Source organism: Rhipicephalus microplus, chromosome X, assembly GCF_043290135.1.
Source record: "Rhipicephalus microplus isolate Deutch F79 chromosome X, USDA_Rmic, whole genome shotgun sequence".
Lineage (NCBI taxonomy): Eukaryota > Metazoa > Arthropoda > Arachnida > Ixodida > Ixodidae > Rhipicephalus > Rhipicephalus microplus.
In genome coordinates, this window is record NC_134710.1 from 57,585,001 (window position 1) to 57,706,896 (window position 121,896).

The 121,896-nt window shown below is 45.0% G+C and overlaps 1 protein-coding gene, 2 long non-coding RNA genes and 1 pseudogene across 4 annotated transcripts; 3 read left to right on the forward strand and 1 right to left on the reverse strand.

Moving 5' to 3' along the window:
* Nucleotides 1-11,376: 11,376 nt before the first annotated feature.
* Nucleotides 11,377-14,799, forward strand: LOC142775377 (uncharacterized). The gene is made up of 3 exons (XR_012886741.1): nt 11,377-11,587; nt 12,060-12,165; nt 12,278-14,799. It is a non-coding gene; the product is annotated as an uncharacterized LOC142775377 (long non-coding RNA).
* A 13,615-nt stretch (nt 14,800-28,414) lies between these two features.
* Nucleotides 28,415-37,022, forward strand: LOC142776847 (uncharacterized). Its single transcript, XR_012887837.1, has 4 exons — nt 28,415-28,728; nt 29,698-29,776; nt 29,970-30,030; nt 36,516-37,022. It is a non-coding gene; the product is annotated as an uncharacterized LOC142776847 (long non-coding RNA).
* A 15,713-nt stretch (nt 37,023-52,735) lies between these two features.
* On the reverse strand, nt 52,736-53,947 carry LOC142775036 (uncharacterized; annotated as a pseudogene).
* A 4,380-nt stretch (nt 53,948-58,327) lies between these two features.
* Nucleotides 58,328-112,798, forward strand: LOC119176702 (uncharacterized). Of its 2 annotated transcripts, none has more exons than XM_075876747.1 (8): nt 58,328-58,371; nt 82,925-83,463; nt 88,593-88,719; nt 92,378-92,496; nt 93,942-94,097; nt 101,836-102,133; nt 103,259-103,408; nt 112,656-112,798. In XM_075876747.1, the coding sequence occupies exons 1-8, from the start codon at nt 58,332-58,334 to the stop codon at nt 112,772-112,774; spliced, it is 1,548 nt and encodes a 515-aa protein (XP_075732862.1). In that variant the 5' UTR covers nt 58,328-58,331; the 3' UTR covers nt 112,775-112,798. The 2 variants fall into 2 exon arrangements, with proteins under 2 accessions (XP_075732862.1, XP_075732863.1); XM_075876748.1 differs by having other exon boundaries at nt 112,661-112,798.
* Nucleotides 112,799-121,896: the final 9,098 nt, after the last annotated feature.

The window sequence follows — 121,896 nt, forward strand, 5'->3', positions numbered from 1 at the left end:
GTACGTCGCCGCACTATATCGAACGATGACACGCGCCATGTGTGGCATCATTCCTATTTTATAACACCCCGCATCTTTCATAATCAACTACACGTACCGCCGTCTAGTTTATAACATCTTGCATCTTTTGGACGGACGGACGGACGCACGGACGGACGCACGGACGGACGGACGGATGGATGGATGGACGGACGGATGGACGGACGGACGGACGGATGGATGGATGGATGGATGGACGGATGGACGGACGTATGGACGGACGGATGGATGGATGGATATGGCTGTACCCTTTAGATCGGGCGGTGGCTAGCGTAATACTTAGAACTGAACGAGAGGTGGCTACATACAGGGGACGCACAACCCACGCCTTAAGGAGCTTCGCTCCTAAAAACGCTTATAACAAAAACATTCTGTTGCTAATCCATTCTCTAATAATCTGACTCAATTATTTAAAGAATGAGCGATAGAGGATCGCCTCTCAGTGATTTGAAACACAGAGGCTTCGAGGCCACGCGACATATGCTTGCTCAATAAGAACAGAACTGAAAAAAAGGGGGGGGGGATCTGTGGACAAGAGTAGAAGCTTGGGATAGTTAGTCTGGGTTCATGATGGGGGATTTTACAGCGAGTGACTATAGCAAAAAATAGAACAAAGGAGAAAAGATGGCTGCACTCTTCTTTACCCTGTCCCATTTTTTGTTTGTTCACGTGATGTTAAATCCACATTCATAAACTACATAGACTTGCTTTGGGAACTGCATTGAAATATTTTGTTTTGGCGCTCTAAAAGCAATCGGGTTGACAGCGCGTAAGTTTGATACCCACATTTTAGGAAAACTCCGACAGTATGAAAACGCAATGTCTGACCCGCGTCGCCACAATCGCGTGATATGGTCCTTTCTTTGGGCCCTTAGGCTAACTAAATAAAGAAAACGAAAGACGCCGTGTTGATGCAGGCTGTAAATAGCGTTTCGGGGACGGTTGCTAGTTAGACAGAAAGAAAGAATTAAAGAAAGAAAAAAAAGTAACAATCATGAAAAAAGAAGAAAAGAAAGACAAAAAGCAAGGAAAGAGAGAGAAAGAAAGAAAGTAGGGAAGAAAAAGAGAAACAAAAAGAAAGGAACAAGGAAATAGATCCAGTACGTTAGGCACGCCTCGCACATTACCTCTGTTAGGGAAGCTCTCCTGATTTTCATTGCCGACGCAGTAAATAAACGGGAGATACTTTGTAGGAGGGTGCTTTATTGGGGTCGCTGGTTTGCACAGTGTTCACACATAAGCACTTTCTCTTGCGATCTGACGTCAGCGATATTAGAGTGAGCAGTCACCATAGAGTGGTTGTCTCTCACAGCTTCTCCGCCTTGTCGTACAAGCAGAAACGCTCAGAAGTTCTCAGTGCGGCTAGACGAGGACGCCTCGTCTCCTCCCTCGCGCAGTCGGCGGTGACACTCATTCACCAAGCGCTCGCGAATGAGGCCCATGTGTTGATTGATCAATGGAGGGTGTGCTAAGAGAAAACGCCGGTCTTGTCCTCCCACGGAGGCACCCTGAGGCACTGAACCTGCGGTGACTTCTGGATGGTTGTAGGTGGCCTCTTCCCGTTCGAAACGAAGTCGCTGGTGATGCTCCAGCCACTGCATCTCTCGAAACATTATGGCATGTGGTACACTGGCGTAGGGCCATGGATGCATTTGGGGAGACATCATTGCAGCGGTGGGCGCACTATCAGACGCAGGTGCAAGCCTACTGCGCTTTGGTGTCCTCTCGTCTGGTCCTTGCGAATTGTCCATGCTGTGTGCTCGTTTTGGAGTCCCGGCATCCATCTTGACGCGAGTGACTTGACTCCTTTGCACTGGCTGTCCACAAAGGTTAATCAGGTGGGCACCGAATGAACGCTGATGAACCCCTACTCACGGTATCTAGACAAGTCGCACCTGGAACAGCGCTCGCCACGATCCTTGCGACCGATATGACTCGCCGTCTTTCTCACTCCGAGTCACACGAGGCCACACGCTCTTGGCTTCGATGTCGATAGACTGTCTGAATACAAAACACTAGACTTGAATATTGAACTTTCAGAATACATTTGCATATATCTTTGTATTTTATAAGTATTTGTTATCACGCGCTTTTGTTGCAATCTTATATAACGGTATTTTTTAGAACTGATCCAGATTTGAATGTTTGGGTTGTATTTGTGTGATTATTGTCGCTGAGTGAAAGTGTAACTACGCCATTGTTATTTTTCCAAATACGCAATATATATAATAAATACTGGGAGGGCTCCGTAACGTTGACAAGGTGACGATAAGGCGAAAACAACTTTATTAATCAGAACTATGGCATCAATGCATTAATAGAACACGCGCGCCTAGGATTGACTACGAAACTATGTCACGACTAAATCAACATGTAGCACAGGGCTGCCAGATTGCTTTTTGTCTCACATCCGACTTTCATCCTTTATTTTTTGTAAAATGCTTGATCTGCTTTTTACATCACATCCCATCCCATTTTTTTTCGTCCCACTGTCTTGCAGTCACCAAAACATCTAAATGGTCCGCGAATACTGGAACAATGTGGCTTTCGTTCTTGAGGCTCTTCATCTTGGTCTAAAAGCTTGGCCTGTTGACGTGCCTTGATGTTGTCCCGACATTTCTGGTGACACTCTATCTGACGTTGCTTGACGTTCTCAGTGCTTGAATCCCACTGCTTGCGCCTCTTCTGCTGCCGCTTCTCGCACAGCTTCAGAGGTGCTTTCCTCAAAGTATAGTCACCTCTGACCTTGATCTGTTCTTCTTTGTATAGAGCCCTGAGGCATTTTCGCGTCTCCGGAGCCCCTTTCGCACGGCACATTTCACATTCCTTAAGGTGCCTTATCTTTTCCACCTTCATCTCGGCGGTGGCGGCGTCGCACGCCGGGTAAAATCATTGGCGGTGGCGCACGCCCCTGCCGGCGGCGTGGAAACAGAAACGACAAGTTCAAAAAGCTCTTTACTGCGTCTTTTTTTTGCTATATTCGCTGAAATTAGGAGCTTTTAGCAATAACTGCAGAATACGACATATGAGATTACTAGAAGAGAATTGGCAAACGTTTCGTAAATGCTTTGTTTTTGAGCATGCATACTGAAAATGGGGGGAAAATGGCGATGGGGGGTACTCTTAAGTCATGTACAGTACATTATTAATTTTTGGGGACGTTTTGACCACCCGGTTAGCGTTCATTAAATAGCGATTATCGTGGCTGGGATCGAACACGCATTGATTGATGATTGATTTGGGGGGTTTAACGTCCCAAAACCACTATATGATTATGAGAGACGCCGTAGCGGAGGGCTCCGGAAATTTCGACCACCTGGGGTTCTTTAACGTGCACTTAAATCTCAGCACACGGGCCTACAACGTTTCCGCCTCCATCGGAAATGCAGCCGCCGCAGCCGGGATTCGAACCCGCAACCTGCGGGTCAGCAGCCGAGTACCTTAGCCACTAGAACACCGCGGTGGGGCTGATCGAACACGCATCAGATGACCGTTTCACTGTAGTACGTATGTTGAATGTATGTTAATTGCTTCCACAAATGTGCAGCATTTTTTCTGAGGGGACGAAACTCCTTAGGGTGTGGGTCTGTCCATCCTCTGATGGTGTATGTAGCGACCGGTGGCACATAACCGAAAGAGTGGTCCTTAACATGTCCGCCGGAAGGTGGCGCTTCTATATGATGATTACATGATGAAAAGATGTGAGATGGCTGTACTTGGAGTGTTCACTAGATAGACGGACGGACGTACAGATAGACGAATGGACTGACGGACGCACAGACAGACAAGGGGGCGGAAGCACAGATGGACGGACAGAGGGACGGCCGCATGAACAGATGCACGGACGAACAGACGGAAGGACGGACGGGTGCATGGAGGAACGCACGGACGGATGGATGCACCGATAGTCACATCGATGGACGGACGCATGGACGTACTGAAGCAAGAACGAATAGGCGGACGCTTCGCCCCACCACTCATCATTCACTCCGTGGATATGCTGTTTTTTTTTTTTTGGTACTGTCTTTGCATATGCCTAACAAGATTCATGGAGGTAACCTGCTGTCATATCATTTGAAAGAATGACGAACCCAGCCTTGAAGGGCGCGCGCACACAACAAAATTCAACACGCAAGCTTGGACGTCAGTATTTTTAATGCAGCAACACGGTTTGAGAAGAAAACCAAGACGAACAAGTGCTACACGTGATGCAGCAAGTACAGATGAAAACACTGCGCATGATACAATTACATAATAAATAACCAACACTTGCCCGTGCGCCGTGAAAACCATAAATATTTAACCCAGGGCATGATACATTCTAAATTACATTTCTCTAAAAAGATGATCAGTGTCTTTTCGTGATAACGCTATGGGAGGTACACGATCAGGACTATGTTTTTTTTCTTTGAATTTTATATACTTCAGTCAGTTCCCTATCGCTTATCGTGGCATTTCATATATGCTTTCATAAGTTCCCTCTCACATTTATTTCATTGCTGGGTATTGTTACAAACTGGCGAGCAACCGCACTCTCTGCAGTCGAGCAGCCGAGTATCCTCCCGATGATATGACGGACATTTCAGGTTCTTTGAGCGTCCCGCCGGGCCTATGCACATGCTACCACAAAACAAGGAATGGCTAAAATCCATGTTTTTTTCTTCTTCATCATACAACAAAGAAATGGTATACGACACGTATGACATCTAACAAAATAATGATCCCTTAAATGTACACTTCTTTCATCACTTTTGCGAGTAATTTGGTTAATCTATTACATGGCCGGATTTGATGATCTCACAAAATCGCGAAAGCATTGCATGGCGCCGAGAATTCGGCAACGTTTTTTCATGCTATGAGAATTCGTGTACTACCGCTCGCCTGCTGTATTCACTTTCACGCGTATGTAATTTCCATCTGTTACTTCTTTAACTTACTTTTCGTTTCAACTCAATCCTGCGGCCTTACAACGGGTGTCTCAAACGCTGCAGCTTTTCAACGAAGGCTCTCCAAGTGCCGCCTAATTCTCTGCGCGATTGTAGGTATGCTTGACCTCCTAAAAATGCACGTTCTTTCTACTAAGAGTCCTTCCAAACAAACAAAAAAGTGGGGGATGCGAGGAGAGGGCAGGGGTTACAAAACAGTAATTTACATTGCCAGTTTCAGAAGGAACCTTCCAGATTTTTTTTTGTTTCTTAAAGTGGAGTAGCTATAGAATCGCACACATGTACTTGTCCACGGAACCCGTTGTTGGGTCGGTCCGGCGCCGAGTCACGGAGAAAGCAGTGACCCCTTTCCTCTTCCTCCTCTTCCTTCTAATACAAGGAGCAACAGGTCGCTGGAGGGCTGCGGGCCTGCTGATGGCCGTCCAATTATGTGCTCCCGACACGGGAAGTGGGGCGTTATGCAGCCCGACGAGGCAAGGATTGATTGATATGTGGAGTTTAACGTCCCAAAACCACCATATGATTATGAGAGACGCCGTAGTCGAGGGCTCCGGAAATTTCGACCACCTGGGGTTCTTTAACGTGCACCCAAATCTGAGCACACGGGCCTACAACATTTACACCTCCACCGGAAATGCAGCCGCCGCAGCCGGGACTCGAACCCGCAACCTGCGGGTCAGCAGCCGAGTACCTTAGCCACTAGACCACCGTGGCGGGGCCCGACGAGGCAAGGAGTTCGACAAAAACTACTGCAATGGTTCCCGGCTTTCCGGCCACACCGTCCTGCTTGAGGAGAGCGGTGTCGCGGTGGATGACAACCAGTCTCGATGATTGAGCGTGGCGAGCGGTGGTCCTTTTTTTTTGCTCCATTCCACGAGCGTGAGCCCCAGCCTTTCTCACATCAAGAAAGGGACAAGAAAAGAAAATGTGGTGGCAATGCCTAGTCAAAAACGTCAACCTGCAGGGAGGCGTGGGCTCAGTGGGGACACCTTCGTCTGGTTGCACGATATGTCCGCCACGTAGCAAAATACTTGTCCTCTAACTACTCTAAATAAACGTCGAATTTCCTTAAGGAAATTTAGTATCTTCAAGCTGCCTCGACCCCGTCTTTGCGAGTCTCCTGTGCCAGAACGACCGGACACAACACTTAACAACCTCTAGAACCGCTGATATATTTCTTGAGAGTTTATAATGCCGTTTCGTGATCTGTCTTATAGAGCGATCCTTTATTATTTGGCAGTTTTATCAATTCTTTTATTACTCGCATAACGATGATCTACGGTAAAACACTATGCACAATTGAGATTATCTTTCTGAATATTTCGTACAACATGCTGAAAGGAGGTCGATCGGTGTGTGTAGTTTGTGGATGAATTGTGAAACAGATCCCGTCATGCGTTGATGAAGTCAATTCGTATATGCGCATGATGGGAAGTTATCTGGAGAAGAGGAAGCGTGTGAGGACAGTTGTTACGTCATTCGTATGAAGATAAAAGTGATGATCTTTAGCGAACTATACTTTATAAGAAACCAACCAAAAACACGAAAACAGATAACCAGACAGGACAAGTGCTAGACTAACAACTAAATATATATTAAAAAAGCCCCCACATGCATGAACCATCAGAACATGCGTAAGTGGGCTATCTGAGCTTAGTACGTTGCACATTTAACAATACAAAGCCAAGAAATAAGCATGTCAAGGTGTCGCAAACAGCGCATTTCCACAAAGCCAAAATATCAACGCCACGTGCGCCCGTTGACTAATAACTGGGGGCTCGCATCACATATGTCACGTTGCCTTTTTGATTATATTGATAGGCTTCACAACTTTCATATTAAATGTTATTTCTCAATTCCTTTTTTTCGACACCCTGATTTGAAATCAGGGGCGCGCAGCTACAGCCTTTACAGCGCAGATGTACGTGAGTTTCAAAATTTTCTTGTCATGCGGCCGTGTCTACAAAGCTCAGAAGAACCGATCAGCTTCAATGACAGACTGCGTGAACACCGCATTCTACTCCCTACAGGTACTGGTGGAAACTCACCTCTGCACTGCAATGGCTCTACGTCCTTGATTTCAAATCAGCAAGTGTCATGGGCAAGGGAATAAAAAATAATCTTGAACGTAAAGTACTTAAAGCCTTCAAAATAAAACAAAACATGGCAAAGCGTCATGTGTATATCATCCATCAGTTTTCCTTACAGATAAAGAATTCACGTTACAACATAGTGATTGCACGGTAGCATCTACTCTGTAGTGTTTCATGAAAATGTGCTGTTTGTAACACCTTAACACTTGTGCACTGTTAGGCGTTCAACTGTGAAGTGACACAGATAGTATAATTTATGCACGCGTTGCTGGGTTGTGTGTGGGTGGGCTTTCTGCAATAACCGCTGTGTTTGAAGTCCAATGCTTGCTCTCTGTGGTTGTTCTCCTTTGCTGTCTTCGTGTGCTTCGTTGGATTCCTCTTTCGAATATTATGAAGCAACTCGCACAGCAAGCTGCGTTAGTGACGTACTGTTTGAAACACCGTTGAGTAAAATCGGCATCTAGATTTAGTTAGTCGAATTTAGTCGAAGATAGAACACGCGTGAAGTAAGACGCATATTACTCGGTTTGATTGTCTGACGAGTGCATGACAAAGCGGAGGAAACACAAGATATTATGTACTTAGTGTTTTATCCGCATGTATTCATGTTCTGTGCAGTACTTCACACGAAGTTGATGGTGATCCTAATCTCGCCCATCGGTCGACCTTGCTGAACCTGCCAACTGGATCGATTGTTTGATAGAGCATACTTCATCTGTAGTGTTGATCTTCTCTTTCTCTCTTCGTTAAAGGCTGTGTTCCGATTCCATAACGGACTTTTTTCTAAATACGCATGCCGCAAACACGTGGCTCCTGCTCGTTTATAAAGAACTATAAGCAACTGCTTTCATACGCATTCAGTTCAGTTCAGTTTATTACCTTAATGGTCCCCCTTTCTTGTAAGGGCATTACATAAGAGGGCTTCTACATTAACTAGCGCTGATCTTCCCCTTTTAACTGTAAACGTTCCTTCACTCGCTTTCACAGTCGTACTTATTGTTATTCCAATACCGTCTTTCCCCGCCTTTTATTCATACATGATTTTGTGAAAGGGAGTATGTAGACTCGATCGTCAGCCAGAATATGTTGGTATATAGTCCTCGCCAAAACACCGCTGTTGGCGCTCAATTAGGTGAGCTTGAAAGTAGCTTAAAAATAACGTTTATTTTGAGTCCAACACTACCTTCCTACGTTATTAGGAGTACTGAACAAGTTTCATAGCGAAAGAGGCCCGTTACACGCGTGTCGGAGTTTGTTGACATCGCGCCACGGCGTGCTTTCTCGGAGTCCCACGTGACATTGTTTACGTACGCTGCTCCGAGCTGCCTGACGCATGACGGCCTTTTTTCCCTCTCCCCCGCGGCAGTATTGCGCCGACGGAGCAGACCCTCTTTCCCCTTCTCTCTTCCCTCGAAAACTCTCAAGTTCAAGTGCTCACCTGTAGCAGAGTCCTTCAATGCTTTTCTGGTCACGAAACTGCGCCCGAAGGTTGATATAGGGACAAAATCTGTCGCTAGAGGCGCCACCCGTCGTATGGGGGCCACAAGCCGCCGCCACTGCTGGGCTTGTATGCGCACTGCGGCCGACGTTTCGACGCGATTATGTGCGTGCTGTTTTTCCTGTTACCTTTTTTTAAACGTCTCTGAACGCATCAATGCCAACAGATAAATAAGTTGAAACGGGATCCAGTGTCGACGACGAATGAGAGCTGTTTACTTTGGAACGCACGCGTAGTTTACTTGGAAGTGCAGGCCCACCTTATAAACAGCAGCACATTAAAAGTGTTCTCACACCGCGCGATAACGCATTGTGTCAATAATTGCCTCATAGCCCAATTATATGCATACTTACGATGCCTCGAAGCGGTACTTGCGAGCTATAGCTCGCAAGTGTTGAAAGACGATGCTTATGCTCCATGCTCTTGATGCGAGCAGCTACTGCTTGATCTGCTCGACAACATGTTCGTATTTGCGCCCGGCCAAAGGGCGATTATGTTTATGCGGTAGGTGAGCTTTATATTCTGGTAGGGCCGCTAATAGGGGGAGGAAGGTGAACGAAACGAAACACGACTGGGTAGTACAGGAGCAATCACATTGGTTTATATCCGGCTCGCCTCTCGCGCGCTACTACCCAAGTATTCAAATGAACTGAATGGTTGAGACAGAAGTTTTATTCCAGACCTTTCAATTGAGTTTATACCCAAATGCGCAGTTGTTTTGGACACACGTTTGTGAGCGCCGATCGCTTTTTTGACGCGGGGACTTTCGATGCCGAGGGCTTTCGCGACCGCTCTAAACGTGCCCAACATTTGATTGATCACCTCTTTCCACGCAGTTTACACGGGACACCCGCCGCTTGACGTTTCCTTGTGTTTACGGTTTAGGGCATTATTATTTACCGGCCGACAACTTATGATTTCTCCGGGAACAAAAGTACAGCAGCCTAATCTGGAAGTTCCTTTTGATGCCAGTGCTAGCCGCTTGGCCGCCTCTGCCACTACCGAGGTACCTCATCACACATTTGTTTTTATATTTTTGGGTGGGAGGGAAGGGCGGTTATGATTTAAGGCATGCAATAAATCTTAAATTTGGTGCTAATGATACGCCGCCTAGTAGTCAGGTGTGTACTTATGAATGGGAGATTCACATATGGTGCATGTAATGGGGAGAAAGTTGGAAAACATTTATTTACACAAAATACACTGAGAACAACACTTTGGAGAAGAAAAGCACTAGAAACTATTGCAACTGTTCTGAGCAATGTTACACAATCTGTGACTCTACTGTACAATGTGTATTTCGTTTCATTAACAGCTGCACTCTGCCTTAGCTCACTGCCTAAAATAAACTGTATTTGAATATACACTATTTACACTATATGCAGATAAATATGAATAGTACGAAAATATTACAGTGTAATGTATACAAGATATACAACACTATATACAAATGGGAAGGCGTGCTCACATACACAGCCATTATGCTTAACACTGTGGCTTCCGCCCACCACTTCCAGGGCATGAACTGCGCACAGTTGCCCGCGAGGCTTTGTTTTTTTTCTCGAGTGAAGAAATGTAATCTACATCTCAAAAAAAAAAGTGTACAACCTCAGATGTTGTCCCTAAAAAGTGCAACAGACAACCTACACTTGCTGACGCTGTGCGGCTGTTGAGCAAAATGCCCTCAACAATCCTCGCGTACACGTCACCGCATGCAATGTTTTGCACCGTGTACGTCTCTACATGTTCTGCAACAATTTTCAGGAGAGCAAGAAGACGGCTGCTAGGTACTTTCAAATAGCCCCTCGATTTTGTTTGGATCAAGGCAGATGGCTGACGTGTTGTGCTCGACATCGTTTCGATGCAGCCTAAGCAATCCAAAGTAGAAAACTTCTTGGCCACATATCCACCGAGGTAATCCAAAATGGAGTCTTTGGTCGAAAGGGGGCCGAAAGGAAGCGACACGACCACCCCGTTCACGATGTGCTCGTCGGTTCTCACAACGTCGCTAGCATCAAAATGCTTTTCGCAGACACAAACATTCTTACTTTCGAAGCTGAAACCGCCAGCTTCCAACCTCGGTATAGCTCGCTTCATTTCTCTCGGAGTTCGGCGCTACTTGGGAAACAGAAGAGCGACGCCTTTTCTTTGTTGCTTCGGTATCCGGAGCTGCAACCCGTCACACAGCACGTCTTAGGCATTGTTCATTCAAATTTTCATGCCGTCCATCTTGAGCACGGTGCACTGGCACATGAAGTTCGCGTTTCGCTGATGCAGAAACCGCGAGTTGCCACCACACAACGCCTTCGGGATGCCGCTGCGGCCAGTACGTTCCGCCGGGCGCAGCGGGGCGATGGCCCCCCTAGGACGACTTGCGCCGCGTAGCGGCCGCTCTTGGCACCATATCAAGCTCTCCCATAGAGTGACGGAGAAGTTTCGTGACCAGAACGGTATTAAGGGACTCTGCCTGTAGTAAGCGAAAAAATCAACCGCGGCGCGTTTTTGCTTCAAACACCCAGAGTGGATCTACTAACCTCTCTCGCCACTCGCGCTGTTGCACTTTCTTGTAGAGGCGCCTTCGTCGGGGCCAAGTTTTGTTTTTAAATGATCAAATACTACATGTTTGCGTACCGCTGCACATTAAAAACATTTTGTTCTTTTAACAAGTAGTTTTTCTTGAACATGCGCTGCGTCATCAACTTTTTGTAGTAGTTTTTGCTGCAGCTGACTCGATGTCAGTAGCAGCCTATCGACATCATTATCCTCATTTCAAAGTTTGCGGCGGCCAATGGTTGTGACGGCAGGTAACGGTTCGCGGTACGATCGGAGGTGTCTCGGACTGTTTCGTTTCGCTGTAAATATTTCGAGCCTTTGCCGACCGACACATTCTTCCTCATTCTGTTTATTTTAACTCGTTCAAATGCTTTCGCGAAGGGAATTCGAGTGACTTTCGGGGACGAAGCGACCGTTGAAGCTTTCATCGGATGAACACCCGTTGCAAGCCCGGGCCGGTGAGTAGAAACCACTTCAGTTTTTTAAGGATGGCTGCTTGCGGGGCTAGTTGGTTCATTTCAACATATTTAGTTTTTTTTGCCAATGACTGCGTTGGCGTCACACGGTGGCAGCGCATTGCAGTAGTAAATTTTAAAATTGTTGAACGCCTCAATCAGTAAACGGAAAAACGTGCGTTACTTGCGGCGTGAATGGCTTCACGTGGGAATGAGTCGCTGACTCAATAGCTAATTCTTAAATTCTATCAACTGGTCACACCAACCAGGCCGTTGCGATAAAAGAAAGCAAATAAATCACTGTCGCCTCGCATGTGTCTTCTTAGCTAGCCCATATATTAGTGCAAAAAACCTACCAGTTAATAGTTTACTGCAGTCGCGTTTGAAAAACATCACATAATTATGGGTCTGGTTTTGCTATAGTGTGACAAAGGAAGCGTCACATAAATGAGAAATACTTCTTTTTCTGCCACAGCCTCCTGGCCCACCTGACATGGAAGCAAATGTGTACAATGGGCAAGGAACCTGCTACATGACATGCCTTGTGAAGAAGCAGCCCTGAGTGATATACGTGTTATGAGGTACCACTACATATATGTATAAAATACTGCTGTTTACTAATTAACTGAGTTTATTTGTTTACTTTGGAAAATTTCATGCATTGATATCTGGTGATGTTACTTGTTTTTCCAGACTGCCATGCAATGACAGGATGACTACCCCCGAATGTCCACTCTGCAAGCACGTTGAAACATCTGAATGTCCACTACAACAGGTCATCTCTAACCTCACCCATGTAATGCTGTTTTTGTGAATGTTTTACCGCGCATATCGTGGAGAGGTGCTTTAGATTGACTACAAGTATTGCCTGCCTACCGTGCCATGGAATCTACACTTCAATAATGTTGAAACTGTAACACTATTAGTTAGATTGTGTGGCGCTGCTGAGCTCAACAACACACTGTTTGATCCCAGCCACTGTAGCCATATTTCGATGGGGGTGAAACACTAAGACGCTTGTGTGCTTAAGGATTTGTTCGATTCGCCTGCATCATATGATCCAATTTACCAAGTGCTGCACCTCGGCATTTGTTTCAGTGGCGCAGCAATGGCATCTTATAATTCTTGCCATTCATTTCAAAAAGCGCAGGAGAGGTACAGCACCAAAACTATTTCATGAATTTCGTGTACCTTCTGCTCTGACGGCGCTGGTTTGGTGCAGCCGCTCGCACAGCTTAACAAACAACATAGCATTAGACGTAGGTGCTGTACCCACCTCTATAAATGTGGCGTGTTTTGCGAAGATGTTTTCACCTCATTAAATTAAGCGAACAAAAATAAGGATTCCACCTTGTCGGCACCTTGTCATTCACTTGTGATGCCGCACCGCTGAACTCCTGCCGCACAAGTTCTAAACTTCTCGTGCACAGCTGTGAACCAATTCGGATTGGTGAAAGGGAACTAAACTGACCCTTAAAAGATGGAAGCTTGAAAATATGAAAAATATGTTAACATAAGGGTTCAAAGCAAATGTTTCGACAAGCAATCTTGTCTCTTGTGAGGCTACAATGTCATTTGTTTGAACCCCTGGAAGCCAGAATCAATCTAAATTTGCCCACTACTGTACGACTCACGATCACTTCATAGTTGGCATGTGAATCGTCGGAAATTATTATTTGCACTACATAATGAACACACCCACAGTGATGGGCATAAACAGGCTTTCCGACATTTAGTTGTGCCTTGTGACAGTTTACCAAGAACACCCAGAACTGTTTTGTCTTAATTAACTGTGTTTAGCTCATACAAGTTTACAAAAAGATGCACCAAAGCTCATAACACTGCACTCAATTGCTCTAGCTCTGCACATCTGTTCAATGGGCTCCTAAAATAATAAATCATAAAGGTGATGAGCAGTTGCAGCACAGCTTCTTTAAAGACGTGAATGCTGTCATGAAGAGCAAGATTGTGTTCATTGCATGTGGTACTGTTTTTTTTGGCAGAAAAACGTTCCAGATTTCTTTGTACACATCTGCTTCTGTTTAAATTAAGTTGTCATAACTACAGTGTCTACCACTACGAAGTGAAATTCTGTGCACTACGGTCATGAAAAAAAAATCTAGGAAATCGCACAGGTAGTTGAAACATACATGATCTTCACTTATCTACAGCCACACTGCAAGATAGTACGTATTTCAAGTCCTAACCTCTAAAAGTAGCAGGGAGAAAACAACTTCATTTCAAGCACAAGTATACTGAAAGAGTAAACATAATAACAAGCGTGTAATAAATGTGACCTTTATTGAACCAGTATTCGGACAGATTCACATCATGTACCACCAATTGATTTCAGGAGTGTTTGCTTGCAAGAGAGTACTCAAGTTCTATGGATATGTCTATGCAAAAAAAGAGATTGTGCTCGGGGCTGAGCAGATAGTGCAGTGCACGTGATGTAAGAGTACCAACAAAGATGTACAGACAACAGAATTGTACAATGCATACCTGAAGCTTATTTTCTTAGAATTGGGCCTTTTCGATCTGTAAGCACACACCTCATAAGTTTCCCTTTAGCATACATGTTCGCTGCATACTCAGCAGACTGATCATTACATGCGACGAGAAATTATAGCTGCGGTAACTGTGTAACTTAACGCTAACAATAAATGTAGCAAGCCTGAAATATTTTAGGCCCATCCCCTAAATACATAATACCTATAATATGGGCTCACGGCTGAGTATTAAAACTAGTGCCTACTTTCTCGACACGACGCGACATTGCAGAATTGTGAAGTACTCAATGTAGCATTGCAGAGCGAGAATGATTCAGAAATTCACGCATCCGCAATTGCTTATTTAACAAATTTAGCAAAACTACATTGCTCTAACTGCACGAGCTATCTATCGGCAATGTACAAGTTTCCTTCTCGATTCCACATCATGCATTCGGTTCAAGATCAACACTACGGGGCAAGCGCCGCATGTGACGGCAGAATCAGACCCTTGCCCTGAAGCCACGCTATTAAACTCGAGCGCCGCAACAGAATGAGAGCGACGTTCATTCAGCGATTTCGATGTTCAGTTATATGCATATGCTTGTTAGCTTTCAAGAGTCTTTACACATGGGTTGAAAGCTTTCGATATGTATGAATGAATTGTTTTGTTCGGACGAGACCGTATACATTGATTGTACCGGCTTGGAAACTCGCAATAAACGATGCAAACCTTACTTGATTGACGTTTTTTTTTTGCCAGTCGAGGCCAGCTAGGTCCCCTGGCGATAATTACAGACGCGAAACGCGATTGGGCAACGAAAAAAAAAACTCAGAGAAAGCGAGCCAGCGCGAACCAACTGCGAGCCCCCCCCCCCCCCCCCCACACACACACACCTGCAACAAAAAAAAATGCGTCTGTTTATTGATGATGATAGTACTACTAGCGCCACCTCGCCTCGCGGTATTGCAGTTCAGTACGCCGCCGCTACGAATTTGCATGTTATTTTGATACAACAGCCCAAAGGTACAGTTTCCATTCTCTAAACCGGTAGGTGTTCTGTGGGAGGGCCCTATTTCCTTTCCACTTGTCCAGTGGGGTTTTTTTTTTTCTTTCTCTTCACGGGCGCTTCGCTTCACCCCCAGCTTCTCGGTGGTCTTTCGGAAAATTGCGTGTGCCGCGTTAGGTTTCTTACGCGCGTGCGTGACGCAAGCGGTCGAATGCTTTTCACCACCCTTCTCTCACCCCTTTCTTGTGTCTCTTTAATTGCCATTCCCCCATTCCCTGCGCAGAACTGTGGAGGTGCCCTACATTGAGAGAGGCAGTACCAGAACTGCGCTTATTTCTTCCCTTTCCCCTTTTCAATGTCACTTCGAGAGCTGTTATTAGATCACAACTCGGGTCACGCACAGTTGTCCGCCGCCGCTGGTGTCCGTAACCACATTGCATGAAAAAAAAAACAACATTAATGGCACAATGGAGCTCGTACCCGGGTCCGCAATGGTGCTCGAACCGGGGTTGATGTCGGGAAAGCAATCGCGTTAATGTGACCTATAAAGCATTTTAAAACAGCAAAAGATCAATTAAACAGTCATCGCACAGTGCGAATAGCGTAGCGTGTGGCTCCAACCCATTACAAAAGATTGCTCTTGTTCAGCCATTAACTGTGGCGCATACCCACTTCAGGCATAATTCCTTATCGTCGCCAGCCACTGCATGAACAATTGGCACAAAATTCCTTGCAAGTATTTAAGATACCACGCTTATCAGAAAAATGACGAAAAATAGCAGAGCGAATGCCAGCCTACTACCCTAAAATTTTTATTATTAATACCGTAGTGAGTATCAAGCTAGTGTGCTTGCAGCAGTTACGCAATCAGTATTTAGAAAAGGCTCTGAAAGGTCGCTCTTCTAGCTTTCGCTGCGACTGTGCTGCGCCTTCCGCGCAGGCCTGGCGTTTTTTCTGATCCAGTTATTTAACACTAACCAGCAGGCCAATTGATTGCGATTCGTGTACTAGAGGGCAGAATTAAGAAACAACCGATAATTTACATGGTGACAGAATAAACTGCCAAAGAAAGCCAGGCTTACTAAAAAATTTCATTGGCGCCCCCCCCCCCCCCCCCCAAAAAAAAACACACATCGGCGGTGGCGCGCCGACGTCTCGGCGCACACCTCTATCTCCAGTTGACGGACAACCTCCTCCTCCTTTTCGTAGTTAGGCTGCACATCTGAACTAGTTGACGGGTCAGTCAATTCAAGCTTACTGCAGACGACATAGCTGTCAAGGTATAATGCAGCTGCACCCTGTGGCAACGTTCCTAGAACTAGGCTAGGGTGTACTAGAAGTATGGAGTGGCGTGACCTCGCCTCGCTGCTTGATGCCTTCCGCGCAAGGAGGTTATACTAAATCTTCTGGAGTGGCGGTCCCGCATACCCGCCCATGTCTCGAAGTGAAGCCGCGGCGGCCATATTGCTCAGGGCAGAAGGAGGCGGCGCCTGTTCTGAAGCGCCGTGATGCTTGCCGTGCGTTGCGTTATTGCTACTAAAGCACCTGTTTAATATTTTTAGTAGGCGAACGAATGTGGAAAGGACTTTAATGCACATCTGCTTTAATTTTTCTTGGACATTTGGCGTTTCAAGCGCGTAAAAAAAAAGAACACGCCAGACCTGCAAGAAACGCGCAGAACAGTCACAGCGAAAGCTGGGAGAGTGGTCTTTCAAAGCCTTCTCTAAAAACTCTTTGGGATGCTACAAGAGCACTGCTGGGTACCCACAGTGCCATAAATAATCATAAATTTTCTGTAGTAGGCCAGCATTCACTATGCTATCCTTCGTCATTCATTGGAGAATCGTACGCGGTATTCGCTACACACTTGCTTGAAGTTTAGTGCATCTTTTTATGCAGTGGCTGATGACGATGAAGAAATATGCGTGAAGTGGTTATGCACCACAGTTAATAGGTGATCAAGAATAAGTTTTTTAATGGATGCAAGCGTTGGACGACCAAGTCGTCAAGAAATTCGCATTGTGTGACGCCTCGCTGTTCCTTGATGGTCTAAAACGCTTTATTACTCATATTAATGCGACTCGTTTCCAGACATCAAGCCTGCCTAAAACCAGTTTAGAAACAATTTCCAGCGCTGGCGCGGCTCAGTGGTAGAATGCTGGGTTGGCACGCAGCGGACCCGGATTGGACTCTCATTGTGTCATTGATATTCTTAACTTAACGAATTTTTTTTTGTTCGATACTAATTGCGAGTGGCGGTGGCGGCGGACACGGCTCTACGCATGACCCGTGTTCTGATCTCGTAACACCTTTCACTATAAAAAGAAATAAAAGCGTACTCAGGGATATCACACACACACACACACACACACACACACACACACACACATATATATATATATATATATATATATATATATATATATATATATATATATATATATATATATATATAAAACTCATCCCCTGATGAAGGGAGGACCCCTCCTGAAACTGTTGGGAAATAACTATATTTATCTTTGTTAACAACGCTCCCGTTGTGCCATATCCCATACCTTCCCGAAGACTAACGGGCCCATTGAGTTATTACTCCCACTATATATATATATATATATATATATATATATATATATATATATATATATATATATATATATATATATATATATATATATATATATATATATATATATATAGTCTACAAACATTACTACAAAAACATAGAGCCTGCAAAAAATTATTCTTAGTGTCATTGTGCCCCCGGACGCCGAAAGAAAATTTATGAATGCAGTCGCATAGTCGCTAAAATATGGGAGAATAAGTGAATGAGCGAAGCATGCCTACTTAAACATTGAAAGCTGAGCCCAGTGTCCACCTCAACACGATTCGTGCAGCCAAATACCACCCAAGAGCCCAACATCGTCGTCTCAAAATGTGATCACAGACGTGTTCAGAAGCGTCTTGTTCAATTTGAGGCATGATACGCAACGTTACTAGCACTAAATCAACACGAAAGCCACGCACGCTAAAATGCGCCCATCCGTTTTCTGCCCTGATCAATATGGCGGTGTCGGCTTCAGCTGCGGAGCCTCTCCGCCACTCCAGAAGTTTTAACATAACCTCCTTGCTTCCGCGTTGCCCGTAGCGGCGGCGCTGCAGTCGTATAGTACTGAAAGAGCCTCGCGTCTCGCGCAGGAACTGCTAAGCGCTTCGGCTTCTCCGGTGCGCTTTTTTGATGCAGATTTCTTCGTACCTGCCCATCATTCATGTCTAGCACATGATGTCATAATCCTTGAAGTATGACATGCCAACCTACGGAATTTGAGCTCCATAAAAGTCGTTGTGAGAGATCAAAAATTAGAGGGCGCGTCTTATTCCGATTTCTTCTCTCAACTCTTTCTTCGTTGAGCAGGCGTCTACAATATTAGGAATAACTGAGTTGACTTATGGGAAGCTAGCTGTGTTCAGAAAGCTGTGAGATGAAAAAAAAATACCGTGTCAAACGCACACAGAACCAGGAGGCCATAAGTAGAGAGGGGAGAGGAGAGGAATCTGAACCCCCTGCATCACGAATTGTTTTCGTAATTAAACTTTTCAGGGTATACTAAAATATTTAAACGTATTCACAATGACCACCAATTGCCAAAGTTAGTCGTTCTGCTGCACCCCCCTCGCCCTCAAATAGGAATCTTGGGTAGCCCTACGCTGAACGTTTATAGTTGGCGAAGCTGAATATAGCGAGCCTCTGTATTAATGTGCATTGTAAATTTCCACTTTTCGACAGTATGAGGTCTCAAAACGAGATCAAGTCTTACGTAGTCGGACAAAAAATGCATGGCGTAAAAATAGCGGCTGTTCTAAGGCCGCTATTGTGTGTGTTTGTGTGTGTGTGTGTTTGTGTATGTGTGTGTTTACTGTGTACATATACAAGTTGTATTTCTTAAAGCAAAATACCCCAACACCTGTCTACACTTTTGACACTTAATAAAAGAACTACACCTATAATACTTGACATCGTCATAAATTTGCTTGCTTGCAACGGCGTTACACCAATAGAATATTAGGAAAGCAGCACAATTTAAACTTTCGGTACAAAATGAGAACTGGATATAGTGAATTTCCTCTGTGTAACGGACGGGCTATATATACAACTGGCATTCTTTAATATGTTCAAGACAACCCCTTTCGCGTAGAGTTCTTGACTAGGAGGTACAGGCGTTCTTTCAGCTCGGCTGCCTGGCTCGGCCTCCTGGAGCTTGCATAAAAGAAGCAAAGTGAGCACGAAAGCACGCGGTTAAAGCAAGAAAGCCTTTGGGAAAGCATTAATAATTATCTTCGGCAAAACTGACATGATAAAACTAAGTTGTAACCGATATAAATGTTGCGGCAAGATTACTTATTATCGTGTTTCTCATGCAACAATCAAGCGCATGTGGACTTATATGAAGAACGGTGCTATGAATTTAGAAGTGGTCGAAAAAACGAGCGCATGATTTATTCGTGGTTTTGATCTTTCTCTCTTTGTAGTTCGCCAATATCCACATATGATGTAACGCAGCTTAAAGCACTGCTTCAGTGAAAAGCTAGGCAGATCCGTGCAAAGTTTTATTGTTCTACACGTTTTTTTTTGTCGGCAGGCTCTTGAAACACTGAATGTCTCGACGCGATTTCGACATGTCTGCATATTTACTCGTGCACCATTGCACTAATAAAGTGTTCATACACTGATAAAGACTCTGAAACGCATTGAACGCGCTAAAAACGGGCAAATACACGCTTTCGCAGGCTACTCGCGCGCGCTCCCAATGCAGACGCTTGTCAGATCTTCAGTATGATGCGACTCTAGCGCCGCCACTACTGTCACCCGCCGTAGAATCAGGCGAGATACGGCGCGGCCGCCTCGTTCATTCCACTTCCCCTTTATAATACACTGTAACTAGGCAACTTTCAAAACTCCTCGCGTCAAACCACCCGTCACACGGCGCAAAGACAACTTCTGGTTTGGTGGTGCTGGCGGCGCAACAAGCTTCTGCTAGCAGACGAAAACGCGTAGTCGTCGTGGCAAGATGCCGTGGCGGCCGGTTTGAAAGAGCTTTGCCAACAGTATATTATCGGGATTTGCTGTTGTGCTGCCGCAGAAACTTGATACTGCGTAATATTTAGTGACGTAAGGCAAATACAGTATGAATATGACTTTCTGAACTGCCCACCATAAACGATGCTTCCTATATATATAGCTTAACATACGAGTCTTTCCATTAGTTGATAGTTGGTGTACATTTGCAATTGATTTTCAGGCGCGAAAAACCAAATTACAGTGTCTTGTATCCTCTCTTGTGACTGTGTTTTTTTTTCCCTAGTAACTATGGTGCATACCCACTTCAGCCATCCTCATCGTCGTCAGCCGTGCACTGCATGAACAATTGACACAAAATTCCTTGCAAGTGTTTCGCGGATACCACGCTTTTAAAAAAATGACGAAAAATAGCATAGCGACTGGCGGCCCACTACTCAAAAATTTATTATTAATGCCCTAGTGGGTATCAAGCAAGTGTACTTGCAGCAGTTACCGAATGATACTTTTGAAAAGACTCTGAAAGGCCGCTCTTCTAACTCTCGCTGTGACTGCACTGCGCCTTCCGCGCAGCGTTTTTTTACCATGTCTTTTATTAGCGTCGTTGTCGATTTAGCGGTCTCGCATAAGATGATTTTTCGCTCGCAACCAACGACACCGACACTGACGCTGGAGCTTTTTTTGCAAAACAAGCTCTTTAAAGCTATCGCGTTATAAAGGTCAAACGGGAGGCTCAGAATCCGGCACACGGGAGACATCGTTGAGAGACGCAGTCACTCAGCTCTCACGTCACTCACTGCGGGTGCTGTTGTGCACAATACAAAACACGCATTTCTGCTGTCTGGTCTTTTTCTGGGTGTTTCCATCTAGCGAAGCCCTCTAGCGTTGTCCCAACCTACAGTCCTCAAACATGACGAGCGTGACCGCGTTCCGACATGTAGGTAGGTGGGGCCACCTGAAGTTCTGACTTGATTTGCTCGAACTTAACGAAAGACTTGTACTGCTCGTCCAGCCTCTCGAAAAGTACGCAATCCAACACATGACGAAGGGAGCTTTCGAGTACCTGCTAGATAGTCTCATAAATTTGTTTCACTTGACTCAAGGTCAACACAGGCTTGTTTGGATTCACCGGACGCTGGTCGTCGCATTGTTTATGAGGAGGCCAGTGGGAAACCATTAGGTGGTCAGTATTGCGCTTATGGGTGGCTTTTCGGTCACAATGCTTGAGTGGTCTTGTCTGATGCGTTGCTTGAAGGCATCGGTGCTGTCAAGTCACCGCACGGCGAATGATATATCTCACCAGCCACTGATGATAAAGGTAATGGAGTACCCGTAAAATCTACACGCGGTCATTTCACGGCCGATTGTGGAATGTTCATTCTTGGGACAACTGTAGGAGGAGACGTAACCAGGAACATCTTGTCAGTTGGTATTTCGCCCGGGAGACCTGGAGGATCCCCGTACGCTGAACACTTACGACTTCCGGAATCAACGTAGCACTTGTGCAGTTCAACTGCAGGCTCCTATCTTCTGCAGTGGTTGGTAGACGTCGTGCCTTCAAGGCAGTTGAAGAAGCGACACGCTCGGTGATGTCCACGGGAAAAGTGGTGCCAGGTCAGGGAATGACTTCCACGCGCAGCCAGCCCGCAGCACGTGCACGTCGTCGTTGTCGTACATGCACTCGGCTCTTGCTTTTCCTTCAAATCATCGTGTCCCTCCGTAGATATGCTGTCTCATAAAATATCCATCATCACTTGTGTTTTACATAATATGGGGGGACGTTCTTTTGGAACCCTCGTAAAAAAAGTTTTATTTTTTATGAGGATGCCGTCATATATATATTGGTTCATGCCGTGAACCATGTATTAGCTCTAGTGCTTGCACCCGCCAAGCATCTTGTTTTCGTCTTCTGTAATAATAGAGCCCAGAAATGCTTGATGAACATAGTTACACAACGCTCTCTATCGGTTGTTAGGGCTCCTATGATTATGTGAGCCAAACATTATTTCATTGCCCGTAGCGGAAAAATAACAATTTTGCTTCAAAAACGGCCAAAATCACTCGCTTTTCTCCCGACACATTACTCGCACGAATGAAGGAACTTCGTAGCTGTAGGAAAGTGCACAGTCATTGATTAATCTCGTGATCGTGAAGACATTCTTTGAAATATTTCGATTGTTTTCCTTGAGTTCAATAAATGAAGTAGATACATGTTTCTATCTTTGGACCCCCCTATAGAGAACCTTAGTATTCGCAGTCTGGATCAACGGTCTAATTCTTTTGTTTACTGTTTTCAAGTAAAGAGGCACGTGGCGTAATACGCCAGGGGGGAAGGCATGGGGTTTTAGGTCCCCCTTGCCACTCCAGCGCCACCCCTATAAGTGCTGTCGTGGTGGACTCTGTACTAGTCAGGAAAGCGATTCAGGCAAGTAAATTATTTCTGGCACACCGTTATTTCAAACCCCAAAAAATTTCGCCCTCCCGTGGGTATAGCGCATTTTCTATAGGCCTCTCTGATCTTTGTGAAGTTCTCTTTCTTCCATTATCGTAAAGCAGTGCTGTGAAACTATACACGCTTCTGAATTTTTTTGTAGAATGTACGAATTCCTACCTCGCTTACAGTGTTACCACTCTTGTCTGAAAGTTTGCGGAAAATGTTTTGTTCTTTAATAAATTAAAGTTGATAATTGATTAAAACAGCCTTGCAATTGCCACTGGCTTCGGTGCATAGCCGTAGCAATCCGAGGCGGCCATGAAAACAACAAACGATAACCACAGTTCTTAAAATGTGTAGTAGCCGCGCGTATACTTCCGAAGCTTCGAGCATGTTGCTCTCGGCAATCACTCGACAGCTTGGTGCCAAAGTTCATATCACCCGCTGCAAAGCGAAAAAACTTCAGGACATCCGAACTTTGGCCCATTGGACACAGTTGAATTCGGCTGCTGGAAAATTTCACCAGTTCGTATAACGTGATTTTATATTGCAATGACCTCACCGTACGTTAACATCAACGACCCCTGAATTGGTTAACTTAATGCAATCGTTTCACAAAAGGCTGTATCAAATTGCGTTAAAGTTTTGCCCATGCGGCCAGATCACGCAGAAGTTTAGAGTTCCGGGAAATTCTCCTCCCCTCCCCCCGCTCAAGCGTAAGAAATTCATAAATCCTGGAGCCTACCAGAAAGTCCGGGAGACTTGGCAGGTATGTTTGTGATTTCAGAAAGACTTGGAAGTACTGTCCTGGCTTCTAGCTTTCTACTGCACTGGAATCCTCTAAACTTATGGCACGTTCCTGTGGTCGTTTTTGAGCTCTCGGACTGTGTTTGGGTTGTCAACTCAAAATATTTAGTGCTTTACAACGAGAACAACCACACATGCAAGAAATTTTCCTCCTTCCTTATCATGTATAGGCTACATTCATAAGCCCCAGAGCTCAGCAAACACTGAGCGCGTCCGCCATGTTCTGTTAGGCACCGTCGCAAAATCGTCTGCTACCGTCTGATGATAGGCCAAGGATAGGTTGAGATAGTCTCGTAGGCGGAGCTTTCAGATTGCAAAAATACAGCCTTTTCTTTTGTCGTCCAGCGCCAAACCGTCAGTTCACCCACCAGCACTCTAGTGTCATACCCCTTCAGAATACGAGTTTTTAAAATTTCCGCTTCGTGATGCCACTGGCTGATAAATTCGTGTCAAGTGATTGAATTTTAGAATAATAAAAACAAGTAAAAACTGCTGCATTGATTGAATGTTTATCGTAAATCGGTCTTCTTCGGCGTCTTCCTAGAGTTTCACTCCTGTTTACAGGGTGTCCCAGCTATATTTAGCTAAAGTTTAAAAATATGCCGACATACAACACGACCAAATGCATGTTGCTGACTGTTGCCTAAAGTTCGTCAGACTGTTTTTTTGTATTTTAAGGTATTGTTTAGTTAGCTCTGTTTAAATAACTAACTTGTGAGGGAACGAATATGGGAAAAAATCAATGAGAAAATTGTAGATTTGGCGGATTCAAACTTCATATCTGTTAATTATCAGTGTTCTGCTGCTAACTACACATGCCCGCGAAACACAAAAGCCCCGCCGTGGTGGTCTAGTGGCTAAGGCACTCGGCTGCTGACCCACAGGGCGCGGGCTCGAATCCCGGCGTCGGCGGCTGCATTTCCGATGGAAGCGGAAATGTTGAAGGTCCGTTTGCTGAGATTTGGGTGCACGTCAAAGAACCCCAGGTGGTCGAAATTTCTGGAGCCCTTCACTACGGTGTCTCTCTCTATCATATGGTGGCGTTGGGACGTTAAACCCCAGATATCAATCAATCAAACACGAAAAAATACCACGTGACAAACCGGTTGGCACGCCCTGATTCCGGTGCTCACTAACGTTGCGCGTACGAACGATACGCTTCCCTCGCCCCGGTTCATGACAGCGATAAGCAGTCACAACGGCTATCGCTTTTGTGGCTGATAGCGAAACGTGTTCATCGCAACGCCACCACCGCCGTTGCGGCCCTGTCGAGACAACAGCACAATTGGGCAAATGCTATGGTCGTTCGTACGTGGAACGTTAGGGAGCACTACAATCGTCGTGAGCACTGTCGTGTGGATTCGTAACGGGGTATTTTTTTTTGTATTTCGCGGGCATTTTCACTTAAAAAAAACACTTGTAGTTAACGAATATAAAGCTCAAAACTGTGTAATCAGACGTTTTGCAAACTGATTTACAACTTTCTCATTTAACATTCTTATACATCTCCGTTTCTTGAAAAGTTGATTAATTAAACATATCTAATTAAACAATAATTTAGAACACAAAAACAGTCTAACTCCAGGCAACGGTCAGCAACGTACATGTGGTCGTGTCGTAATTTCGTCTGTCAGCATGTCTTTAACTCTGGCTAAAACAGCTAGGCACCCTTTATACATCGCAGTACTTTTAAAGAATCTTCAAACGTCCGTCAGAGGTGTTGTGACTCATCATGCAACATTCATTCGAAACCATAACCTTAACCAAAAATGGTACGTTTACGAAATTAGGCTTCGTCACGGAAGGGGAGGTTTATTCAATGGATAATGAACAATGCCCTTCACCAGGATAATATGTGAAGCCTGGGTGCTTGCAGATGCACATGTCCATGTTCATCTACGCATCATACGAAAGTGTTGGCCACTGCGGGCGGTTACGGTGCTCAGCTGCTGACGCCACACCGACGCAGTTTCAATCTCGTCTGAATCGTTCGTAGTTCGGCAGGTATATAAAAGTCGATGACTCGTGCTCAATAGGTATAGGCGTGCAGTTAAGAGAACTACACATTAGTGAATTCCCGAGCCCTACCTTAAGACATCTATAATAATCATATCGTTACTATGGCGTTAAAAGCACCAGAAGTGATTATCGTAATTTCGAAAGTGTTAGTGCACTTAGATATGAGTCCATTAATTGTAGAAGGAACGTATTATGAAATTCCCCCTATGCCAAATGATAAAAGCACACAATTTAGTGCTCGGAAATAATTACATAATAATTCATCAATACGCGTAAAGACTGCGTTCGTTTACGCGATGTCTTTGAGAAGATATCAAGTTGAATCTACATCCGGATCCACTGGTCCTTCTCTGGGTGGACCTCGAAGGTGCGCTTGTGGAACTTGAGGTCAAACCTAGTGTCGATGTCATTGCCATCATCGAAGGCTGAAACAACCCGGTCTATGAAGCACTTCTTGACCAACAGAAGGAATGACTGGGCTGTGTAGATCTTGGGGCGAGAGACTTCACTGTCCGTACATGTGCGTGGAAGACGTGCTTTCCCTCGTTCTGGACCCGTCTACTTCGGAGATGATCACCAAGGCCATATATAACCTCCAGGACATGAGGCTGATGAGCGACAGTTGAGAACTGACCAATGTGGGCCACCACGTCTGTCACTAAGCGACGACATCGCAGTTGGCGAAGGCTCTTTTCTGTGGTGCCCTGCTCGGGTGTGTGCTGAGCTTTCATCTCACACATCTGTCACAGGAATCTTCACAAACAGCAGAATTTTGTAATCGGTTCAAAAGCAAGGGCTTGGGTCATCGGTTTCCACGTCATGTGATGACCACGCACAGAGCTCGCCTCCTACAGAATCTCCACGCTGCACATCTCATTGACATCCTGGTATCTGCCCCACGCGTCCCTGCGAGAGATGTAGTCATCGTACCTGCGCGGTATCGAGTTGTTCTCGATTTGTCGGGGCCATGACACACCATCAAAATCACTCAGATAGGCGTGGAGAAAAAGGGAGACTCTTTATTATAAAAACAAATATTTTTAATAGCGTGGCATGCTTCTCTGTATAGGTCACTAGGTGAGGTTCGCGTTGATGTTCGTGTCAATGTGATTGAGCATACCACATGCTATCGGAAAGTGAGCGAACGAGAGGGAAAAAAATTAGCAGATCCCACGTACAGTGGGCATCGATGATATGCGAAACACGAGTGATGAATGCTGATATGTCGCATTAAAATCATCACAACGTTACAAGGCGGACGTAAATTATCCGTACATGACTTCCATGTCATGATTGTCATGCTTGCGCCTGGCATTCGTGTTCTTCGTCCATTCACGTCACGTAATGCCAAATTTGGTATGTGTGAAGCTCGCGAAATGGCCGCGAGCGCATCATAAGCGTAGCATGTGGTCATGTTTTACATGGCACGCATGTCACGATTATGACGTTTGAACGTGTCATCTACCTTCGTCGTTCATTCGTGTCACGAAATACCAAATTTGGTATATGTGAAGCTAACAAAATGGCCACGAGCGCATCATGAGCGTGGCATGTATACAGCCATGTTGTTACATGACACGCAGTCATATGCTTTCGTCATCCGTTCACGTCACGTATTACCAAATTTGGTATTTGTGAAGCTATAGCGAAACGACCACGAGTGCACCATGAGCGTGGCAGGTAGACATGACTTATATGACACGTATATCATGATTTGCACGTGAGGGCCTGTCACTTATGTTCACCATGCAGTGATGTCATACCATACCAGTTTTGCAATATGTCATGTGAATGAAACTACCACAGGAGCAGAAAGACCATGAAATGTATATCATGACATTCATGACATACATATTATGATTTTTATGTTATGACTAGTTCCTTGCTTCTTATATAGTCATATGTGATGACATACCGATTTCGGCATAGATCCCATTATCCAAACGGCCAGGAGAGCTAAAAGTCGTAGGTTTCTAGATAGATAGACAGATATAGTCGCTGAAGTTCGCTAAGCATTGTTTCGCATTTAAAAGAAACAAGGCTCGGACTGCCCATTATCATAAATGTTAGAAAAAAGTACACAGCATTGCAACCACAAAAAAGTATACACTCTAAGCCAAAAATGGTCAAAATGGGAGCAACGGCTGTTTTTACTCCTTCAGACCGACTGTTACTCTCCGAAAAGACCAAGCGGAACAAGATGGCCGACTTGTTCGAGAATGGGGGAGCAACTGTATTCATCTTAAGTTTGTAAGGGAGCAACGGAAGGAGGAACCGCTGTAAATGCTCTCGTCACGCAACGGTACTCTCCGGCAGGACACCGCACACAAATATGCATGCCGCCCACATTGATATTCATGGGCCAGATTATTGTTTGTTCTGTGTGCCAAACTTCACCAAACCGAAACAGTGATTTATTTTAGCATCCGTAGATAATAAGATAGCAGCGCTGACTGAACACAGAAGGCCTGAGAATACAGTACGGCAAGTACCTAACACACGCAGCAGCAGAATGGAGAGTTGGCACGTCGAAGCGGACCGAACGCCGAAACACGTGCAAAACAACGATAAAAAAAGCCTAGACACGCCATTTGTCCGCGAAGTAAGGGCGTCAAAGTCGATCAAGAACCGAAACACGTGCATAAGGAGCCCCCCCCCCCCCCCCGTCCAGGTATATCGGAGAAGAAAAAAAAAAAAAAGCGGACCCAGACGCGCTTCTCATCAGCCATTCACTTAGTAGCACGCTTCACCGTGTAGTTTGAAGGCAGAATGACAAATATGCGCCATCTGCGCCCGCACGACAAGTGTGGCGCTAGTGTAGCAAACAATGTAAGTTACAAAGTAATTTTTATTCAGTGTTTATGTTGACTAGCACTAAATAAAATATATACTCAACTCTTTATATTTATTTATGAGTTTTAGTGTACCTCAGTTTTTTTTTATAATTGTATTAGGAGAACACACTGAAATTATTGCGCTGACGCCTGTGCTGCCACTGCTCGACGTTTTTTTTTTTTTTTTCGGCGCAACTAGGTTCGCGTTCGCACTACTTACTCATTTTCATATGGTCTGTGGTTGGCGAGCACATGGACGTGCGGGCTTGTGAGCTATGTTTTGATCGTGTGTGTGTGTCGCAGATTTGCGTTTCTACTTATTCGTGATGAAGGTTAGTGTATATTTATCTTTATGGAGCGCGAAGTAGTTGTGGATTTTGCTGCTGGGGTAGAACAAACACATCGTAAACACGTCTTCAGCTATCTGCAAGCCTGTTCGCTCGTCGGACAAAGGACTGTGCATGCATCAGCGTGCAGGTAAGTGGCATTTGCGGCAACATTTAATGCTCTTACAATACATTGTTGAGTGGTTGCGCTATTGAAAGAGAAATGATTTGCTCTTATTCACCGTATCCTTTGCTAGCCGTATCGGACTAAATTACCTCTATTACCGCCTGCATACCCTCTTGCTTCCCCTGTCACCACTGCAGTGCCAGTGTACTTTTGCAGTTAAAAGTTCATTTCCGCAACACTACCTCGCTTGAAAAAACATTGGGGTGGGGTTGTAGCTGCATTCATACTGGCACTTTTCTACCATTGGCTTTATGTAATGTTAACGGCTGAGTGTTGGGGCCTTGGGCCGCATTTTTTAGAGATGTAAAGTGTATGTAAATCAGTAAGTGAACAAATCATTGTCGCATCACTTCACTGGCATAGCCAGGCGGTTGCGCGCAAAATTTTTTTAGGCCGGGCGTAGGGAGCCCAAATTGACAACCATATTCGCTTGCCCGGCTTATTCAGATAAGCGGACCCCCCCCCCCCCTCCCCGCACGCCTAAAAAAAAAAAATATGCCCACATCACTGCGTCACTTGCTTCACCTCTGCGCTGAACGTACTATTTTATAAGCGCACCATCAAGCGAGCAGTTTACATATTGACAGAACAATTGGAGGAGGAATGACCCAAATCTTTCAGATTTCTTTAGTGATGCAAAACCTCAGCAAAACTGAATATTGTAAAAGACAATCATAAATGCTGTATGTTCTCGTTAGCGCTGTCATTATTCTGCATCATGAAATCTTTATGCACTGTGAAAACTTGGCATGCCGTTGAAGTCACATATCGACGTTAATACCAATCGACGAAAATTTCGACAACCTCAATAACGCCGTTTGGGATTCGCCGCATGCACATAATTAGGCTGATTCCCACTTGGCTGTTCTTAACCTGACTTCACTGCTACCAAATGAAACAATATTTGATGCATGTCTCTTACTTTTTTTTCAGGGATATGACACAAATTTGGTTATACTGCAGATAAAGATGCTCCCAACGACGCTAAAGTACAGAAAGCAAGTGAATTTTGGTAAGTGCAGACTTTTTGTACTACGTATATGAAAGCATCGCTTTTTAGGGGCAAACTGTGCATGTGTTGGCCAGAGAATAGTTCATTATGCCACATGGTTACACTGGCACTGACAATTCGACATGGCTCCGCTGGCCCGTGTGTGTGCTCACACTGTTACCGTTAAGATAAAATGTTTATGTTTTCATTGCAGGGATTGCTGTTTGTACTGAAAAGCCAACTGCCAAGATTTGTTTACGCTGGTACTCCTAAAAGTATGCTTTCCCTATTTACATGGATTTTGGCTTGCACAAAGCATAACACTTGGGCCTAGATTCACAAAGCTGTCCATGCGCAGGCCTTCATAACAGCGTTTCTTGACTTGCCTTTACCCCGTTTTCTGCAGATGTTTCGTGGGTTTCAAAGCGCCACAGCATGTTGACCTCCCCCACTCTGAAATATTCGCGTTCAAAGTTCCGCAAGAGTGGGCTTAACTTTCTTGTGCACCTCTTTGCTAGTCCAAGATACTGAAGTGTTATGCTCTTACTAGAGGTGGCAGTGTTTCTAACGTTTGTATTTCCATCACATTGACCAAGTATGCGATCTTGACTTGACTGGTAGCACATCCTCAACAAATGTCTTTGTGGCACATGTAGAAGGCAGTACAAAATAAATAGGCAGACATTCACACCTGGAGCTAACTTCTAATAATGCTTTTTTTTTTGGAAAGCATGGTGTGCTTATTCCAATTTGTCTAACAAGCAGTAACCTGTTTGGCTGTGAACCAACAAGACGTTGAACTAATAAAAGCTTCACATCTTGTTGCTCTCAAGTATATATGTATTGGCAAGCTATCTGTGACACTGTCAAACAAAGAATCAGAATATCTGTGCATGCCTTAAGATATTGTTACACGCAAGAAGTACACGAAAAGGTTGAAAAACAGGCGAGCCTGGATGGTTCGCGTTTACTTCCACAAGGGGTCTCGAGACAGCACACCCAACGTCGTCTTCCTTCTTCACCTTTTGTCTGAATGTTCATTCGCGCTGTATGCGCCGTGCATTGCAACCGCTCGTGACATTTCCCCGTTTGCAGACGAAGCCCGCCGGGCGAGTCACTCAGTGGTTCGTGCATTGCATAGCTTCATGCGAGCGACGTGCGCCACTTCTGTTTTAGCCGAGCGCCGTCCAGTGCTTGTGAGCCGTGCTATGCGGTAGTTGACCTCACTGAGGCGTTCGAGGATAACGTAGGGCCCGACATAGTGAGCGAGAAATTTCTGGTACAGGCCACGTTTCCGTAAAGGCGTCCAGAGCCACACCTGATCTCCAGGATTGAAGTGAACATGTCGGTGACGGTCGTCATAGCGGATCTTTGACCGGTCTTGCGAGGTGACGGTGCGTAGCCGAGCGAGGCGTCGCGCTTCTTCTGCTCTACAGAGAATCTCGTTGATCGGCTCACTGTGATGAGCAGAGTAGGGAAGCATAGTGTCAAGATTATAGCGTGGTGGACGAGCATAAAGGAGAAAGAAAGGTGAGTAACCAGTGGTCTCATGTCTTGCGGTGTTGAAAGCATAGGTGATGAAAGGCAAAATTGTGTCCCAGTTTTTGTGCGCGGAGTCGATGTACATGGACAGCATGTTGGCAAGCGTTCGGTTCGTGCGTTCCACTAGACCATTAGTCTGTGGATGGTATGGAGTGGAATGGCGGAAGCTTGATGAGCACAGACGAAGGGTCTCTTCGACAACATCCGCGGTAAATTGCCGCCCACGGTCGCTGATTACGATGCGAGGAGGTCCGTGTCTGAGGATAACTTGAAACAGCAAGAAGATGGAAACGTCTTTTGCTGTGGCCGACGGCAGTGCTGCCGTCTCACAATAACGGGTTAAGTGGTCTACGCAAACGATGACCCAACGATTGCCGTCTGTGGATCGCGGAAAAGGGCCCAGAAGATCTATACCAACTTGCTCAAAGGGGGTGCTAGGAGGCGAAACAGGCTGAAGGCGACCAGACGGCGCGTCAGTTGGTCGCTTGTAACGCTGACATTGGGTGCAGCTGGCGACGTACCGTTCGGTATCATTGCGCATCCGGGGCCAATAAAAGCGTTCCTGAGCACGGTAGAGTGTTCTTGTGCATCCAAGATGTCCGGAAGTTGGTTCGTCGTGCATGGCAGATAATACGTGACTGCGAAGGCTCTTGGGGACAACCAAAAGGTAGCGCGCACCGGTAGCCGAGAAGTTCGTCTTATATAGGGCGCCGTCACGTAAGCGAAAACGATTGTCTGCAGCGGACTCCCGCGCGGCCGCGAATAGCGGCTGTAAGCTGTCGTCTTTCCTCTGCTCTGATATGAAGGTATCCATATCCGGAAATCCCGTGGACACAAAAGCGATGTATTCATCAAAGTTGTCCGCGTCACATTCAGTCGTTGGGAGTGGCAGGCGAGAGAGACAATCAGCATCAGCGTGTCGCCGGCCGCTCTTGTAGGAAACAACGAAATCATACTCCTGCAGACGGAGCGCCCAGCGTGCTAGTCGACCAGAGGGATCCCGAAGATTCACAAGCCAGCATAAAGAGTGATGATCCGTGACGACAGTAAAGGGGCGCCCGTAAAGATACGATCGAAACCGTTGCACAGCGAAGACGACCGCCAGACACTCTTGTTCGGTGACAGTGTAGTTGCGCTCGGGGCGACTCAATGAGCGGCTAGCGTACGATATCACATGCTCGCTGTCGCCGACACGCTGAACTAGTACGGCGCCAATGCCAACACCACTAGCATCGGTATGAACTTCTGTCGGTGATGACGGATTGAAGTGGCGAAGAATAGGCTGGGACGTCAACAGTAGCTTTAGCTGCCGAAACGATGAGTCGCATTCCGAGCTCCACTCGAAAGGAACACCTTTTTGGAGAAGGCATGTGAGCGGATGAGCTATGTCAGCAAATTTGGGAATGAAACGGCGAAAGTAGGAGCATAACCCTAAAAAACTTCGTAGCTGCTTCACAGAGCGAGGTGCCTCGAATGCCTCCACAGCTGTTGTCTTTTGTGGATCTGGTCGTATACCTTCTTTGTCGATCAGGTGTCCCAGCACAAGTGTCTGTCGTTCACCAAAATGGCACTTTTTAGAATTAAGCACAAGGCCGGCCTTCCTCAAGCAGTTCAGTACCAAGTCCAGGCGCTCGTTATGCTCACGAAATGTTCGGCCGAAGATCACAACGTCGTCTAGGTAGCACATACAAACTTCCCACTTCAAACCGCGAAGTATAGTGTCCATGAACCTTTCAAACGTTGCGGGGGCGTTACAAAGCCCGAAAGGCATCACGTTGAATTCAAATAGTCCATCGGGCGTTACAAAAGCGGTCTTCTCTCTGTCATCCGGGTGCATAGGGATTTGCCAGTAACCTGATCGTAAATCCACAGAAGAGAAGTAAGAAGCCGCAAAGAGGCAATCGATGGCGTCGTCAATTCGTGGGAGTGGGTATACGTCTTTCCTAGTAACGGCATTTAGGCGACGGTAATCGACACAGAATCGCCACGTGCCGTCTTTCTTCTTCACCAGTATTACTGGAGCTGCCCAAGGGCTAGACGATTCCCGAATTACTCCTTTACCCATCATTTCTTCGACTTGAGCGCTGATGATCTTTCGCTCCGCAGAGGACACACGATATGGTTTTTGACGAATCGGTTCAGCGGATCCTGTGTTGATGCGATGGCGAGTACGGGATGCAGGAATCGATGTGGGGCCGTCGTGCTGTGCAAAGTCGAATATTGAAGAGTGTTTCGAGAGCAGGGCCATCAAAACACGACGTTCATGGTCACTGAGCGATGTAGCTACCATTCCGAGCATGTGTTCGTTTGCGGTGTGCGAGACACTGGTTTGTGCTGTATCCGGTAGTTCTGTAAGCACTGCCATAGGTATAAATGACTCTCCCTGAAACGTAGCAAGTTTTAGGCCTTGAGACAGCACTACGGCTTCAGTGGAGCAATTTAGCGTCCATAGCCCTGCGCATCCATCGGTAACTGAAACCATACAATACGGAACCAACACATTTTTCTTAAGACAGTTTCTATGGACCGGTTCCACCGCAACATCGAACGAAGTACTAACAGAAGACGAACAAACAACAGGAACGCGCATCGCGGATAAAGCGGGCACAACAGTGTCTTCAGAAACACAAAACACACTCTCTTGCTGGGATGATTCTTCTAAGAGCGCAGAGGACACACTTCCGCAAATACTGAGTTCTCCTGTTCGGCAGTCAACATTGGCGCCACACAATTTCAAAAAGTCAATGCCGAGAATTACATCGTGTGTGGAACGCGGAAGCACGGTAAACTCAGTGTTAAAGGTTTGACCACCCAAGGAGACATCCACGTTACACACACCAACCGGGTATAATGAGTCCCCACTCACTCCACGAAAGCTTGTGCTGTGGTCCCAATGAAACATAACCTTGCGTCCCAGCAGATTTTTGAACACCACACTCATGACAGAAACAGTTGCTCCCGTGTCGACTAAAGCCATGGTAGAAACGCCATCAATAAGTACATTAACCTTATTCTTCAGCATGAAGATAGGTGGAGGTATCCGAGTCGGCAGCAAAGATTTTCCAGCGACCTCACCTCCATCGGCCGCGCTGGCTAGTTTCCCGGCGGTGGTGACGCGAAGCGGCGTCGAGGAGATGATGACGTCACACGCCGTCTGGGAGATGGAGATCGAGACGCTCGGAAAGCTGGTGGTGGTGTCAGAGTACGTTCGGAGGCAGGAGAGCGGTAACGGTTTCGATACCTTTCTTGTTCTCCAGAATAGCTGTCCAGAGGGAAGTGACGGCTTCTTTCTTCTCGGAAGTAGCCTTCAAAAGTGGTGTTTCCTGGCCTATTAGTGTCCATTGCACGACCACCGTGTTGCATAAACGATCCCGACTGTCCATTGCTGAATGCCCGACGTCGGTTACAATACCTAGCTATGTGGCCAGGCGTGCCACAGTTGTAACACACGGGCAGAGGGCGAACTTCCGGACGCTGATTGAAATATTCCACAGCGGCCACAGGCTGAGAGTAACTCATCCCCTCCCCTTGGATGTCGTAGGCAGTGCTGGGTCTTCGTGGGCGAACGTCGCGTGGATGCTGATCAAAACGCCGATCAATCGAGTCGTAATGGCGTTGTTCGGTCTGGCCATAATGCGGGTCGTGTCGGTAGCTGTTACAATCCGCAGCATTCACCGAATGCTGCCAAGTAGCCGGAGGAGATGCGCAGACGGCGTCTCGGAAAGCGACGGAGGCGCAACGCGGCACCGCATAACGCGTTTGTTCTTCGTGCCGCAGGAGCTCCTCACGGACAATCTGCCGAATGGTAGCTGAGAGGTCTGTCTGCGGACTCGCGTCAACGCTGGCCACAGTCGTGACATTGGCTAGCCGTCCAAACTTCGGCGTGATTCGGCGAGTTTTCAGCGCCTCGAATGTGCGGCAGTGCCGAATCACGTCTGATACGGTGTTCAGGTTGTCTTTTCCAATGAGGAAGTTATAGACGTCTTCCGCAATACCTTTTAAAAGGTGTCCCACTTTATCTTCCTCGGGCATTCGAGAGTCGATGGTCTTACACAGCTTGAGAACTTCTTCAATATATGTCGTGCAAGTCTCGCCGATCACCTGAGCTCTCTGAGCTAAAGCTGTTTCCGCTCGTTTCTTCTTAGTGTCCGAGTCGCTAAAGCACTTCTTCATTTCTTCAATAAGACTGCTCCATGTAGTAAGCGTGTCGGCGTGGTTTTCATACCAAACCAGGGCCGTGTCCGTCAAATAAAAAACGACATGCCTGAGCTGGCTGGCCGGGTTCCAGTTGTTGCATTGGCTTACCCTTTCGTAATGGGTCAGCCATTCATCGAAGTCTTCCCCTGGCTTTGCTGAGAACGGCCGTGGCTCTCGGTAATGCTGATACAGCGGTGGTCTTGCCGAGGCATTGCTGAGGGGGTCATTTTGCTCCAGAGACATGTCGGGGCGCGATGGCGAAAGTCCGGCAAGGCGACGGCTTCTACGAAGTTCTGGTGCTGACGGCTCCGTCGTAGGTCGTGGGAGGTACCCAGCACAGCTCCACCAAATGTTACACGCAAGAAGTACACGAAAAGGTTGAAAAACAGGCGAGCCTGGATGGTTCGCGTTTACTTCCACAAGGGGTCTCGAGACAGCACACCCAACGTCGTCTTCCTTCTTCACCTTTTGTCTGAATGTTCATTCGCGCTGTATGCGCCGTGCATTGCAACCGCTCGTGACAATATATTGCTTCGTTTACATATTTCGTGGCTGTGACTCGTCAACCGAGTGAACAAATGCACCCTAGTTTTCTAAATTTAAAGCATTTTTTGAAGGTAGCACGGTCTACATTTATTTGTCTATAGTTTTGTCCAGCCGTTTGCGTCAGGTACAAAGAAATATACTGAAGATTATCATGTAGCCTCTGCAAATGGTTGCTTTCAAGCAGGCTTTGCATGCTTGGCTTGTGCCTACAGGTATTGCATAATTCAAGACGCAGCAGCGTATGATAGAACAGTAGAATCGAGAGCAACTATGTGCACGAGCTAAATAAGTATTTTAACATGAGCGGACAGTACGTGTTATTTGCCACACACATGACCTCATTTAGAATGCCCATTGGTGAATGGGCTCATAGAAATGTCACTCAGCTGTGTATAGGAAACAAGTTAACTGAACCTGAGGGTATCTTTAACTGCTACAAATATGCCTTGTTGAGGTGCTGCACATTTTCTTCCAGAATATTGCTGTCTGAGACATCATGTGAAGAGCGTCTACCACATCAGCATTTATATGGCTTGCCAAGTAACGTTTGGCCGAACCTTCCTTTTTTTCACATTTCGTTTTGCAGTAGACATCCTAGAATGTAAGCGCTGCTGCAGTGTGTGTGACTCATTGTTATGAATTGATTCTGGCATGTTTAACCTCACACTTCTATTTTTTTTCTTGAAGCAATGAGATGCTTCACATATGCCTGCGGTGACGTTCTGCTGCGCTAGCCTGATGGAAACACCAGCTGCGAAACTTGAGTTCTTCAGAATTGGAGAAGTTGCCCTTCTCTCACCAATGATGACACAGACTGCCCTATGCTAGAAATTCAAGATTGTTTTTCCATGGATGACGCAGAAAACCTTTGATGTATTATGGTGTTTGTTTAGTGCTGGCTGTGGTGTGGCGAAGTCTACTTTTACGTGTGGTCACACGTCGCCTCATAAAAAGAACAATAAAGCATTTATTTTCCTTTCAATATTGTCCACTTTTTGTGTTAGAAGCACCCAAGCAGTGCTCTTCCAAGGAGCTCTCGCCATGTGTTAAGCGTGTGACAAGCATACTCGAGATAAATACTCATTTCCCCAAGGAGTTACTGGAAGCATGTGCAGTTGGTTTTCAAAGAGTAACTTCGAACACGTGGGAGGAACGGTAAAGAGTAACTGTTGCTCTTAGAAGAGCAACTGGTGGGAGTAATGGTTGGTCGGCAGGGAGCAACTGGTGGGAGTAACTGTTGGTCTGCAGGGAGGAACTGGAGGGAGTAACTGTTCATCCCCCGAAGGAGGAACTGAAAGGAGAGCAACGGTTCCTCCCTCTGCAGTTACTCCTTTTAGGAGAGTAATGGGAGTGGCAATGCAATTGCTCCCTGAAAGGAGCAATCCCTATACCCCTGTTGCTCCGTTTTGGCTTAGAGTGTAGCACATTGATTTATTCATTGCTGTTGTAATAAGTAAGCGAACACGGAGCGCTCAATTACAGAGCCGTACATTTTCCCTGACCATACTGTATACGGAGCTATTTGTTCGACAAATCGTCGTACTCACCTTTTCGCTGATCGCGGACACTTGCACAGGTTTGTAGGCTGTTTGCGATAGCACGCGGCGCGCGATAATGCAGGTCCCCGTGGCATAAGAAAGCAAAAAGCACAATATTTGAGAAATATTAGTCAAGGAATGCACACGTATAGCGTTCATGAAAACCAGCACGACAAAGCTCAATCCGCGCGATAGATTACGACCACCGGGCATTATAAACAACCAGTGCGGGACGCCAACATTTGTTCTGAGGAATGCACACCCATGTTGTATCGAGAAGAATGAGGGGAGCTTTAGAGTGACTTCAGGGGTGCTGCACCCCCTGCCATGAGTGCGTATTAAAACTGCGTTACTCGGGGCGCGTTCTCCGTGTATATATAAAAAGCAGGCATGGTGGTTGAGTGGCCGTAGCATTGAAAGTAGTCAAGCAGATCCTCCGTGAGCAGTCACAACGTGGTTTATTTCGACGTTTCAGCCAGAGTCTGGCCTTCATCAGGATTGAGGGTACAATTTGTTGGTGGTCATCTTTAGACAATCTTAAATCAAAGGGGAAAAAGAAAAAGGAAAAAAAGAATATAAAGTGGACTCTCTCGGGCGCCCCCTTTCACTCTTCTTTCCCCTCCCACCCTCTCTCTCTCTCTCTCTTTCTCCATTTTCTCCTTTTCGCCTTTAGGATGCCTGTGGTCTGTGTATCCTTCCTTTCACTAACGTATGGTTCCCGACCAGACGGCGCCGCATGACTCTGGTGGTTCGCACTGGACAGTTCGCACTGTCACGGTGGATGGACGTCTTTTTTGAGCGCTCCCGATCGACTGCGCAGATAAGTTGTTTTGCATGTTTTGAGCTTGCCTTTAAAATTATAGGGTAGCAGTTAAAATCCTTGTAGCACTTTTTATTGTACAGCTTTTTCGGGGGTCAGTCACCAGGTATTTATTAGTTTGTGCGTGTGTGTGTGTGTCTGTTTGATTTTTTAGTTTTTTGTTGTTTTTCTTTTTCTTAATTTTTTGTCACCCCATGGGGGAGGTGAACGTACATGGAACACGCAAATTTTTGTAGTAGAGCTTAGACTTTCTCTTTTTCGTAGGGCAGGGCTCGAGTTTTGTAGTTATCGAGTGAGACAAGTCATAGGGACAATTGGTGTCGGAAAGACATTGCTAAAAAAACTGTGAAGTGTTCAGGATGTGGGGTTGGTTTGAAAGTGGACCCAAGTGTAGAAGCAGAAGGAGAAGAGGCTGACGCGAAGTGTAGGCAATGTGAGGTCGAGGAAAAAAAATGGAGAAAATGATGGTTACGCAGAGTGACCTGCTGATGAGAATCATCGAGCTCGAGACTGCGTTAGCGACAGAGCAAGAGAAAACGAGGGCTATGGGAGAAAAGCTGAAGTCCGCCGAGGAAGCACTAGCCAAGGTAAACAGAGGAGCGGCCTACGAAGAGAACAGTAGGGAACCGCACATTAAAACTGCGGAGAATAAAGAGCGAGCAAGCATAGAAAAAAACAGGTTCAGCTGGTTCATTTGTCGGAAGGCCCAGCTTCAGCGAAGTAGTGGTGGGGCTGGGAGGTGACAAAGCAGCTGGCGTCACAGGTGCAAGTAACCCCCAGGTGCAGGAAGCTCCAGCTGAAAAGTCACAGCATGTGATAATCGCTGGGGACTCGAATTTAAATCGATGCACAGAAGCCATCAAAGAGAGGGTAAGAGGTGACAAGAGGGTTGCAGTAGAGGCGTTCCCAGGATGCAATCTAGAAACAGTCATGAGGCATGCGAGCGCGAAACTCAAAACTACAGCTGATAGATGAAACCTCGTGATCATTTCAGGCGGTTTAAATGATGTCTTGAATGAAGATACAGCAGGACCAGCAACTACACTGGCGAAAGGCGTCGATGACATGCGCGCCACTTCTCCTCAGGTACAGGTAGCGATATGCACGAAACCGGAGGTACTGGTGCGTGATAGCAACCTGCAAAGAGCGGTTGTCAGCGCAAACCAAGAGATATGGCGGATGAGTCGAGAGAAAGGCTTTTAGGTGGTGGAAATAAACAGAGAGGTGCATAGGTGGGGTGATTTTCAACGAGACAGAATTCACTTCGATGGGCGGCTAGGTCATGAGGTGGGTTGGCGACTTGCAGTACGCGCAGTAGCTTTCTTTGGGGGAGGGGGGGGGGCAAGCGGGTCCTTCGAGGTGCAGGATAGCTAGTAACAAGGAAAACAACCAGGGAGACTCATTGACAGGTGGTATGCACAGATACGATTCCAAAGTGGCACCAGTATCTAAGATAGGTAGAGTCCGGGGCAGAAATAGACGTAGCCACGAGCGCCGAGCCAATTCAGACATAGGGTACATTAACATGCAGGGTGGTAGGAACAGGCTGAAGTGAGAAGAGGTAGAAGAACAGCTAAGGGGGGAGAGACCGATGGTATACAGTTTAGTAGAAACACATCTCAGGGACATGGAACAACCTCCTAACAATGTGGACTACGCGTGGGAATATTGTAATAGAACAGAAGGCAGCAGAAAGGGGGGTCGTATTGGGGCATTCATTCATTCATAAAAGTACAGACTGACAAAGGGTCAAGCAGGAGTGCAAGGAACATGTATGGCTAAAAGGGAAAGTGGCAGGGCAAATGACACTCCTTAGTTTCGTGTACTTGTGGACGGGAGCAAATGCCAGAGAGGAAAACCAGGCAATGGTAGAGTGTATATCAAAGGACATTGAGGAGTTAGGAGGAGAGAGCGAGATGATCATACTAGGAGATATCAATGCACACATAGAAGATATAGATGGGCATACCGATCCGACAGGCAAAATGATCATGGATATGTGTGAAAGGCTTGATTTGATCATTTGCAACAGTACTGAGAAGTGTGAAGGGCAAATAACATGGGAGGTAGGAAGGCTGCAGTCGACTACAGATTACGCACTGATGTCACATAGGATATATGATAAGCTCAGGGGAATGCACATAGATGGAGGTGGCTCCAGATGTCTGGGTAGTGATCACATACGTATCAAGCTAATTTTTGGAAGAGCAGTGAAAGTGGGAAGGAGACAAGATGAGCAACTACAGGAAAATTTTAATTCAAAAAGGCAAACTGAAATAGCCACTAAACAAATTGAGAAAGTAATCACTGAGTATGATAAAACAGTGTGGACATACACGAATTTAATTAAACTGTTTGAGCTAGAGCTTGCTAATACACGTGACAAGTCACCTCAGAAAAGATGACACAAACCCAAAAGTTGGTGGGATGAGGAAGTTAAGAGAGCCACAGCAAAACGTCAGGAAGGCTCTAGGGAACACATACATGCTAAGCAGCGGGGTGAACTGACAGATGATGTTGAAAGAAAATGGGAAATCTTTCTAAGCTGTAGAAGGGATGTATCCCTTCTAATCAATGAAAAGATTAGAAGAAAGGGAGCCCAGTGGCTGGCAGAAGTACATAAAAAAGATGGAAAGGCAGCTGCGAAATTCTGGAACCATCTAAACTCCCTAAGAAATGAGACGAGCCTAGAGCAGTGGTTTATAACTACAGCTCAAGGTGCTAGGCTAGAAGGGGACGAAGCTATTGCAAATATAAGAACAAGGGTGACAGAAAAAGTTCAACAAAGAAGTGCTTTATGCACCACGATAGACAAGGATGAATCAAGCGGCGCAATGGCTCCATTTTCACAACAAGAGTGGGAAAGGGCTGAGAAAAGGGTTCCTAGTAGTACATCAACAGGCTCAGATGGCATTCCAATTATGTTGATAAAGACATTAGGTCCGAAGTCTAAGCAGACTTCGAGAGAAGCAGTGAGCAAAATAATAATCGATGGAGAAGTTCCCGATGGATGGAAACTTAGCAGGATGAGCACGATCTATAAAGGAAAGGGGGATAAAGCTGACATAAACAACTACCGTCCTATAACAGTGACATCAGTGGTCTACAGGCTGGCGATGCAGATTATAAATGAAAGACTGCAGACATGGATAGAGGATGAGGGGGTGCGAGTGGAACTGCAGAATGGGTTTCGGAAACACAAGAGGTTGGAAGATAATCTGTTCTCACTGACGCAGTGTATCGAAATAGCGGAAAAGGAACACAGGCCCCTGTGGCTAGCATTTTTGGATATCAAGGGAGCGTACGATAGCGTGGTTCAAGAGGAATTGTGGGGAATACTGGACACACTAGGCGTGGAAGATGTAGTCACTAATCTTTTAAAGGATATGTATATAGGTAACAAGGTAATTATAAAGGGGGAAAACAGGTATCCAAGCCTGCAGAGGTAAAACATGGGCTTAGGCAGGGGTGTCCCCTGTCACCCTTATTATTTATGATGTACCTACAAGGATTAGAGGCCAAAGTAGAGGGAAGTGGACTGGGCTTCAACCTCTCTTTAGTCAAATAAGGAAAACTTATTGACCAGGCACTACCAGCATAAATGTACGCAGATGATATAGTGCTTATGGCCAACAACAAGGAAGATTTGCAGAGATTGATGGACATCTGCGGTAATGAGGGAGATAGGTTAGATTTTAGATTCAGTAAGGAAAAATCAGCAGTCATGATTTTCAATGACAACGAAGGTAGTGAGCTTAGAATACAGGAGGTCACGCTAGAGATAACAGATAAATACAAATATCTGGGCGTATGGATAAGCAATGGGACCGAGTATCTGAGGGAACACGAAATATACGTGACGACTAAAGGTAACAGGAATGCAGCAGTCATGAAAAATAGGGCACTGTGGAATTACAATAGGTATGATGTTGTGAGAGGAATATGGAAAGGGGTATTGGTTCCTGGGCTGACGTTCGGCAATGCGGTCTTTTGCATGAGATCAGAAGTTCAAGCAAGATTAGAAATTAAGCAACGTGGAATAGGTAGGCTTGCTTTAGGAGCTCACGGGAATACACCAAATCAGGGAGTACAAGGTGATATGGAATGGACATCATTTGAGGGCAGGGAAGCTAGCAGCAAGATAAAATTTGAGAAGCGATAGAGAAATGGGGGAGGAGCGTTGGGCTAGGAAGGTATTCAGCTAGTTGTACAAGAAAAATGTCGATACAAAATGTAGAAAGCTAACCAGAAAATTGACGGGTAAATACTTAGAAAACAGCAGGTGGCCAAACCAAAAAGAAATATCGGTTAAAAAGGAAGTGAAGGAAATGGAGACCGACATGTGGAGAATTTGCATGATTTAGAAGTCCGCACTAGAGATATATCAAACTTTTAAGCAGGAAATTGCCAAGGAAAGCATCTATGATAATACTCGGGGTAGTTCTTTACTGTTTGAGGCCAGGACGGGAGTATTGCGAACCAAGACATGTCGGGCCAAATAGGAAGGGGTAGACACGGTATGCCGTGCATGCGGAGAGCAATAGGAAACCGCCGAACACTTGATAATGTTGTGTTAAGAGCTTAACCCTATTGATTAGGATGATGGCGCAGAGTTTTTCAAAGCACTGCGGTTTAGGGACAGGGAGAGCAAAATAGACTTTAAGCAATAACTAGAAGGAGGTTATCTGATTGGTGGCTAAAATCAAGGCACGAGAGAGAATTAAATACTTCACTGCAAAGTACCAGTCCTCAACTTCACTATTCAAAGGGAAAAAAAGATAAATCTTGTTTGTGGTTCACTAAGTATTACGGCTAGGTGGCGTTAGCCATCACCCGATCTTAAGGGTACAGTCATATCCATCCCTTCATCCAACCCGCATACAAACTGCAGTTCAGTGAGGATATTCTAGACGCCGCTGTACCGTTACTCTCCGATTGGTTTTTGCATGGGCTGTCCCTGGGTGCGCGGAGAACAAGTGTATATCTCAGTCTCCTGGATAGTCGCCGTACATGGTGGTTCGTTGGTGCGCTCTTAAAAAAAAAAGTTTGTAAAAAGTTATATAGCCTTCTTGGGCTATATAACGAACATTTTTCGACCATTTTACTTCCCACGTTAGCAAACGCTTGAAGGTTGTAACGGTTACTGCGTTTTGCGCACTGTTAATAACTTTTCATCATGCACGTATTTAATTAACTTGTTAAACAAACCTTAGAGGTTATTACTACGAGCGTCTAAGAACCTATTGAGTAGCACGGAGATGCATTCAAGTTTATTGGGGCAATATATGCCTCAATAAACTGCGACGATGGCGGCGATGGCGGCGAAATGCGGCGATGGCGTAGTGGTTAGAGCATCCGCCTCGCATGCAAAAGGTCCGTGGTTCAAATCCCGGGGCCGCGCAGTTCCCAACCGGATAAAAAAATACGCGTGGTGATGGAACTGCATTAAGAGGCCTGAGGTGCGGCCTCACCGGTAACCATCGCCGGGAACGCACTCCCTCACCAAAGAAGGAATGGCCACCCTGGTGCAGTATCTGGCCACTGCCTCCCACATGCATACGTCAAATAACTCACGGCCCTCAGTCCCCAGCAGCTGCGAAGAAACTGACCACGGCGGCGGTCAGATCGGCAACGCAGCAGAGGGTGCTAAGAATCTCTGGATCCGGACAGGCCGCCATTGGAACCTGAACTTGGCAACGTTTAACGCTAGAAGCTTATTTAGTGAAGGAAGTGTAGCTGTACTATTCGAAGAGCTAAAGGGTGTTAAATTGGATATAATGAGGCTCAGTGAGGTTAGGAGGACAGATGAGGCATATATGGTTCTACAGAATGGAGACGTCCTTTGCTGACGGGGCTTGGCTGACAGAAGAGAACTGGGAGTGGGGTTGCTAATTCACAGAAATATAGCTGGCAACATAGAGGAGTACTATAGCATTAATGAAAGGGTGGTAGGTATCGTAATTAAACGGAATAAAAGATACAAGATGAAGGTGGTACAGGTTTACGTGCCTACATCCAGCCATGATGACGCTTCAGTTGAAAGCTTCTATGAAGACGTGGAATCGGCAATGAGTAAGGTAAAAACATGGTATACTATACTGATGGGAGACTTTAATGCAAAGGTAGGGAAGAAGCAGGCTGGAGACTAGGCAGTAGGAGATTATGGCATCGGTACTAGAAACGCCAGAGGAGAGCTACTAGTAGAATTCGCAGAACGCAATAATTCACGGATTTTGAATACCTTCTACCGAAAACGAGGAAACCGCAAGTGGACATGGAGGAGATCTAATGGCGAAAATAAGAACGAAATAGACTTTATAATGAGTGCACACCCAGGCATCGTGCAGGATGTGGAAGTGGTTGGCAAGGTACGATGCAGTGATCATAGAATGGTACGATCTCGAATTCGCCTAGACTTGAGAAAGGAACGACAGAAACTGATACGCAAGAAGCCAATCAATGAGCTAGCAGTAAGAGGGAAAGTACAGGAATTCAGAGTCTCGCTTCAGAACAGGTACTCGGCTCTTAGTGAGGAAACCAACCTTAGTGTAGATACAATGAATGATAATCTGACGAGTATCATTACGAAGTGTGCAGTGGAAGTTGGAGGCCGGGTAGTTATACAGGACACCGGCAAGCTTTCCCAGGAAACGAAGAATCTCATTAAGAAGCGTCAAATCATGAGAGTCTCAAGCACAACAGACAAATTAGAACTGGCAGAGCTTTCGAAGTTGATTAGCGTAAGGTATGCGATATAAGAAGGTATAACATGGAGAGAATCGAACACGCTCTGAAAAACGGAAGAAGCGTCAAAGCAGTGAAGAGGAAACTTGAGATAGGCGAAAATCGGATGTATGCACTAACGGATAAAGAAGGCGAAATAAGTACCAATATGGATATGATAGTTAAAATAGCGGAGAAGTTTTACAGAGATCTCTACAGTAGCCGGGACAACTACGACTCTAATGCTATCAGAATTGGCAGCAACCCAGATGACACCCCGCCAGTAATAATAGAAGAAGTCAGAAAAGCTTTGGAAAGCATGAAAAGAGGCAAAACTGCTGGTGAGGATCAGGTAACATCAGATCTGCTGAAAAATGAAGGGCAGACTGTGTTAGAAAAACTAGCCACCCTGTTTACGAGGTGTCTGCTGACGGGAAGAGTACCAGAGTCTTCGAAGAACGCTAACATCATCTTCATGCATAAGAAAGGAGATGACAAGGACTTGAAAAATTACAGGCCGATCAGCTTGCTCTCTGTAGTATACAAGCTATTTACAAAGGTAATTGCTAACAGAGCAAAGAAAACATTAGACTTCAATCAACCAAAGGAACAAGCAGGATTTCGAACAGGCTACTCAACGATTGACCACATTCATACTATCAATCAGGTAATAGAGAAATGCTCACAGTATAACCAACCACTATACATAGCCTTCATAGATTACGAGAAGGCGTTTGATTCAGTAGAAATATCAGCCGTCATACAGACACTGCGGAATCAGGGCGTCGATGAAGTATATATAAACATCCTGGAAGAAATCTACAGGGGATCAGCTGCTACCATAGTGCTTCATAAAGAAAGAAACAGAATACCAATCAAGAAGGGTGTAAGGCAGGGGGACACAATCTCCCCAATGCTATTTACCGCGTGCTTACAGGAGGTTTTCAGAAGCCTAGAATGGGAACAGTTAGGGATAAGAGTTAATGGAGAGTACCTTAGTAACCTGCACTTTGTCGACGACATTGCATTGCTGAGTAACTGAGGGGACGAATTGCAACTCATGACTACGGAGTTAGACAAGGAGAGCAGAAAGGTGGGTCTTAAAATTAATCTGCAGAAAATGAAAGTAATGTACAACAACCTTGGAAAAGAGCAGCGCTTCAAGATAGGTAATAGTGCACTTCAAGTTGTAAAAGACTATGTCTACTTAGGCCAGGTAATAAACGTGGAGCCGAACCACGTGATTGAAGCAACTAGAAGAATAAGAATGAGGTGGAGCACATTTGGCAAGCACTCTCAAATTATGACAGGTAGATTGCCACTATCCCTCAAGCGGAAGGTATATAACAGCTGTATCTTGCTGGTGCTTAGCTATGGAGTAGAAACTTGGATACTTACAAAGAGGGTTCAGCTTAAATTGAGGACGACGCAGCGAGCAATGGAAAGAAAAATAATAGGTGTAACCTTAAGAGACAAGAAGAGAGCAGAGTGGATTAGGGAACAAACGGGTGTTAAGGATATCATAGTTGAAATCAAGAAGAGGAAATGGACATGGGCTGGACATATAGCGCGTAGACAGGATTACCGCTGGTCATTAAGGCTAACTGACTGAATTCCCAGAGAAGGCAAGCTGGTTAGGGGGAGACAGAAGGTTAGGTGGTCAGATGAAATTAAGAAGTTTGCGGGTATAAATTGGCAGCAGCAAGCACAGGAACGGGTTAACTGGCGGAACATGGGAGAGGCCTTTGTCCTACAGTAGACGTAGTCAGGCTGATGATGATGATAATGATGATGTAAGCTAACTACCTAATCTTATGTTTTGTATATTAGGCCATGTCTAGGTGGTATTATGCAAAATAGACATAATAATTGTTTTCCTTAATAGGCTTGATTAAAAGTTCGGCACTACGTTACCTCGCTCATCTAAAAACTCTGTACGTTTTACAAATCAAGGTGCCTAGCCTAAATTATACATCTTACTGCACAGCCACCTACCGACACCAGCTGCATTCCACAAAGTTAGGGCTACAAATACTCCTGGAACCGCTTTGGACCTGTACTTCTCGCGTGGACTTGTGTGTTTGTGTGCTATTCTCCTTTATGACATTATGTGCCTAATTACTCAGTGACATACGAAATATTTATGCTCGCGAATACGACCGATATAAAACAAGGGTGATTCGTGAAGCAAAATGACTGCGTCTAGTACATTTTTTTGGTAGCAACCATTACTACCTACGTTAGTAACCGTTACTAACTGTAACGGTTACTAACCTCTCCATTACTAACTTCACTTACTAACTGGTTAGTAACATATGTTACAAGTACTTAGTAAACCGAAGTTTTTTAAGAGTGTGGAGAATGGGCGAAGTAGAGCTGCGGGCGCGTTGCGCTCGACTTCCTTGGCTCGCGCCTCGTCGGTGTTACCAGCGCGCCGTCTGCGTTCTCAAACGTGATCGGACGCATGGACGGACACCTGGACGGATGTACACACGGATGGATGGACGAACGGACGCTTCGCCCCACTCATCATCATTCACTCCGTGGATATGCTGTGATTTTTTTTTCGGTCCGAAAGTTCCCTCTGCGAGAGTGTCTCAACCTATCTATGGCCTATCGTTATGAAGACGGTAGCAGACGATTCTCCGACGATGCCCAACGGAACATGGCGGACGCGCCCAGTGTTACCAGAGAACTAAGCATTATGAATATCGCGTATGCATGATAAAAACGGAGGAAGATTTGTTGCATGTGTGGTTGTTCTTGTTGTAGAGAACTAAGGCTGTTGAGTTCACCACATTCAAACACAGTCCGAGTGCTCTAAAATGACCACCTGAACGTGCCATAAGTCATGGCGGATTCTCAGTGTAGTGACAAGCTCGAAGCTGCACTTCCAAACGTTTCTGAAATTGTACACATACTGATTGATTGATTGATTGATTGATATGAGGGGCTTAATGTCTCAAAACCACCACATGATTATGAAAGACGCCGTAGTGAAGAGCTCCAGAAATTTCGACCACCTGGATTCCTTAACGTGCACTCAAATCTGAGCACAAGGGCCTACACCATTACCGGCTCCATCGGAAATGTAGCCGCCGCAGCCGGGAGTCGATCCCGCTACGTGCGGGCCAGCAGCCGAGTACTTTAGCCTTTAGACCACCGTGGAGGGGCCATCGTGCACATACTTGTCAAGTCTCTCGGATTTTCCGGGAGGCTCTAAGATTTAGACCATTTCTTACGTTTGTGCGGTTAGCAGGAAGATCTCCCGGAGATCAAAGTTTCTGTGCATGATCCAGCCGCATTGTCTGAGATCTAACCTAAACTGATTCAGCCTTTTGTGAAACCGCCACGATATGTTAACCAATTTAGGGGGCGTTGATGTGAACGTACAGTAGAATATTTTCGATATAAGACCTGTTTTTACAAGTTCACCGAATTCCTTAGTTGAACATATTGTGTCCAAAGGGCCGAAATTTGGATGTCCCACACTTTATGCGCGTCGTAGTGGGTGATATGAATTTTAGTACCAGGCTGTCGAGTGGTTGCCAAGAGCAGCATGCTGGAAGCTTGGGAAGTAAGCGCGTGGCTAGTGTTAAGAACGGTGGTTATCGTTTGCCACAACAGCTGGACGATACCGTGGTCGTTAATTGGCACGGTCATGTATGGATGGTGATGACGTAGCTGACAACTCAGAAAATGAACACACGTCCAATGCTACCCACTCGAAGCGACGCTACTTTCTGCAAACACTAAGCACAAAGCCGGGCAGATTCGTTCATATACAGCAACAAACGACTTAGTTTTGAAGGCGTGTGCGCAGCCAACGCGCGGCTGATGCATGCGGATAGAAAATGGAACTACCGATTGGTGCAATCTCCGCGCACGATACTGCGGTCGCTGCTATACGATAATCGATAGTAGTGTCTATGAGCTACGCAAGAATGCTGCTAACGGAGCCGTAGATTAAAGGCAATAAAGTCGTAAAGAAGACGGGAAGCCTTTCGGCATTACCGTCGATCTTCGTTGATTGATTGATATGTGGGGTTTAACGTCCCAAAACCACTATATGATTATGAGAGACGCCGTAGTGGAGGGCTCCGGAAATTTAGACCACCTGGGGTTCTTTAACGTGCACCCAAATCTGAGCACACGGGCCTACAACATTTCCGCCTCCATCGGAAATGCAGCCGCCGCAGCCGGGATTCGAACCCGTGCCCTGCGGGTCAGCAGCCGAGTACCTTAGCCACTAGACCACCGTGGCGGGGCGTCGATCTTCGTTCATGAGACCCCGTAACTCATAAAGTAACATATGTCTCTCATAGAGTAATATAATGATGATATGAGAATCGGAATATATAGAATGGAGGCTGTCCCTCGAGCGATTTTGCCCGATTAAAAAGCTCCGATTTCTTCCCTCCAGCCGGTGTAACTGTAAGGACGCTGTGGGTCTGAAAACTTCCAACACAACCACGATTTGCTAATTGATTGATTGATTTGTGGGGTTTAACGTCCCAAAACCACCATATGATTATGAGAGACACCCTAGTGGAGGGCTCCGGAAATTTTGACCACCTGGGGTTCTTTAACGTGCACCCAAATCTGAGTACACGGGCCTACAACATTTCCGCCTCCATCGGAAATGCAGCCGCCACAGCCGGGATTTGATCCCGTGACCTGCGGGTCAGCAGCCGAGTACCTTAACCACCAGACCACCGCGGCGGGGCCACGATTTGCTAAGCTTGCCGGGTTGGCCGCTCTTACTGAGGCGAAGGAGCGAAGCAACCTAGCAAATTGGGCTAGTTGGAACACTCATCACGATCAGTGCTCAAAAAGGACAGAAAACACAATAAACTGCTCGACACAAGCGCTGTCCAACAACTGAAAGTTTAATGCAAGAAACGGGTCATGTATATAAGCAAACATGAAGGCATAAAAAAAAAAACTTTGACACCCACCAGGTGTCAAAAAAAAAAAGTGGAGAATAGTGTACTTCATCCCTTTGTCGTGCGGGTGCATGTACATTGGCAAGACGGGACGTTGGCTCAACGTCCTTCGAAGGGATCATGCTAGGTCTCTGAAAGGTACACCTTCAACGCAGGTACAGACACTTTAAGAACTGTCGTTATCGTTTGTCACAACAGCTGGACGACACCATGGTCGCTTTTGGCACGATCACGTATGGCGACGACGCAGCTGACAACTCCTAAAATGCACATGCGTCCAATGCTATACCCATCCAAAGCGACACTACTTTCGCAAATACTGCGCACAAAACCGCGGCAGATGCGCTAATAGACAGCAACAAAAAACGTAGTTTTGAAGGCACGTGCGTGGCTTAGCGCATGCGGATTGAAAATTGAACTACCGTTTGGCGCCGCCGCCACGTACGAAACTGCAGTTGCTGCTATAATCAATAGTGACTGTGAGCTTCGAAGGTATGCGGCTAACGCAGCCGTTGTTTTTGATATCTGGTGTTTAACGTCCCAAAGCCACCATATGATTATGAGAGACGCCGTAGTGGAGGCCTCCGTAAATTTCGACCACCTGGGGTTATATAACGTGCACCCAAATCTGAGCACACGTGCCTACAACATTTCCGCCTCCATCGGAAATGCAGCCGCCGTAGCCGGCATTCGATCCCGCCACCTGCGGGTCAGCAGCCGAGTACCTTAGCCACTAGACCACTGCGGCGGGGCACGCAGCCGTAGGTTGAACAAAATAATAATTGTTCGGGTTTAACTTTCCAAAACCACCACATGATTATGAGAGACGCTGTAGTGGAGGGCTTCCGAAATTTCGACCACCTTGGGTTCTTCGACAAGCACCTAAACCTAATTACGCGGGCTTCAAGCATTTTAGACTCCATTGAAAATGCAGCCACCGCGGCCGGGAGCCGTATGAGTAAAGGCAATACAGACGCAAAAAAAAAAAAGGGTGGGGAAAGGTGCAGGAAGCCTTTCGGCGCTCCCGTCGATCTTTGCTCATGACTATAGGCTCCCTAACTGATAGAGTAACTCATATATAATAACTTATGCAACTCATAAAGTAACATTAACGGCAACAAGCGCAGACTTAACTCGATGTTTTTAGTCGCTCGCCCAGGGATGCTATCAAGGAACTATATACACCTTTTCCAATGCCAATGCTTTTCGTGCTTGGTCTAGAGCAACGGTCTGCCCGCTTTATCAACGCCTTCGTAAACGACAGGCCCATCGCAACAGCTGTATTCACGACTCCAACAGGTATAGGGATTATGCACCTGCCATCATCCGCAAGGAGCGCTAGCGTCATTCGATGCCACCATTTTGGCGGTCTCAGTGGTTTGATGCGTGGCGTGTACGGTAGCACTGTGGAACGATCAGATTTTTTTGGTTTTCTTAATGTACCTGCAGATTGAAATGAATTTAAGCTCATACTCACGTGGTTTAGAATAACCTGCGCGTTTGCACTACCTGGCGAAAGTGCGTTTGTGCGTCGGCGTAGACCCACTTGAACTTCAGGGCGCTGAACGTGTTGTTGAGCTGCTGCCGCGTGTCGACTTCACCGACATAAAGGGCTACCTTGTTCAAGCGACAAGTTTTGTTTCGCGTAAGCAGCTAAAAGCGTACAAATCTATGGATGGACACAACTATCTCACGAGCGGATGGGTGTAGCAGCCGGGCGACAAGGTCCTTCCAGACAGCACAATAGTTGTTGGAAAGGTGAGCAGCTTGTCGCCTTGTATTGTGCCGTGCGAGCGCTCTGTCGATGCTGTAAACACAGGAACGGCACGTCATGGCAGGAAATAGATCACAGAAATTGCTGCAGTGACTCTTTTCGAACGGCTTTTGCTTCTCAACAACCGCTGCGTGCAGTGCTCATGTGTAGCCGAGTTATCGCAGCTGTTTAGTGCAGGCGACTGTGTTATGCCGTGCGAGCACTCTTTCGATACTGTAAACACGGTAATAGAGATGTAATAGCAGGAAAGAGATTACCGAAATTGCTGAAGTGCCTGCTTTTGAATGGTTTTTGCTTCTGAACAACCACTGCGTGTCGTGCTAGCGTGTACACGCAGTTGTCGCAGCTGTATAGTGCAGGCGTCAAAGTTCTGCTGTACAACACAATCACTGTTGTCAGAGAAGTAAGCCCGGTTTATTTCTAATCGTGCTTTTTTACTTGCTAGCGCCGTGTGAAACCTGCAAACTCAGTATTGGGATGTCAGTGTAGGAATGGATTACGGCTCTTGTCAGTGGCTGTTTTTAAATGGTTTTCGCATTTTCACAACAGCTGCTTGCCCAACCCGCGTGTAGCTGAGAGCTAGGGAGTTGGGCAGCTTCCTGAAGGAGTAAGTGTGATCTAACTCCACTATGCGTTAAACGCGACCACCAGCATTTAGGAATCCGTGGTGTGTCAATCACTCACGTTATGCAAATGAGCGTTAACGTTGCTTTATTCAGAAATTGCTTAGTGTTCCCATTATGTTGCTACGATAGCTTTCAGACTTACTTGATATTTAGATCACATTACTGAGGTTTTCTGTTTCTTCTCCCAGGTTTGTCATTCACAGTCATTTAACGAAAAGCCTCTTACGGTCTGGCGTCTCATCACAGAAGACGGTGAGGTACAAGCTGCTCACTGCACCTGCAAAGTTGGTCGTGGTAAGGCGTGCTCCCTCACAGCAGCAGTCCTGTTCTTTATTGAAGCTATGGTTAAGGCCAGTGACTGCCAGGTGTGTATGGACCGAACTAATACATGGTTGCTGCCCTCTGTGCGATTACTCGAACGAAAAGAGGCTTCCCAAGTAAGCTTCGCATCATCAACGATGAGGTCAAGTACAGTTGGGCAGTTTTTGTCCTCGGCTGAGAGAAATTCCACAGGCAATGTGGACTTCAGAATTCAGTACTTGTTGCGCACTAGGCCAATAATTCTTTCTACATTAATTCTGACATTCGCTAGTTTGCGCGTCTTTTCCACCTTCTGTGCAGAAAGTTGTGGCTTTCATGTGGTGAATGCAGGGTAGTTCTAGCTTTGCACAGCGAAGGCCAACGGCCTCTCGAACTGTGAAGCCTCTGTCAGCCAGCACAATATCTCCAGGCAAAAGGTTGTCGAGCACACCACAGCCTTCAGCGATCACTTTATCACGGGTGCATGCGTCCACACCATCCTCTCGAAATAAATTTAATCACGCCTTGTGGTGCAATACTTATGAAAATTTTCATTGTATGATGGCGCTTATATATACGTGGACCATGTCTGAGATCGTGGCAGCATAGATGTTGGCCGCTCAATGAACACTTCAAAGCCATCGATAATCACGGCTACTTGAGTGCCAAATGATTTCCTGAATACCATTAAAATGGTAGACCTGAAACAGCGACGATTAGGCCACTTCACTGCCGGAGAAAGGCGCTCAAAGGCTGCATCCAGCCACTTGTTGACACTTCTTGATACTGTGGACTGTGACACGCGAAACCTGCAAAACAATGGAGGAGTTAGTCGCCACAATAAAAGGAAATTATGGGGGAAATCTGTCACCTGTAGGCCGAATCTTGAAGAGATTGGTTGAGACGTAGGCGCATAAGGAAGATCGGCATCTCCTGGAACTGTGTGAGACTGTTTCTGCTGTTTTGAGACACGCTTCCTTTCAGCAACTCAAAAAGAGCAATTACCATGGTAAAGCTTGGGAGGCCCGTATAAACCTGAACCTTGTCCTCCTCCTGCTTTAACCCATCTTCAGTCAGTAAGTGCGTGCTTAATGTGCTTAACGTGCTTAATGCATTGGCATCAAAAAACTTCAACAGAAGATGTTTGTTTTCCTCTTCCATCAGGGCAATATCTGCCATTGTCAACTCCGTATTCTGCGAGAAATCTGTTGTCTCTAAAAATATGCAAATTGAAATGGTTATTTTCCTCCTTGTTAATGCAATATGAAACGTTGCAGCTTTGGTGTTCTCTTGAAATATGGAAAGGAATAATGCTACTTGTTTGAAGCTGTTTACTTGAATGATGTTAATACATTTCAATGAGCATGCATTTGCATGTGTGATACAGTACAGTAGCACCATGTTATGCCAATAAATATCTATCTTTACTGAATGACTGGCGCACTTCTAAATACACATGCTTGAAGAGGCACAAGCAGGATAAAGGTACTCCAGAAAATGTAGAAAATTTGAAGTGTACCCTCACTGCTTTTGCAGACTCCAAAGTATGAGGTTTTCAACACACTGCACAAGACTTGTGCACAGATAATTTTTACACATCTCTCAGCTGTTCTTACAACAACAAACACCTGCAAGAGCACACGTTTCCATGGAGAACTCTTCATGCGGAACACCCAGTTCAACAGCCACATCTTGCTCCAGATTCGGCGTAGGTCATTCAGCATCATCGTTTGTGTCACATGCAGCCATTTGAATGCCAACAAGGAGATTTGATGTCATCGTGGCACGGCTGAGCTTTTTTTTTTTTTTTGTACCTGTCGACAAATGCACGCATAAGTATAAGAAGCATGTGTGAAAAAAAAATGAGTTTAAATGAGGTAAGGGACATCTAATTTCTTTTTTCATAAAAATAACTGCTGATTTAACTGTTTTCTGGTGAAGCTTGGTACGAACCGGCATATAAACTGCACTTCAAGACCTCCGCCACCATCACATTAAAAAAAAGAACGAAACAAACATACCGGGCCACAAACTGCTCAGTGTTTGGCTGCTTCTCGAGACCGAGATGTAAGGACGGCGCCCAGACCGGATCTGCAACTTCGTTCATCGTGTAAACGCATCGACCTGCACGTAAAAAAGAAAACAACGTTTACTACGTAGCAAATGGGCTTATCGTATCGGCTTCGTCGTAATGTCCCATCGCACTCAAAGACCCCTCGTCGCAGTAAACAAAACGCGACAATTCCACAGCCCGTTAATCGAACGCGCTTTAAAAACTGACGCACAGAAATCCCACTGCAAAGCCAAAATGGAAATATATGCGGTCGTTCCACTGCAATAGAAACTTAAAAAAAAGCACTCACCAGAAACGAAGTGCTTCCCGCAAACTCTGTACTGTGTAGCGGCGGGATTCAAGTCTCGGCGGTTTAAGCGGCGAAACCACTCCCTCGTCCGCCGTGCTGTTACATCCGCGGTCTTCTGGCATTGATTTTTCTGCACCTTCGGAATAAAAAAAAAAAAAAACCAACCGAGGCAGCATTCTCATCCCCAGGCTTCTTTTTAGAGTGGTTGTTGCAACCAAACACGGCACAGTTCACCATTATGGATGCGCGCAACCATGGCACGTACGTAGCGTCTCTCCGAACACACAAATAAATTCGTTAAACGACTTTTCATGGCTTGCACAGCAGAGACCTTCGGCACTTCTTTTACGACACGCGCTGAGTGAAAACGAAGAACGCATAGCCCAGTACAGCTGGTACTGCTGTACAGCTGCTACAGTGCTCGCGGTACTCGCGGACAGCAAAACCGCCAAGATGGCGTCGCTGCCAGGTGATGCTATCGCCGCCTCGTGGACCAAGGTTCAGTGCATACCCCCTATACCGCGCTGAAACGTACTGGGCGCTGTTCGCAGCCCGAAAGGCATGTGGTTAACGGAACATGTGTGGAAGGCTGTTTTGCACTCGTCCTCTTCGGCCACGTTAATTTGCCAATATCCGGCCCAATGTCAAGTGACTAGAAGAATCCTGAGTGTCGTGCAGTGTTGATGGCGTCGTCGATGCGAAGAAATGGGTATGAATTGGGGATGGTGTGCTCCCGATAATCGATGCAAAACTTGAGGCTACCATTCTGTTCCGGACAAGGACGATGGGGGCTGCCCAGGGACTAGAAAATTGTCTAATTACGCCAGAGGCCAGCATTTCCTTCACGTGTTCAGCAATGACAGCTCATTCGAGTTCGGCGTAACGTCGTAGGGGTAAAGAGATGGGCGCATCGCCATCCGTGGGTATGTGATGTTCAAGTGAGTCAGTACCTGGGAGTTGCGATGTACTTTCCGCAAAGGCCAGTTTGTGTCGTTCGAGCTCCGAGGAAAGGGTCTCTGAGTCATCAGTCTCACCTGTAGTCACTGCTGTAACTGCTGATCCCGAGACCAACGGTCGCACGAAAACTCCGCCACTCTGATGACAAGCTGCACGTCGCCAGCTGGAAGGTAATCCGCTCCCAGGACCACATCGCCTGGCAGGTGCTCCAAGATGGGAACAGCTACAAGCAATTTGCTTCCAGCGTCCGTTTAACGATGCATGTCCAGCGCGCCGACAGTACATGTCCAGTGCGCCGAGGCCGCAGAGGGGTGGCGCGTTCCAAGGCTAGAGGTCGACGGGTGCGTGGCGTCGAAGCAGCGCCGTGCGTTGCGCTCTAGCATCTACCAGAGCCGTCAGATCCCCAATGCCGTCGACGTGGACGCAAACTGTTGGGAGCGGCCGCGTTTGGTACTGAATTCCTTGTGCGGGGCTTGTGTGGAGTTCACATAAGCATGACCACAGTGACTGCAAGGTTGCGTTGAGACCACAAAAACGCGCCGTTTTGCAGTATCCTGCAACTCTGTCGCCCTTCGGATGAAAGTCTCAAGGTTATCTTGTGCTGTATGTACAGATAGTAGGGCCACGTGCGTAGAGTTGTAGTTGCCATTGACGATGTACTGTCTGGCTGCCAGAGAAGGCCAGACTATATCGCAGGCTTTCAGGAGGCCTACTTTGTGGTATTGACAGGTGGCAATGTCTTCCTTTGGGTCTTTCCGGCGCGCTCGCATCTCCATGAAGCGAGTGTCAAAGGCGCCCGGCAGCGGTGCAAACGTGGTCGTCAGCGAAGTGCTTCAAGTAGACCACGAAGCAAACGTGCTTCCCCGAAAGCACGTTTGCCAGGCTTGGGCAGCTCTTCGGAGACGACATTCGGTGGATTATTTGGTGGGCTCCGGCCAAGAATATTTCAGTGCAACAGAGTCGACTGTGCGGATCCAGGTGGTGGGGTCGCTCTCATGACCATGGAACTCCGCGATTTCCGTCTGATAGAGTGCAGTGAGATCGGCGCACCAAATACCGGAAGTAGAGCAGCTTTTAGTCTTGTTGAGCGGCGGTGGCAGCATGCACGAGTATCGGGAAATGTCGGCGTTAGAGTACTGCTAGGAAGCCGCCGTGGAGGCCTGGACGACGTCCTCGGAATATGGTAATATTTGTCCACTTCGAAAGGCCACGAATGTAGGTGGGGTGACGTGTAGCGATGACTCCGTGCTTTGAGACTGTGCCATTGTAACGACTGAGATGGAGAGAACCAAGAGACAATGCCCGTGTGCTCGGCAGGCTGTTCTTATTCTGCTCTGTGCCGGTCACCAGCCCATAACACAGTTCTTCAACTTCGGTCATCACAGCATGTATAGAACTCTTCCGCTCGAGCTGATGTTTATTCTATTTCTACGTGTTCCGGTGTTTTTCCACAGACGTACAGTTCAGAGCCGTAAGGGGCAATTGAGGTGGTTTTGACACCTCCCGAAATGTTTTCATGCTTTAACCTTTTTGGGGGATACTAAAGTACCTAAACGCCTTCACATGACCCCCAGTTTCCAATGTTAACCATTCTATACATAAACACCATCCGAGAAAAATTCCTGAGTACGGCCCAGGTAACGTTATTACCTGGTATTTTTTTATACAAAAAAAAAGGTTCTTGACGTGCTTGCAATATTTGGTAACGCCTCCTTCGCCAAACATTTCACTGTTCAATTTTTTTTTCACTAGTTGGTACGCCAGCCATCGTTGCTGAGCAGTCAACAACTTTTTTTTTTCAATCGCACGCGATTGACTTGCAGGCGGCAAGCTCGCTCGTAATCGTGCTCCTCGCATGTCCACCCATTTCGACTTGTACGCATCACGACTGCTGCGTCCATTTAAACCGATGGGATGCGAACCACGCGTGGACTCGTCTCACGTGTTCACGTAGTATACAGGTATACGAGAAGCGAATCAAGTTTTGCGGCGCTCGGCTTGGTGTCACTTCGTGACTCCTCACTAAGTTGCTGACGAAGCGCGACCACTGTCGCGTGAGCTCGAGCTCCACCGCGGAGGCAACCAGCAACAGTCTCATTTGCGCCATCGTCCCTGATGTTCGGTGTTGCATGGTGCGGGAATGGGTGACGGTCGCGGAGAGGGCCTCCAACGAGGCCTCCTCGCCGCGCGCGGAGTGCCGGAGCACGCTTCCGGCCATCCTGTCAGTCGGCCTCCCCGTGCAGGATGGGATGCTGGGTCCTGCTCCTGCTCCTGCGCCTCGCCGGTAAGAGCACCCTTCATTCTGCTCCTCTGCCTTCTCGCGCGCTGAACACGAGTGGCGCACGCATCAGCGCCCATCTATGTTCGCGCGCGCGTACGAATGTTATCGCTCACTACAACATTGAGATCTCCCGTATGCGTGAAACAGCGTGCGAGATTTGCACGTTATCAACAGACCCAAACAAAGCTGTTGAAGAAACAAACAAAAAGAAATCAACTAGGCCACGGAAAGTGTTCGTTTTCATTGTGCGCATGTACCTTTCGTGCGAGCGAGCGCAGGCGCCGTTCGTCTGTATGTGCAGCAAGCTTGATGTCATGTTGCTTTCAGGATTTCTGAGCCGTTGCATTTTTTTTTACACGGTGTGGTGAGGCATTGAATTTTGTTGGTCATGATTTCGCATCGCCGATACACTTATGCATGAGGCTAGTGCATCGAGCAGCATGTTTTGGTGATATCTAAGGTTTAACGCCCCAAAACCACGATATGATTATGAGAGACGCTGTAGTGGAGGGCCCCGGAAATTCCATCTGGCGTACTTTAACGTCCGCCTAAATCTAAACACACGGGCCTCAAACATTTTCGCCTCCATCGAAAATGCTCATTTCCGATGGAGGTGAAAAAGGCAGCCGAGTGCCTTAGCCACTAGACAACCGTGGAGGGTGAGCAGCATGTTTATTTATTTTTTCACTGTTCTACACTGATATTAATTTAGTCGACTTATAACACGTTAGGGCAGGCATTTCAGAGCCTTCGGATACTATATATATGGCCGTGATTACGGTGTACTTGCACGCAGTGCTAGCTTGACTTCAAAAAGCAAGAGGAAAAAAAAAGTAACGTAGAGCTTCTTGGAACGTCGTAAGATGTTGTCTTCTTTCAAAATCAAAAGAACCGAATTACTTAGGCTTATTTCGTGGAGCATGTTTGTAAAGGCTTGACATCCAAGACATGGGACGACAAGGAAGCCTATATGTGATTTTAAGACGTAAGTTTCCAGATATTGTTTTTATTGCAACGAAGTCTATGCGAACCGGACGAACTCCCGTCCCGCCCGTGCCTTCTTTCCGAAGTTGACGTTTGTTTTCCGCTTCAAGCAATCCCAAATCAGAAGACGTGACATAAACTCAATTATGTTGGCGCAGTTAGTATATTAAACGTCGTCCAATACGTGTTGTCCATTTAGTTGTGTGTGCCTTCTGACTATTGTATAAGCGACATCTACAGGGTGTTTCAGCTAAAAAGCACCAAGCAATAAAAAATTAAAAATGACTGCTACACGCCTGCAGCTAGCGCAGTATTGTTGTCAGCTGTATGTAACAGGTCAGAATATTTTTTGATCCGCCAAGCACGCTAATTAACAAAGATTGCTTGATGAACGTTTTAAATACTGACTCTAGAGAAAAACATTAATGCAAGACTTGTAGCTCTTATTCAGAAATAACAAAATTTTCAGGTTACGGTAAGATAACAACGCTGGTTATTTTTTTTCATGGTTTGTCTAAAGTGCGCGAAATAAAAAAAAAATAGTACGTGAATCCCGCCTAACACGTCGTGCTTTGAGTGCCCTCAAATGTGTGTTGAACAAATTAGCGAACGAAGGTCGCTTGAACAGGCTATCGGTGACAATGGACATTAAGCGATGGCTGGATGGTACCAGTAAAAGGGGGGGGGGGATGAAAGAAAGAAACGAAGACAATAAACTTCGGCAAAAGTAGCGGCTGCCACGTGCGTTGCGATACGAGACCGGAGGCAGCATTCGGCGCAACGCAGACTTTTTTTTTTCGGGCCAATGATAAATATAAATGTGGGGGAGAGGGTGACATCTTGATAAAGGAGGGATACAAAAACTTTAACGGTAATTATTCAAAAAGGTTTTTTTTGTCACATATGCACAGATTACGTGCGATTGCTCTACCGGATACCTGCAAGGAATACAGCACGATTGGCTGTGTGTTCAAAAGTTTATTGCTCGTACTTCATCTCCATTTAGGAATTCATGTTGAGTACCCGTATGTTAGAGCGCAGTGCGTATAAACAAAGAGAATGAATAAAAAAAATGTTCTGTCCTCTTATAACTAACTCTTAAATAGTAGGAAAGCTAGGTGTTGGAAAGAGATCAGCGTAATTGCAAAGTCCAAAGTGCTTTGATTGACACGTAACGGGCAGTTACATAGTGTGCTCAAACAGCCGTCCATTAGCGCCTATACACAATCTACATCGAGTCAGCACATTTTCTGTCGCGTTTTGTAGCATTTGCGGAGTAATAGAGCGGCACACATCTGCTATTTTAGACTTCAGTTTTGTGGTCGTTGTCATCGCTTCGGTGTAGACGTGGTCTTTAATGTATCCCCATAAAAACAAATCTAGCGGATTCAAATCTGGGGATTTCGCGGGCCACTCAACAAGTTCAAGACGGCCGATTCATTTCTCGGGAAATTCTCTATCAAGCCACGTTCCAGTCCGCGCGCATCTGTGCGGAGGAGCTTCGTCTTGCTGGAACCAGATATTCCCAAGCTGTGCTATAGGTAAGTTGCAGATGAAGTCACTCAGTGGACCATCAGTATATCGCTGATGTAGCGTTCTGCAGTGAGTGTTCTATCGAAAAAGACCAGGCCAATAATTTTGCCGTCGTAAATGCCACACCAAATCCTGAAAGACCACTGCACTTGGTGTTGTGACTGCAACAGCCAGTGAGGATTTGTAACGCCCCAGTAATAACCATTGTGAACATTGGCTTGGGCATTGTGCGAGAAGGAAACTTCATCGGACCAGATTATGTTCTTCGGGAAGCCGGGATTACCTTCTTCCTGTATGAGTATCCAGTTGCAGAAGTCAAGACGGCTTTGTAAATCTATATCTTCCAACTGCTGACGCAGGGGAACATGATAAAGGTGAAGTCCCCCGTTCTTGAGTTTGCGCCAAACGCTACTGCTGGAAACACCGGTCTCAGCAATCACATCGCGCACGCTTGCGTAAGGATTGACTGCCATGTAAGCAAGAATGTCTGTTTTATGAGACTCAGTCACACCTTTTGTGCACTGACACTGCTTTTTGAACGTTCCTGTCTGCTTGAGCGTTTCGTAATTTCGCACAAATATCGAGGTATTTACCCGACTGGGTGCCATCTGCGAAATAATCTTGCCGCCTCTCTCCTATTTCCGTTCACTCGGCCGAAGGTGAGAGCCATATTCGCACGTTCTTTACTAGTGAAACATCGTTCCAGACTGACCCCCGTATTCTAGAACGCCCCTTCACTCAACGCTCCACCTTCACTTGAGAAAGCCGATGGGAGTGCCATCTTTAGGCAGGGCAAGTCACTGCATATCAGTGATAATTTGCTGCTATTCTTGAGTAGCGCAGCGTCATTTTCAGCCGAGCAGCGGCGCAGTGCTCAACTCTGTCAAGGGAAGGGTGAAAGCTGAGTCGAGGAGCGTTTGGGAATACGGGGGTAAGACTTTCCCTTGTCGATGCGGGTCCACAAAAAAAAAAAAAAACAAACTGCGCACCACATATTTCCATCGTGCTTTTGATATCTTTCCTTTATCAAAATGTCAGCCTCTCCACTCCTTCACCATCATGTTTATTGTTGGCAAAAAAAAAAAAAAAACGTCTGCGCTGCGCCGAATGCTGCCTCCGGTCTCGTATCGCAATGCACGTGGCAGCCACTTTTTTGTCGAAGTTTATTGTCTTCGTTTCTTTCTTTATCCCCCTCCCCCAATACATTTGAGGGCACTAAAAGCGTCGCGCGTAAGACATCACGTGGTATTTTTTTGAGTTTCGCGCACTTTAGACAAACCATGTAAAAAAAATTAACCAGCGTTGTCATCTTACCGTAACCTGAAAATTTTGTTATTTCTGGATAAGAGCTACTAGTCTTGTATAAAATTTTTTTCGCTAGAGTCAGTATTTAAAACGCTCATCAAACAATCTTTGTTGATTACCGTGCTTGGCTGATCAAAAAATATTCTGACGTGCTACATACAGCTAAGAACAATACTGCGCTAGCTGGAGACGCGCAGCACTTATTATTTTTTGATTGCTTGGTGCTTTTTAGCTGAAACACCCTGTATAAAGCACGTAAATTGTACCACTTCAAAAAGAAAAAAAAACGGTTCAAACTAGTTTTCATTTCGGAGTGTGATAATACATCCAGGTTTATGCAGATAAGAACCGAAACACTCAGGCATAAAAAAACCACGTTTAGCGTTCCAAAACTGCACAAGGTATATGAGAAGTATCCAGATAATTGTGGCCACTCGAGGTTCATAAGAGTGAACCCATGATGGTGACACAGCTGAGGGTATACGCCTCTAAAACACGAGGCACCGGATTCGAATCTGGGTGCCATCAGGCACCTGTGGTGCGGTTTGCGTAATATATGCCTACTGGTCTGCCATTTCGTCTGTCATTCGATGCCATCGCGATGCCATTTCGCCTGTCATTCGGAATCAAACAAGGGGTTCTCATATCGATATGCAGGTCACACAGAAATTGAAAAATCTTTAGATAGACTTACCTTATGCTGTCAAAGTATTTGTGAAGTGGTTTTAAATCTAATGACATATTCCGGTCGCCTCAGCGTAGCTATAATACGGTTGACCTGCAGGTCGCGAGATCCAATCCTGGCTGAGGCGGCTACATTTTTGATGGACGCGAAAATGCTGTAGGCAAGCTCAGATTTGGCTGCATGTTTAAGAACCCCAGGTGGACAAAATTTTTGGAGCCCTCTACTATACGGCATATCTCAAAATCATACAATGATTTTGGGACGTTAAACTCTGTATATAAATCAATCAATCAATAAATCAAATACGGTTGCATAGGACGTACACCGTAAGAGATGTCTTCGTCGGAATTATAATACAAGATCGAACAAGACGAGATCAAATTGCCACTAGAACTGTGTATTTTCTCGAGATGAAGTTAAAGCTATCTCATGCGACGTTGTTGAGACAATCAACGAATCAAATGCTTAATATGTGCGCGACCATTTTGGTATTCCATCTCGTCTTTCTTAGACTGTGGTGAGGAATCGCACCTGGAACTACGTACTCAGAACACAATCCACTGAGCCACCATGTGGAGTGGGTGTTACGAACTTCAATGAAGCTTTTAGACGACGTTTTAGCGTCTAGCACCCGTCCTTTGCATACAATTAGTACCTGCAACATTTAGGGCAATCAATATAGATACTGAAGTAGTTGCATGCTAACGTGAGACAGCTCGTAGATTATACCTTCTAGTCGAAATGCTGATTTTAAACAATCGTACGGTTTATTTTGCGCACCTCTGTGTATATCTGGTGAGACACACTGCAGTGCTGGCCCGGCTCGGGTATACTGTATAGCGTCAACTCATGTCCTGTCACCAGAGCTAAATAAATAATTAAGCGTGTGTGTCTACATTCGTGTCCCGTCCTTGCCATAGGAGGAGGCTGTGGAGGAATTAACTTTATTCGTAGAGACCAGAAAGTTTACGAGGCCGCGCTTGCCTTGTCCCTGTCCTTGCAAGAGTTCTGAATTTTATTTTTTTATCTTCAGTGAAATCCCTACGATTGAGAACTGGAACGATACTTTGGAGTACAACGAGGCATATTCATTTATTTATTTTTGCGTACAGAGCTTACTCTTCGCAGAAATGACGAGTAAACGCGAGGCATATATACAAGGAGGATTGTGCCTTAACTTTTTTACCATACATGGGCGCCAATTAGAAATTGAACACTCACATTTTTTTCGCTGTATATACGGTTAGTGTCTAAATGAAAACAACAAAAAACTTGCATGTGACAGGGCACATATGAAACTGCCGCGAGAAAAATGTGCTGTCATCGTCTAAGTACGATTCATGCTAAATCAGCATTTGTCATACATCACGTGGTGTCTGTAGTAATACTCGAGATCTTTTTCTATTAACTTGCACTGAAGTATTGTATTGACGCATGACACGATACTTTTACTTTACTTTAAAATACTTTAACTTTAGAATAGAATGTTTACAAGAACTTATTTCCAAGTTCAACTGGCCACCTGAAAATGGGCTGAAGATATGTGATCGACTTCAGATATTGAAGTAGTATTGTTAACAGACAAGAATTGCAGATAATAGAGTATTGATGAACTGTGTTCCACATCACACTATTACGCCGAATCGCTCAAGTTGCTGAATTGTCCAGACACATCCGAGTTCATCAAATATGAAACCTCGGCCAACTATATACCGGGTGTCTCTGCTAACTCGGCCCAAGATGAAAAAAAAGTGTGCTCAAGAAGCGTCCTACCTGCTGTATATTAGTGGTAACCGTGTGTGCATGCGATTCAACCCATAATTTCTTCATGACTAAGAAATAATCAACTTTATTTACCAACACTTCTATTCATGCTAGAATGTGTAAAATAATAAGTTTAATTTGTAGGATAGCTCAGATAACCTCAGAATGAAGCATTATTTTTTAATGAAATGCGCCTGGTTCTTTCTCCCAACCAAAAAACAAAAGCGTGCGAAAGTACGCCACATGTGACAGAAACGCGTGCTCGTGCGCCGCTATGCACCAGCGCTTATAAAGGTTCTTCGATTAATACATGGTTGTGTTTTTTCATTGCTATCCTCGACTGTGAAGTCATGTATAATGCGGTGATGAAGGAACGCAGTCATGTATCAACTAAAGAACACTTGGAAGCGCTTGAGCGGAGAATGCGTCTATTTCACATTTGACGTGTTTCACGTGGTTTTGTTTTATTTCTCGGAAAAACAAACAGGGAAGCTTCAGCACAAAACAAATTCTTGTTTTTGGGGTTACCTGAGGCGACCTACAACATAACGTTAATATATGACTGATCCAAGCAGGACTGAGAAATTTCGTGAAGTTAATTCATTAGTGCATAGCCATGAGCAAATACAGGTTGTATGTAAACATAATTACTACTGATATAGAGCAAGAAAAACTTTCCCAAAGCACCTTTTTAAAAATCTTGGGCCGAGTTAGCTGGGACACTCTTTTTTTTTCTTTTACGCAAAGAGACACGTGACATCACAAGTGAAAATGAAGGTTTCACCTATGTATTTTCATTCATTCCTAATGCACGGCTGAAAAAAGAAAATTGAGGTATAGCTTCGTCTTGTAGTTGTGCCAAACCTAGACGGAGTGCGGAGCCTTTTCTGTTTCTCTCTAGTTTTCTCTTTCTTTCCTCTTCTTCCTATTTTTTGTTGTTATTTCAACAGTTTATCTGTGTTTTGTGTTCTCCTTATTTCAATTTATTTCTATTTTTCTTCCCATCTTTTCCATTTGTCTCTCTATTTCTCGCTCGCTTCCCGTTTTCATTTTTACGCGTGGTTTGTTCTGTCGTGTCTCGCTAGTCCTATAGTCCGCACTTTATATCATCATCAAGGCGCTCTAAAAACAAGAAGAACGTTTGTACCTGGCGCAAGCGTGCGCCACTACAGCTGGCTATGATATACTCGTGGTTTTGCCTGCGTTACGCCAAGCGAGCGACGACAGGATACGACAGCCCGACCCACTTAAGTGCTCCGCACTTAATATGTTCGCCAATGACCTATCTGCAGCCATCATACAAATAGACTTAGTTTGCTCTGTTGTACGCAAGACCGAAACAGTCAGCTCCCATGCTGTTGCGATAAGCTTGTCTAGTCGACATAACAGACTGGCTATCCCAAAAAGTTGGTCGCCCTGATGATATAAACAAAGAAACGACCCATAAACAGCCGTAGATGATCTTTTTCACATTAACTGACCAATAGTTTAAGTACTTCAGCGAGACAAAAACAAACACAAATCGGGTCACGGCGCGGGACCCGAACAAGAATCGAAAAATCTCGAACTTGGCAGGATACTTAGACATGCGCAGAGCTTGCCGCTGCACGGAGTTCAAGGGTCTTGCACGTTCAAGTCTTGCACGTCGAAGTGATGCGCGTGAGGCAGCTTCTGTAACATAGTTTGTATAAAGGGTCATGAAAAACCTCGTCTGCTTAGTGATGCACGACAAGTACGCGCTGTGGTTACGGAAAATGCGTTTGACGTAGCAACAGGAAGTCCGAAACGATAATCATTGTGACAGGTTTATTCCTCTCAGCTAAATTAACGTCCGCGTTCTGTCGTAAAACATGCCCCGCCGCAGTGGTCTAGTGGCTGAGGGTACTCGACTGCTGACCCGCAGGTCACACGGATCGAATACCGGCTGCGGCGGCTGCATTGTGTGTGTGTGTGTGTGTGTGTGTGTGTGTGTGTGTGTGTGTGTGTGTGTGTGTGTGTGTGTGTGTGTGTGTGTGTGTGTGTGTGTGTGTTTGGAGGAAGCGTCAAAATAGGGCTCAAGACAAATATGCAGAAAACAAAGATAATGCTGTAGGTTGTCTGGGGTGAGAACGAGACTTAAAGATAAACAACCGGACCCTAGAATGAGCAGAGGATCAGTTTGTAAATCGAGGCCAAATAGAAACAGGGGGGCATACTCGTGCAAAGGAAGTTCGCCGACGAACAAGAACGGACTGGCACGCCTAGAATATAAATTTTCAACACATGACCACCAACTTCCCTCTGTCACTAAAGCAAAAATTACGCAGCCATTGTCTTCTTCTCATTCTAATATGTGGGGCTTATACCAGAAGAATAACACATGAAGAAACACAAGGTATAGACCACAAAGCATGCGATGGAGCAAAACATTATAGGCTAACTCTATAATAAATATGAATACAGCAGAGTGTACCAGAAAACAAACAGGGGTACCTGATATCCTAGTGGATATTAAGATGAAAATGGACCTGGGCAGGTCACGTCATGATAACCAATAGTCAGTTTGGACGCCGAAATGGATACCAAGAAATGGGATAATAACAACATCTGGGGTTTGCCGCCCCAAAACTATGATATGATTATGCGAGACCCCGTAGTGGAAGGTACGGAAATTTCGACCATGTTGTGTTTTTTTAACAAGCACTGACATGGCGCATCACAGGGGCCTCTGTATAGCATGTCACCCCCATCGAAATGCGACCGCCACGCCGGGATCGTACCTGTCGCACCTTCGGGTCAGTAGCTGAGAACTCTAACCAACATACTACAGTGGTAAACGTACGAAGAAATGGGGGGCGTGGCTGAGGACGTCAAAGCGCTACGTGGAGCGACAAAATTTAGAAACTTGCGGGCATAAAGTAGAATTGCGCTTGACAGGTTTGGTATGTAGAGAACATAGGGAGAGGCCGTCGCCTTGCAAGGGACATAAAGTGGGATGATTATGTTGATGACGATGTAAGAGGAAGCGCGTGGGATAAAAAAAATCTACTGAACGTCCCTCTTCCTGTCGGTTTTCTCACTGTGTGCACCTGTACGCCGGAATAACGAAATGAAACGTCATGTGGCAGAGTGGTGGAGTTGCCGTATGATAGAAGTGAAGAATCTACCCACGCCCATTGCCAGTCAAATGATCCAGCGGGTTTAATTCAATAATTGTTTTTCATTGCCTCCCTTTCCAAAGTAAACTAAGAGGATAAACGGCACAGAATCACAGCAGCGTATGTACTTAAGGCACAGTGCGCCGTAATTTGTCGCTGTGAACGTTTATTAGTCCCCCAAGCTCTGCAGCTAGTTGAAATGAGCCCTGCTATATTTCAGGAACTTCCCTCCTTTTTTTCTTTCTAGTTGTTTTCACTTATGTAGGTCGGCTCTAGAAACGTTTTAAGAGACTGAGCACAGACCACTGGCAACCGCGCGCTCGACCGTTTCATTCTTTCACATTTCCCAAGTGAGCTTGCGTAAACAGCTTTGGCGTGATGTAAGCTGGCACTGAAGCGCGCATAACGCGCACGTTCAGTGTCGTAGCATGTGCGGCGGCACGCCTCCTTTGAGGCGCTTTCAGACGCACCCTTTTCGGCGTCCAAGCTGACCCGTGGAAGGCACGCAGAGGGAGGCATGGCAGCTGACGAGAGCAGGGGACAAAACGAATGAATAGCCACCGCGCAGTGCCCACTGCTTGCACGGACGAGTGGCTTTGATGCGCACCGCGGGCGAGATAACGGCCACCGAATTACAATTAATGTTCTCGGCCAAGGTTGCGTCCGCACCCTCCCCACCTCGAGCACGCCTTCACGCTGCGATGGAAGAGATTCGAATCTAGGCCGAGGCGCCTTTTCAGGCCCGTCTCGAAAGGCCGGCAGTGACAATAAAGGAGGGAGGAGATCATTCGCTGTTCCGCGTCCCCTGCTCTTGTTGCAGCGTGACAGCGGAGGTAGCCGCCGCCATCCTGGCTGGCCGGACCCGGCTGGACGCTGCGGGACCACCACCTCCTCCACATGTGGTCGCTCGGGGAAAGGGCGGCATGCAGGCTCCTTGACACTGTACCCCCCTGGGCAGAAATTAGGCGCCTTCTTCTTCTAACCATTACCACCACCACCACGGGGAGGGGCGCTCTTTCGGGGGACCTAGATATTACGTATACACATTCCGTGCACGGGCACCGGAATCCACTGTGTAGATATCGTAGCACCGTTGCTGCTATATATACGGTCGTTAGGTATAACCGGTCTCTGTATCTTGCGCAAGACCGCTCTCTGCAGAGCCCGTACTTCCAGTGGCATTGGTGCATTTGTCATGAGAATCAACTTTATAACCGTATATCAAAAATGAATTATATATACCAACTACTTGGTGAAAACACTAATTATTACCGCTCCACTGCAAGTCAGTTAAACAAAATGGAATATAACTAATTCGTAATAACACCACATCATATATAATGCCGATTTATCAAGATTTCCCTCACTTTTAGTTACGTACTTGGATACATACATACATACATACATACATACATACATACATACATACATACATACATACATACATACATACATACATACATACATACATACATACATACATACATACATACATACATACATACATACATACATACATACATACATACATACATACATACATACATACATACATACATACATACATACATACAGGTAACATTAATAAGGTCCTGAGGAGCCAGCCAATGCAGACCTACATAGGACCCCTGGCTTGCTGTCGGCTAATCTCATGTTGGAGCCGGTTGACCATGCCTCTCCGCTCTCTCACGAGCCATCTGGACTGCCTTAGACTTTATAGTCTTTCAGTTTGAAGCTCATGACGGCCTTATCCCAGTCTTCACTGTTGTTGAAGTCATGCATAACATAGCGTTCTGTCAGAGCATGTGGGCAATGATGATCTATCTCTGTGTGGAGCATGCTGAGGAATCTTCTCGATGGGTACGAACATGTCTTGCCAGGTGGCTGCCCACTGATCCACGCATGAGATTTGCATGTGTCACTGTGCCAATTGGGAGTGCACCTCGATGTTTGATGAATGTCAAGTAATGGTAAGATGCAGGGATAAGAGGGTACGTGAAATACATTATTCGTTTTTGATTCGCAAGGCAGGAACTGAGTGTGTAAGTGCCCCTTCTTTTAATCAGTGTGCAATCAGTACAAGTATTTTTTCCACTTAGAATGTAATTTCAAGATATGAATAAGGTGTTCTGGTGCACACGCTATCATCTTCCCCTGTAGGGGAAAGATGACACACAAAAATATTATTCTGTGTGTCATCTTCTCGCCCTCTTTAATGTATAATCCCGCCATCTGTGCAATAAAATGGTTGTGTGTGCTCTATCTGATCTGACTTCTTCCTGAAACATTCCTGCGCACTAAGAAAGTATGCTTCTTTCGAAATGCAATACCAACCAGCACAAGCATAGCCACTCTTTTGCTTCAATCAGCTAAGAATATAGTGTTGTGCACCACAAGCTCTATAGGCCCAACAATTTCTTGGTGCTTTTCTGCATCACGATGTCAAGTTTGTTCCTCTCCGCTTTTTTTACAGTGTAGGACCGGAGCAACATAATTTACATGGCTCATCACGAATGCATGGATACGCCATGAGCAAGTTGTCCTCACCAATACCTCCTTGCTTATTAGATATTCTCATGATCAGTATGAGTATGCTTTCAGATTTGGACATAAGATGAAAAATGGTTTTGGCATTACTGCACCTGGAGTCAAGCAGCAGCTAAATGATTCTGATGGAGGCAACTCTGGGGATCTTCTGACGCACCTCGTAGAAATATTCATAGTAATATGGTCTAAAAACGTTCACGCCCAAACCTCCGAAGCCCCCCCCCCCCCCTACAAAAATTAAACAATAATGTAGAAATACCATTATTCTATGTTAAAAACATAGCAATGAAGGAAACTGCGCTTCATCGACGGCCTTTACAACAAATGTTCGTTTTTTGTTGGGGAGTAGGAAGGGGGCTCGTGGATGGGAGTGAAGTCCTATTCCTTCAAAGAATGACTCTTTATCGTCGAGGGCTTCATCGATGGCTGCTTCAGAACCTCCCGGGCAACAAATGGTCATATCGGCGTAGATTGCGTTTTCCACATTCGGTATACTCCTGATAATCTTTTAGAAAGCCTGCACATCGCAATGTTGAATAAGGGGGGAGATTGTACCGCGCTCTAAGGTCTACCTCTACGTCCGGTCTTAAGTGTTTCAAATTTCGATTGTTTTATTCTGGGGAAGGATTCCACAAAAGCAAAAAAACCGACCGCCGAGGTTGAGCTCCGAGATATTCTTGAGAATAAAGTCATGCGCCAACATATGAAATGCCTTAGACGAACCTAAGGCCAATATGCCCCTCACGTACCTACTTTTATTGTCTAAAACCTGGGTCTTGAGCAGGAGCATTACATCCTGAGCAAGAGTGTAGGCCTAAATTCAACCATGCTGCATGGAAACAGCTCTTCATCCTCTATGTACCCCGAGATTATGTTATGTATAGCGTGTTCGACCACTTAAGAATGAGTTGAGGGAACTAGGCCGAAGATTATCATGGAATTGCTATCTAGTTAAGTAAAACTTCAGTTTAAGTTCGTAATTTCATTAGTTTATGGAACATATCGAAAACACGGAATTAAGCCTGTACGTACCTAAGATGTGTTCGCGAGAGTCTACAGAGCCACTTGACGCTTTTAGGTACACGTTGGCAAACAACTAATTGTTTAAATGCCAAGCATTTCTTAATGAACTTCGGTGACTTCGAGCGCATCTATCTATCTATCTATCTATCTATCTATCTATCTATCTATCTATCTATCTATCTATCTATCTATCTATCTATCTATCTATCTATCTATCTATCTATCTATCTATCTATCTATCTATCTATCTATCTATCTATCTATCTATCTATCTATCTATCTATCTATCTATCTATCTATCTATCTATCTATCTATCTATCTATCTATCTATCTATCTATCTATCTATCTATCTATCTATCTATCTATCTATCTATCTATCTATCTATCTATCTATCTATCTATCTATCTATCCGCCTACGGCATTTAGCTCTCCTGGCCATTTCGATAATGGTATTCATACGAAAATATGGAATAACATGACGGTATGACGAGCATAAGTGACATAACATGAAAATCATATGTATGTCATGAATGTCATGATTTACATTTCATGGTCTTGCTGCTCTTGTGGTGTTTTAGTTCACATGACATATTGCAAAACTGGTATGGTATGACATGACTGCATGGCGAGCATAAGTGAAAGACCCTAACGTGGAAATCATGACGTGCATGTCATGTAGGACATGACTACATACCACGCTCATGATGCACTGGTAGTCGTTTCGCTAGCTTCACATACACCAAATTTGTATTACAGGACGTGAATGCATGACGATCGCATATATATGGCTGGTGCAAACATGATAATCATGAGATGCGTGTCATGTAAAAGAAGACTACATGCTATGCTCATACCGCGCTCGCAGGTGTTTCGACTCCACATGTACCAAATTTGGTATCGCGCAATGTGAATAAACGATGAAGATAAATGACACGTTCAAACATGATAATCATAACATGGAAGTTATTTACGGCATAATTTATTTCCGTATCCTAACATTGTGCTGATTTTAAAGCGACATATCAGCCTTCCTCCCTCGTGCTTCGCATATCCCCGAATCCTACTGTACGTGGGATATGGCAATTTTTCATCAGGAATCGTTGCTCACTGGACAAAACTTCGTTGAATAACATCTCCAACTTGTACAAAAACGGATAGCATGAAATTGGTCGCTGTCTCCAAATTTCTTCTTAGGTTTAAAAATGTTTTCAGCTACGTGTTCAGCCACACTCTGATTATCAAATTTATTTAATGGTTAGTTACCATATAATTATGACACATTATCTCATATTCGAATTTTGTCGCGACAAATTTAGTGTTTTACCTGCTATATAAGTATTTGTTCTTCGTAATTTCAACCTATTTTTCGAAGACGCAAATACACCATCTCAGCGTACCTTGCAGAGCTTCGTATCATTTTGTCGCTTCTCCCGTGGCGCTTGTTAAGTATTAAATATATATACTACATATAATGAAGTTTTGAGGTTTTGAGTACTATAATATAAAGTATTTACCGAGGCACGTTTCAGTTCGGTAGGAACTCTGGCTTAGGTCTGACTAACACAGGTTTTTTAATGCTCGTACCCAAAATAAGTACAAAAGCATTTGTTCTTTTCTTGTTTGTGTGTTCATTTTATCTTTTAGTAACTATAATGCGGGATCGAGTCTCGCTGAAGGCGCATTTGCCCAATGACTGTTGTCCTGTAGATATATAGTGCACGTTAAAAAACACCACATGGTCAAAATTTCCGCAGCCATTCACTACGCCGTCTCTCCCAATCATATAGTGGTTTGGGGACGTAAAACCTTACATATTATTCGTGCCCTGTATACATGCCACTCTATATGTCGGTCATCGTTTGGTGTGGGTGGTGAGAAACTAAGTTTTTCCGTGAAGCATTTGACTCTGCTATGGAGTAACAGGCTACGGTCTGGAATGAATGAATCACAATCATATCTTGCCAATGAAAAAGAATCGGCATAAAACGGCAAACCCATTTTCACATCATCCCAAACTCCACCTTACCCGTGTACAACTGCTTTGAAACGTACGCGATTGCTCCCCAGCACTCGATTCAGTGGCATAATTTTCTTGACTCTATACCTGCTTCATAGGTTATTTTATCAGTCACATGCAAGCAGTAACGAAAAAAAAACAAGTTAAGAAAAAAATGTAACTAAATACGTTACTCATTACTCAAACAGAAAAAGAACGTGTTACCACTCTATACGTTACCTCCAAAAAAGGTAACGCGTTACCATTACCGAAAAAAAGAAAGGAACGTTACCTCTGCCGTTATTCCGCAATACATTTTAATCAATGTGTGGTCGTAGCAGGAGCCCACAATAAGATTTTTTTAGATCTCAAAGTTATGTTTCACATAAAACGTGATTATACCCAAAATGCTCAATTGACTAGAATTATTTATGCCAATTTTTATATACCAGACCTTATCAATGTTATATAAAGATGCATGTAGAGTTAAATGAAATGGCTTCCGATTCTGTAGCACATGGTGAAGCCCTTTTTCTCAATGTGACATTATACACAGTATGAGATTCAATCATGCACTCTATGTTCGCAAAGAAACCATCACCGAAATGTCAGGAAATTGTCAGTCCAAACAGGAAATCCAGCGAAGATCGTCGAAATCAAAACTGGTGGCCATTGGCCTTCGAAATTACCCGCCGCGCACCAGTAGGCAATCGCTAAGGCTTGCATGCATCGGCGCCTTCTTTTTTTATTTTTTTCGGAAGGGGGGGGGGGCGCCTTTGCAGGTTTGTGACATATATTTAGAGAAAAAATCCCTTGTACAGAAATTGGTAGAGGCAAAAATTAAAGGTGAAAGTGAACGCTGGATGACAGAGAGACACGAAAAAAAGGAGGCCGCGCCTAGGATTTTTTGGAGCCACATAAAGGCGCTAGGTAGGAAGTCTGTCACAACGCAACAACATATTCTAGATGAAGGAGGAAATCAATTGGAAGGGTACGAAGCGCTAGGTTACATCCAAAAGGTAACAGCCGATTCGTTTCAAAAAAGCGTCCAGGGGATCTCCCCGGTGAGTAAAAGTGTGGCGGAGAAAGCAACAGAGGAAGAGCTAGTACTTGATAATTTCAACTGGAAAAAGGCCGAAGGAAAAATTCCAAAGCGCACTGCCGCGGGTTTAGATGGGATTCCCGTTAGCCTCATTAACGAACTAGGACATAACACTAAAGAAGCATTGTTAAAAGCAGTAGAAAAAAGCTTAAAGGACGGACAAATACCGGACAGTTGGCGACAAAGTAGAATGAACTTAATCTATAAAGGCAAGGGAGAAAAGGACAAGATTCGCTCGTATAGACCACTAACCATTACATCGGTACTATACAGGTTGGCGATGCAAGCAGTAAAAATGAAAATAGAAACATGGGCCGAACATAACGATATTTTGGGGGAACTTCAGAACGGATTTCGAGTCGACAGGCGGTTAGACGATAACCTGTTTGTTCTCACTCAGTGTATAGAAATATCTAAAATAGAGAATAGGCCCTTGTGCGTGGCTTTTCTAGACATCACTGGGGCATACGATAACGTTAATCAGGAAATTTTGTGGGATATATTGAAAGGAATGGGCATGGGCGACGACTGTATACAGCTTTTGAGGGAGATATACCGAGAAAATACAGTTTGCATAGAGTGGGAAGGAATGCGTAGCAAAGAGAACGTTGAGGTTAGCAGGGGTCTGAGACAGGGATGTCCTTTGTCCCCGCTGTTATTCATGCTGTACATGGTGAGTATGGAAAAAGCGCTAGAAGGTAGCAACATTGGTTTTAATCTGTCACACAAACAGGGCGGCATGATGATTGAGCAGAAGCTTCCAGGTTTATTTTATGCGGACGATATCGTCTTATTTGCGGACAGTCGAGATGATATACAGCAGCTGGCGAATATATGCGGAAGGGAAGGTGAAGCTCTTGGACTAGGATTCAGTGTAACAAAGTGTGGATTGATGGTATTCAATGATCCCTGTGATCAGATGGTGTCGATACAAGGCCAAGAAATACCGAGGGTAAGTGAATACAAGTACCTTGGAGTATGGGTAAATGAGAGTGACAGATACATGGAGGTACAGGAAAAAGCCTCGGCAGCAAAAGGAAAGAGGAATGCGGCAATAATGAAGCACAGAGCGTTGTGGGGATACAATAGGTATGAGGTGCTTCGAGGTCTGTGGAAGGGTGTAATGGTTCCAGGGCTTACTTTTGGGAACTCAGTGGTGTGCATGAGGGCAGAGGTGCAATCGGGAATGGATGTAAATCAAAGGACTGTGGGACGCCTCCCGTTGGGTGCTCACGGGAAGACGACAAACGAGGCTGTAAAGGGCGATATGGGGTGGGCAGGTTTTGAGGCGAGGGAAGCGCAGAGCAAAATAAGGTTCGAAGAAAGGCTAAGAAATATGAAGGAGAGTAGATGGGCAGAGAAGGTGTTCCGTTATTTGTATAGGAAGAGCGTGGACACACAGTGGAGAAAAAGAACTAGAAGACTCACTAGTAAATATACGGCTGGTATTGTAAGCCATATGTCAACAAAGAGCGTTAAGGGAAAAGTCAGAGAGGCGGAGAGGATTTACTGGATGGCAGCTATGGAGAAAAAACCGGCTTTGAGTAACTACCGAAAGGGCAAAAATGAAATAAGGAGGGAGGCATTTTACGATAATTCAAGGGGAAGCGCTTTACTGTTTGAAGCGAGATCGGGTTGCCTTAGAACGCGTAGTTATAAAGCAAGATTCAGTAAAGAAGAAGAACAATGCACATGCTGCGGGAAAGATAAGGAAACGGCGGAGCATGTTCTGATTGAATGTGGAGATATCCACCCAGGTGTACGTTTGGGCACGAGCCTACAGGAAGCCTTGGGTTTTAGGGACAACAATGGAAAGCTGAACACACCCGCGATTGAAATAAGTAAGAGACGGTTAGAGTATTGGTGGCAGAAAATTAGAGAGAAAGGACAAAAATAAATATTGGAAAAATAAAATATGGACAGTGTGCCGTAAATGGCAGAGAACTTAAGCTGAAAATGTACCTTTTTTCCATTAAGCTAGAATTTATCGAAGTAGAGGCATTAGGCCAACATAAAAAAAGAAAAAAAGGGGTTTTTTTTTGTCGAGCCTGGTGGCATACTTGTCACCACCCCGTTATAAAGGGGACGCTCATAGCATCCATCCATCCATCGACACGAGATATTCATTGGTCTGCACCTGTCGTCACGTTTTGCCACTAAAGACCATGCACATGCGCAGACTATACCTACGCGAAAAAGGCCCATTTTGACGGCGGGCTTGCACTAGGAAAATAGACGCGCAAGTATGTAGTAGTGCACAAATGTTTTAACGGCTGTCACAAAAAAAAAACTGAGCATAAATATTTTTGTTCACTTTAGCCTGCATAAATGCAGCAAATTTTTTTAGCGTTTACCTCGCGATGTTCAAGATCAGCCTCGCTCGCTCAGTTCTATTGATTGATTGATTGATATTTGTGGTTTAACGTCCCAAAACCATCATATGATTATGAGAGACGCCGTAGTGGAGGGCTCTGAAGATTTCGACCACCCGGGGTTTTTTTTAAACTCAGGAGTTATTAACCAGAAATGTAGGTTCCATTGCAGAGAGAGAAAAAAAAAACAAAATTTATTTTCGAAACAAAGTTGATAAGTCACTTATCAACTTTGTAGCAAATATTAGGTAGAAACTATGATGCTGAATATATTCTACAGAGATCTATCTGGCTGGGTGAAAATTCATACGAATAAAACAAACCCCCATGGCAAGCCAACTGGCTGGAGAGGTTATTTTATTCGGGCAATAAAACAGGTTCCTCCTTGTTGAATATGTTCAGTATTTGCGGCCTCCAAAATTTCGTAGAATAAAAGCTAAGTTGTTTTTTTTGGAGTGGGGGGGGGGGTGCTATGATGTGGTATGTGCATAAAATATAAAATACACTATCAAATCTAATATATCCATCTTCGGATCCGTGTTGATCTCTCATGGAATCACCCGTTTGTGATAATTATGGTTAGGAGACTAATTGCTGTTAGGTGTTCCGTGTAGCTATCGGTAATCATGGTTAGCCATGGTATTCGTGAGACAGCGGCGTTAATGGGCTTTAGTTGTAACAGGGACGCCAATTAGGGCAGCAAGTAAAATTTATTTATTTATATCGCTGCAAGAAAAAAAGTGTTCGAGGTTTCGCATCCCACTCGTATACTTTTTTTTGTTTTTTAAGGCTTTTTTCCGGCCATGGGGTTCCACCTATACATATTCTTCATGATGAGCGTAATTCCGTTGCGGCAGGCTCTCGATCGGCAGCACACCGGTAGACCGGTTGAAGTTAGCAGCTGTCTCCTCCTGGATAAGCCATAATTCCTCGAAAAGCCGCCTAAAGCAATTGATCTCCAAGTCGTAGACGCGGCACTTGTCAAATTCCATGTGGTGGTCGTTCAACTCTCTGTGCTCGGCGAGTGTGCTCCTTCTTCACCAGGACTTGCGGACGTCGTTTTAATGTTTGCGCAGTCTCTTCGGAAAGTTCTTTGCTCCCCCACCTTCCCTCACGAATGATGCGTCACAATGAACACGTGGCATTGAGTGAACCGGCTCGTGAGCTTCCCCTTCAGGCAGCCTGTCTTCGGTGAACAGGAAGGCCAGGTGCCAGCAATCCACCTATTACAATACACTCCATTAGGTGAATGTTTGTCCAGTTGCTCTAGGTGGATTCTGCAGCTTTCTTCAAGCTTTGTGGGGCGATTGCCCAACCTTCCCCACAGGGGGTCGCTGTGTCCTTGAAAATTTCTACCCGCGATTTCCACAAACATAACCGTTTCCACCCGCGCAGTCTTTCCCAGTGCCTGGCAGGCCAGCAGCTGTATGACGCTGCGTCAAAGGAATTCAGTCGGGCGAACTCTGGGAAAATGGCACCCACACGATGAAAAAGTAACGAGTAACGTGACACCAGATGTTACGGAAAATTTGTTAACGCAAGGACGTTAGCCGTTACAGTTCCGAAGTTGTGACGAGTACGTTACTAAGGTACCGAAAATAGTAACGTGTTACCGTTAATGACATTACTTGTAAAGCGTTACCGCTAACGCTGCACGTAAGGCCCACTATACTAATCGCACACTTTTAGATCATCCTCGAGGTTAGCCCGCATACGTCCCATCGCAAGCATAAGTGGTGGGACATCAGCGATGAATAAGTCCTTCCCGCACACAAACCTCGTGAAACGCGCTTCCTAATACAATAACATCAGGCTCAGATCGATCAAAATTTCGCGCTATTCGCTCTAACAATACACAGCCAATACAGCTAATTGTTAACTTGTTTTCGTATTAGTGCATGACACTTTCGTTTTTCTATTTCTTTTGTAAATTTGTTTCTAGTTGCTTTTTGCCGCATTGTTTTGACGCACCATTTATGTTCCCTAATACCTTCGGAAATTGAAGCTCAACAAGTCCAAAAGAAATGCTTATTAGCTAAAAGCTGGCGCGTCGTTGCATATATTAACTCGACAAAAAGCCGAAATATTTGTACGCGTAGAGAATATCAGCGTTAACGGCGCGCCCCTTTCACTGTCCATAAAGTCGCTCTGTATGCTACCTTTACCTACAGTTATACCTGTGCCACACGGGCATAGAAAATGACATTCGGTAGCGAAGGCATTCAGTTCCCGAATGACATTTTTTTGGGCGGTGCTGCTATACGTCCAAAGCGAATGACATTTAACTTGATGATGTCGATCGCAGCACCTTCCTCGTGAGCATCGAGTGAGTAGCAGTAAAAAAATAACAAGCGTTTACATGCTTCATACACATCCGATAATAATTAAAAGTATAAATAAGCATATTACGCTGCCGTTTGATTTCGTTCGTTATTTTGTTTCAAGACATTGCAACTGACCGTGTAGCAACTTAAGCCAAAGCTAGTCAGATCCGCAGCGTAAAAAGAAAAGGGCGCCTGGCTCATATATTTTACAGCGCCTACCAGCCGAAGAGAAGTTTTTAAGCAGTTCTTTAAGTGATTAGTGTAAATATAATACGCAAAAAGTTTCCTACCAGTCGAACCAAATGTCGTTTTATACAATTAATTCATCAGCTGTGCCGTCGAGAGTACTCATTTCTCAGTCGAATGAGTTATGGCTATGGCATCAGGTGACGAATGGCATTTGGACGAATGCCATTTCGTTCATCTGTGTGGCACCGCGCGAATGACCTTCAATCTGAAGGCATTAGGAGGTAAATGCCATTTTCTCTGCCCGTGTGGCACGGGTATTACTCTAACTATCCGCACTGCTGCGTGCAGCGTGGTCGTGAGATAGCGGAGTCAAGCGAAGCGTCGAAGCGTAGCTGCGGCTGAAGGCGGCACAGAAACAATGATGCAGTTGGAACGACAGGGTCCACATTCGGGTGAGAGGAGGTCATGTCGCAATGCGAAGACAACCCGGCACAAAGCAAAACAACGTGGGATGAGTGCCAGCCTGATATTCTACTACTCAGGCTACGCTGGTGCTTAACGTGGGGTGAGAGCACACTGATTTCGCGTATTCTTGGGGCGAAGTAAGCCCGTCACAGATGATGACACTGCCCACCTCCTTTGTCCGAATCATCTCTTACTTCACTTCTTGGGAATTAACGAAACAATTGTTATAATTGCATACTCAGTGAGAAATGGTGCAATAGTATTAGTGCAGCTCCGTTTCTTTCTGTTTCTTTCTCTTTCTTTTTTTTTCTTTTTGCGGACACCCCTTTTAATCAAGGTGATAAAATAGAATTTCGCGTCACAGTGTGCCCGACGCATAGTCGCCATCTCGAACATTGTTCAGAAGAAGGTAGGTTTTGTCGCTGTTGGCAGCCGAATCTGATCTTGCTGGAACGGCCGCAAAATGCGTCTTTTGTCGTGAATTCTATGAGTTGTGTTTTCCAGAAATCAAACATGACTTGGCTTGACAGACGGACGACAAAACAAAGAAGATACAATGGATTCCAACGTCACACTGATGTGTACGCTGCAGTGGAATAATCTTTTTGACCGTGCACATTATGGAAGAAACAGGATTTAAAGTCGGAGGGGGGGGGGGGTCTTCATTTTTCAAAGAGTGGCTTGCCCCCCCACCCCCCACCTTCCTCATTTGGTCTACTGCAGCAGAACAGACAAGCGCAGTAGTTGATTTTCTTTTTTCAGTGTTACCTTGTGTGGGAAAGTTGTAACTCTTTAATTTTATTTAAAATGATTCAGTTGCAATTGTTGGGTTTATGTGGCGCAACCAAAACGGAAAAAACCAGTATCGTCGTACTCCTGCATGCATTTGCTTAAGACACCGCACATGACGGGTCACGCCCCTTTTCGACTAAGCTTCCTGTCTCGCAGCATACTGTTTCACGTGGCACATCAGCGTTAAACTTCAAGCTGGTAAACTAGTTCGAAGATTCACCTTGGTTTCTTTACGTTACCAGTCAATTTTCATTCATTTAAGTGTTCATTGAAAGTATGTTAAGACGCGTGCGTTTTGCTTATTTCTTGCGGTAAATAGGCGTGGAAACGACACATACCTTTGTATTGCCTGTTTTCGATGCTGCGAGTAAATTAATAGTCTGCGTCGCAGCTTCGTTATTTCCTTCATGCTCGTATATCTCAAATCGTTACCGCTTCGATTTATTTTTGAACAAGTATTTCCAAAGTGCCAATTTGAAACTGATCCATTGGATCAACACATTATACAAATGCCCGAAGAACACTTGGAGCAATACAGTAAAAGCACGTTAATTCGAACTCGAAGGAGATTACCAAAATGCTCCAATCAAGCCGAATCCGAACAAGCGGGCGTGACTGCCCGAATGACAGAAACCAAAGAAGTCACCTGTGTACAGGTTATTGCGAATTGAGTAGTACTACGCGTTTTCTGCAAATATTTCCTAAATTAAGTTTATGCAGCTCTCACAGCGAACATAATTAATTGGTCAGTCAGTTATACGCCAGGAAGAAGCACCGATATGCATCCATGTCAGCAGTGAGCCTTAATGTGGAACTACATGACGCTTTTCATGCTCCAGAGCAATTTTATTTGAATGATATAGTTAACGCAATGAAAATCAAAAGCAATCAGTAATAGGCATTAGCTTGCGCTTCTTCTGTCGTGACCCCATGAGCATCGTTTGCAACTTGCCCCAGAGCTCCAAGGCAGCGTCCGAATTGTCATCTTCCGAGAGATGCTGCTGTTTCAGTGTTTTCCATTTGCATCTGTAGCAGAGTTGGTTTGGTTTTTAGTTTTGAAACATATTTTGATCAGGCTGACTTCTTTTACTAGGAGCTCCCAATTCTAATTGATGAGCTTTTTCTGTATTGTTGTTTGTGCAACATTCATAATATTCTGCTCGAATCGAGAGACAGTTTGCTTGACCACAACAATATATATATATATATATATATATATATATATATATATATATATATATATATATATATATATATATATATATATATATATATATATATATATATATATATATATATATATATATATATATATATATATATATATATATATATACACACTTTTCTATACCAGAAAATATCTGCTGGTGCCCACTACTATTTAAAAATTTCCATGGCTTATATATTCCCAACAGTCTAAAAATGAAGAATAAGCACCTCAGGCCTTTAAGAAAAAAAAAAGCTTTGCTAGTAAACAAATGTTTGAAACAAAGCACACGCATGGTAAACTGTGGTGATGCTTCTCAATTGGTATAGAGAGCTCTGTGCTGAAATCACATATCTAGCAAGGAAGCAGTTGACAATTCATGATTGCCCCGCCGCAATGGTCCAGTGGCTAAGGTACTCGGCTGCTGACCCGAAGGGCGCGGGTTCAAATTCCGGCTGCGGCGGCTGCATTTCCGATGGAGGCGGAAATGTTGTAGGCCCGTGTGCTCAGATTTGGGTGCACGTTAAAGAACCCCAGGTGGTCTAAATTTCCGGAGCCCTCCACTGCGGCGTCTCTCATAATCATACAGTGGTTTTGGGACGTTAAACCCCACATATCAATCAATCAATCAATCAATCAATCAATCAATCAATCAATCAATCAATCAATCAATCAATCAATCAACAATTCATGATTTTTTTAAAAAAGGTCTGATCGGCAGTAAATTTTCAATAAACTTGTGGATTTTACTTCTCTGCTTTCTGTTCATTGCGTACAGTTAGAATTTTAAGAAACTACTTCAGAAATTTTTAAATGTGATCAAATCAATGCCTAATTATAATGTGTGATGTCACCTCACCCAGATTCGTCTATCTGAGAACTTCTGATAATTCAAACTTCTTGATAATTCAAACAAGCTTCAAAGGTCCCTTCGGGATCGAATTAACAAGAGTCGACTCTCGTTAGCGTGTGTTTGGGGCTGTTTAGTTCATGAGGGAAGCGAACAAGTACACTGGGCTATCGGGGAACGCGCATGATTAGACATTTATTTTCGTATTGCGTTGATCTGCCCGTCGTTGTATTGAGAACACATGGTCTCATCAACGTTACTTTTCTTGCTTTTCAAAGGGAACACCCACGCATGCGCTGTTCCCAGCAGCCTCAGTCATCTGCTGAAAATGCCGAAGCGATCCGTGGCCAGCCCCATCGTGCATTCTGTGGAGCCGGCGTGGCCACGACATCGGCCTTGGAGCATAACACAAGCCCGCTCTGGACGCAGGCCTTCAGCGCCGTTTAGAACCACCGTGGTACTCACCGACGAGGAGTATTTCACCTCGGTGCATCCCTCCGAGTCCCAAAACAGTCCTGAGAACACTGACCATAAGCCTTTCTTCGACGGTTACCCCTACGGGAGGTCGAGAGAGCCTGACCAAGCCGAAACTGAGGAATCCAGGACCTCAGACCGGGACGAAAGTGTGAGAACTGAGCCATTGACGTCGAGTGTCGAAGTACTGAGGGATCATTTAGGAGGTTTCCTCAGTGATATGAGAAACGACCTGGACTTGCACCTGAAGGAAATAGCCAGGGTGCGAATATTCAATGAATTTTTTGGCTACGGATTGGAGACCCACTACCAAAACTTCACCGGGGAGCTCTACAAAGATGTGGTAATTATGTTGACCTGATTACTTTGAACCACGTTATCTATACGATCCGTGTTATTTTCGATTTAGTGTCGCTCGATTTGTGAAGCCTGGAGTGATTTCCCCTCAGTTTATCGCGCATCATGTTGTTGCATAGCAGTTTACTGATGACACACGAAAGCCACCGCTGACGAGTGTTGTTCCGGTATGTGATTATTTCATAGTAAAGCGTTGCTTTCAGGCAGGAAAAAGAACACAATAGTGACCGGCTGGACGCCTATTCATTCATACACATTACATCACGTATCACGGCCGTCTATCAAACCAGTGAGAACTTAGAAAGTGATTAAAAGCACAGTGAATGGCCAAAATGGGTTATGACCAACTAATAGAAGAGAATCGACAGAAAAGAGGAGCTAGTTTGTGTTCAGTCATGACCTGAAAAAAAGAAAACAGCGTCATTAAAACAGAGACGACGGAAGATGTAGCGACGACGTAGATGTAAAAACGACGGAACACATAACAATCGCTGAGGTGTCTACATCTGTCGTCGTCTTTGTTGTCTGTGCGATACTCTCGGTCCCTGTTTGAACTAGTCCCTAACATGGCCTGAAACGGACAAAGAGCAAGCACGTATCAGGGGAAAAAAAAAGGGGGGGGGGTTTAGATTCAGAAATGTGTTTCCTTCTGGAGTAATACTTGAGTGTGCTAGAAGGTAATACTGCAAGATGGAGCCAGTTGGTATGAATGCATAATATGAATGTGCTGCTATCGTTGCCTCTCTTTGTCCGTGTGTCAGTGTATTTATATTTTTGTGCACCAGGGATTCTTCACGTTGGACGGCGTGCGATGACATCAGCCTTCTGGCCTCCCTCTGCCAGTCAAGAACGCCCCCCCCACCCTCTCCTCTGAAAAAGAGTTCTAGTTTGTGGCTATGCCATTGGAAAGCGCAAAAATCAGGGCGTCTTACAAAGAGCTGTTTATTGAAAGTCCGTGATGTTTTGCGAGCGTGTGTAATAACGCTGACATGCAACGACGCCAGCAGAAATTAATCAAAATCATTTACAGGACAATGAAAAAAATAAAATTGGAAAGAACGAAGACACGTTGTATGAGTAGAACGCCAATTCTTAACTCTTCTATGCAGATTTCGCTGATGTACATGGGTTTGCTATATCAGAGGTGCTCAAACCAGAATGGTGAAATTTTCAAGTCGATTCGAATAGAGATATTTCAGAAAGATGACCACAGGTTATTCAATCAAATTTTGAGTATCGCTGCATTTCTAAAGAGCTGGTAAACACAAAGGGAGCTACTTTGCAAAAGGTTTTGCTGAGTTAAATACACAGGGTGTCTATAAACCTGGAAAACTTGAAAAAGTCAGGGAATTTGGACCCTTCTAGAAAAGTCATGAAAAATTCAGGGAATTTAATTTTGAAAAAACCTGGCTAGGTCATGGCAAAAATAAGCATTACCATTGATCAAAGCTTAAAAAGCTTCTCTCAGCTGCAACCACAGTGAGCTGCTAGAAGGCGTGTGAAAAAACAAACAAAACAAAGACAGTGCACAGCTCTTGCTTCTGAATACAGCTCTTCCTTCTGAGAACACAAGGTTTACTGACGTTTCAGTACCTGATATGAGACGAAGCCTTTTTCACAATTAAAGCCACAAGAAAGCACAGCGTACTTAAGTATGCCTAAATATGTGACGTACGCAGGAAGAGTACATTGTCAGAAGCGTCCCATCACACCTTTTCAGGGTATGTAGAGTCATCTGTATCTGGATTCCAGATGGAGGCATGATTCCAGCTTCCTTTAATTGCGGAGCATTTTAGAGTCGCCCCTACTCGCAAATCCGGCGTTGGCGGTGTTGTCTACACCCCTACTGCGCCTGCTCGCGTCTCGTGCCAACAGTTGCCCCTTCCCCCCCTCTTTCCCGCCTCGCAAGGCGCAGGCAGCGCCTGCTAGTAAAAAGTGACTGCTCGCGCGGCACAACCGTTCACTGACCACGCCATTAATGTAGGCACTGGATTGGGCGTTCGGAATTCAGTCAAGGGCGTCTTTAGTTGACTTTCGCTTGACTTGGAGCTTTGCTTGTCTCGAGTAGATGCGATGGAAGCAACAGTACTGTCAACCACTAGTGGGACACATCTCAACAGTGTCCCACCACTCGTTGAAGGCAACGCTGTTCTTTCATTCAATAAATACGAATAATAAAGATGAAATAACAATTAAGCAGTACTAAACCTTACCCAATTACGCAACATTCACGCGAATACCCCCACCACTCCGTGACGCATTTACTCGAGCCTTCCCCCCCCCCCCCCCGTGGGAAGATGCACGTTTTTTCTTTGTCCAGAACACACAAGTTTTACAAGTCTATTTGGTGGTCTGTAGATTTCGCCTAGAGCAAGAGCAGTCGAGGCCACGCGTAGTTTCCTGGCGTCAAACTTGTGTTGTTTAACTCTTTTCTTGAAATCACCAGTTTCACTGATGTTCTGGTCGTCACAATTGTGGCAGCCTATGGCGCAAACAAGACCAAGCAAATTTCTGCTCGGCAACTTGTCCTTCACATTGGCTAAAGAATTCCTTAGCTTCCATGTTGGTACATACACTCTTTTGATGTCTGTTTCTTTTACATATCACACGGCATATCTGACTTTTGAACCACAACCTTACTCACGTCTGTAAGTTTATGCATGTTAGTCTAGGCCATCATTTCTGCTCGGCTTGAAGGCCGTCTGGTTTGTCTAGGCTAGAACGGCCATCAGCAGAAGCTTGCCGGGCTACTCATGCTTTCTATCTATCTATCTATCTATCTATCTATCTATCTATCTATCTATCTATCTATCTATCTATCTATCTATCTATCTATCTATCTATCTATCTATCTATCTATCTATCTATCTATCTATCTATCTATCTATCTATCTATCTATCTATCTATCTATCTATCTATCTATCTATCTATCTATCTATCTATCTATCTATCTATCTATCTATTTATCTATCTATCTATCTATCTATCTATCTATCTATCTATCTATCTATCTATCTATCTATCTATCTATCTATCTATCTATCTATCTATCTATCTTTTATTATTATTATTATTATTATTATTATTATTATTATTATTATTATTATTATTATTATTATTATTATTATTATTATTGGTGATGCAACAGTGAACCTCCTCAGCTGCACACTTATTGCTGGTAGCACGTGATTCAAGGGTAGCACTTGGGTAACTTCAGCTAAATTTCTCATTTCTGTTTCGTGAGGTTGTTTAAATAAATCTGCGATAATTTTTCAGCATAACGTCCACAGGATAGTATGTTAATCAAGGTAACGTGCCGACATACGTGATTCGTCTGAGGAATCGAGGAAGCTGTTGCACCTCTACAGCTTCCTTCTTGCCACCCCGTATTCAAACGCCGGCACTTTAAACACTCACTGTCCCCAGCTTTCATTGCAGCCGTCCAAGCACTTTCGTTGCACTTCAAGTATCAGAGCCCAGAGACATATACTAATACAAAGATGCATGTGCTTTTCCGAAAAAGAAAGAAAGAAAATTTTGCAGTATGGCTTTTTTTTTCTTTGCAACGTTGTCGTTACTCTTTTTTAGGTGGGGTACACAGAATACGAGAGTAGCAGTTATTTATTTTTTGCTGAAAAGTATATTTTGGACGTGCACAAATTAGGCGGGGATGCACATCAATAGTAAATACAGCAGTTCAGGTCGATCTAATTCAATCCAATAAGCATTCTAAGCGGCGTGCGCTACAGCCATTATAGTAAAATAGATTACTATACTCCAGTAGCAGAACCGGCCAGGCTGCCGTGTTCTCATTTTAAACGGATGCCATTAGATAGCACAACTTCTGCGTTTTCTAGCAGCTTCGACTGCGATGTCGGACTATTGCAGGCTCCTTCAAACTTTCATCTGCGGTTACTTTTAACTTGTGTGTTTACTTCCTGGTTACCCTGAACATCAAACAGCTGACTAGCTCACTGCCTGGCTGAGGGTTTTTATTTTGGCCAGATATACTTATTTTTTCACATTTACTGCACGCGCTCAGAATATTCTGAGTGCGTCGGGTAAATATGTTTACCTATATAGAGCGCCTGTTTTTTATTTATTTTTTACTACTTGAGGGTTCATTTGCAGTGAGCAGAGTTTTCTATGCAGACGTGGTGGTCATGAAAATTGCTTTTATTCAGTATGGGAAACCTGGAAAAGTCAGAGAATTTAGAAATATCAAATTGTTAGACACCCTGACATTAACATCCCATCCCCTGTACGCGTCACATTTTTCTCTGGTGGACGTCCGGATAACTGAAAAACACGTAATAATTTATAAACTGATTTCTATTACCTGAAGCCGCGTGGTGACGACAGTAATAAAACATGGAGATGGCATGTTGACGTATATATGGTTGTACAAGGCCGCATGGACGCAAATATGGAAAGACTGATCATGATAAATGTGGACAGCCTTTTATACAGACTAGCTAAGAGCGAGTCATTCTCACTGAATGACTGAAAGTTAATGACATCCCATTTAACTGCGCCGTGGGGTCGCTCAGAGATTTGGTATTCTTGCGCAACAACTACCACTATTTTGCACTGAAGTCATCCTGAGCAGTCCACGTGTCCAGAAGTGTGCAGGGGGTTCTCTATTAGGGGGGGGGGGGCACCTCATTCCTTTCCCCACCTCCATTAGTCGAGTCCGACAAAAAAGAAGCATAGCAATAGATGCCGAAATGAAAAAGAAAAATATGTCACTTGCTCCTCACATCGGCATGTCTTTCGTCGCGGGCTTTTCGGTGTAAATGTTCTTTTAGGTATAAGCAGTTACTTGAACTCGACATTACAGGTCTGCGGCTGCTATTATCGTGTAAAACCTGCATGACCATAATGCCCGTACTTGTAACGAGCACTGGACAGCTATGCGACATACAAGGAAAAAAAAAACAGCGGATACCTGATAATGTTGAACTGTGGATTACCGAGTCGAACACGAATCGAGTAACAGGAACTATTCCATTGGTATTTGAAAGTTCGTATTATTCGCACAAACCTGAGTACTCAATATCGATTATAACTGCAGCGACAGGTCTTACAAGAATTTTCTTCATCCGGCTGTGCAGATGGACAAGAGCCAGACAGCATCAGGTGTCAACATTATTGGCGTCCTCCCTGGAAAACGCAGGAGAACAGCCGAGGACCAGCTGATCGTTTTGGGAGCACATTACGATACGTTCAAAAGAACAAAAGGTGAGAATGACGCTGCGGTATACTGCCAAACATAAGATATTCCTGGGCAAGATATGGTGAATAGAATGCAATGAAATTTGGCCTTCTTCACTTTATTTTTTTTTCCTTGGAAACGAACTGCCACGTGATGCTTTAACAAACAGAAAAAAATATAAGAAAACAAAGACATCGCCCAACAGGCGAGACAGCACGCAGATGCAGTCAAAAGGGCCGCTCTGAAACAAAGGCTTTTACAAAAAGACGTCAAGATATGAAAACAAGTTAAATTTCTTTTAGCTTAATCGCTCGCACACTCGCAGTGCAGGGGTTTCGAACGTTCGGCCCGCACACCCTCTGCTTACGGCCCCTCGGCCCCCTCATGACAGTCTTCGTCCCGTATTTTTTATGACTTTTTGTCTGTTTGCGACATTGCTAGATGTGACTCGCATTATTTACTAGTCTATCGTAGTTAGGAACACTTCATTGGGGTAAGATACGCAAACGAGATTAAGCGTTTTTTTTTTTTTTCGTGAGAAATTCTTTGCCGTCATCTTGTGCTAGAAGATAACCTCAGAACAAAAAGTTTATACTTCAGGATTGGCGTTCATATTTTAGTAAGTGAAGATGCCGGTACAGATATGTTTCTCGAATCGTGGTGCCGAATCCCCTTCAAAAGTGGTCTATATGTGAGATACGGGAAAGGGTCATGTTAGATGACGTTTATTCTCACTCCTACCCCCTTCCCCAGATATTAATTTATTCACTATCCTGACCCTTTGCGGAAGTAAAATTCATAACTACGGCTCCGTAGCTAGCTTGTACGGGTTTGAGACCCCTGGTCGAGTGAGTAAAGCACTCTACTGCTGAACCGAAGGTCGCGGGATCGAACCCTGGCCGTGGCATCTGCGTTTTCGATGTAGGCAAAATACTAGAAGTCCGTGTACTTAAGTTCCGGTTAAGAGGACTCCCGGTGGCATCTCTAATCATCTCGTGGTTTTTGGACGTGAGACTGCAACAATCATTCTTATGCCGAGCGAGTTTGCCGACATGCCGCAATGAGCGAGTTTGCCGCAATGAGCGAGTTTGCCGACATAGGTCGGCAAACTCGCTCATTGTCGGCTCTCCCAGGTCGGGCTGTGATTCCGGGCGAGTGGTATTTAGGTGGCTGAGTGAGTCCGGTCAATAAAAAGTTTTAGTGATTCTGGACTCGAGTGGGGTCGGTTCGATAAAACCAGAGCTGTCATAAGCTATACCGAGCTAACAAGCGAACAATCACCACAAAAAGCGGGGCTACTTTCGCGAGGAAGCCCAAAAAAAAAAAGAAACAGCGAAAACTTGATGAATTCTCGCGTTCTTGAAAGCATTTTATGATAAAAATGTCACTGATACACTAAAGGGAGTTGAAAATTTCTCTATTGCAACAGCTAGAATATGCACAGCTATGAACAAAAACAAACTAACTTTTAAAAAAGTCTCCAAAATAGTCTGTTTTTTATTAACGCACCTTTACCAGTGCATGATTAACGTCATTTGTTGATTCCCCTACTGGATGATTGAATTAGCACTCAGCTACACAGAATCATTGACAGACGTGCTATTGGTGAAAGTGATATTCATTAAAATAACTGCATTTGCTGCAAAATGCAACTAAGCTCCGCCCCTCTAAATAAAAGTGACAAGTGGCTTGAAAATTATACAAGTGACTGGATGATAAAAGAAACCAAAATCTGTTTTTATAGGGGGAACTGGCCACTCTGAGTAAAACATCAGTCAACTTGAATTCGAGCGAGCCCTAATACCAAAACATAATAGAGGTCGGCACCTTTCACTGCCGACCCCTGCGTTTTTCTACTAAAGTTTAGCACGACTACCAGCCAGGGGTGGGGCGGACGCACTTTTTTTGAAATTGTCTTTTTCACTCTATATTTATTTTATTTAATTATTTTATTTGGGCAATCTTCCAAAAATCTTCCAATCTTCTTGGGCAATCTTCCAAAAATGCCCACGAAAGGGGCAAAAGGAGAGAGCGTCTCTTGACTATGTCATGGCAAAAAAGGTTCGGGGGGGAGGGGGGGGGGCACGGGCGTGCCTGGTGTGCCATTTCCTGGCTACACTGCTACCAGCACTCTATCTACTGGTAGTCATGAAAAAGCATTCAGTCTGAGTCCAAGTTAGTTCGGTTGACAAAAATTTAGGTGAGTCTGAGTCCAACTGAGTCCTCAGAGCATAACATATTTCTTATGTTAGTGTGAGCTCCAATTTTTTTTTGCCCACCTGTGTCCACCTACAACTATAATACATATGTGCAACGAAATGAATTCCTTAAATACAGTGGTGCATAAGATATGATTGCATATTTCAAATCACTCACCTGTTCTACAACAATCAGTGCATTGTCAGCAGGTGACTTGAAGTGAGGGAGCTTTAGTGTGTGGGGTCTCGCAACCAGAGCCGCTCTCAGAACACACGGACACAGTAGAAACGGTCAGACTGAACCAAAACAACACACATTTCTTTAACTACCTTTAGAACGACGATATCACCTGCTGTATTAACATAAATCATTTGTGATCAACACGCTAAAACAACCTTACACAATATTACACAACACTCAAAAACATAACAAACACAAGGCGGCGTCGCCCATGCTCGACTCACCACGAGAGCCCACGGCAGGTGACCCGGGGTGCCGTGCACCGCGTACACACCGTAAGAGACAACCGTTCGCGCCAAGCCAACCACCACGCGCCAAAAGGGCCGCCCATCTCTCATGCCCGCCTCCCAGGTTTGCCGCCAGGTTTCATTGCAGGCGTGACCGCGCTCACCATGATGATGGTTGTGATAAACCCTCACCAGCACAACGTCACCTACCGCTTGATAGTTGTGACCCATGAGTGTGGCCTATGCGCGAGACACGTGTGCTACGAAGCGCAAACACCATCACAAGGGTTGTTAACACCCCAAGAAGTGTTAAATCTACACCCAACTGCCGTGCTATGCATAGAGGCAGCGCTTGGTTCAACACAATCCATTGATAGGCTATAGTTGGTGCTAGTCTATAACTTTCTAGCAGAAAACACGATATAAAATGACGGGCCCAAGGTGCTTTGTCTTATCGTCTTTTTTTTTTGTGTTTGGGGCTGCAAGGTTATAGATAAGTCGATGGGTTTTGCAGGCGCTAAGGCGGTTAAACAGGGCCGCGACGGATAAGGAAAAAGCCTGATGATAGTTGCATTGATTAGAAAGAAAGAAAGAAAGAAAGAAGGAAAGAAAGAAGGAAAGAAAGAAAGAAAGAAAGAAATAAAGAAAGAAAGAAAGAAAGAAAGAAAGAAAGAAAGAAAGAAAGAAAGAAAGAAAGAAAGAAATGGGTGGGTGAGCCTGGAGAGTGGCTGAGGAAATTCGCCATTGGGCGCAAACGTTTTTTTTTCCTTTTTTTGCTTTAATTGTCTTTCGAGAAGCTCTTGAGCCTGTGGAAATCGATATGTATGGGCGGGTTTAATATGCACTGTAAGCCGGAGAACAGCTGAAAGTTGAGTTTTTGTTGGTAGGGACTCATCAACCCTAGACGACGTTCCGCTTGACGTTTCCCTACACCTGCGCACGTGTCTGGATTCCTGACATTTTTTTTTGTACCATGACGCACTCTGACTTATGTAAACCAAATGCTGGTGATTCCCAGGGGTCAACGACAACGGCTCTGGTGTCGCCGCCTTGCTCGAGGCGGCGCGTGTGCTGACTGCGCACCAATGCGATCTCAACTACACAGTCATTTTCGTCGCCCTGGACATGGAAGAAATAGTAAGCCCGCCTGCTGTTCAAACTTCTTGTACACTATACTCTCAAAATATCTATGCGCGCTCTACGCTAAGGAATACTGAAAAAAAAAAAACACAGGGACTTTTATGCTCGCTTGCTTGCTCGCTTGTATACCTCTGTTCTGGCTCTTACCCATTAAGGGGGATTGGCCAAGTAGCTTGCCCTTAATGCAAGTGATCAATTAAGGTCTATTAATCATGATGGGTAAAGTGATTACATTGTTTTTAACAGAATAGGGTAATTTTGGCACAATAAAGAAAAAAAGGAGATTAAAGAAGAGAAATTTATAGAATTTTTTGAATTACGTAGAATTACTCATAATACACGAATATTGAGTAGCTTAAGTTTATGCAGTCTATTAATGAAATGCTAAGTTTAAGCTTCGTTCGGCAAGAAAGTTCATCGATGACTCAGCAAGGTAATCTCCTTGTGTAACACAGGAATTCACAGCGGACCCCGCAGACGTTCCTGTCTTTTACGCATTCAACTCGAAGGCGAAAGCCATCTTCGTTTTATTTTCAATCGGTGTATAGATTGTGCCCCACCACCCTTAGCAAGCTTGCTGCATTTAAAGTGTTGTGCGCTGTCTCTATGATCGAATCACCTTTTCCCGATGCGATGACGTGACGTTATCACGTGACGTCCCGTCAAACAACGTCATGATGTCATAATGACGCCACGAATTCTGGCGGCGATCTGTCATTCCCTCATGATATTTTTTTTGCATCACACGTCCCCCGACGCCGCGACATATACGGCTTTAAGGCTTTAAACTTAAAAAAAAGTCATTTGTCTTCGTGGTGCAGCCGGAGCTAAAAATGTGTGTGTGTGTGTGTGTGTGTGTGTGTGTGTGTGTGTGTGTGTGTGTGTGTGTGTGTGTGTGTGTGTGTTTAAAGACTATCTTCACCGATGAATTTTGACGCTGCCATATCCATTTATAATAAGAAGGAAGGAAGGAGAAGAAGAGTATTATTTCCTGTTGTTTCACACACCTCTTGTTGTATCACATCCCTTTATACCTATATTAGATTGTTCTAGAAGCGCATGACACTTAGTGATGGAAGGCTACGCATTATCTTCGATTGGAAATAATTTATTAATGGGCTCACGATATCAATAAAAAGGTGTTCTTACATTGCTCATTAGTATATATATAGGGGCTGTGTGGGAGATCACAGCAGTCACTAAGTCACCTAAGGAGTGTGATAGCTTGAATTTATGCGAGTAGATGTAGATGGGAAACCATTTCCTTCGACTGATCTTGCAGCTTTATCATTCATAGTGCAGCTGTTATAACTTTTAAAAACGTATCCACGAATGAATAAACAATGGGCTTAATTGGCAGATAGCAGTGCTCTAGCTATATATAATCGGCGTGTCTTGCAAGCATCGGCTTTAGGTTACTGCACTTTTTTTTGTGAATGCAGGGGTGCGTCGGCAGTTACTACTTCGTACACGACTTCCTGATCTCGAACGAGCTACTCCGAGATGGATCCAAGTTTCAGGGTGCTATTATTATGGACACCATCTTGCACTACAACGACACAATGTACTCTCAAGACATTCCCGTTGATTTTCAGGATGTAAGTATAGTGTTTTGTAAAGTCTTATCACAGTTGCATCCAAAGGCATGTGCCGGAATTTTCATTCATCATCATGCAGCATGACTACACGTACGCCCATCGCACTGCATGGCAAAGGCCTCTGTCATGCCGTGCTTTCGGCGGCCGCATTATCCCCGAAAGTTTGGTTAACTCATCTACTCGCCTAACTTTCCGATTTCCTCTTCCTTCACTTTTTTAATATCAGTAAATTTCTGCCATGGAGGAAGCAGGAAGTTTAGAAATATTCACTAACAAGCTCCGAACAAAGTTGTAGCGCACCCTTGACCTACCCACCCGCTTCCTTTTCCCTGCGATATGGCACCTGTAGGGTAGCGTGTAGGTTTCGTGGGCACACAACGAAAAATGGAAAACCACCATGTACTATGGCAGTTGCTGTTCACTAAGTGAGCGAAAGAAGGGGAATTTCAAGGGTTTGTTTTTATTTGTTAAGTACAATTCTAATTAAAACTAACAGACCACAAAGAGGAGGAGGAGGAGGAAGGGAAGAAATGAAAGGCAGGGAGGTCAACCAGACGCACGTCCGGTTTGCGACCCTGCACTGGGGGAAGGGGTGAGGGGGGTTAAAGGAGAAGAGAGAGAGAAGTGAAGGGCAACGTGTGTGTAGATGTGACCTTGTCCAATGCACGCTTATAAGCGGTCGCGTAGTCCGGTCGTCTTTAGAAAATTTAGCAGTGCTCGCGTCGCTTTGCTGGCCAGCGACGCGTACAGCCATGAACCAAGGATCTTCTCTTCAGAAAAAGGTCTACTGTCTAGTGTCTCTAACGTTTCGCGTAGCAAGTTGCGTTCGCTCGAAAAACGTTCACATGAACACAATAGATGTTGTATTGTCTCGTCAGTGTCACACGATTCACATCGGGAGCTATCCGCCATTCCTATGCGAAAGGAGTACGCCTTTGTAAAAGCTACTCCTAACCACAGGCGGCGCAGTAAAGTTGCATCCTGGCGGGAGAGGTCCGATAGAACTTGAAGCTTTCTCGATGGGTCCAATTTGTGTAGGCGGCGGTTGCTGACACTGGGGTCACTCAGCCAAGTTTCCGACATGGTGTTAGCGAACGGATGAAGGCCCCTTGCAGCGTCGGTTCTCGACAATGGAATTGGGGTTGTCTGGACGTCCACGTGGGCGGATCGGGCAGCATTATCAGCAAGGTCATTACCGACAATACCACAATGTCCCGGTAACCACTGGAACACCACGTCATGTCCTTTCGATAAAACTTCGTGAATCACTTTTCTTATTTCATTCACTAGTTGTTGATGCTCCCTTTGTCGTAAAGCTGATTGCAAGCTCTGAAGGGATGCCTTGGAGTCGCAGAACACAGCCCATTTTTGAGGTCAGGCTTCCGCGATATAAAGTATAGCAGCACGTAAGGCGGCAAGCTCCGCTGCTGTGGATGTTGTCCTATGCGACAGTTTGAGCTTTATAGTGACCTGGTACGCCGGGATGACAACAGCACCTGTGGAGCTGTCAACCGAGACCGATCAATCGGTGAAAATGTGGGTCCTCTGGCCGTATTTTTCGTTGACTAGCGACAATGTCATCTGTCGTAGGACCAGTGTTGAATTACGGTTCTTGTCCGTTATTCCCGGAATAGTGAGGCACACCTGTGGTTGTTTAGGCACCACGGAGGTGACGCCGGTCTTGTTGCTGGAGTGAAGCCGAAAGGAAGGCATTCTCTATGGGCAGAAATAATCTTTGAAAACATCGCTTGTGGGCCCGCAGGGCGCGGGTTCAAATCCCGGCTGCGGCGGCTGCATTTCCGATGGAGGCGGAAATGTTGTAGGCCCTTGTGCTCAGATTTGGGTGCACGTTAAAGAACCCCAGGTGGTCTAAATTTCCGGAGCCCTCCACTACGGCGTCTCTCATAATCATAGAGTGGTTTTGGAACGTTAAACCCCACATATCAATCAATCAAACATCGCTTGTGGTCTTTGAAGTGGCAACACTGCAACATGGTGACCAGGAACTCGGCAGAGGTGTCTTATGTGGGCTCTCAAATTGTCAATGGTGATGTATGTTTGAATTGGATGCTCTCTTGCGATCATAATTGCCCCGTAGGTTGACGTGCATCGCGGCATTCCTAAGCACACGCGTAGTGCTTGTCCTTGCAGACTTTCGAGGGTTCGGATGTTCGTCTTGCACGTACTTGCCAGTAACGGCAAGCTGTAGCGCAAAAATCCCAGAAACAGTGCCCTGTATAGCTGCATCATTGACCTTATCGATGTGCCCCACGATTTTCCGCAGAGGAACCGCATTATATGGACGATGGAAGTTGCCTTCTCTTCAGGTAATTGCAGTGGGCACTCCACGAAAGGTCACTGTCAATAATCACACACAGGAAGCGATGGTTCTTCTGGTATGGAATATTTTGCCCATTGATGGTAACGGGCTATTGTGTCATGGCTCTGCGAGTAAACGCAACCAATGCACATTTCTCCGTTGAGACGGAAAGACCTTGCTTGCGGAGATATGAGCATGCCAGGGTGGCAACCTGCTGGACTCTTGCACGTTTTTGTAGACGAGGACGAACTACAGCCGAAGTCCATAGACAAATATCGTCTGCATATATTGATATGAGGATAGTACTTGGCAAAATTTCACGAAGTCCTGCCATCACGAGGTTAAATAAAGTGGGACTTAATACGGCGCCCTGAGGGACGCCACGGGAGGTGTAGTAATTGGTGGTAGGTCCATCTGAGGCTTGTACAAAAAAGTACCTTCTCGTCAAATTATCCTGGATCCTTGGAACATCCGACCACCGATTCCAACAGCTTCCAACGAGTCTAGGGTGGCTTTATGTGTTACGTTCTCATAAGCCCCTTTGACGTCGAGGAAGAGTGCCAGTGGTATGCGCTTGACGCTCTTCTGTTGCTGGATAAATGTTGTGAGATCAATCACGTTGTCAAGAGATGACCTACCTCGCCGAAAACCCGTCATGCAGTTTGGGTATACGTTGTAGCGCTCGAGGTACCATTGTAGGCGTGTAAGTATCATCCTTTCCATGACTTTTCCTACGCAACTTGCGAGGGCAACAGGGCGAAATGATGTCAAATCAAATGGTGACTTTTCTGCTTTAAGTAGTGGCACAAGTCGACTTATCTTCCAATCCTGGGGAACAATGCCCGCCTGCCATGAGTGGCTGTAATAGCTTAACAACTGTCCCCTTGCCTCCTGTTGAAGGTTGGCTAGAGCGGCGTAGGTGATGCCATCGGGTCCTGGTGAAGATGATCGTCGGGAAGCCGCCAAAGATGCGTCAAGTTCTTCTATAGTGAAAAGATTGTCCATTTCGGAGATGCGGGGTTCAGTGATAACACTCCTAATGGTGCCAGCGGACAAGGCGGACACACCAGCGATTCGCGTACAAAACTCATTTGCCACTTCAAGTTGGGGGTGGCCTAAATGTGGGGCTAAAGCCATGAAAAGATGTCTTCTTTGGGGAGTCGAGCGCAGGCCACGAATAGTGCTCCAGATGCGTGACAACGGCTTTCGGGGATCCGATGATTCGCAGAATGATTTCCAGCGTTCCTGTTCAAGTTTGTCTAAACGTCGTTGGACTTTTTTTCTGTTTGCGTCGTGCCAGCCTCACGTCGCATATTGCTTTCGTCCGCCTGTATCTTCTTTCCGCCCTTCGACGAAGCGCGCACAGTTTTTCCAGTTCAACGTCGAAATCTGAACGCTTTCCGGTGAACGGGAGGAGACAGGAAGCTTCCCTCATTGCCTCTTTGATGACATCCTCCAAGTTCTGGTCAGGGTCTTCACGACATGTATTTTCCATGAGTCGCTGAAATTTGGACCAATCAATTCTTCGTATTGTGGTCTTAGGAGAGGAGTTAGTAAGACCCCTTATTCGAATATAAGTTGGAATGTGGTCACTCCCATGCGTTTCGATGTCTGAAAACCAGTGCATTTGCGACCGGAAGTTTTTGGATACCAGAGTCAAATCGAGGCAACTGCTGTACGTAAGGCCCTGCAGGTATGTAGGACTGCCATCATTTAAGAAACATAAGTCATGCTTGGAGGCGAATGACACGAGGTTTCTTCCTTTAGCGTTGATCGTCGAACTACCCCAGATTAAGTGGTGTGCGCTGAAGTCTCCAGTTATAACCCACGGGCCCGTAGTTGTTGTCAGTATGTCTCGTAGTCGGTCTTGTTCAAATCGTCCGGATGGAGATATGTAGACACCAATGAGTGTGAATGACACTTTTTCCTTTTTAACACGTAAGCAGACATATTGATTGTCGTCATGCGATTGAACTGCATGATGCACATATGTGAAATCTGTGCGAATGTAAACAACCACCTTGCTGCGTTCCTCGCACGTTGAAGAAACGAAAGATTCATACCCTGATAGTTTAGGAGGTTGTTGCACGTTTTGTTCACATATAACTATTATAGGAGTATGATTGATGAATATATACTGACGGAATGGGAATATGCCAATGGATTTCGAGTCCATCGCCATAACCACTTGGCCACGACTGCGTGTGTAACTGACGGAATGAAGAGATGCGGGATCTCAGGCCTCTCGCGTTCCACTGCATTATCGACGCTTGTCGGACCTCGTTGCGGAAGGAGAAAATTGGTCGAGCCATGGTTGCTACTGGAGACTTGCAAATACTGGACTTAGAGCATCCAGTACTTGTAGTGCACTCTGAGCGAGTGGAGACTTCAGGCTGCTGCACAGCTTTCGCATGGCATCCAGCAGTGTTCGGAACATTCTGATGACTTCTGTGTCCTCCTCAGGCAGCTTGTCAGTCGCTGGCTGGAGTGATGTTACTGTCGATGTGCGCTTGGGATTTGCAGGTGGCTGTGATTTCGGCAATGAAGGCCAAACTGATTCATCTGCAACAGTGCTGCTCGTTGGTTTGTTGACCGCGCTGGCCGCCTTCGGTCTGAGAGGCAAGGGTGGTGGAAGAGAAAAGTGGTGGAGTGGCGCTTTCGATGCAGCGCCTGTGGCATTCTTTGATGAACTGCGGCGACGATGACGCCTCTTTCGGATGGTCCTGGCAGCCTCTCGATGCGACGAATTGTCTTTGACCATTTGTTTCAATACCGCTATTTTCCTTTGGATTTTGGGGCATTCTTTTGACGAAGCTGCATGTGACCCATGACAATTCGAGCATTTGAGGGTAGTTGCTTCGCAGTCATCCGCAGAATGGGCTTCCACGCAACGAGGACACACCGTCATATTTTCGCATACGCTTCTCACGTGGCCTATCTTCATGCACTTGTAACACTGTAAGGGCTTCGGTACGAAAGGTCGCACAGAATGCCGAAAATGGCCCACCTTTACGTGTGAAGGAAGAGAGTCGCCCTTGAACATGATCTTCAAGCAGCGTGAGTTTCTCAAACGAACAACTTTTGCGATGACGCTGGCTTCATTTGCCGGTTTGACCAGAACATCGAAGTCGGAGCTGGGAATGGCAGTATCCACATCGTAGATGACTCCAGTGACGACGTTAGAGCTCACAGGAATGTAGGAGCGAACTTTCATTCCCCCCAGCTCGTTGACGTTGCGCAGTATATTAAGTGCCGCAGCATGCCAAACGTCGATGGCCAATATGTTCTTACGCGTGTTCACTCTGATGTCTGTGATCTCGTTTGGCACGAGTCCTTCCAGCATTACCGAAGCATATTGCCTGTTGAGGCGCTTCATGTTACCATCCGGTACCTCAGAGACAAAAAGGATAGTGTTTGTCACGGGTCTCCTTGGCACTTTGTCGTTCAGCGTACTCGATGACGAAGATGTTCTGACGTTCCACCTCTTCACTTTACGGCTCAGCACCAGCTTAAAATCGTCGTCGTCGGAAGGCTCTTCGCTGCTCATTGGGTAAACAAGAGCGCTCTCGGCGTCTTAGTCGCTGTAGAGTCCCGTACGCTTCCTGGATGCGGCCACCGCCGACGCCGCCGTAACTGGCGGATGTCCATGGGGGTCCACGTCCATCACCGACGGACACGGATGTGATATTCACGAAGTTCACTTATAATTAGGTGAAAAAAGAGAGCACCTACTGAAAGAGCGATCTGCTAAGCAATCACTTTGTCGGGAACAGGCCACAAGAAAGACATGATAACTATAGCGGTGCTAGGGTGTCTTGTTAGGGTGGTGTGAAGCTAATATACTTACATTAATTGTTCTAAAACTATTTTTGTTATCATCACAAAATAAATCACCGCAGTGCATTCCGCCCATTTTCATTGATAACCATGCATTATCGGCAAGCGAAGAATGTGTTTACTTAGGCGTCAATATTAACCATAACTTGAAATTTCAGAACCATGTAACACATCTTAAAAAGAAGTTATCTCACGAAATACGCGTCCTCATCAGAGCACGTCCATTTTTTTCGTGTCTGATTTTGCTATCACTTTATTTCGCGTTTGTACACTCTCGCATCAATTGCTGCCTAACCTCATGGGGTAACACGAACACCACTCACTTAAAACCACTACAAATCATTCAGAACCATGCAATTCTATTAATCACGTTTATTTCACTCGCCTACAATGCTAAACAGTTGCTAGAAGAAAGTAAAATTCTCAGCGTTGCGATCCTTGTAAAATTCAATCTCACCACTGTTATTTCGCAACTGAATAATGAACAAATATAATTATCATTCATTCCTTCATCATCTTTACTAAATACTAACCCAACTTGTTTCGCGCAGCATAACAATTTCATTACTCCCAAAGGGAGAACTAATCACAAATTTCGCCATAAAGTGAAAACGTTTTTGCTATGGGACATTCATTTTTCTGCCAAACTGATTTATCCCTCTCCATGCCATTCTCTCTTCACTCTCTTGTTTATTTCTCTCTCTCTCTTTATGCTATTTATATAGATAGATATATTTTTATAGTTTACATTTCCGATGACATATAGTGGATGTTAGCATAGTACCAGAATTGTCTTTGTATCTCATTTTTTTTTTAACCTTGTCGCCTATTATTTTTGCCCCTGTTGTTGCCCATTGAATATTTATATTTACATTTTATAGGAAGTCCCATTTTAGTGTATACTATGGGATCTGCTTCTGTATATCTTTCTTGTACTTTGAATTATAAAATAATAAAACTTGATTTGATTTGTTTTGCTAACACTCTCCAATTTAGGTGTACATATATACCCCATAAAGTGATTGGGGAGATGACCGCCGCTGTATCTCACCAGATCGGGCGCAATTGTTTAAGATATCAGGTTCGGTCCTTGACAGCGGCAAGTTTTCTTTTCGTTTACATTACTTTCTTTTCAGTTACATCAAAATTACTACAAATAACATCCCCTATACTTTCCTTGGCTTTTTTGTCTGTTAGTTATAACATGTATGTATTGAATATAGCTTACCACTCTCATGAACCCTACAAGCTAGTTTGTTGTGCAAAAATCATTATAATAATCAGCACAAATTAGTTACATTAACAGGTTTCTCACTATGCAAAACAAACTTTGAAATTTTGATTGTCGCCATAAATTATTGTGCACTTATATTTCCACATAACACCCTTCACATCCATTTATTGTCCCTAACCTACCCCACCTTTCTTCTGTCATCCATGCCGGCATGAAAAGGGGAGGGTTTGTTAGAGGTTATGATACATGACCCCTCGTACTCGATCGATACTGTGCGCGCTCCAAGACTTTCTGGAAAAATTTCGTGTCTCTCGACAGTTACATGCAGCTATTGCGTTCGTATGCAGGCCAGCCCGATGGTGGTGAATGCGATCATGGCGGACAGCTTCCGCGGCAACTTTCTGGCCAGCATGTCGCGGTGGCGGATGGACGAGCGGTTGGCAATGACATTCAGTCGCGCCTGGCACCGCGAGCACAAGTCTAACTTCCGCCTTCACAGCCTGGCTATACCGTTGGGGCCCCAACCGATGGCAGCCAGCCTTGCCAAGCACATAAACTTCCTGCGGAGTGACCACGTGATGTTCTGGTACCACAGCCATCCGGTCTATAGAGAAAGCCTCAGCGCCATCCTTCTCACGGACACCGGTGAGGAAACCACACGTCGCATGCTTTCGCGCTATATCCTACATATTTTTATAGATTAAAAAATAAAGATCTAAGCACAGAGTGTAGCACTCCTTAGCTAAATGTGTGTAAGGTCACAAAAAAGGGAGAAAAAGCTGATTGTATTTACTTGCCCACGCGCCTTTCTTAAACTAACTCTTTCCTCCTGTAGCAACGACAAAGGCAATTTAGCTTTTTAATTTTTCTGTGCTGCCCTCTGCCGTTTTGGTATGGGGGCGTAGCTTTGCGGAGTGATCCGTTACAATATAATCTCTGGTGCAAGCTGGTCTGCCAGTAGAGTTGCTGCCGCTAGCCTCCATGTCCGCCAGAACATAAGCCTCCGCTATCGGAGACCCTTCCTCAGAGTTTCGTGACTTTACCGCCAGGGGAAGGACGCATGCGCTGTGGGCAACCTCCGGCGATTTTTCCACCATGTCAGGGTAACGGTGCTTTTATGTTCCCGAGACACTCTTCTCAGGCACCCGATAGTTGAAATGCTGAACAAATACGAAAATTATTTTCAATAGGCAAAAAGGCACAATACTGAAACCGAAACCCAACCAAGTGCACTGTCTACGTGTGACGTACTACTTTGCCAGAACCGGAAATTCTGCAAGGCATACCGGTCCTTCCATTCATAGACCGTGTGACATTTCAATTAGTTGCCATCACATTTATTGCTTCACCCTTAAGAAGGAGAAACTGTAACTTCTTTTCCCCTTTTTTACGGCCATCGGATTGACCAGTTTCGCTGTTGTTTAGCTTTACGCGGCAGTACATGCTTCTTTTTTTTCTTCCTTGTAGATTATCACGCACTATATATATATATATATATATATATATATATATATATATATATATATATATATATAGATATATATATATATATATATAGTCTTTCGTACTAACAGAAGGCGAATGTGATAAACTAAATACAAGGGCAACTAGTGCCGACATACTAAGCACATTCAACGCAACGTTAGAAACCATGCGTGGACACCATCATTGGAAAGCGTGCGGGAGGGATGTTCGAAAATTGCGCACGTAAACCATAGAGCAAAATAGTATGCGTAAAGTACGTCTGCTGCTGTCTACTTGCAAACGCAGGACCCTTCCGTGGGACAATGCGCGAGTGCTACCACGAAGTATGCGATGACATCACGGCACTGAATGACCTCAATCTGCACTTCCTCCAAAAGACGACAAACTCGCTTGTCGCGACCATCGTGGACCTGGCCAAGGGATCTTGTGATACAGGTAAAAGAACAAGGAAACTTGGCTTACTCTCCTTGGCAGCGCACCTGCCAAAAGGTGCACTGAGGGGAAAAAATTGTGGCAATAAATTATTTTTTCATCATATACAAGTATACCGCCTTCCAGCAGACATTCCGAAGGCCACAACGAGAGGTGACTACTACATACAGCAGACGCACAACCCCCGCCTTAAGGAGCTTTAGCCCTAATATGTGGCTTTTAACGTTGCAAAACCAACATATTATTATGAAAGACGCCGTAGTGGAGGACTCCGGAAATTTCGGCCAGCTGGGGTGCTTAACATTCTAAGCTACCCTCCATCAGTTTTTGTCCATGCATTTCATATGATATTCGTACATGTGCAATGTCAGGAGAAAATTATGCAACAAGTGTGCCGATAGATGATTGAACTTTGTGACCTTCAAATAGTTTCCCCACAAAAATTCGTAAGAAAAATTTTCTGACTCACTTTAGGCTACAGTCAGCCAGATGCATTTGGTCACATTGTGATTGCGTGTGTCAGCATATTTTCTTAGCTCTGCCTAAAGATAGCTAGGGCCCCCCATACATTTGATGGTGAATTCGAACTTTTCAGATATTTTATTGATTGATATGTGGGGTTTAACGTCCCAAAACAACCATTAATTATTAGAGACGCAGTAGTGGAGGGCTCCAGAATCTTCGACCACCTGGGGTTCTTTAACTTGTACCCAAATCTGAGCACACGGGCCTACAGTATTTTCGTCTTCATCGAAAATGCAGCCGCCACAGCCGAGATTCGATCCCGCGACCTGTGGGAGAGCAGACGAGTACTTTAGCCACTAGACCACCGCGGCGGGGCAAGGTTGCAATAAAAAAAAGAACTGGCGGCAATAAAAAAGATTTTTTCGTGCATAAAGAGACGTAACGAGACGCTGGTTGTCAGTTTCCCTTTGATTAATAGAAAATAAGAACCATTTCGTGTTACTAAGAAAATGGCACGAACGATTCAGAAGTTCCGTTTCTGGCTAGATAGGTGGTGCCATATAGCAGGGCCCAGTTGAACAGAGACACGATATGCAGAACCATGGCCTTCGAGATTGCAGGAAATTGTTGAATGGCCTTTGCTACTATGGCTTCATAAGGTTATGGCTCCAAGTTTTTTGTCCCTTCATGTATCGCTCCCGCTACGTTCACTGTGCCCGCGGCCGCGCAGTAAAGGCGGGCAACGTTGGGCACGGCTACTGTGACATCGGAGAGACTGTTTTCCGGCTGTCGATTGCAAAATGTGCTAACGCGATGCGTACCATTAAATGTTATTTCAAAATAAGCACTTAATTGACACAAAAGTAGTACTACGAAGTTTCTGAAGCGCTATTTCAACAATCAACATACTTAACATTTGCCTCGAGTGTCCCTTAAATTTAGTAATTGCACGTTAAAGAACCCCAGGTGGTCAAAACTTCTGGAGTCTTCCACTAAGTGTCCCTCATAACCATATAATGGTTTTGGGACGTCAAACCCCACATATAGAATTAGTAGCTACTCTTTTGGAAGTCAAGCATGCCTAACTTCTGACAGCTCACAGGGCTCGTAATAAATTGACGCAATATCTGCCTACACAGCTTTGGATGTTTGGACACAGCTTAACTCTTTGTGCAACAGTGGCACATGCATTTTTTCCCCGGCAGAAAAAAATTTTCTCCCACATCACCCGTTGCGATTTGCGCAACGCTAAGTCAGTCATATCTTACCCCAATCTTTGCCATCCCAATGGAATGGAAAAACTTTTTGTCCTGCAGGACACGCTTAGCGGGCGTCTCCCACGTAGGGACCGACAGGGAGTACCTGGCGGCCGCTTCGTGGGCCCGCTGAACGGCCCATTGCTGGTCGACGATAAAAAATTTCATTTTTGATTTCTATTTGCGGTTGTAGAGTTACAAGGGCGTTGAATTACGGTCAATTTTTATGATAGCTTCTGAATTTTCCTTTGTTTCAAATTGATAAAACTTCCAAATCAAATAGCCCGAGAATTTCTTTTTCTTCAGAGAGGCCACTATACTTTCCAGTCATCGCGTATTTTTGAATTTCCACAATAACATGACCGATGAGTGCATCAGAACAACCCTCTGACAAGTTTTGCCTCTCATCTTACAGCGCAATCGCCGATACTGATGCATGGAAATATTTTTTTTTTGATGTCGCAAGCCTCTTGAAAAAGCTTGCACATAATTACTAACGACAGCTGTACTCGCTTATTCTGACAGCAATACAGAAAAAAATGGTGTGTGCATAGAAGCTTAGAGGAGGTGAAGCTGCAGGTGGTGATCTGCTGAAGTGATCTCCGCAAAACTTTCCTCTTCACAACTTGAGAAGTGACTCTCAGCAGTGCCACTTGCTTCAGCCGTTTCATCTGTTGATGCAATCGTTAGTTAAGCCTTGTTGACTTGTGATAGTGTTTTCCCACTTTTGAACACGCTTCCCAGTTTCGTTAATTAATGTCCTAATTTTGATGAAATTTCAGATCATTTATTTGTAATCTATGTGACTATACCACAGCCAGTTTTTATATCCTCAGTACAAAAATATAGGGAAATCTACAAATGGTTAATAAGTATGAAGAGGCCCCTCCCAAACACCTGACTAAAGAAATAGTCTCACGCACTCGGCAATGACTTTTGAAAGCAGAGTTGCTGGCTATCGAGCTGATGACGTCAGTTTGTAGTGAACAACACTTGGTGCAGGCATTGAAGGCATCCTACTTTGAGAAGGGAATGCTGCGGACTAGTTGTATCTTACTAGTGATCTTTATTGCAAAGGTGTGAAAACGCCATAACTCTGGAAATATTTTTTTATTCAATGCTAATGCACTAGTTGACCTGCTATGCAACCTTTGTTTAACTTTACACTTTTAATGAAGAGCAGTATTCCACACACAAACCCCTCATTCGGTATTTTAGCAGCATCTATGTTCTACCTCATTGTTTCTGATTTGTACACAAACGGTGCAACAAATATACAATGCAGTAGGACTGTCATGACTGCTTAATTTTTATACCATTCCTAAAATAATAATCTCGACACAGATTTTGCAAATTAGAGGGTCTGTGTATGGGTTCATACAAATTACTTTTATGCATTTTATGTCAAATCCATTAAATGTCTTTTGAAGTACGTCTGTGTTAGCAAAATAAAATTTCTCAAGTATGAGTACTGAACAGGGATGTGCAAATGCTCATATTTTCAATGCACATGAGCATAAACTTCCGCGAATTGAAACCAGCTGAGAAAAGACTCTTGTGTTCAGAGTTGTTATAGGCTACACACTGCACGAGGAATAGGCCACAAAACACAAAAAGTGTGTATATATATATATATATATATATATATATATATATATATATATATATATATATATATATATATATATATATATATATATATATATATATATATATATATATTGTACCGAAGCATAGTGGCGCCAGCTCTGTGCCAGCGTGAAAGAAGACGTTGACGTCCGTGTGTGGCTCGTGCTTGCCGGGTTCCTGCCTGTACCAGCTTGTTGCGGCTAACGTTTCTGGAATAATAACCTGTGTTTTTACGCAACCTTGCTCGTTGCATTTGGTGGAAACGTGCTGGGTAACGTCCTGGAGCTCCGCAGCCGTAAGCTACCATCTCAGTCCACGATGACCGAGCGCGTCGATCCCCCACAAGGCTCTTCCACGCTGCCACTTGTCATGTGTTCTGGTGTACTTCGTCTGCGTGACCCACCAGTATACAACGGCGCTGAAGATCAAGATGTCGAGGACTGGCTGGCAGAGTACGAGCATGCCAGCGCGATTAACAAGTGGGATGACCCTGCGAAGCTGATTCACGTCATCTTCTACTTGACGGATTTGGCCAACCTATGGTTCACCAACCACCAAGCCGACATCCCCACCTGGTCGGTTTTCAAAGAGGCCATCACCTCGTTTTTCGGTCGTCCAGCCATGCGTAAGCTTCGCGCTGAACTGGGACTGCGGGGACGATTTCAGCGAAATGGTGAGAGCTTCACAAGCTACATTGAGGATGTGATCAGCCTCTGTAGGCGAGTTGATGACAGGATGACGGAGTCTGACAGAATAAAGAACATAATGAAAGGCATTGATGACGATGCTTTTCATATGCTTGTGGCCAAAGACCCACAGACCGTCACGGCCTTGACTCAGTTGTGTCAAAGTTTCGATGAGCTGCGCAAGCAACGAGTTTCTACACGTCGCGCTAATACGCAGACAGCTGATATTTCGGCCTTGGAGTGCAAAAGCAGTGGCCCCGACTACAGCGTGTTAATGCCTCAAATTCAACAGTACATCCGGGAGGAAGTTGCTCGACAGCTCTCTCTTGTCGCCACCATCAACGAGACCCCCACAACACTGGACCACTCACTTCGCCGTGCTATTCAGACGCAAGTTGCCGAGGCTCTCCCTTCGCCCACATCCCCAATATCAGTGGCTGCACCGCTGACTTATGCAGAAGCCGTCCGCCGACCTTCTGCCCAACCGCCGCTCCCTTCATACAGTCCATCCACCAACTACTACAGGTCACCAGTTTCAGTTTATCCGGTAAATCGGCCCATTCCACCACCTCGAGCACCTGCCAACTCTTGGCGTACTCCGGATAACCGGCCCATCTGCTACAACTGTGGTATTCCAGGACATGTCGCGCGCTACTGTCGTCGCCGTGGATTCTATTTTAATGATGTGCAGCATTCCGGCAACATACCTCGGCCATCAGAATCGCATGTGACACCTGATTCGCATGACCCCCGCTCACGTCGACCAGACTTCAGCCGACGTCGATCTCCTTCACCCCGTCTTCGGTCTCCTTCCCCCATGCTTCGCCGTTCCAACCACGCCCAGGAGGAAAACTGACAGTCGCAGTTCCTGAGGCAAGAGCTGCGCCACCGACGAAATTTCCAAGGCCTCATCTATCGCCCCCTAACGAGATTGCCGTGTTTGTGGACGGTTTCGCCACAACTGCTCTTGTCGACACAGGTGCCGCTATTTGTATAATCAGTGAAGTGTTATGCCGCAAACTGAACAAAGTGACGACTCCACTGGTTGAAATTTCTTTACGCACGGCGAGTTCGCAACACGTCCAACCTTCTGCCACATGCACTGCTCGTGTTGTGATTCAAGGGGTGCTTTACATCGTAGAATTTGTCGTCCTTCCGCATGCGTCGCATGAAATCATCCTGGGATGGAACTTTCTTTCCGCTAATCATGCGGTTGTCGACTGCGCTCGTGCTCAACTCGTTTTGTTTCCATTCAGCACGACATTCATAGATCTCCCTCGCTCACCCAAAAAGGTGATCGTCGCCGCTGACGTCGTCATTTCTGCTTTTTCGGTCACCGCGGTATCTCTTTTGTGCAACTCCGTTTCCGATTCAACTGCCCTATTTATGCCGTCACAAGAATGCGCTCGTCGCCGGAACCTTGTCGTCCCGTTTGCCGTCATAACACTTGCCGATGGCTCCAGTGCCGTGTACGTGTGCAATCCGTTCCCTTGTCCCGCTACCTTATTGCATGGCGAATGCATTGGAAGTCTTGACACTTATGATGACATCTTTCCTTTCGATGCCCGTTCTTATACGACACCGATGTCCGTGGATGCTGTCACAGCTGGCACCGTGCCCTCACTACCTGACGAAGACGTTTTGTTGCGCAGCGTAGACACCGGCCTTACGCAAGACCAGCGCAATCAGCTCATTCAACTACTTGACCGTTTCCGCGCCTCCTTCGACCACGGACAACCTCCCTTGGGACGCACGTCAGTTGTCGCTCACCATATCGACACCGGTCATCATACTCCACTTCGCCAGCGCCCCTACCGCGTCTCGCAGGCCGAGCGTGACGTCATCACTCAACACGTCGACGAGATGCTGCAACGTGGTGTTATTCAGCACTCACACAGTCCTTGGGCTTCGCCAGTGGTCCTCGTGCGAAAAAAGGATGGCTCCATCAGGTTTTGCGTGGATTATCGTCGACTAAACAACATCACACGCAAGGATGTTTATCCCCTGCCACGCATTGATGACGCCTTGGATTGCCTTCAAGGTGCGGAGTTTTTCTCTTCACTGGATCTGCGCTCTGGATATTGGCAAGTACCAATGGCTGAACCAGACCGTCCAAAAACGGCGTTTGTGACCCCTGACGGCTTATATGAATTTAATGTAATGCCCTTCGGTCTTTGCAATGCGCCTGCGACTTTTGAAAGAATGATGGGCAGTGTCCTCAGGGGACTTAAATGGCACATCTGTCTTTGCTATTTAGACGACATAGTTGTATTCTCGGCGAATTTCGAAACTCATCTTTCCCGTCTGGAACAAGTTCTCCAGTGCCTTACGGCAGCCGGGTTGCAACTTAACTTCAAGAAATGTCGTTTTGGCGCCCGCAAACTCACAATTCTCGGCCACGTCGTTTCAAAAGAAGGAATATCGCCAGATCCTGCCAAACTGCGTGCCGTTGCTGAGTACCCCAAGCCTACTACCCTAAAGGAGCTTCGTAGTTTCATAGGCTTGTGTTCCTATTTTCGGCGTTTCATTCGCAATTTTGCCTCTATAATTGCCCCTCTGACTCAGCTTCTCTCCCGTAGCACGGACCTCTCTGGCTGGAATTCCCACTGCGATGAGGCATTCACGGCGCTACGCCGGCTACTCATCTCTCCGCCAGTTCTCCGCCACTTCGATCCCAATGCACCCACTGAAATTCACACGGATGCAAGCGGTGTCGGCCTCGGTGCCATTCTCGCTCAACGCAAGGATGGCTGCGACGAGTACGTTGTCGCCTATGCCAGCCGTACACTAACGAAGGCAGAGTCCAACTATTCCGTCACGGAAAGGGAGTGCTTGGCTATCATTTGGGCTATAGAAAAATTTCGCACCTACCTTTACGGACGCCAGTTTGATGTTGTCACAGATCACCATGCCTTATGCTGGTTAGCGTCCATGAAAGATCCTACTGGCCGCCTCGCTCGTTGGGCTTTACGCCTTCAGGAATACGATATCCGTGTTGTTTATCGCTCAGGACGCAGACATTCAGACGCCGATGCACTATCCCGTTCTCCACTGCCTCCTGACCTTGCCTGCTTATCAACTGCCATTTGCGATTCGTCATCGTTGAGCATCACTGACATGCCATCCGAACAGCGCAAGGATCCCTGGATCAATTCTTTGCTCGAGGTCCTCTCTCACAGTTCGTCAGAAACGACTTCACGCTCCCTCTCTCGTCAAGCAAGACACTTTGCTGTCCGTGAAGGCTTGTTGTATCGCCGCAATTACGTGACGGATGGCCGTAGGTGGCTCCTTGTCATCCCTCGTCATTTGCGTTCGGACATCTGCGCTGCCTTTCACGATGACCCCCAGTGTGGCCACGCTGGAGTATTTAAGACTTACTCTCGCCTTCGTCTAAGATACTACTGGCGCGGCATGTATCGGCACGTTCGCCAGTACGTTCGGTCATGCACCACGTGTCAACGACGCAAGACGCCTTCTCACAGCACTGCTGGCCCTTTGCAACCCTTACCCTGCCCAGCGAGACCATTCGACCGCGTCGGAATTGATATTTATGGTCCTCTACCCAACTTTCTTCGAGGCAACCGGTATATTATCGTCGCCGTGGATCATTTAACACGCTACGCTGAAACATCTGCGCTGCCTGCTACCACTGCGAAAGACGTTGCGTCCTTTCTTCTTCACCATCTCATTTTGCGACACGGTGCACCTCGTGAATTACTCAGTGACCGTGGACGCGTGTTTCTCTCGAACGCCGTCGACGAGCTACTCAAGGCATGTCGCACTGTCCATAGGAAATCCTCGGCATACCATCCCCAAACCAATGGCATGACAGAACGCTTTAACCGTACCCTTGGAGATATGCTTGCCATGTACGCCTCTGACGACCACACTAATTGGGACCAAGTGCTCCCTTTTGTCACGTACGCGTACAACTCTGCGCCACAAACAACCACTGGCTTTTCTCCTTTCTTCCTTCTGTACGGACGTGAGCCATCATGCTCCATTGACACCATTCTCCCTTACAAGCCTGATGTTTCCGAAGCGACGCCTGTTTCCGAAGCAGCTGCTTATGCCGAAGAGTGTCGTCAACTCGCTCGCTCATTTACCGCACAAGACCAATGGCGCCAGAAAACTGATCACGATTCCTCTGCGTCTACTGTACACTATAACCCAGGAATGCTGGTTTGGCTCTGGGTCCCGTCTACCCCTCCCGGTCTTTCCCCGAAGCTTTCGTCGAAATACCATGGCCCCTACCGTGTGGTGCGGCAAACATCTCCTGTCAACTATGAAGTTGAGCCCATTGATCCACCCTCGGACCAACGCTGCCGTGGGCGTGAAACAGTACACGTATCACGCCTCAAACCGTGCTATGACCCCCTTGTCGTGTCCTTTCCCTAGGTCGCCAGGTTGGCTCCTTTCTGCGCGGGGAGTAATTGTACCGAAGCATAGTGGCGCCAGCTCTGTGCCAGCGTGAAAGAAGACGTTGACGTCCGTGTGTGGCTCATGCTTGCCGGGTTCCTGCCTGTACCAGCTTGTTGCGGCTAACGTTTCTGGAATAATAACCTGTGTTTTTACGCAACCTTGCTCGTTGCAATATATATATATATATATATATATATACACAAACTTTCTTTAGCCTTATATTTAGCCATATAGGAAGGCTACAATTTTTGCTTCAACTTTCCTAAACCTTCTTGCAGTGGGTTGATTATTTGATACAAGGTGTTTGATACAAGGTATATATATATATATATTGCTGTTAATCTAGAATTATAAGGACCTCTCCTCTGTGAGTAAGTATGGAGAGGGAATAGAACGGATGGCCCCGACCCACAACCCTGAGATATAGACTGCTTTGCGCAAGTCTACTGCACAATGCACATACCAGTGTGCAAGCTACCCACCACATAGGATATGCAATTTCTGTGAATGAATGATATGCAAAACATTATTGAGTCTGCGGTCATCCCTCTGCTAGAGAAAGAATTCACATCCGTATAACACTATTTTGTGTATACTGGATTAAAATTTTTCATGCCAATCACCAAAAAGCCTGGCATCACTGATATTATTAAGAATATTCTAGTACTAATAATTATACTAATAATAATAGGTAAAATGTAATAGGTGACCCATTAAAAGTGTGTGCCCATTTCATTCGCATTGGAAAAGGCACATTGATGATACTGAGTGATGGCCCTACCTCTTTTGCAGCACAGAGTGTAGCACTACAGCTGCACTGGAAACCAGGTAACAATGCATCCCCAAGAAGAAACCTACTGCGGGATATTTTGGTAATCTTCCTGTTTCCACTGATGTCATTCATATTGTAAATAAAGTTCAGCATTTAACACCAAGCGCAGCATTCTGTAAATTGATTGTCATAATATTACTGACTGCAACCAAAAAGACAATATGATCAACTTGTCAGAATTTATTTTTCACTTCACTTTTTATAAGTTAAACTTGTATCATGTGGGCTGCAATGCTGCAGTAACACTAAATTTAAGAGGAAGGCTACAATTTTCACTTCATGTTTTATAAACATGTGAGCAGTGGGGTGCGAATTTTCAGCATCGCTCACTTTTCTAGAAAGGACAATTTTCCTTTCCTATTTTATAAACCTTTAAGCAGTTGGTTGCAAATCTGTCGCAATGCTGAATTTTCAAGGAAGGCTACAATTTTTGCTTCAACTTTCCTATACCTTCTTGCAGTGGGTTGATTATTTGATACAAGGTGTTTAACGTCCCAAGTATGCAGTGGGTTGCGAATCTGCAGCAATGCTCGATTTTCTAGAAAGGCTGATATTTTCACTTCAACTTTCCTAAACATGTATGCAATGAGTTTCAAATTTGCACCAGTGCTCACATTTCTAGGAATGCTACAATTTTCGCTTCTAGTTTTATCAGCTCTATGCAGTGTGTTCCGAATCTACAGCGACGCTCAATTTTCTAGGAATACTGCAACTTTCACTTTACGTTTTATAAACCTGTATTCAGTAGTTTGTAAAGCTGCAGAAACGCTGAATTTCACGGAAGCCTACAATTTTCATTTTAACATTTATAAACCTGTATGCAGTGATTTTTAAAATTCAGCGGCTACGCTAAATTTTCAAGGAATGCCACAATGTTCCCTGCCCAATTTATAAAGCTTCATGTATTGGCTAGCGATTCTGTGGCAGTGCTCATTTATCTAGGAATGCTACAATTTTCACTTCAACTTTCATAAACCTGAATACAGTGGGTTGCAAATCTGTAGAAACACTCAATTTTAAAGGCAGGCTACCATTTTCACATTAAGTTTTATAAACCTGTATGCAGTGGGTTTAGTAGCTGCAGCAACACTAAATTTTAGGGGAAGGCTGCATTTTCACTTCCAAGTTTTAAAAACCTGTATGCAGTGGGTTGCAAATCTAAAACAATGGTGAAATTCGTAAAAAGGCTACAATTATCACTTCAATTTTCATAAACTTGTATGCAGTGGGTTGTGAATCTGCAGCAACACTCGCATTTCTAGGAAGGCTACAATTATCACTGCAACTTTCATAAACACGTATGCAGTGTGTTGCACATCTGCAGCAACGCTCAATTTTCTAAAAGTGCTATAATTTTCACTTCAAATTTCTTAAACCTCTATACAAAAGGTTGCAAAGCTGCAGCAGTGCTTAATTTTCCAGGAATGCTACAACTTTCGCTTCAAGTTTTATAAACCTGTTGCTTAATCTTCTATCGATTTTCTAGGAATGCTACAATTTTATCTTTTCATTTTATAAACCTGAATGCAGTGGTTGCAAAACCACAGAAATGCCCCTTGTTCTGAAAGGCTACAATTATCACTCCAACGTTCATAAACCTGTATGCAGTGGGTCGCAAAGCTGCAGTAACACTCAGATATTTGAAAGGCTACAATTATCAAATTAAGTTTTTTAAATCTGTATGCAGTGGGTTATGAATCTGCAGCAACGCACGATGTTCAAGGAGAGCGACAATATTCACAATAAATTTTATAAACCTGTATGCAGTGCGTTGCGAATCTGAAGCAACGCTCAATTTAATAGAAAGGCTACAATTTTCACTTCTAAGTAGTGAAAACCTGTATGCAGTGGGTTGCAGACTGCAGCAAAACTCAGATTTCTAGGAAGGCTACAATTTTCATTCTAGGAAGGCTACAACGCTTGATTTTTAGAAAGGCCAGAACTTTCACTTTAAGTTTTGTAAAGCTGCATGTAGTGTTTTGCGAATCTACAGCAAAGCTCGATTTCGTTGAGCAGGTGCAGTTTTCTTTTCACGTTTTATAAAGCTGCATGCAGTGATTTGCGAATCTGCAGCAGTGCTCAATTTTCTAATCATGCTACAATTTTCACTTCAACTTTCATAAACCTGTATGCAGTGGGTTGCGAATTCTGCGGCTATGCTGAATTATCAAGGAAGGCTACATTGTTCACGTCAAATTTTATAAAGCCACATGCAGTGGTTTTTGAATCTGCAGCAGTGCCTAATTTTCTAGGAATGCTACAATTTTCACTTCAAATTTTACAAACCTGCATACAGTGAGTTGCAAAGCTGCAACAACGCTCAGTATTGAAGGAAGGCAACAATTTTCATTTCCAAGTTTTAAAAACCAGTATACAATGGGTTGCGAACTGCAGCAAGGATCAATTTTCTAGGAAGGCTGCAATTTCCACTTTACATTTTATAAGCCTGTATGCAGTGGGTTGCATGGCTGCAGCAATGCTGAATTTTCAAGGAAGGCTACAATTTTCATTTTAACTTTCATAAACCTGTATGCAGTGAGTTGAAAATTCTGCGGCTACGCTAAAGTTTAAAAGAATGCCACAATGTTTACTTCCCAATCTTTAAGGCTGCATGCAGTGGCTTGCGAATCTGCAGCAGTGCTCAATTTTCTAGGAATGCTGCAATTTTCACTTCAACTTTTATAAACCTGTATGTAGTAGGTTCCGAACCTGCAGAAACTCAGATTTTTAGGAAGGCTACAATTTCCCCTTCAACTTTCATAAAACAGTATGGTTGCACATCCGAAGCAGTGCTCGATTTTCTAGAAAGGCTACAACTTTCCCTTCAAGTTTTGTAAAGCTGCATGCAGTGTGGTGCGAATCTACAGCAACATTCAAATTTCTATGAATGCTGCAGTTTTCCGTATACGTTTTATAAACCTGTATGCAGTGGGTGTAAAGGCTGCAGCAATGTTGAAATTTCAAGGAGGGCTACACCTTTGACTAACTTTCATAAATCTGTATGCAGTGGGTAGCAAACTCTGCAGCTACGCTGAATTTTCGAGGAAGGCTGAAATGTTCACATCACATTTTGTAAACCTGTATGCAGTGGTTTGCGAACTGCAGCAACGATAGAGTTTAAAGGAAGGCTACAATATTCACAATACGTTTTATAAACCTGTATGCAGTGGGTTGCGAATGTGCTGCAACACTCAATTTTAAGAGAAGGCTAGATTTTCACTTCTAAGTTTTAAAAACCTGTATGCAGTTGGTTGCAAAAGTGCAGCAAAGCTGAATTTTGTAGAAAGGCTACAATTATCACTTTTACTTTCGTAAACCTGTATTCAGTGGGTTGCGAATCTGCAGCAACACCCACATTTCTAGGAAGGCTGCAATTTTTACTTCAACTTTCATAAACTTGTATGTAGTGTCTTGCGAAGCTGCAGCAACGCTCAGTTTTCTAGAAAGGCTAAAATTTTCACTCAAGCTTTCTTAACCTCTATACAGTGGGTTGCAAAACTGCAACAGTGCTCAATTTTCTAGGAATACTACAATTTTCACTTCAAGTTGCAAAAACTTGTTGCCTAGACTTCTATCAATTGTCTAGGAATGTTACAATTTTCACTTAACGTTTTATAAACCTGAATGCAGTGGGTTGCAAAACCGCAGAAATGCTCTATGTTCTAGAAAGGATACAATTATCACTTCAACTTTCATAAACCTGTATGCAGTGGGTGGCGAAGCTGAAGCAACACTCAGATTTCAAGGAAGGCTACAATTTCCAAATTAAGTTTTATAAACCTGTATGCAATGGGTTGTGAAATGGCAGCAATGCTCAATTTTTAAGGAAAACTACAATTTTCACGTTAAATTTTATAAACATACAGTGAGTTGTGAATCTGCAGCAACGCTCAATTTTCTGGAAAGGCTACAAATTTCACTTCCAAGTTTTGAAAACCTCTAATCAGTGGCTTGCAAACTACAGCAACGCTCAATTTCCTAGAAAGGTTACAATTATCACTTCAACTTTCATAAACCTGTATGCGATAGGTGTTGATTCTGCAGCAAAAGTCGGGTTTCTAGAAAGGCTACAACTTTCACTTCAACTTCATAAACATTGTTGCAGTGGGTTGTGCATATGAAGCAGTGCTCCATTTTTTATAAAGTCCAGAACTTTCACTTTAAGTTTTATAAAATTGCATGCAGTGCGTGGGCAACCTACAGGAACGCTCAATTTTCATAAACAGCTGCAATTTTCCCTTCACGTTTTATAAACTGCATGCAGTGGTTTGCGAATTTTCAGCAGTGCTCAATTTTCTAATCATGCTACAATTTTCACTTCAACTTTCATAAATCTGTATGCAGTGGGTTGCGAATTCTGCGGCTATGCTGAACTTTCACGGAAGGCTACATTGTTCATATCAGATTTTATAAAGCCGCATGCAGTGGCTTTCGAATCTGCAGCAGTGCCTAATTTGCTAGGAATGCTACAATTTTCACTTCAAATTTCATAAACCTGTATACAGTGAGTCTCAAAGCTGCAACAACGCTCAATATTAAAGGAAGGCAACAATTTTCACTTCCAAGTTTAAAAAAACCTGTATGCAATGGGTTGTGAACTGCAGCAACGATCAATTTTCTAGGAATGCTGCAATTTTCATTTTATAAGCCTGTATGCAGTGGGTTGCATGGCTGCAGCAATGCTGAATTTTCAAGGAAGGCTACAATTTTCATTTTAACTTTCATAAACCTGTATGCAGTGATTCCAAAATTCTGCGGCTACGCTAAAGTTTAAAGTAATGACACAATGTTTACTTCCCAATTTTTAAAGCTGCATGCAGTGGCTTGCGAAGCTGCAGCAGTGCTCAATTTTCTAGGAATGCTACAATTTTCACTTCAACCTACATAAATCTGTATGCAGTAGGTTACGAACTGCAGCAACGATCAATTTTAAAGGAAGGCAACAATTGTCACATTAAGTTTTACAAGCCTGTATGCAGTTGGTTAGAATCTGCAGCAACTCATTTTTAAAGGAAGGCTACATTTGCACTTTCAGGTTTTAAAAAAACTGCATGTACTGCATTGAAATGCTGCAGCAACGATCGATTTTCTAGAAAGGCTACAATTATCGCTTCAACTGTTTAAAACCTCTATTATAGTGTACTAGAATATTGGTAGTGTGTTCAGGCACCCTCTCTCACCATGCATCGCGTGAAGCGGCGCACGTGGACAAAATCCGGTTCTTAAGGCGGTGCTGCCGTAGCATGGACTGGCAGGATCGTCAGCTCTGCGCTACTCTGCCCTCTGGGGTGCTGTTCAGAGTTTGCTTGTGTTTGCGCCCACTTAACGAAAGTTTTTCTGGCAATGTTTTTGTTGGCCACGTGACAGTGAGGCAATGCTGAGTCATCGGCGGAAACTACACTGCTTTGCACCTAGGTGCGAAACAGTGCCTACCATTGGAAAAAGGTGAGCAGCCGTCGCTTTTCACTACACGCAAAGACGAAGCACGGAGGAAGATTTGGGAACAGAATTTACATCGAAAAAATATGGGACCTTGAACGAAAGCTGCCTTGTATGTGAGGTACACTTCGAGCCTTCATGTGTTCTCGGAGAATACGTGCACGTTATAAACGGCGAAGAAGTTCGCGTACCACGTAGGGGGAGACCACAGCTAACACCGTGCCGATGTTACTGCCCAACGCTCCAAGCTACTTATCAAACAAAGCGCCGCATCCAAGAGCTCCGATAAAGCGGAAGACCTCGGCGGTCGAATCTACCATCTCCAAGAAAATTGCAGCACCCTGTGTTGACGGTGAGGCCACTGATTCAGCTTCATCGATGGACCTTCCTGCTGACTACGAACCCGAGGTGGCGAACACTACAGGGACTGTAGCTTCGCTAGAACGCTTACTTGAGCTTTGTTTACCTTCAGTTTATATGAGCTGGATCTCACCGCATCTCGTGTCAAAGAGATCGGTAATTTACGTGCTGTCAAGACTTCATTTTTTTCGTGAAGGGTGTCAACCAGTGTGAGAGGCAATCCGAAAAAAAAAAGCTGCACGCAAAAATCAGTCGGTGTTCATATAAACGTGCCACCGTGATGAAGTGATCGTGAACTAATAATTCCACGGAATGGCGACGAATTTGATCAGTGTAACTGCTAACTGCAGTATGCGCGCTCGTAAATAAAGGGTTTCTTCTTACAGTCTGACAGTGGTGCCAATTGATGTTTCTTTTTGACTGTACAGTGCAGTAATCCGGCCACAGCGGCAGTATTTTGGTGGGCGCGTTATGGTTTAAGAACCAAAGATTGTCAAAAGTATTCCCAAGTCTTCAGCTACAGCGTGCATCTCAATCAAATAGCAGTTTTGTCACTTTAGCCACATAATTACAATTGCATAATGCAACAATCGACAAGAACGGGGCCGTGCGCGTAACGAAATAAGTCGAAGCTGTCGCAGTGTGCAGACTACGACTCCATAAAGCAGTAATATAACAAGAAACTTTCGCGTTTACAGATGCTCCTTCAATACTTCGATCTTCCTAATTACTTATTATTTCACCAACCGAGCTTCAAAAACTGCGGGCTGTTTCCCCAGGGATGACTGCTTCGCCGTCGTTTGTTAATACCTACATTCGGACCGTGCGTCGCGGCTTTGACATTTCGTTTTCTTTTGAATGCAGTACTAACACACCCATTCAGAAAGCTTTTCGCGGACGTGTCAGCAATTAAACACAAGACTATTAATCGTGACGTATGCAAACGCATACGTCACGATTACTATATGCCTACGTCACGCATACTATAAGAACTAGCAGTAACCCAGATGACACCCAACCAGTAATGATAGAAGAAGTCAGAAAAGTTTTGGAAAGCATGCAAAGAGGCAAAGCTGCTGGTGAGGATCAGGTAACATCAGATCTGCTGAAAGATGGAGGACAGATTGTGTTAGAAAAACTAGCCACCCTGTTTACGAGGTGTCTCCTGACGGGAAGGGTACCAGAGTCTTGGAAGAACGCTAACATCATCTTAATACATAAGAAAGGAGATGAGAAGGACTTGAAGAGTTACTGGCCAATCAGCTTGCTCTCTGTGGTATACAAGCTATTTACAAAGGTATTGGCTAACAGAGTAAAGATAACATTGGAATTCAATCAACCAAAGGAACAAGCCGGGTTTTGAACAGGCTACTAAACAATTGACCACATTCATACTATCTATCAGGTAATAAAGAAATGCTCAGAATATAACCAACCACTATACATAGACTTCATGGATTACGAGAAGGCGTTTGATTCAGTAGAAATATCAGCCGTCATGCAGACACTGCGTAATCAGGGCGTATATAAAGTATATGATTGATTTGTTGGGTGTAACGTCCCAAAACCACCATATGGTTATGAGAGACGCCGTAGTGGGGGGCTCCGGAAATTTCGACCACCCAGGGTTCTTTAACGTGCACCGAAATCTGAGTACATGGGCCTACAACAATTCCGCCAGCATCAGAAACGCAGCCGCCACAGCTGGGATTCGATCCCACGACCTGCGGGTCAGCAGCCGAGTACCTTAGCCACTAGACCACCGTGGTGGGGCTAGATAAAGTATATATAAACATTCTAGAAGAAATCTACAGGGGATCAACTGCTACCATAGTGCTTCATCAAGAAAGCAACAGAATACTAATCAAGAAGGCTTTAAGGCAGGGGGACACAATCTCCCCAATGCTATTTACCGCGTGCTTACAGTAGGTTTTCAGAAGTCTAGAATGGGAACAGTTAGGGATAAGAGTTAATGGAGAGTACCTTAGTAACCTGCGCTTTGCCGACTACATTGCATTGCTGAGTAACTCAGGGGACGAATTGCAACTCATGATTACGGAGTTAGACAATGAGAGCAGAAAGGTGGGTCTTAAAATTAATCTGCAGAAAATGAAAGTAATATACAACAACCTTGGGAAAGAGCAGCGCTTCGAGATACGTAATAGTGCACTTCAAGTTGTAAAAGACTATGCCTACTTAGGGCAGGTAATAACCGAAGAGCCGAACCACGAGATTGAAGTAACTAGAAGACTAGGAATGGGGTGGAGCACATTCAGCAAGCACTCTCAAATTATGACAGGTAGATTGCCACTATCCCTCAAGAGGAAGGTATATAACAGCTGTATCTTGCCGGTGCTTAGCTACGGAGCAGAAACCTGGAGACTTACAAAGAGGGTTCAGCTTAAATTGAGGACGACGCAGCGAGCAATGGAACGAAAAATGGTAGGTGTAACCTTAAGAGACAAGAAGAGAGCAGAGTGGATTAGGGGACAAACGGGGGTTAAGGATATCACAGTTGAAATAAAGAAGAGGAAATGCGCATGGGCCGGACATGTAGTGCGTAGACAGGATAACCGCTGGTCGTTAAGGGTAACTAACTGGATTCCCAGAGAAGGCAAGTGGGTTAGGGGGAGACAGAAGGTTAGGTGGGCAGATGAGATTAAGAAGTTTGCGGGTATAAATTGGCAGCAGCAAGCACAGGACCGGGCTAACTGGCGGAACATGGGAGAGGCCTTTGTCCTACAGTGGACGTAGTCAGGCTGATGATGATGATGATGATGATGATGATGATGATGATGATGATGATGATGATGCAAACGCATGTCACGGGATCGAATCCCGGCCGCGGCGGCTGCATTTTCGGCGGAGGCGCAAATACTGAGGTGCGTGTACCTAGATTTCGGTGCACGTTAAAGCACCCCTGGTGGTCTAATTTCCGTAGCACTCCTCTATGGCATCTCTCATAATCATATGGTGGCTTTGGGACGATAAACTCCTACTATCACTAATATCAAAGCACAGAAGTATATAAAGGAATATGCGTGAGGTGACAGCCTATGCTGATGTGGCGCCATCTCGCGGCTGTCAATACCAACTGCGGCAGCCACGGCTCCTTCCTGAACACACTACCCCATTTTCTAGTAAACTATACCTGTATTGCAGTGTCTACAAATATACTGCCTAGCGTGCTGAGCGCGCGCATTCCGAACTACAGAGGCTGTCTGCGCATGTGATGACTGCACTCAGATGCCACAAGCGGCGCTGCGTGTCGAGAGGGGGCACGAACGCGCGAAATTCTTCTCGTCCTGTTGCTGCCGGAGCCTCGCCACGTTTAAAATCAGTGTGTGACAGCTGCAATCTGATTTACTGCGAAGATCGACGGGGCCATATGTACACTGAAAC

Coding starts and splice junctions, on each gene's coding strand:
- LOC119176702 (XM_075876747.1), top strand. CDS start 58,332: ATGGGATGCTGGGTCCTGCTCCTGCTCCTGCGCCTCGCCG. Junction 83,464..88,592: donor GGGAGCTCTACAAAGATGTG/GTAATTATGTTG, acceptor CCGGCTGTGCAG/ATGGACAAGAGCCAGACAGC. Junction 103,409..112,655: donor CAAGGGATCTTGTGATACAG/GTAAAAGAACAA, acceptor CCTCTTTTGCAG/CACAGAGTGTAGCACTACAG.